This window comes from Tiliqua scincoides, chromosome 8 (genome assembly GCF_035046505.1).
Source record: "Tiliqua scincoides isolate rTilSci1 chromosome 8, rTilSci1.hap2, whole genome shotgun sequence".
Lineage (NCBI taxonomy): Eukaryota > Metazoa > Chordata > Lepidosauria > Squamata > Scincidae > Tiliqua > Tiliqua scincoides.
In genome coordinates this window covers 12,016,297-12,150,431 of record NC_089828.1, presented here as the reverse complement: position 1 = coordinate 12,150,431, position 134,135 = coordinate 12,016,297, and the positions used below count along the sequence as shown (strand labels likewise).

The window sequence follows — 134,135 nt, the reverse complement described above, 5'->3', positions numbered from 1 at the left end:
GCCTTATACCAAGTCAGACCATTAGAGAGAGAGAGAGCTTTAAAATATATATGATCTTTTATTGACACAACTACTATAAGACACACCACAATCCTATGCATGTCTACTCAGAAGTAAGTCCCACTATATTCAATTGGGCTTACTCTCAGGGAAGAGTGCATAAGACTGCAGCCACAGAGTATTCTTAAAGGAGTGCAAAGCCCGTTAGACTTAGAACACGTGCTTTCTAATAACACAGGCATACACACTTCCTCCTTGCAGCTATGCTCCGCCCACCTCAAGGCAACATCCAATCAGATGCCACTTTCTCTTTCCCGTTCTATCTCCTCTGGTTGAGTAACCAATTAGTCTGCCTACATTACCCAGTATCCCCTTGGACTGTACAGGAAAAGGGACTCAATCAGGGTCTGTGCACGCCCCCTTTTGGGATGGATTGGCAGAGGCACTAGCCAATTAGTGCATTGCTTTGCAAGACGAGCACTTCTTTGGGAGAAGGAGCACATTTTGCTGTGCTTTTGCCTGCCTTGCAAGGAGGAAGGACCGCTGGTGTATGGATGGTATTGGAATAAATGTGGTGTGGGGCTTATATGGAGGGAGGGAAGAGAGGGAAGGGGGTTATTGCTAAATGGAATTAGAAGTAAAAGTAGGAAACCTTGATCACTATGATTGTGTGGTTTGCAATGTCTGCTGTAATTTGTATCTGGTTTTGTTCCAGACACTGTTTTGCTTTTGGGCTGGAGGGAGAGGGAACAGATTAGCTCTGGAAGTTAAGGCACTGCTTGCATTCCCCCCCCCCCCAATAGATCTGTTGGCTGGGCTGAGCAATAGTTAAATTTCTAACCAGATGGTTGCTAAGCCTTAAGGTTGCCTAGAAGGCTGAGAATGTGATGCCCAAATGTGCCTGCATGCTCCTCTCACTGGAGAGCATTTGAATGCAAGCAGCAGCACAGCAATGCTATAGTATTCCTGGTGCCATGGCCCACGAAGCAGCTGTTCATGGATCAGACTGGTTTGCCCTCCCCTTCACAAAGTGAGTTGAATTATGTGAGGACACATTTAGTGACAGGGGTGTAATGGGCCTGGGGGTGCAATGAAGTTTAAAATCAGGGCAAGGATTGGTAGGTGGAACTTTGTGACATTACGGCTGCAATCCTAACCGCACTTTCCTGAGAGTAAGCCCCATTGAACAAAATAGGACTTGCTTCTGAGTCGACCTGGTTAGGATTGTGCCCTAAGATGTCTCCATTTAATAGAGGCACAGTTTAGGGACAAGGGGGGGAATACTCCCCTCTGCTGTCTATATTTTAAATGTGTGATTACATTTTAGGTGCATGTGTATTTTTTACTTGTTATGCAATAAGCACTCTTAAAGTTCTTACTTTCTTGTTTAAACTTCCCAGGGGAAGACATATGCAAATGATTTGCATCTCACACTGTGTCTCTATGATCAGTTCTGAAGATGGCTTTATTAAAGCTGCTCCCACAGGACCCAGGAGATGAAGGCACACAGAGGTGCAGACTGGGACCTGCAACTTTCTCTTCTCTGGGTGCCACACTGGGCTCCCCAATTGGGATCAACCTACCTACTGGTAGCTGCCTGTGCACCGCCTGGCCCAGGCATGACTTGGCTGATGGCTACTTGCAGCTCGATCTCAAATGTACAACTCGGGGTGTCAAGGAGAGCCAACTACGGAATCTCACTCTGAATGCTGACCATTTGAAGCTCCTGGAATATCACAAACTAAGAAAAGTGGCAGTCAAAGTGGTCCTTAAAAACCACACCCTGAAAAAGTCCATGTCAGATGCCATTCTGCAGGAAGTGGTCAAGGAGCTCCTGAGAAATGCCACTGTTTCTCTTCATCATGTTGTTAATTTCGCCTCCATTCTGGGCAACCCAGTAGCTTGTGTTGAAATATTGTCTCTGGAGCCTACCACAGAAGAAGCTGGCTTGGTGACCCTCAAAACCAATGTCACCATTAAAGAGGTGGTCTCGCTGGACTGGTATAACCATTTGATGGAGGACAATACAAGCCTTATGGTGGCAGGAATGGACGATGTCAGCAGCTGTTTGAAGGAGATGATTAACTTGCCTTTGCGCTTTCCAAAAACCTTGCAGAAACTAGGCCTTTCTGTCCCCAGAGGAGTTCTTTTGGTGGGACCTCCAGGAGTGGGTAAGACCCTTCTGGTCAAAGCAGTCACCAAGGAAGTCGGCGCCTGCCTGTTTTGCATCAACGGGCCAATTGTATACGGTTCAAGACCTGGTGAAAGCGAGGAGAACTTGCGACAAGCATTTGAACAAGCAAGAGAACTGTCTGCTGAAGGACCAACGGTTCTCTTTATTGACGAGGTTGATTCGTTGTGCCCTAAACGGGGAAGTTCAAGCAACGCCCCTGAAAACCGTTTGGTGGCTCAGTTACTAACTCTCATGGATGGCATCGACAGAGAAAATGAAATGGTGGTAGTAGCAGCGACCAGCAGACCTGATGCCTTAGACCCTGCACTGAGGAGGCCAGGCAGAGTTGACCGTGAAGTAATTTTAACTTGTTTCAGTTGTTGCGTCTGACTGTTGCTTGATGCATCACTTTTTGGCGGTGGGATGAGAAGAACCAGTAGACACCTTGGAACATCAGGGGTTGGGGGAGAACCATATATGCCACCCTGGGCTCCTGGAAGGAAGAATGAGTTATACAGTACATTTAATGAATAAAACAAACCCTTCCACCACCAACTCCTCAAAATTTGTTTGATTCTCTTATCAGAGCTTCACTATTTTTATGGAATATTCCTAAACTGTTTGAAGCTTGCTTTTAGTTGTATCTTCATTCTTGAGAAGAGTTAACATATCAAGGAGATTCACAGGAGTTGTGCCAGTTGTAGAGAAGTAGAGCTTTTCATCCTTAGCTGTTCTTGCTTCTAACTGGCTATTCCATTCTCTGTGTTTACTAGATTTTCAGTTTACATTATGTGTAAAAATCATTTCAAGATGAATGTAGTAAACTTTGGTAGAGAGGAACTGAAACCCGTTGTGAGAGTTGAGCCATAGATCCCTGATCAAGTAAGAAAAAAGGGTCACACCTAAAAGTTGTAGCCAAGAAAGACAATTGATGCCCTGGCAAGATCTCAGCCTGCCCTTGAGCCCTTTCTATTGAAGAGAACCAATGGCCAGCCTGGGTGAGTGGAGCCCTCCATTGCCCGGGAAACCTTTAGAAAGAATCCCCAGCCTAGTGGCTCACCACACAGGGCAGTTATTCAGATAGCTTGGGGATTTCTAGCTGTCGTCCTCGCAGCTCCCAAAATTGACACCTGCTTGGAAGCTACTTCTTCTGATCTGAGAGTATGCCCCAAATGGGACATGATGGGAGAAAATGCATAGTGAACATGTTCAAAATTGCACTCATTTTCGGTGCATCTGTCACATTTAGTCCTATCTCCCAAAACAGTTTCCAAGGCTGGATTGTAGCAAGACCTGATTCCAATTTTGCCCTGCCTTGCTTGGGGTTAAACAAGCAATTCGCAAGTTGTCAGGGTGAGATACATGACACTGTTGTTTTTCTTTTAGGTGATCATTGGGACGCCAACCCTTAAACAGAGGAGGTCAATTCTGCAGCTGATTACAGCTAACATGCCTTTGTCGCCTGATGTTAGTTTGCTTGAGCTTGCGGAAATCACAACCGGTTATGTCGGAGCTGACCTTGCTGCACTCTGCAGGGAAGCTGCGATGCAGGCTATGTCCTATGTCTGCCCAGTAAGAGTCCATTTCAGATGCCATTCCTGAGTCTTTTCATGTGTGGGATTTGTTCTACTTGGAGTCAAAGGTTCAGAGACTTTGCCTCTGTCATGGCGAGTGTGTAAATTGCGTGTGAATTGCTGTGCCAGGGCAAAATTACAACTTTGTGGGTATGGCCAGCAAAGTCAACCAGCCATCATGCAGGTATGATGGTTTGTGCCATCACTGTAGAATCCAAATGTATAGCTTAATAACTTGGGGACCCAAATGTGTGAGCTGATTGTCCATTGAGAGAGTTACTTATACTTGGTGTCCTGTCCTGGATCCTGCACAGATGTCTTGCCCTTATCTCCCAAACTCCATGATCATGCCTGGCCCCACATCAATCCACTCACACCCTGACAAATCCCTGCCTAGAGCCTTTGCTTGTTCAGCTTCACCACCCTTAGCCATCCAAAGGTCTCCTGTCCTTTTAAACTATAATGCTATACTGTTCTTCATTGTTGCCTTTTCTATCTGGAACCGCCTCCCAGAGTGCTGCTGAGATGCCAGTTTTCTTATTTCCTTTCATTCCCTCCTCAAAGCCCACTTTTTCCATGAAACTTTTGGTCCGAACTCTAGTCCCCATGCTTTACTGTAACTAGTCCGAAGCACATCCGTATGAAATAATAGTACAGGCGTACCCCTGGTATCTGCAGATCCAGTATCCATGGTTCTCTGTGCCCCCCCCCCCCAGCACAACCACTGCACCCTTTACCTTCCTTTTTTCTTCTTTAACAGGCATGTTTCTTGCTTTGACAGGTGCTAAAAGAGCAACACCGCAGGCAGACAGGCAGCCTGCATGCTAGGGGGGCAGGCAGAACCTTAACAGGAAGCAGGACAGTTCCTGCCTGACTGCCACTTTGTTCTTATAGTGTCTGCAAAAGCAAGAAACATGCCTGATTGTTAAAGAAGAAAATTTAAGGTGCGGGAGGCGTAGAGCTCTGTGCACATAGGGTCACCTTTTATCTGCGGTTTCCATATCCATGAGGGACCTGGAACAGGCCTCCCGTGAATATGCAGGGACGGCTGTATTTTCTTCCCCAGTTTATCCCTTCCCCTCTTTTAGTTTCCCCTCTTCCTTGTGTTGATTTTAGATTGAGCCCCTTGTAACTGAGACCTGACCTCTCAAACTTTGTCAGTATAATAAATTGATGTTTATTTTTTTATCAGGATTCAGTTAACGTGATTACCATGTCAGACTTTTATGATGCTTGGAAAAAGATTCAGCCGTCCTCTTTTCGAAGCGGAGTTGGACTGACGGACTTCAAGCCTGTCACCTGGGATCAAATTGGTGGCTTGGAAGATGTAAAATTAAAATTAAAACAGGTAGGAAACAGAGAATGCGCCTGAAGGGATCACAAATTGTGGAATATTTTGTTTAATTAGTTTTATACCACATTTTTATCTCTCCCTTTCTTCAGGGTACTCAGAGTTCATGGGGCTCTTCAGTATTATGCTTGTGAGATAGGACATTTGCTTGCCCCATTAAATTCCATGCATGAGAAGGAAGCTGAACCCAGATCTCCCAGGTCCAAGTCTGTTCCACTTGGACTTGCCTTTAGTCTTTTTGTGTTTGTTAAGAAAATATCTAAAGAATGCCTAAGATGCAATGTGGCCCTGGTGATTATGACAGGATATCTAAAACATGCCCTGCACAAGTAGGGAGTATGGCCAGATCTATGACATGCAGTTGTGTTGGCCTATGTGATCTAATAACATGAAAAATCAACAGAAGTTCTGCTTCTTTGTGTCTTTGCAGAGCATTGAATGGCCTATAAAATTCCCAGAGGCGTTCGTTAGGATGGGCCTAGCCCGCCCAAAGGGTATCCTTTTGTATGGACCATCGGGCTGTGCCAAAACAACACTTGTGAAAGCAGCAGCCACGAGCTGCCACTGTTCTTTTCTGTCCTTGAGCGGTGCTGACCTTTTCTCGCCTTATGTTGGTGATTCAGAGAAGATGTTGTCTCAGGTTTGGTTTTCATTCTCATAACCCATATTCGTCAAAAATATTATTAACCTACATCTATATAATAATGCCTATGTTTCATTTTTTAAGATCCATCATTTTGCTGTCTATATAAATCATAGTTTTAGTCAAGCAATGCTACATTAAACTGTCTTGTGCCTTCATTTTATATTTTATTGAAATGTTTCAAGATTTTTTTTGTTTGGTGGCAGAAATGAGATTGGTCTTTACTGAGCATGAAATACTTTAAAAAAAAATGCAGGCCAAAATTAAGCCAAAAGGTTTCACCCAACACAGATTTCTGTCGGTCAATTAGAGCCCAATCCTATGCATGTCTAGTCAGCAGTAAGTCCCATTAGAGTTAATGAGATTTACTCCCAAGAAAGTGTGGATAGGATTGGGCTGTTAATTAGTTCAGTTAACAGATTTTTTTTAAAGTTTGATCAACTAGAAAGTTGCCCCTAGGGCAGCAGTTTTGTTTTTGTTGAAGCAAGTTATTTTTAATGCTGGTGCTCATAAAAACTGGTGCCATCATAAAAGAGACATTCCCTCTTCGCTCCCATTTGGGAAGGAATGCCTCCTAATTTGTTGCATGCTGTGATATGGGCATGCTTCACCTGAAGCAAAAAAGCATACTGGCAGCCCAATTCTAGCTACCCCTGACACAGCCAGATCACATGGCCTGCATTGTACCTAGCACTAGTTGGGAGCCGGCTGCAGGTCTGCTCAGGGTAAGGGGATATTTTTTCTGATACCCCGAATAATGCCCCAACCAGCACTATGGGGCTATTCAAATCTCTGCCAGCTATTTAGCTGTTGGTAATGTAAGGCTACCTACACTACTGTTGGTTGGTGTAGGGCTGCCTAGCCCAAGAAGGGGGTTAGGATATGGGAGAAGAGGCCTCCACCAATCCAACCCCCTCCCGGGCTGAATATAATAATAATAATAATAATAATACAGGTATTTATATACCGCCTTTCTTGGTCTTTATTCAAGACTTTATTCAAGGCGGTTTACATAGGCAGGCTAATTTAAATCCCCGGAGGGATTTTTACAATTGAAAGAAGGCTCTATCTTTCAAGAGCCACAACAATTCAGATGTTTCGTTCTGATCTGGCCTCCATCCTGGCCTCCATCCTCCCACGCTCAGGAAATAGCTCGGCTCAGCTTGTCAGCTGCTTCAAGGTTGTACGGTGCCGGTGGCCTCGAACTGGCGACCTTGTGGATGTTATCTTCAGGCAAATGGAGGTTCTACCCTCTAGACCAGACCTCCTGCCCTGTCCTGAATCTGCTCCTTGTTTTACCCTCCCCCGCCCCAAAATACAACCTCCTTGCCACTCTCCCCATGCTCCTGCATGGGTCAGTGCAAATCCTATCTCCGCCAGTGGTAGGATTGCATTGGGAAGCATCTTCAGCGAGGTGACTCAGGCCTCCCTACAGGCTCTGCTGACTCTCAAATTGTCCCAAACATGCCTTGTGGCAAGTTTGCGATGCTCTAGACTGGCGCAGCAGCTGCTGCCCAGCAGAATTCTCCCTTAGGATTGCATTCTTAGTCCCAGTAAAGTATGCATAGGATTGCAGTGTAGAGCTCATACTGTTAATCAGCTCAATTCTTTAATTGAATGACGGCACTAAATTAATGCATGGATATTTAATTTTTTTCTCATTTTACCTATTCCAAGGTATTTCGCCAAGCAAGAGCAAATACTCCAGCAATAGTATTCCTTGATGAGATTGATTCTATCTTGGGATCCCGTTCGGTTGGTAGAACCGGACATGGTGTCCAGGAAAGAGTTCTTTCTGTCCTTCTCAATGAATTGGATGGTGTTGGATTTCAGATAACTGAGAGAAGAGGAAACAAAGCAGAACTGGAAAGTGTTGGACAAGAAAAAATGGAAAATGATAAAGAGGTATTGCATTGTATCTGTTGGCTATAATTGTTGGTGTGGCCTGTTAGAGCTCCTCATAAGGAGCTGCCTCTTTCTGTGCTATGACTCTGTATGCAACTGTTATTTTTATGCAAATAAAGGTAAAGTTTAATCCTTGGCTTTTATAGACAAACAGCGAATCCTGTCCTCTGCTGAATCAGTTGTGGTATACACTATACTTTATACTGCCAGAGTAATTTTTGCATGGCAAATATGCATTGCTGTTTATAACTCTTTGAAGGCCCTGTGCAGTGCTTAACCATGATTTGTTATCTCTCTGGTTCAGCATATTCTGGTTTGATTAGCTACTACCAGAATCTGCAAAATTACAAGCCAAGGTTGCAGAGTTAACACTAGCTAAATGTTACATTGCTACCCAAGTAAACCAAGGCCCAGCTCTCTAGCCTTTCTGCTTGCAAGGTGGCAAGCAGATCTTGCATGTTTCTCCCCATGCATGCCAGCTAAACAATGGTTTCACTACACACTTGGGATCTTAGCCAAGGTTAAGTCAGAAAAGCCTAGTTAGTGCTAACCGTGGTAAAATGTTGTCTACTTAGGGCCTAGGTGGACCGGGTGCTGTATGCAGGATGCAGCTTGGATCCTCCCACAAAAGCATCTTGCATAGTACTCCCAAATCACATTTAGGAATTGATACTGGAGCATCAACTATGATGGCTAACCTATCCCTGCATAGCTGATAGGTCTAGCTTTTAGTATTGTAGCCTAGAAACAAGTTTAATCTTTTCTAACCTGAAAGAGCAAGTTGGTCTGCTTCCTGTGAAGTTCATTGCTTATAATGCTAAATAGTTTTCTTTTGAAACTGTTTTGTTTGTTTGCGTCTCTGTATGCTTATTCAGAATTGAATATCATTTTCCTATAATAACAATGATAGGAAAGTTCAATAAATACCTTCTGATGACAAAATGAAATTAGTTAAATAAAACAACACACTAAGAACAAATGGGCAGCTTTGAATTCTCTTTTTCAAAAGACTTGGATAGGTTTCCTTGCTTTCTGATTTGATGTGCTTAGAAGTGTTATTTATATTACAGCAGCAGTGATTTTTATTCTGGATTATTATTCCGATGTATCCTGGATACAGAAATGTTTGCTTTCCTGTTATACCATATGGTTTTATCACGCTGAACAGGATGAAATAAACTGTTTTATGACTTAATTCTTGTTCAATTTACTGATGTGTAAGATGTGTTAATGCGGTATCCTAAGGCCACCCTACAATTTGGGAGGAATAGGTGGGGTATAAACTGCATGATAATTGTTTAACCATTTCATTTGTATCCTCTTGCTAGCTGGAACTTCAGGAGGTGTTTAACAAAGACGTTGTTGTAGTTGCTGCAACAAATAGACCAGACATGTTGGATGATGCTTTGTTGCGTCCTGGGAGGTTAGACAAGGTTATATATGTTCCACCTCCAGATCAGAAGGTATGGCACTAAATCCATCAATAAACTTTAATCAAAGGGATGTTTAATTCTAAGCATACAGTGGCTGGGTTCAGACATCATGTTGTGATTATTGTGATTAAACCTTCGTTGAGCATTACTGTTGTGAACTGTGGTCTTATGTGCTCCTTGCTCTCCTTCATGAACCAGGGGAGGGAATTGACAACTTAATTCCTGGTTTAAAACAAACTGGAATGTGTCACTTCATCTGCACTCTGCAAATCCTTGCTTGTTCTAACCACAATTTGTGAACAAACCAGTTTGATCAAACTGATCAAACCTTGGTGTTGTATACTTGTAAAGAGGTATATAAATAACTCTGGACTTTTCTTTTACATTCTGTAATAGGAAAAACTTTCTGTGTTGAAAATCTGCTCAGAAAAAATTCCAAAAGATTCAGATGTGTCCCTGGAAGCTATAGCCGCACAAGCTAACCTATTTTCGGGGGCTGATCTTGAAAATCTCTGTAGGGAGGTAAGGCTTTTTCTCCCGTTTGATTGACTGTTGACTAAGAATGTAAACATGACATTTTCTGAAATCATTTATTAATGCTACTTTAAATTTCATTAATGACTTCCCCCGCTTTTAGGCTGCTTTATTGGCATTGCAAGAGAACAGAGTTGAAGCAACGCCCGTGAAACACAGACATTTTGTGAAAGCATTGGAAACTGTAAAACCATCATTAACCCTCAAAGAACTGGCCTTCTATGAAACATTTTTTAGAAAATTGGAGTTGTCCTTGTAAAGCAGGAAGGGGGATGAACTCGTAATCCCTGTGTGTATTCAGCTATCAACTCTGGTGATGAATAAAGAGAAGAGAGATTAACTAAGAGGCTACAGGATGCATCAAGGGATTCTACCAGGACTTCAATGGAATGTAGATCTTGTGCTCCAGGGAGATGGGGGCATTTCTTGATGAACTCACAAGTGCCAGCCATCAGTTCTGTGTACAACAGGTTTCTGCTATAAACCTGCAGACCCATTTTCATCTGAGACTGTGGTCCTAAAGGGAAAACTAGAGCTGATCAAAAGACTGCAAATACACTTTTACTGAAACCTTATTCTTGTTTTGGGGTATGTCTGTACACTGTTTCAAGGTGCAATATAGATTGTGCCTTAGAATACAGAGGGCTCCCCTATTCATGCATCCCATATTCACTGTTTCAATTTTCCACAGATGTGGGGACTCCTGTCCCCCCATCCACCCTCCAGAGGCAAGGGAAGCTTCATTCCCTTCACCTCCAGAGGCTCTTCTGAGCCCCGCATAGGCTGCATGCATTCACTCACAGCCTCTGTGGGGCGCAGAATGACCATTTAGACCAGGGGTGCCCAAACCCTGGCCCTGGGGCCACTTGCGGCCCTTGATAACTCTCAATGTGGCCCTCAGGGAGACCTCAGTCTCCAATGAACCTCTGGCCCTCTGGAGATTTGTTGGAGCCCGCACTGGCCCGATGCAACTGCTCTCAGCCTGAGGGTGACTGTTTGACCTCTCACGTGAGCTGTGGGATGAGGGCTCCCTCCACTGCTTGCTGTTTCACATCTGTGATGCAGTAGGGGCAGCAAAGGAAAGGCCAGTCTTGCTTTGTGCAAGGCCTTTTATAGGTCTTGAGCTATTGCAAGACCTTTATTCATTCATATAAGTTCATCTTTAATATATTCATTTATGTAAACTTATGTAAATTTATTCAAATTTTAAATGTAAATTCTTTTTTTCCCTGGCCCCCGACATAGTGTCAGAGAGATGATGTGGCCCTCCTTCCAAAAACTTTGGGCACCCCTGATTTAGACCAAAAAAAGTTATTTCTAGTTTTTCAGCAAAACTGGATGTGATGTTTTTAAGCCTTTAAAAGGTATTGTGAAGACCGGGCAAGCCCTCAGTGGCACAAAAAATTATGTTCCATCTGTCAGAAGCCTAGACAACACTGATTTATGTGTTTAAATATATGGTTCTGACAAATCTGAAAGTGTGTCAATGACTATCATTTTGATAGGTCATTTTGAGTAGCCGCCAGGGAAAGAAATGGGGGTAGAAATCTTGTAAATAATAAATAAATATATCATGAGGAAGGCAGTTACATACCAGTCAAATACCTATTGTATAAAATAAATACCTTTGTGGAGTTTTGTTTTTTTTAACAAGCCTACTAGGTGTCTCATAGATCTTCAGATGCCAGTTTCCATAGAGAAGAACCCATAACTGTCAAAGAATTTGATTCACTGAAGTCCAGAATACAGCATGAACTGCAGCATACCAAGCAGCTGCCATTATAATAAACCACAATCTGCCTTGTAACTATTGGTTCACAAACAATCAAGGTTAAGAATTTTCCAGATGCCTGTCCTTCAGTGGGAGATACTGAAATGCATATGTATAACTATCCCATTGCAATTGATGTTTTGAAGAGCTTAATTTTGGCTGCAATCCTATGCATAGGACTCTGTTACGATTATACCTTCTGCATCATTTTGTTAGGTCACTGTCACTTATTTTTATTAATTCTCAAAGGTTGCCGGTGAATGGCAGTGGGCTGGGTCAGCGTTCATCTGTCTTTCTAGTTTTGAAGACAAGTGTTGAATGCTTCTTATTTTTACAGTGTTTTCCTTTTCCTGTCTATTATTCAGTCTGCTTCTCTGTGTATGGAGGGGATAAGCATAAGTAATTTTTTTATGTGACTTGTATAACATATTTTAATGTGATTTTTGGGGCCAGAGTTCTCAGAACAATTTCTGTATCACAGATGTTATTAATGCATTTTTTAATCCACTGTTCAGCCAGAAATGGATTGGCGAAACAGTCCACAGCAATTAAAATCGAAGGCAAATAAAGCGGAATCCAAAATGGGGCTCTATATTTTCATGGGTGTGAGTCCACATATGATGAAAATTTACCTAGCTGCTGCTTCCCTTCCCTCCAACTTTGCCCCCCTACTCAGGCTTCCATAATCTTGCTTTCACCCACACCATGGCAAGTGGGATGCCATGATTTGTGCCCGCACAGTGGAGGGATCTTGGATGCTTTTGCCAGTTGCAGCACTACAAGGGGGTGGTGTGGTAAGTATTGCAGGTGCTGCAATGTGCTGTGTAACTGCCACCTCCCACTTGCTGTCAGAGCCATTTTGGGCAGGGCTGAAACATGTTGCCAGAATGGCTCTGAGGGAGAGTGGAAGCGGCTGGTTATGCTTCAGAATCCGGTCCAACAGCAGAGGGAAGCATTGAAGGCAACACTGGTCTTGGTCAAGGGGTGCAGCCAAACAGCTGGCTCCCACACTTCTGCTGCAGATGTGTTCAGTATGTGTGAGAGAGAGCGTGATATGTACACACACAAAAATGTGGGGAAGAAGAGCTGCTGTGGTGGCAACCAAGCCAGCCACCAACTGTCAAGCACTGGCCAAACTACATGCTACAGTGAACAGTCAATTTGGTCCTATGTATTTGAAAAGTTAAACACTATTTGCAATCATGGCTGCAAGAGGGCCCAATTAGGCTCAGAGGTAGGGAGGATTGAATTCTTTTCCTTTATGCCACAACACCCTTCACAGTGGCAGCAGTGCCCGTTTCCCTCCTGAAATAGTTCTGTGGTGGAGGGAGGGGGGCATCTATGGCATGGATTCCATGAGGCCTATCCCTGTGGCATGAGGCAACAAGCTTTTAAGGGCATGATCCTAACCAGGTCTACTCAGAAGTAAGTCCTATTTTGTTCAATGGGGCTTACTCTCAGGAAAGTGTGGTTAGGATTGCAGCCTAAGATCAAACACGAAGGCCTAAACCAGGGGTGTCAAACTCTTTTCATACAGAGAGCCAGAGTTAGCATTCATGTTGCCTACTGAGGGCCAGAAGTGACATCATTTGGTAGAAAGTGACATCATTAAGCAGATGATGGCCAGAAATAAGCACCTTGTTCTCTTGACATCAATAAGCAGAAAGTGACATCATTGAGTAGACGATGGCCAGAAATAAGTACTTTGTTCTCGTGACATGACATCACTAAGCAGAAAGTGACATCATTAAGCAGGCGATGGCCAGAAATAAGTAAAGGTTGAGACTAGTTATTCGAGTGGGTTCCTTTCCAAGCACTCACATGGATTAAAAAAAACGCACTATAGCAAACCAATTTCAAAAACAAAGTTTCTTTCCTCCAGTGACTGAAAAACAACCTTGATGACCTTTTGACTCTAAGATAAGAGTCATTAAGAAGACAATCCATCAGCACTTCACTCAGCCCATTCCTTCACCAATGCAAAATGATCAATGCAAAATGCTGGGGGAAGGGAGGGGTCCAAAGGAGAGAGAAGGATTGATGCATTGTTAGCCTGCTGCCCTCTTTCTCTCTCATTAAGGAGGCTGTTGTTAAAGGACTGTTCAGTTTTTAAAAGTGATTTTAAAGGGATGCATTTTTCCCCTTCTCCAGGGATCAGCACATTCTTTCTCATTTGCAGGGGTCATTCATGTTGAGTCAAATCCGTGTATAAAAAGTCTGTGTATAAATAGGCTGGACTTGTACTTTATCCTCCAGAAATGACATCACTAAGCAGAAAGTGACATCATTAAGCAGATGATGGCCAGAAATAAGCACTTAGTTCTCACACAGAAACTCATTAGCTGCAAATAACAGAAGAGAAAATGTGCAACTCCTTTTCATGTTTTCAAGATATATGAGAGAGCCCAATTATCAAGCTGGAAGAGCCCAATTATAATGAAGGCCAGACAGATTGCATCTGGGGCCCACATTCGGCCCGCGGGCCTTATGTTTGACCCCACCTGAACCATATTCCCCTGGAGGCTAGTATGTACCATTAAAAGTGCAAGGCCAAACTGCACATTTAACATTATTTAACATAATGTGTAGTTTAGCTCTTACACACAGCTGAGAAATAGGCAGACATTTTTCAGGCATGTTTCACTCTTATGCACAGTCCTTTTTTTCCCCTGTACTGAAAAAAAACCCAGCAGGACAGCATAGCCTCAGGTTAGAGCCAATAGACTGGGCACATCTTGGTGTACTGTGTTCTGTGCACAGGTAAGCCTTGGGCAGGCTGCACTTCAAAGTTCCCTAGCAACGGATCGTGTCCTGGATAGCAACCAGGTAAAAGGTGGTTAGTTGTAGGCTGCAGCCACATGGTAGACTGGGAATAACTGCCCCCCTACAAATATCCTGGCTGCAAGAAACTGATTGGGTTGTGTTTGCAGTGGGGCTGCAGCCTTACTGGTTGTTCCCTGCTCCTCCTCCTCCTCTTCTCTCTCCTCCTTCGGAGTTTTCTCCTGCTGCTCTCCCTCTCCAGGCTCACTGCAGGACAACTTGGCCTTCCTGGTAGTTCTGCTGCTGCCATTCGAGGGCCAGAGAAGAGAAGAGCCAGTTGGGAGGCCATCTGCCCCGATTTGCCCTTCTACAACCCCCTTGCAAGGGTAATATTAATAGAGAAGGCCCTTATTCAGAGAGTTGTGGGTGGGGATGGGGTAGAAGAGAGAAAAGGTGCCAAGAACAGCCTGATGGAGGCCAATAAGGGATGGATAATATGAAAATAATATAGATGGATAATAATAATTCCTATTATGCTTCCTCTATTCCAAGGGTACCAAACTTGTTTCATACGGAGGGCCCAAGTTAGCATTCATGGTGTCTGCTGAGGACTGGAAATGACATCACTAAGCAGAAAGTGACATCATTAAGCAGAAAGTGACATCATCTGCTTCATGATGGTCAGAAATAAGCACTTTGTTTTCCAGTAGTGACGTCACTAAGCAGAGAGTGACGTCACTAAATAGATAATGTCCAGAAATAAGCACTTTGTGCTCATGATTAGCTGCAAATGTCAGAAGGGAAAATGTGCCAGTCTTGTTCCTAATTTCAAGATGTGAGAGAGACCAACTATCAAGCTGGGAGAGCCCAATTATTTTGGGGACTGGATAAATTGCTTGCAGGGGCCGCATTCGGTCCGTGCATCTTACGTTTGACACCCCTGCATAAGAGTAATTAGTTGATCAAAAAAGAAAATAGGAAAAGAAACCAAACTAGGAAACTATCAACATAGAACAGAGGAAAAGAAATGGCAGTTGGAGCCGGTTGCTGTGGTGGTTGGGGTGGGAGGGGGAGTGCAGGCCACAGATCTGGGCCTCTGCAACAAAAGGCCCACGCTTGGCTCCATTCAGTGGTTACCACGCAATCCACCTACAAAAGAAGGCCAGTGGCATCCCCATCCTTTTGCCCAAGGATTTTCAAGGCCATGTTGGGAGATGGGATGGGTGCCCTCGTGCCACGGTCAGCAACTGCCAGCCTCTGGGTAACATCCAGCCCTGGGCAGCACCAAAAAAAGTATATGGGAAGCACATAAGGGGAATTTCAGGAGTGAGGTTTGTTAAGCTCTATGTTAAAATTTCCGAGAGAGGAATAAATGGTATATTTCACATTCACTCTCTTAACCTAAGCATATCTTTTCTGAAAAATGTTCCCTCCCAACCCCAGCCAGTTCTTTCATCAACAAAAGGAAAGTCCTGGATCATTATTTTAAAAAGATCAACTGGACCTCATCCTCATCCAGTTCAACTGGACACTTTTTTAAAACTTTATTAAAGAATAAATATAATACAATAATAAAATCTTATCACTTATCACACTGTAAATATGCTATAATAATAAAGGGGGGAAAGAAAAAGAATATATATATTCTTGTGTGTGTGTGTGTGTGTGTATATTCTTTTTTATTTATTTATAACTGTACTATATACAAATATAAATATAATTATGTATAATATTATATCATTAATATTATATTGATATCTTAATATTGATTTAATATTAGTATATTATTAATGCATTATATCATTATACTATATTATTAAATATTAACACTATATAAATAATATTTATTTTATATATTATATATTTTGTTTATTATATAAAGAGAAAAAAAATCCAGTTCAACTGTACATGACAGCCATACATACTTTGCAACATTTAGTCATTCTCAAAAGAATAGGTACTAGTTCTCTGCCTTGTTACTTGGTAAGAGAAAGGTATTCTGTATATACTAAAGAGAATATTTTTTCTGCAATTATAATTATAATAATTATTACAGGATTTTTCCAAGACTGAGGTTACAGCGCAGATAAAACCCCAGGTGAGAAACAGGCCCCAGCAAATCTCTCAGATAAATCCTTGATATAGAAAAAATTAATGTACAGTTTACCTTAAAACTACTACCAACTCACCCATGGTAGTTAATTTATAAAAGAATGTAGGCCATCCCTAACATCAACCCTTTTGCCCTAGACACCCTTAAACCCAAACTATGGTTAACCAGAGGTGAAATAAATATATTTTGCATATGCTTGAAGACAATCTTGTATCTCCCTGTTTCTCATTTTTTACACAGTTGAAGTTTCTCCATAACTGGGCTCAAGGACTAAACCAGTGTTGTTTAGTTGTTAAGAGAGCTTGCCTTGGGCCAAGGAGACCGGAGTTCACTCAGTGTTAGAGCTCACTAACGATCTTGGACCAGTCACTCTCTCTCTCAGCCTTCCCTACTGTACATGGGTGTCATGAAACAGAAAGTGCTCTGGGTGCTGCCACTGGATCTCAGGGGTGGTGCGTGTAAAAGGGATCCCAGTCTCCCTGCCCTGAGTAGTATCTAGCATTTTTCCATACACGCAACAGATGATAACCCTGGGACTTGCTTTTTCTTCCCAGATCTGCAGCAACTGCTGTTGCCATAAGGAATATGGGAATTTTCCAGCTGATGTGGAAAAAGAAAGAAGTAAGTTTGGCAGCAGAACTATAGAGGCTGCAAGAATGGTAGCTGATGTAAATGAATAGAAGAATGCCCCCTCTCCAGCCTCCTCATAATTCAAACCTTTCTTTGGAGAAGCTTCAGTTTAATGCACTGTTTATGCATCTCTAGGGTCTCATTGCATTGCTACAGAAAACCCTGACTTCCTTGTGTCTTCCAGATTATTCCTCTGATTGCATTTACAGCCTTTGCCGGATGCTGGAGTACATATTCATTGTGGCACGCCTCACAGAAAAGTGATGTGATGTGAGTCACCCACATTCATATAAAGCCAGCTCTTTTTTCACTCTGTGTACGAGAAAAGATGGAATTTTAGGATATGGTTTGGGGAAAGGGAGCTATTTTCCTATGAGACTGAGCATCTAGTACTGGGATTCATCTGATAAGCTGGAGTAAAGTTGGTAAAGGATTTTTAACGATTTGCACAAAGGAGGTTAGTAAGCATATAAATATATATACTTACCTTCCACTGAAGTACGCATGTTATAGAGAAACATGTCCGATCAACAGTCTCCAAGCACTGTTTTCATTTGGGCTATTCACATATTAAACTGTACCTGGGTACATCTGCATACCTGGGTGCAATCATTGTTATTCTGTACCCAGGTACAGTTAGTCACATGTTCCATTAAATGTAGATACAAACTATGTACAAGATATATGGATTGTTGATCTCTAAAAAAGAGCCCAGTAGATGGTGTTTTCCCCTTAGGGTTGTGGGTTGTTGGCATCCTTCAGTCTCAGAAGACTATGGTATCGCGCTCTGAATGGTGTTTCTGGATCAGAGTGTCCTCTCCAGTGTGCGAAGCCTGGGTAAAGTAGATATGGAGGATAGACTGTTTCCCATGCAGCAAATCGCCCCTCTCCACGTCGCTGAAATGGTCCAATGGAAAGGCAGAGGCCAATACGATTGGTTCCAGCGGCGTCGCAGGAGTTGCCAGAACGTGACTGTGTTCAGCCATGAACTGCCTCAGGGACTCCGGCTCCGGATTTTGCCTCGAGGTTGGCTCCTGAAGCCTTTTCCATAACTGGATGTAGCCACAAGGCAGTGGAGGTTTGGGATCAGAGTTTTCCTTCTCTCAGATGAGCTGCCATCCCAGGCTAACGAGTCCCATCTACCCGGTGGCTGTTTAGTCGCCTCTTACGACAAGTACAGCCAAACTGAGGGCCTATTCTTATTCCCAGCCCCCAGGGGAACCCCTTAGGGTATGATTTGGCTAATAATAATTTTACTTTCTTAGAATTATGATCTCTTGAATTCAATGGGATATAACTTCCAAACTAGTTAACACACCAGTTTCGTACAATGGAAATAAATGAATTTTTCCCCCTGCTAACCTACTCTTTAGCCAGGATATGACATTTGTGTTTCCCTTAACAACTGCAACATTTCATTTTTAGTTTCAACAAGACGGGCAATCCAGAGCCATGGGAACATGTGAATCCTAACATATCCCAGAAGGTAATCAGTGTCCTTACCCAACAAAGGAATTGTTGTTATGGAATAAGTCCCTGGGCTAAACTGTTCAATTTTTTTTCTGGAAATCACTAATATTTTTAAATTAATTGATATATCCTTCCCATTTCCCTGAGCAGTGACAAGTTCTAGAGGTGAAGTGCCAAGATCTGGCTCCTTTTCGACAGTGGCATAGCTGGTTGCTCTGGCAGTCAGGGCCATGCCCTGCAACATCACCCTCTGGAAGTGCCTGACCCAGCAGTAATTGCGGTGACATGATGATGTCACCATCAATTACTTTTGGGTTATAGCACACTTAGAGCAGTTGCACACCACTCAGAGCGGCCAATTCCTTTTTGCTTTTGGCCTTTTTTTTCCCTCTGTAAGTGGGGGGGAAGCAAACAAAACAGTTGGCCGCTCAGAGCAGCTCGCAATTGGTCAGAGTACCCGCAAGGGAGTTACTCAGAGGGATTGCAAGCCACTCTGAGCAGTCGACCAATTTTTTGACTTTTATCCCCCTGCTTATTGAGGAAAAAAAGTGGAAACAGCCATAATCTGCATTAAGATAAAACAACTGACATCTCAGAAGCATTTATCCATTTCCTGGAGCACCTGCGTTCCATAATTAATTCTGCAGCTTGTTTCAGGTGAGAATGTTGTATAGAAAGACTAGCCAAGCCTAACTGTTATGTCTTCAGCTAGTCTAGCCTGAATTAGAGAATGTTGTATAGAAAGACTAACCAAGCCTAACTGATATGTCTTCAGCTAGTCTAGCCTGAATTAGCATAAAAAGCCTTCCAGGCTTGAAAAAAGAAATCCTGAGAGATCACACAAAAACCAGGCACAGTACATTTACATGAGCTGGAAGCATTTTCTGTGATTGGCTGTATGAATATTTTTGGGTTTTTTAGTTTACATATTTTCTCTGGCAAGATGTTTTCCCTTAGTATGTATTGATAAAATGTGAGACTGAGTTCTGTGTTCAGAAAGGACCAGGTTGACATTCGGTTCAGGACGATATGCCTTACCCGTCCCTCCTACCAACTTAAAGGGTTGGAAAGACAGGGCATCATCCGGCCAAAGTTAAGCACTTCCTGCTGAAATCAGCAGTGGGGCTTGTCAACAAATGAGATGTGACTCTCACTGCATGGTTGGGGCTTGTTTGCTTTTTAGTTGGTAAGGAGCAGCTGGGATCACACAATGGGTGATTTAACGAGGGCCCGACCAAGACCTCCTGAGGCAGCAAGTGAAATGCTACCCTTCCTTACCCAGTGATGTGCCAGCCTCAGCTCCTCCCATTCTCCAATGTTCAGGCTCAGCATTTCCTCTTCATCTCTGTTCCCCATTTCCCTTTCCAATCCACTAAAAGAGGTGGGAAAGCGAAAGCAAGTAGGTGGACAGAGATGAGCACCTCCCCCCCCCCCACAATCTGCTGCCTGAAGCGACAGCTTCAGCTGGCCTCATGGATGGGCCGACCTGGATTGACATGCTCTCTGGCCCTGCTCCAGCCACAGTTCAGATCATCCCCCTGGACCTGGTTCCTATTTAGCCTGGAAAGCTCATACAGGAAACAATGTTTTTCCAGGGCAAACAGGAGACAGGGTTGGTGGAGATTCCAACTGGAATTGAGCAGGGGTAGAGGCTCACAGCCCTTCTCCCTGCACGCCACAGTCACAGTTCCAACCCACAGGGGGCACAGGTCCAGATGGAACACAGGAAGCTGCCTTATATGGGTCAAACCAATCAGCCCAGTATTCTCAACATGGAGTGGCAGCAGCTCTCCAAGGTTTCAGGAAGGAAATTTTCTCCCTTCTACATGGAGATGAGAGGGATTCAACAAGGCATTCTGTGCAAAAAACAGATGCTCTCCGAATGAGCAACAGCCCCTCCCTGCTGTTGTTTACTGAATAAAAACAAATAGCTTCAATCATGTAATTAAGTAACATCTAGTTTGACTTTTAGAAGTTTTTAACTTCTTGTTCCATCATGGAAGAAGATGCTGTAAATATTACCTGTTGTATACCAGGCCTTTTAAAATATAATTCCCTATGCCTTTAAAATAATCAGTGTGCAGCTCAGCTTTTTAATATTCTGTTCTTTGTCTCTTTTTCTTTGTCTCAATATACCTGGTAGCTTATCACAATCAACCAACAATGGAAGCCCATAGAAGAACTGGAGAAAGTCCGAAAGGTGACAAAGTGACCTGACATCAGCCCCCGCCTAACAACACTGTGAATCTGGTGGAATCATTTCTGCGCAAACTAAATACTCAAAACCCATGTGCAAAAATTCTTCTGTTATAAGTTGCCTTGCGTGTGTCCACACGGTCCTAAACTAAAGGGGCAACTCTGATTCTCCACCTCTGCTTTTGTAGCAGTGCTCAGCACACCAGCTTTTATCCATTTGAGAGCTTTCACAGGAGTTAGGTTCTTGTGGTCTGGGGCAATACTGTTGTTTTACGTTGTTTGCAATAAACTTGACACTTATGTTCCAAGTTGATTCAGTGAATGACGCTTTCTTTCTGTTCAACTTGGGCAAGAATCAAACCCCGAATGGCTGCAATGGAAGGGGCCTGGCAGTCCTACTCCAGCAGGCTGTTGAGGAGTGAATCGTCCAAGTCAACAGACAATTGGGTGCCTCTAGAGAGGTCAATGATTTGTGCCTGTTTATCAATTGTAAACCTCAGAAAAGAACATTTACAAACTGAGGGTTTGTCATTATAATGAGATCTAAGGAAGCAGTTCTGCCTACATTAGGCCTAAAATAGGAGTTGAGCATGTTATATGTATGAATGTGTACACAGTTCATGCTGCTGTATATGCATGGGGACAGGGCATATGGTACACACAAACAGTGCTGGCACCAGGTTGCTTTGGAATCTGGGGCAAAGTTATGTAGTGGGCCCCCATAGCACCGTCCCACCCTACTTATTAGCATTGCTGTGGGTTCAGGGAACCTTCTGATGGGCATGAGCCCACAGCTAGTGTCCCACCTAGCCTAGCTGATGCATATGATGGTCATAGACTGCTGAACAACTATGAGGGTGTGCAAAAATCCCCCCATGTGTATACTGAACATGTAAAGGGCATACAGTCATGCTTTTTGCACTAACAGATTCACTGACCATGAGTCCTGAGCATTCAGTATTTGTGTGAAAGGGCTTATGCACATAAGACCACAGACACACAAAGGGTGTGAAACACAGCCTGCTTTAAGTTAGTGATGGACAAAAAGACCCACAAAAAAAAGAAGAAATCCAAAAAGAGGAAAGCCAAACTGTAGGAATGTGGGTGAGAGGTTGCAGTAGTAGTGCTGCTTGGAGCAGGTTGCTGTTGTGAGGTGGGGGGGGGGTGGAAACAGGCAGTGGCCCACAGCTTCTGTGGCGAAAGGCCCACAGTCTGGCTCCATTAACAACTACCACACATCTACTTTCAGAAGAAGGTCCTCAGACTTTTCTATATCTGGTGGGTGGATGATGCTGACAACCTTGCAACTAGCAGCTGACTAGATCAGGCTAGGAACTGGAAGCCCCTGGGCCACATCCAGCCAGGGGCAAAAAGCATTTAAATCAACAAATAAGAAAGATAAAAAGAAGAGAGTGAGGGGCATTGCCAAAACACACACAACACATATCCAATGAAAGGTGCATGTGAGAAAGCTGTGAGAGAAAGAGAGGTGAGACCAGTGCCCAGTGTCTATTCAAGATATCTAATCAAGACGCACCACTCTTTATGATTGCACACGTATACGTCTCCTTTGCTTCTTCCCCATAATTCCTGGGATACCAGTAGCTGAAGGAGAGCAAGGTGTTGCTAGCATGCAATGGGTTAACAGCATCCTGTGGCATCATGGAATTGAGGGACCAATTAAGCACATGAGTCATCTCTATCCACACAAGTAGAGAAATTCACCAGATGGAGAGAAATCTCTCATGGTCCGGATTCAGAGATCAGTTAGGATAGAAGTGATAGAAGTGATAGAAACTGCCCAAGTGATAGAAACAACCTCATTGGCAGAACACATTGGAATCTCTTTGACTGGTTTGGGCATTACTGGGTACCTTGGTGTGGGATCTTAGCTGTAGAGGCCTGGAATACAGTGGCATAGCTAACCATCCTGGAGCCTGGGGAAAGTTAAAAATGATGCCCCCCACACCACACCTGAAAGTGATGACAACTGAAAAATTAAAAAAAAAATGCTGTCTGCCCCTACCCCCAGCCCCCTTCTGCTTGCCCCCGAAAAGGTGTGAGTGGCGACTGGAGCCTCTGGCCTCTCTCTCACCTTGCTCTGCAGCTTCCCCCACCCCAGCCCCCTCCTGCTTGCCCCTCAAGCTGCCAGAGACTTCGATCACTGCTCCAGATCATTTTTTCTAGCACTTTTTGCAAGAGGTGCAAGCATCAATCATAGAGGGGGCAACTGCATAGGTGAGTGGCCAGATTATTGCCCCTAGGCAGTCTGCAGCCCAGTGCAATTGTTACCCCTGCACCCACTCTGCCTATGCCATTGCTGGAATAGGGTGGGATTTCTTGAGTGGATTAGTGGAGGCAAACAGCAGTTGTTCTCAGCCTAATGACTAATGGAGGATTTTCTGGACCCAGGAGAGACTTCCCGTCTGCTATCAAGGATCAAGAAGAAACCTGGACTGGCGCAGCTGGCCATGTCCAAGGTAAGACCAAGTAAACCCCCCCCCCAACTCTCTAGGCTTGGACTGAGTTACTAATGGTCTTTAAATCCACCCCTGTTCCAGCCCTTAAATGGACTTGCATATCATGTCTGAATTTGTGATCAACGCTATCTCCCCAATGTATGTAACCATGTTTCAGGATCTTGTATTTGCTTCTGTGCTTTACCATAATTTTAAACTGAAACATTCTCTAATAAAAAGTTAACGTGTTCTTACCTGCTTAATTTATGCCCTTAATTTAAGCGTTATGTATTGCAGTATACAGATTTTTGCAACAAGGGTGTAAAGTGAGAGTTTTGCTCTTTTTAATCCATGCACTGGCTTGGTATTGCAGTGTGTCCAAGTTGGGAGCATCTCCCATTTTTTCTGGAAAAAAATTACCCTGGTATAAAAGTGACATAACTTTGTACACCATACTTTTTTCTGTCCCTGTGCTACTCCTGAAAATCCTATAAGGCAGCTTTCTGATAAAGCTAGTTTTCTGAACAGGTAGGTTTTTACTTCTTCTTTTTAATGTTTTCTTATGGAATTTACAACAGGGTGGGAGCATATTTTTTTCCAAATAGCGTATCCTAGGTGGGCTGTACTTGCACACTTTGAGAAGGAAAGCATGGTGATTGACACTATGTGAGCAGCAGCGAACTTCAACAAAGTCCTTGTGCTGTCAAGGAAGGGGGAAGCACACCTGGGTTGATGTTCTATCAGGGAAGCTCCATTCATGCAGCAATGCTCCTAGAGGCAAACCAGTTTTAGCACAGCAGTGATTCATTTCTAAAAATAGATGCCTCCTGGATTCAACCTCTACATGAAAGCCAACTTCTGCATCCTTGTCTAAGCCTTCCTGTTAAAAGATCAGTAAATGGGTACTAGCTCTCTAATTTACTATTTGGCTAGGGAAAAAGCACTCTGCACATACTCAGGGGTAGGTTTTCTGTTTTGATTACAGTCCCCCCCCCCCCAAGGCTTAAGCTGCAGGTCAGATAAAACCCTGGGTGAGAAAAGGGCGTGGGCAACTCCTTCAGGCAAACCCGTGGCAGAGGACTGAAAATAAACATTTACAATGCATACCTTAAAACCCAGAGCAACTTATCCAAGGGCCACAGTACAACACTTCTTAAAAGGTGTAGGTCCACCCTTCCCAGAAGTCACCCATATGCCCTAGATGAACTTTACCCCCCTAGACCCAGATACATGAGGAGTGCACAGTGTGGGATCAGGGGTGAAGGAAAAACAAGTTATACAAGCTCAGCTGTGTTGTGTCTCTCCTTTTTTTTTCTTATTCTCCTGTTTGTTTTGTTGTTGAGCCCTTTAAACTAGGCTAAACCACTGCTGTGTGGTCCTGGTGTGCTGGACTTGGACCAAGAAGACCTGGGTTCAAATCCCTACTTGGGAATGATGCTCACTAAGCTATGCTCGCTCGCGCTCGCGCTCGCGCGCTCTCTCTCTCTCTCTCTCTCTCGCTTTTCCTACCTCACAGGGTTGTTGTGAGTAAAAAAGAGGAGATCATGTATACCACCCAGAGCTGCCTGGGAGAAAGGGTTGCTAATAAATGTTACATAGAAACTAATCAAGAGACTCATTAAGCTCACCACCTCCAAAGCCCCTACCCAGACAACCAGATCTCTCTTCCCTGCTCCAACAGGAGGTACTGAGTCCATCCCAACCTGGGCAGGAACATCCCCTACACATGTAAGGACAGCAGCGCACTGCTGTTCTGTGCGCGTCCAGCAGGGGGCGCGCCACACCTGCGCGCCGCGGGACATCCTGGAGGGCTGCGGGTGCGGTTCCTGCGCTGGGTGTCATTCTGGGCTACGTGACTTGGGTCATATCCAGCCCTTGGGCGTTAACGGGGTTTATAAAGGGGAAGTCGCCTCCAGTGAAACTCCAGTGCAGCTCCTGAAAGCCAGGTTGTTGGGGGGGGGGAGTGCAAGAGGGGTCCCAAAGGGGTGTCTCTGCCCTAGGATGCTCCCACCTCCTGCGACTGACCCTCAACCTGGCACTTGGTTTTTCTTCCCAGGTCTGCTGCACCTGCTGTGACCATGGGGAGCATGGGAATTTTCCAGCTGATGAGGAAGAAGAAAGAAGTAAGTTTGGCATCCCTTCCCCTGCAGCAGGCTGGAGTCAGCAGCATCCTCCCAGTGGCCAAAGCCCTGGCTCTTGACGGGTGCTCCACTCACCCAAGGGAATGGAGATGCTGGGAAAAGAGAGGGTCGCGTGTCCCCTCCCCCCCCCATCCATCCATCCTTGTCATCATTCAAAACTTTCTTTCTTTAGCTGAAGTTTAATGCACTGCTTTATGCATCTCCTGGACTTGGCCAGCCAGAGAGCATCACTTGACTAAGGAAACTCCTTGTGTCTTCCAGCTTATTCCTTTGATTGGATTTGTGACCTTCGCTGGAGTTGGAGCCATACTCGCCTTGCTTAATTCCACCAGGAAAACCGATGTGATGTAAGTCACCCTCTCGCATGCCCCCCCCCATTCCCCCTTGTTAGGCATATAAAATCAGGTGGGTTTTTTTTCCCGCTTAAAACAGGGGTGGGCAAACTTTCAACTTTAGAGTTCCTGGACCTTTAGCAATTGTATAGAAGGGGGAATTTCAGTAGGTGCACCTTGTCATTTCACAGGTGACAAGCTGTTACCTGCTGAAATTTTCTCTCCTGCACAATTGTTCAAGATCCAGGATCCCTAAAGTTGAAAGTTTGCCCACCCCGGCTTAAAAAAATCAAATCAGAATTAGATCAGAATTCTAAGAGGGATTCATATAGATTAATATAGAATCATAGATTCTGAGATTCATAGATCTCAAAATCATAGATCGATAGAATCATAGATCGTGAGATTCATATAGAATCATAGAGTTGGAAGGGAGCTGATAGGTCATCTAGTCCAACCCTCTGCCTTGGGCAGTGCCAAATTAGGTTTTTAGCACTAGGATTCATTTGATAACATGGAGTAAAGTCAATAAAGGTCTTACAATTATGGCTGGTACCTTTCCCAGATGGGAGCTAAGTCTGAATGGGTTTTTAATTCTTGTGGCATGCAGATCAAAAAGACTAACAGTGCAATCCCATGCCAGTTTTCCGAGAAATAAACCCCACTGTGTTTGGGAATTGCCTAAGGATGCAATCCTATACATCCTTCCCCGGGAACAAACCCCACTGAACACAGTGGGACTTACTTCTGAGTCAACATGCATAGGTAGGATTGTGCTGTTAGTTCTGCCTTGTAATTTCAGTGTGTTTATTTTGTTTTTAGTTGGCAGGTTTAGTTTGGTGATAATGAGGGAAGCCCAGCTAGAGTGAGCCATTTTTTCAATCCCATTCATTTCAAGGGATCTGATAATATTTATATTATCAAGTAATCAGATTCCAGGAAACGTATGTGCAGATCATAGGAAAAACACGACAGGCATTTTATAGAAGGTATGTGTATTACAGGAAAACGTTTCCAGTCAACAGTATCCAAACACGGCTTCCATTTTCTTTTCTAAATCCATCTTTAAAATATTTTATACGTTAGCAGTTAATTAATAATGCAGGTCTTGATATTAAATTTTGCTGTTAAGAAATCCTACCGCATCTTGTGATTCAGAGAGCAATAGATGGTAAAGTGTTTTAACCAACTTTGAACCCAGTCCAATGCATGTCTACTCAGAAGTAAGTCCAATTAGATTCAGTGGGGCTGAGTTAGTGCTTTGCAGTGCGGGTGGGGCTCCCTGCCAAATCTACTGCCCAGTCCTATGCATGTCTACTCAGAAGTAAGCTCCATAACACTCAGTGGGGCTTCCTCCCAGGTAAGTGTGGCAGATCCCCCCCCCGCACTCCTGGTCCAGAATGCCCCTCCAGGGGGCAAAAATGACCGTGGCAGATGGGGCGGGGGGCAGGCCTAAGGAGCTTGCCCGCAGGGGCACAGGGGACCTGCGAGCGCCTGGCCAGACTGCAGCTGCTCCAGCCAGAGCTTTTATCAGTGCTTCTCAAACCGTGGGTCGGGACCCACTAGGTGGGTCACAAGCCCATTTCAGGTGGGTCCCCATTCATTTCAACATTTTATTTTTAATCTATTAGACTTGATGCTGCCATGGTCTGTGACTGCATTGGGGGACATGTGACAGACCTGTACTTTTAGCTACTATGTATATGCTTTTAACAATGACAGTCAATGGGGCTTCCTCCTGGGTAAGTGTAGGTAGGATTGCAGCCTAGGATTGTGAAAAATGTGCCTGCTTGCTGATGTTACTTCCAGTCATGACATCACTTCTGGTGGGTCCTGACAGGTTCTCATTCTAAAAAATGGGTCCGGGTGCTAAAACAACCACTGCAACAGATTGTAAAGTGTTTTAACCAACTTTGAGCCCAATCCAGTGCATGCATACTCAGAAGTAAGTCCAGTTATAGTCAATGGGGCTTACTCTCTGGTAAGTGGGACTAGGATTGTGACCTTTATTATGTAGGTTATGGTTAATAATCCAAGGACACTTCCTTAGCAGTAAGATCTCCTGAAATCAGTGGGGTGCACTTCCACATTAATAGAATAAGGCTGTAATCCTAACCGCACTTTCCTGAGAGTAAGCCCCATTGAACAAAATAGGACTTACTTCTGAGTAGACTTGGTTAGGATTGTGCCCTTAGGCTCTTTGATCCAGTTTTGTACAATGAGAATGTGACACTGACTGGGTTTCCCATAATGATCACATCATTTCATTTTCAGTTTCAACAAGTCAGGCAATCCCGAGCCATGGGAACTCGTGAATCCTAGCGAGCCCCAGAAGGTAATGAATGCACTTACCCAACAAAGGAATTCCTTGTATGGAATAAATTCTTGGGCTGTACTGCCTTTTCCCAGAAATACTATTTTTGAATCTTTGATGTTGTATACTGTATAAACAACTAATGTATAGACCTGTGATTTTCAACCTTTTTCATCTCATGGCACACTGGTAAGGCACTAAAATAGTCAAGGCACACCATCGTTTTTTGACAATTGACAAGGCACACTGTGCTGTCAGTCAGGGGCTTGCATCTCCAATGGTCCTATTGATAAGTGATCTTCTCCCAAATTCCCACGGCACACCTTGGGACCATTTGCAGCACACCAGTGTGCCACAGCACAGTTGTTGAAAATGGCTGGTATAGACAGAGCTGTATTGTATAGGACACAGGCAGTGTGGTGTAGTGGCTACTGTATCACACTAGCAGCAAGGGCAGCTGGGTTAAATCTCCGTTCAACCATGATGCTCATGGGGCTTATCACTATCTTCTTGTGGGATCCAGACCAGAACTGTGCAGGAGCCCAAGGGCCCAATCCTATCCAATTTTCCAGCGCTGGTGCAGTTGTGCCAGTAGGGTGTGTGCTGCATCCTGTCATGGAGGGGCAGTCACTGGGGCCTTCTTAAGGTATGGGAACATGTGTTTCCTTACCATGGGACTGCATTATGGCTACACTGGAGCTGGAAAGTTGGATAGGATTGGGCCCCAAGTCCCCTCCCCTTGAACCACAGTCAAAGTCCTGATCCACAAAGGACCCCAATCCAGCTGCTATTTACTAAATAAAAGTCAAGTATGGTAGCTCCAGCCTTGTGTTAAGTAACATCTAGTAGAAGCGTTTAACTTTAGAAGGATTCTGCTTGGATCCTATTTGAATTTGTTTAGTTAAAAAAAGTTATACAATTTCCTATCCTATTAAAATCATCAGTGTGCAGCACAGCTTTTTAATTTTCTGTTCTTTGTCTCTTTTTCTTTGTCTCAACATGGCTGGTAGCTTTTGTCAATCAACCAGCAATGGAAGCCTATAGAAGAGCTGGAGGAAGTCCGGAAGTTGACAAAGTGACCTGACAACAGCCCCCGCCTAACAACACTCTATGAATCTAGTGGAATCATTTCTGCACAAACTAGATGCTTGAAACCAGTGTGCGGAAATGCTTCTGCTACATTTTTAGGGTCTCCCTCCAGTTTTTGGGGACTCTGGGTGAGGACGTTGCTCTGTGCTTGAGAAGTTGCCTTGCAGACATTCACAGGGCCCTAAACAAAAGAGGCGACTTTCATTCTCCACCTCTGCTTTTCGTAGCAGTGCTCGGCGCTCAGCACGCCAGCATGCTGTGGCTGCCTTCATCTATTTGGGAGTTTTCAGAGGAGCTGCCTTCTCATGTGGTGCAATAATGTCATTTACATTGATTTCAACCAACTTTGCATTCCAAGCTGGTCCAGTGAATAGAATTCCTTTTCTGTTCAGCATGGGCCCAAACTTTGGGTTGCTACCGTCATGCTTCATGCCTTGGAGAAGGACCACTGAAATCAGCTGAACTGCTCTAGACAGAGAACTTCAACTCTAGTCTAAATGTTTCCTAGTCTTTCCTTTTATTCTCCAGCTGATGATCTGGGGTGTTTTTATTCCTGCTTGTGTTGCATTACAATACTTTCATTTTCATTTTCAGTTTTGCAAAGTGCTTTAGCATAACAATCTAGCTCTCTAAAGGCTTTCCCCACAAATAAGAAAATAAAAATGTTATATTTACCTTTGTGTTAATATATTTTTATTTTTATAAAATACAGAAATACAACAATTTGGTTCTCTCGTTTCCCTTCCGCCCCCACAAATAATTTAATTAAATACACATTGTAACAACTACAAAAATGCATTCAGTTATGGGGGGGGGAGATCGAGATTAGTCAGTGTGAGGGCTGAAGGATGACAAGTAAGGTAACATGTTACTTCATGCTATGTTGGGGTAATTACCCGGATGCATTAATACAGTATTTCTCAGACTCCTGCAGTGCCTCCAACGAAAACATGGTGATAGAAAGATGAGATAACTAATTGCCTCAAGCCCTTAAGCAATTCAAAAATCAGATAGCTGAGCTCTTGCAGTTTACAAGATAGTTGCTAATTGCCTTGCAAAAGCTGAGCTCCTGCAGTTTGTAAGCTTGTGTAAATATAGGAAGAAAACTTTTGCCTTTTTTCTGGTTTTTTTCCAAGCCCATCAATGACAGGTAGTGGGGGCAGGTGAAGGCTGGATCACATAACTAAGCCCCTCAATAGCCTTGTGTCTATTGATCAGGGCTACCTCATTATGAGAAATAGATTGTTGGTTTGTTTTTGCAAATAAATAAATAAAATATTGCTTGTGAATGAATAAAAAATTTCTAGATCACCTTTTTTAAGTCTTGGAAAGCTAGGTGGGTCCCAACAGAGTGTCATTTTAAGAAGTGGATCCTGGTGCTAAAATGTTTGAGAACCACTGCATTAATACAATTCATTATTGTCCAGCACAGTTGAAACCTGCCACTCCACCAGCATAGCCATAAAGCATATTTGCAACACCTGGAGAGTAGGCAGCACCAGCAGAGAGGCCTGCGCCACCCCATTGACACTGCATCCAGTGAATTGGCAGCTGGTAGAGGTAAGAGACATGGCAGGTGGCGGAGGACCTACTCCCAGGAAAGTGTGTACAGCATAGGATTGCAACTGTAATCTGGTTTGTATGTTTTGAGTTGATAAACTCTTCTTCAGATGGTTGGCAACTACATTGTTTTCTTCTGCTAATTCCATTGATTGTCCCAATCTGTTTTTTGCACTTTTAATGTAGTCTCCTGTTTTTGTGCACTTCATAGAGTCACAAGCTGGGCAGCCAAACTACACATTACATGGAAAACACCCCATTACGCAGTTTTTAGAAGCAAGAATGACGCAGCAGAACACAGATATAAATAACTCCACATGCCACTGATAAAAATAACTCCGGTCCTTTCCATTTTCTGAAAAAAAAGTTTGTTGACAAGACCACACGCATACTTATAAGCAGTCTTCAAAAGTTTCTTTTGCAGGAAAGTTATCTAATGGCCACAAAATGGTTACGTAGCTCTTACACCACTTTTATTTTTACATTCAAGCTGCTGTGGCAGGAGAGGGTGTTCCAAAATTGACTGGAGAAGTGGCACTGGGGAGCAGTGGCAAAAAATTTTTTTTAACTATGCTTTGCCTTTCTGTCTCAAAACAGATGCACAACGAACAAATCAAATAATATAAAAGTATTAAAATCATCAACTTAAAAAACAAAACAAAAAAACAGAAAAGAACAGAACAAACCCAATTAGAACAGCAAAAATACAGGAGGGCTGGTCTAGAGGGTAGAGCCAGAAGGTCGCCAGTTCACCGGCAGCTCTCTGCACGGCTGAGAAGGTTGAGACCTTGAAGTAGCTGACAAGCCCAGCTGAGTGATTCCACCTGCTCTTGGTGTGAGCAAGAAGCATCTTGGCTGCACTCCATATGAGAGATGGAGCTGCTTGTCAGCCTGCGTGGAGGCCAGAAGTGAGACCAAACCAGGAAGATCCATTCTGAAATGTTGTTGGTTCTTGAAAGAGAGAACCTCTATGATTGTAAAAATCCCCTTGAGGGATTTAGAAACGCCTGCCTATGTAAACCATGAATAAAGTCAGAGAAGTATGAATAAAGTCAGAGGAGTAATCCAATGACCAGAAATGCGGTATATAAATACTTTATTATTATTATTATTATTATTATTATTATTATTATTATTATTATTATTATTATTATTATACCACCAGGAAAACCACAGCAGAACAAAATCACAAGAGGCTGCATCCTACTAAGGACACAATCCTAACCCCTTATATCAGTGCTTTCCAGCACTGACATAAGGGCAATGCAGCTCTGAGGTAAGGGAACATTCCCTTACTTTGAGGAGGCCTCCGTGAGTGACACCCAACTGCAGGATGCAGCACACGTCCCATTGGCACTGCTATGGCAGTGCTGGAAAGTACTGACATAAGGGGTTAGGATTGCGCCCTTAGTTGGTTACTCTACTGAAAGCCTTCAGGAAGAAGGACCTTAACTAATTTCCTAAAGACATGGAGAGACATGATGAGAAACACTTTCTCCTGTGGTTTTCACCAGTTCCAATAATCACATCTCCAAAGTTGCTGGTCAGTCCTTAAGGGAGAAATATAATTACCTGTATTTTTCACCTGTGAGCTAAAAAGAGAGCCATCACCAATATTCCATATTAAAAGACTTTCTCTAATTCAGTAACTGTTACCCTGCACATCCCTGATCTTTTCTGATCTTGGAAGCTAAGCAGGGTCAGGCCTGGTTAGTGCTTGGATGGGAGACTGCCTGGGAATACCGGGTGCTGTAGGCCTATACCAGTCTTTCGAGACTGAAGGTTGCCAACCATGTATATACATTCATGGGAGAGGGGGTAACTTGGCGTGAATCTGCTTTTTCCACACAGAACGGTCAATGTTCAATCTCCAAGTAGGACAGAGAAAATAATTTTGTCTGAAATCCGCAGAGCCACTGCTAGCCAGCATCATCCATACTGAGCTACTTAGATTGATAGCATAAGGCAGCTTTCTATGTTGCTATACTTCCTGTGGCCTCAGAGGATGTTCATAGTACCCAGTTCACAGCATGATGCTAACAAATAAAGCGTTACATCTGAGACAGAAGCTACTCTGGTTTCCATGGGTGGGTTTTCTTCTTTAATTTGGAAAAGAGATGGGGGCTGTCACAGTTTCTTTTTATCTGGCACAGATGCAGCAGTAAAGGGGTCTCTCTCTCGCTTTCTCTGAAACAAGAATGACTTAGCAGAACTTAGGCATATGTCACAGATATAAATAACTCCAGTCCTTTCTAATTTCTGAAAAAGGTGTTGACAAGACCACAGCTCACCCCACCTCTGAACTTGCTCTGGCAGGATAATTATCAAATGACCACATAGTGGTTACTTACAACTCACTTCACACGTGCATGTAGGTTAATCTTCAGTGGATAAAACCAGCCCAGGGCAGGACATTTGCAGAGAAGAATGGGGGAAAGGGATATGTACACCCATGAGCATATCAGTCAAACATATTAGCGTAAGAAAGTCATTCCAAACGAAAAATTTTTTAGGTCCGTGCTTCGCATAACGAAAACGTTTTAGGTCCGTGCTTCGCATAACGAATTTTTTAAAAATTAAAAATTTCATGTATGGTTCAAATTTTAGAAATCCTCTGTACAGTATGTATGCCTTTAAAGAGCACATAATAAACACTTTGTAAACCATATTTGACTTCGTTTTGACCTTTTTTGCCCATAGGAACGCATTAATTAGATTTCAATGCATTCCTATGGGAAAACGTGATTCGCGCAACAAAAATTTCGCATAACGAAAGGATTCGCGGAACGGATTAATTTCGTTATGCGAGGCACCACTGTAGTTGGATATGAGTCATGGATACTAGAAAAGGAAATCTACAAACACTAAGTTTGAAGATTTATGATGAGGCCTAGGAGAGCAGTTTTGCCTTAATGAGATTTAAAGCAGGAACTGAATATATTAAATGTAGGGTTGTACACATGTACACCCCACATCATGTTTTATATTGGATGGGTAGTGATGAATTCAGTATTTATAGATTTTTGAGTAACTGCAGGGGGGGTGCAGAAATTCCCCCCCCACACACACACACACATATTGAATGTGTGGAGAGGGAAGTGGGATCATATAAATTAGCCACATCCCTTGACACCAAAACACTCACCGGGCACACCCAGCAATGTTATATGTGTGCAAAAGGGCTTTGTGCACACAGGGCTCTTGATAAACCAATGCTGAATAGGCTGCTGCCAGGGTTGGCGGCGTGGCCAGTGGGTCTGTTGTGGATGTGTACATGGTACAATCCCACCCCCGCACCCCCGGGTAGTATACTAGCTGGGAACATCTTTGTGCCCCTTATATGAACCAGCTTTCCATTTTCTTCCATTTTCTGTCAAACCTTGAAAGGCAGTTCAGCAACCTGGCTCTGTGATTTGACAACAATCCATTATCCTCCATTGACCTTTCGGTCAAAAATCAATTGTTTCTCTGCTCTAAATAAACCCTCAGTTGGAGCCGTAGTTGCGAAGGGATTCAGCATTGCTAAATTTAGTGTTCTTACCAATAATACTTTCAGGGCCCAGCAGGGTCAGAGATTGTGGTCCAGAGGGGCTAGTGCTCAGCTATCAGAGAAGGCAGGCAAAGATCCAAAGGGCCAGAAGCAGGTGATGTGGTCAAAGACATGCTGATAATCAGGTTCCAAAACAGCTCAGCCTCAGTGTGCCCAATCACAGCATGAAACAAACAGGGCCAGCCCAGCTATGAGCCAATCTGGCAGTGGATTGGCCACTTGTGTCCACCAGCCTCTGCCCACCTCTAAGGCTCCTCCTCTTTCTCCCACTCCCTGAATTTGAAAAAGAAGTGGGTAACAGAGCAGGACAGGAAGTGTGGAGGAGAGGAACATAGTGAACTAGAAAATCAGAGATGCTGTTTGCCAACACACCAGCCTGCAATTCTGCTTTCCTCCGCACCCCTTCTAGTCTATTCCCATCTTTTTCAAATCTAAGGACCGAGAAACAGGAGGAATGGTGGATTAGATTGGGGTTCCTCTGGACAAGGGCATGGCATTTTGCACCCCTCACAGGTGCCAGGAGGTCTTGCGCCAGCCCTGGACAACCTCCATGGTCACTCCTGTGGCTAATCCAAATGAAACACCAAGCTGTGACAAGATCAATACAGGTGGCATGATCCAGAACAATGATGGCCATGCCAAGTGCATATTAATTTGCACTTTTCTTTCCTTCCACCGCTCCAGGCTGGCACTCCAACCATGGGGCAAGATGTTATTAGGACGCAACCTACGTCAATAGACCCAGGAACGGTTGGACACAGCTGAAGGTGAAGTACCGGCTCTTTGTTTTCTATGGTAAGTTTATGAGGCAGGTGTTTCAGAGTAGACAACAGCAGTCTTCTCTGTGTGTGTTTCCGAAAGGCAAGCTGTAAACCAGCAAGTTTTCATTTCCTCCTTCGTGTACTGAAAGCTGCTGCACTGCTCTTTCACTTGTCTCAGGATTAATCTAATGACTCATGAGTTTCGTTTGTCTACGTGCTGCAGAGGAAAAGACAGAAGCTACCTTTCCTCACATTTAAAAACAAATAATGTATACAGTATCTATCTATATATCAAACTCAGCTGGTGATATAACTATTACACTGGAAGTGAAACCAAGCAAAATAAGGTATGATTTCTACATACCCTTGCTAACTGGGCAACGAGGCAGCTTTCAAAGTGTTGTCCTCTCACATTTAGTGGGGGAAGAGCAACTATCCCTCTTCATAGCATCTTTCCCAGTGACTGTTGCTGGTGTCTCTTCCAAATTTTTTTTTTTTAGGAAGCCATATATTGATTTATGTTGCTGTGTAAACCTCTTTGTGAACTACTCCTGTTGCAAAGCAATATATATTCTTAGTAGTAGTAATAGTAGTAGTAATAGTAGTACATACATATATACATACATACATGGACTCTCTAGTGGTTCTCAGACTTTTAGCACCAGGACCCACGTTTTAGAATGAGAATCTGTCAGGACCCACTCACGTACCATATTGGCACCAAGTCTAATGTTTTAAAAATAAAATATTGAAATGAATGGGGACCCAACTGGAATTGGTTCGCAACCCACCTACTGGGTCCCAACCCACAGTTTGAGAAACACTGCTCTAAGTATCCCAAAGTACACAAGTGTATAAATCAAAAGGAAACATAAAGAAAGGAAAACAAACCTAGTGAGGACAGTGGCCTCCAGGAACCCCTGGGTGCTGAACTTAAAAAAAAGAATAGAAAACAGAAGGGGAAAAAAAGGGACTTGACCTTCTTGACCTCTGGAGGTGGGTGTTAACAGGAAGAAACACTTTGTAGCATGTCCCACATATACCTGTGAGTCAAGTGACCTCAGACTGGGCAGACATGGCTGTGTTCATGCTACAAATGGAGATGTTATGTCGAGGAAAAACAACTTTTGAAAGAATAATATGACTCAAGAGTAGAACCTGAACTCTTGTCTCTCATATCCCATGCAAGAACTTGTTTGCAAAGGATATTGTTTCAGCTCTGTTAATCTTTTACATAGCCTAGGGGTGAAGTGGGTATGGGAAGGTTATGAGATGCGGTTTGCCACACAGCACGCGAAAGTAATTTGTTCTCATCATTAGAACTTTTATTGCTCAAAAATCAAAGCTCTCCAAGCGGTGTTTATCACTGTGCTCATATGCTGCGTTGTAGCTGCAGTAGATTGTATTGTATGTTCCATTTGCTCTTTCTATAAAAGCAGTGGCATTAATGCACACCATCCTTGGGGCTAGAACCCTGGCAGGGCCCATCACCTGCCCTAGGGCACCCCAGGGAGGATTGGGCAGCAGGGGTGGCATCAGAGGTTGGCCAGGCCGGATACCAGCCAAGGACCCACATCCATCAGAGGGTCCACTTAGTGAGGTGGACCTGGAAACCCTCAGCATTGTGGCAGTGATAACACCCACTGCACTATAAGGGGGTAGGTGGGGATGCCAAGCAGGACCCAGTAAAGGAATTTGCCCAGCACCATGGCTGCTTGGTTGCCATTTTCCTGGTGGCCACCATCTTCCTTCCACAATGTATTGTGAGCAAAAAATGGCAGTAGTCATCAAAAGAAAGCAAATAAGACTTGCTGGCAGAGTAACATCCAACATGCTCCTCAGGAGAGACTAGTCACAGAGAAGGAATCTTACCACCTTGCCAGGTTCCCCTCAAGCCTGTATAAAACATACAGCACACAAAACCTGCCCAGCTGTGTGAATATTGATACAGATTCAGACATGTGTTCAGAACTTCACTCAGGTCTGTCTTGTAGTGCATGGGGGGGGGGGGGGGAATCAAGTACATAAAGGCTGGTTGCCTAAATAGGAGTCACTATGAGGCTGAATGTTGTAAAAGGAAATGCTTGGGAAATATCATTTCTTACTGCTTGGAAAGTACCCACAATTCAGTGACTTTTGAGACATCTCAGAATCACCAGATGCAGAAAATGGAACAGAGCAAGTTAAAATCACATACAAAACATCGTGCTCGTAGTATAGAGTAGCAAAGTAAAAGCAAAAGTATTGTTAGGAAAGAGACAAAAGTACCGTCACGGTCTTATAGAAATCAACAGCATAGTCACATTTGGAATGCTTCGTAGTTTTGGTCATGTGTGGAGAAGAATGGTAGAATAGAGCATCAGAGATTTTCTAGCTCACCACTCTCCTCTCTTCCACTCCATCCCAGGGCAGAGCTGGTTATCCCTCACCAATTTGCTGCCTGAGGCAACTGCCTCAGTCGGCCTTATGGACGGGCCAACCCTGGACACAAGCTTTAGGACAGACAAAAGGAAGCACTTCTTCATACATTGCATAATCAGATTAGGAGACATGTTGGCACAAGGTGGGGAAGTGGCCACTTGCACAGATGGTTTTAGAAAAGAATTAAGAGGAGGGTAAGCCTACTGGCCATGATGCCTCCATGCCTGTTCAGCCGTAGTATCTGAAAACCTCTGAAAACTAGTTGCTAGAGGGTAACTCATGCCCTGCTCTTGAACTTCCTGAAAGCATCTAACTAGCTGCTATTGGAAACGGAATCTGCTCCATATCGCTCGTATGTTCTATCTTATAAAGAACGTCTAGCCATGGACCTTCGGCCAGATTTAACACTCCAGGTATATGCATATTCATACCTGCAGTTGTACATTAAGCAACTTAAGCCAACACAGAGTGCAAATGAGTTCAGTGGTAGAAACAATGGATATCTTTGTCAGAGAAAATGCAGCTATATACACACACACCCATGTATGCCTAGGGTCTAATCTTGTATACTTGCAGTAGGTTGTAATTGTAAGCTGATTTGGGAGCAAATCTTAGACAGAAAGACAAATCGATCATGCTGTGGATGATCATGCTCTTAGAAATCCATGTCCACCTTCATCCTAATTTTTCAGGAAGTGGCGCATTAGATCTGCAAATCTATGAAGAGTGACTTTCTTTGTATTCATGCAATCTATTATTATAACATGAAGCATCATTTTAGATCTAGAAAAAGCAAGGGTTGCACTCAGGAAGTATCAAATTTCCTTTGGACCAGGACTTGAGTCTTCAGCTAACTACTGGGAAGCTTATTTCTGCAGAAGGTAGATGCTTCGTCTGGAAAAGCTCCAGAAACCAGCTATTTTTGTTTGTCTCAACTCTGTCTCCAGTTCTTCCTAGTGGATAGATATGATGCTGCAATTAGCTAGGCTAAAACCGAGCTGCAGCCCACTGTAGTGATTTCCAGTGCTCATTCTTGTACAGATAAATCTCGTGCACTCCAGACATTAAATGGGCACATTTTTAGAAGTGTTGTGTTTGCTCTCCCCTGCTCATTTCAAAGGGCTTTTGATGCTTTGTGGGTCTCCTCAAGAGGGCACTAATGCAAGCCATTAATTGCTGTTTTTCTTTTTAACTTTTCCATCACTGGACCTTCAAAAGAAAGTAATAACATCTGCCCAACACCATTAAGTATTGGACAGGCTATAGATATAATCATGCATAATAGATCCTTGTTTTCTTTGCTAAAGAGAAAATGCAAGGGTAATTAATTTTGAAACAATAAGGCCCAAATAGGCAAACAGAAGTTATTTTAAGAAGCAAGGGAAAAAATGCTTCTTACGGTGAAAACTGCACAAGGAAGGGCAAAACTTTGTCGTCTTGGGTCCAGCCACTTCAGTTCCTCCTGAAATTGTTATTGAATCTTGCTAGTTTTAGTTCTTACAGAAGTAACACCCTTAGTAGGAAACACAGTCCACACAGCAGATGAAGTCTGCTGAAGAGTTGAGTGAACAGGCCAGTAATTTTCAACCAGTGGAACTAGTACAGTCTGGCAGGTGGTACTTGGCCCCAGTGCCACATGGCTCTGACCTGCCTCACCTGTCCATCTTTGAAGTGGAAATAGGCAAGGCAAGATGTGACTATGTAGCTGCCAAACTCTTCAAAAGAGCATGGTTTGGGGAAGGAGGGTCCAGGACAAAGCCCCAACTGCAGGGTAAGCCACACTTTCCTGTGCACAGCTGTCATTGGCAGTAGTGACACTCACAAAAATGGTACTGCAAAAGGTGGTACGTGCCTACAAAAAAAGGTTGAATAGTATTGGAATGAAGAGCATGGCCAATAAAAAGCCAAGATCGAGTAGCATGAAATGCAATGGACAAAAGGGTCCTAGGAGCACTAAGTAATATTGTCTAGAAAGCCCCTGCCCCCCCCCCCAGTTCACAGGAATCTACACACAACCTTTTTAAACGAGCTTGAAATTGGTTTGAAACTGGGGGCCCAATCCTACCTGACTTTCCAGCAGTGATGCAGTCATACCAATGGGGCATGCACTGCATACTGCAGTGCAGGGGGGGGGGCAGTCATAGAGGCCTTCTCAAGGAAAGGAAACATTTGTTCCCTTACCTCAGGGCCACGTTGCAGCTGCATTGATGCTGGAAAGTTGAATAGGATTGTCATATAGTAAGGCCCTGATGAATTAAAGACACTGACAATATTAAATCGACTGTGCAGACCACTTTCAAGGACTCCACATCTCCTTCCTCATCATGGTAAGTCAGCAGTTGCTCCTGATGGCTCTGAGATAGCCCCACCCCAAGCCAACCCCAAGGACAAGTAGGCATGCTGAAGGTCTCTCCTCCATTTGGTTAATGCTGTCAGCTCATAGCTGTGATATTTGCTACTGCAAAACTATGGAAATGATGTAGTAAGGAAATGTGTCATGAGAATTGGGGGGGGGGGGAATCTGCGCCACAGTGGGGCTCCCTGCAACACTTGCTGCTTTTCCGTTGCAGTGATCGCTACCAAAGCTACTGCCCAGCCCTATGCATGTCTACTCAGAAGTAAGCCCCATTACGCTCAGTGGGGCAAGCTCCCAGGTAAGTGTGGCTAGGAGTGCAGCCTTCCTGCTTTGCAGTTGCAGTGGGGCTCCCTGCAGAACCAACTGCCCAGCCCTATGCATGCCTACTCAGAAGTAAGCCTCATTACGCTCAGTGGGGCTTACTCCCAGATAAGTGTGGCTAGGAGTGCAGCCTTAGTGCTTTGCAGTTGCAGCGGGGCTCCCTGCAGAACCAACTGCCCAGCCCTATGCATGTCTACTCAGGAGTAAGCCCCACTACGCTCAGTGGGGCTTGCTCCCAGGTAAGTGTGGCTAGGAGTGCAGCATTGGTGCTTCGCCCCCGCCGGCTACGCCACCAGTCCAGAGGTCCCCCGCCTGGGCTGCCGCCCTGCCCTTCCCTTCCCCGACAGGGGGCTGCAGACCCGGACTGCCCGGGGGCCGTAACCCGCCTGCCGCGGGGGCGGCGAGGGCCTGCTAGCCTGTCCCCCCGGAGGGGGCGCGCGGAGCTGCAGACCCCCCGCAGGGCCGGGACTCAACATGCTCGGCACGAGCCCTGCGGGCGGGACCAGCCGCAATCTCGGCGCACGCACCGCTAGGGACGGGGCGAACCCGGGGAGCCACTAACAGGCTGGCCGCGGGCGAGCGTCGCGCGCGCCTCTCCAACTGCCCGCGCCGCCGGGCGCTCCGCGAGGGAGGGCAGTGCCAGCGCTCAGGGCCGCGCCGCTCGCCGCCACCAGGGGCGCCGGAGTGCGGCTGCCCGGCCAGAGCCAGGCTCCAGGCTGGAGGTGGAGTGTTGGTTGTCTTACTCACAAGGAGTCCCATTGTGGTCAGTGAGACTGAGGCTGCCCTCCTGGGAGGAAGCCCCTTCCATGAACTCTAGTGGGACTGCGGTTGAGGCTCAAGCATGGCCAGGACTGAGCTGCCCGTTGGAGGCACAGACCCTGCCCGGTGCCAGGCTCCAGGCTGCAGGTGGAGTGTTGGTTGCCTTACTCACAAGGAATCCCATTGTGTTCAGTAAGACTGAGGCTGCCCTCCTGGAAGGAAGCCCCTTCCATGGACTCTAGACACAGTAGACTAAAATAAGAAAAGAAGCCATATGTGCCACCCTTGCAAAATAAATAGCTACTATTTCCTTCTTGCCCTGTGCCTTTCTACCTTCCCACTTTAAACTTTGGTTCCTGTTTTCATTTATATCATCAGTAGGGGGGGCACTCCATATTGAGGGCAGGTTTGTAAATGGATCCAAGAACCATGGATTGTTCCACATTTAGGTACTTCAAAATTAAATTATGCATGGCAAATATTTCTGGTAATGTCGAAGGTTATACTGGAGAAAGCAAGAACTGTTAATGTGTCCGCCCTTGACAATTATTCTGTAAAACATCAGTAAAACTTAAGTACACAGCAGATGGAAAACATGGGTTGGGCATCACCAGTGGCAACAGGCACACGCACATTTTATTGAGCGTAATGTTCAATAAGAGAATGGAGATAAGAAAGGTTTCATTTTATTGATTCTTCCTGTATGGGCTGCAAGGTAGGTCCTAAGGTCCATACAATTTAACAGTTGCACAGAAAAGTAAAATAAATCTGAGTACAACTTCTTTTGTCAGAGATGCTCTATGCAGGAGTGGCCCATCCAAGAGGTCAACTAAAGCAGTTACTTCAGGCAGAAGATTGGTGGGGGGGCACCCATCTCTGTCCACCAACTTGCCTCCATTGCTTCCCCTTCTCCTTTTGCTCCCTGGATTGGAAAAGGAAGAGGGGCACAGAGAGGAAGATGAAATGTGGAAGGGAGGAAAGTGCTAAACTGGAACATTGTAAAATGGGAGGAGCAGAGGTTGGCCTACCATCAGGTAAGGGGGTCCGAAGCTGGCATGCCTCCTCAGGCATTAGGACATTTTGGGCCACCCATGGTGCTATAGTAGCAAAAACATGCCTGGTCAAAATAAGTAAGTAAGTTTTTATGCAAATGTTAATGGTGGAGGATAGAAGACCTGGAGAAGAAATTTAAATCAGAATGGACATGGCACCACCTAGTCCCATAAGAACCTGCCTGCTTATTAAGGTCATAATTAGAGCCTTGACTCTGTATGGCCCTATCTTCTGAGGTGAGGTGGCTACCAGTGATGGATGGTCTTTCAAAAATAGAGTACATGCTTTGCAGGCTACCCAGATTCTGTTCCTGGTGTCTCCTGGGACCCCAAGTCTGAAAACCTGGAGAGTTGCAGCTAGTCAGTCCAGTGGGCCCTCAGTATTCACAGGTGAGCCATTCCAAGACACACACACCTCACCAAATTTGTGGATACCAAATTTGGCAGATAATAAAATCAATGGGGGGGGGGCTATACAAGCAAACCAGAAGTGCCCAGGAAGCCTTCTGAGGCATGGGGAGGTTGTGCAAGACCTCCCCCATGCCTCAGAAAGCCTGCTAGACACAAAGGGATGGCACTTCTGGTTGCACCCAGGAGATCCTCTGAGGCCCTCTAGCCAGAGACCTCTAGGTCTGCATCCGCAGATATTCAAATCCATGGATGCCAAGCTGGTGGATAAGGAAGACCTGCTAACATCCTAGGCTTGATGGCTTGATGGCTTCTCAATGGCTTAAGTAGGAAATACCTAGCAAGAGGAGGCCTGGTAGTCATGAAAATATGGCATGCCCAGAGCTTCTATTGTTATTGTTTTTAAAGCACACATGTTGCCCTAGAATCAGCTAGGGAGCACTGCTAGCAGTTAAGGAAATGATTTGTTGATTTGGTCAGCCACTGGCTCTTGGACAGCTCCCCAGAAAACTTTCAGGTTAAATGAATATTTATCATTCCCTATCCACCTCCTCCCCCACACACCTTGCCTTTTTCAGGAGGTCCAATTATTTTCCAATTGGAGACTTGAAATGTACCACCTAATCTGTAGAATGGATCAGGAAGAAAAAGTCAGCAATATAACCTGCAAAAATAATTTGACTAGCAGAAAGATTTGCAAGAGGTGTGGCATATATGTTGAAGGCTGGAAAGAGCTGGTCAGATCAGATTTCTGAACCATCAGCCAGAAAAGAAGTTGACCATACCCCACAATGAATGGCACTGCCAGCTTCCATGGCATAGGTCCCTGGAGAATCTCACTAAAATGCCTTTGCCACTTCTAGAGCTCCTCAGCCATGATCCTTCCTCAGGTGTCGCTGGGCTGGATGTGACTCGCAGGCCAGAATTTGGAGATGCTTATCTTAAAGGATTGCATGCATATGGGTGAGAACTGGTGGGGTGTTGTTAGAATTTTTATTTGTAAATGTGTTGATTTTGTAAATGGGGCAAAATTACTGACACTGTCTAATACCAAAGCAGATACGATTCATTATTGCCTATGCTGGCTGGCTAGCAGCAGCTCTCCAAGGTTTCAGGCAGGGGGTCTCTTTCCTAGCTCTCCTCCTGGTAGATGCCAGGGATTGAGCCTGGGACCTTCTTCACACAAACCTATTGACCTGTGTAGCCCCTTCCTGATTGCAGGGGCAATGCCCATCTAATCAGGCTCTTCTCGGAGACGGGTGGAACTCTGTGATTTTTTGTGTCACATGATGAGAGCAAACAAAAGAGCAATATGAACTTTCGACTCTACCACAGAACTCTTCCTCATTCAGATCAGATACATATGCAGCAGGCCAGACTAGTGTCCTGTTAAAATGGCAGAATGAAACAATGATATACAACCAGTGCCCTGCCACAGAAGAGCATTTTCATACTCAGATGGTCAAGGGAATGTGCTCATCAGTGGCACACAATGTATTCCCCACCTGCATGATTTTTTTGCACAGTTCAACTAAGGGCTAATGTGAGTAATGTCCAGACAGATTGGTAAAGTGTATGAGCCAAGCCAAAAATGAGAAGGCAAGATCAGAGCAGACAGTTAACCCCACCTTCTTCCGCAAAATGTCACCATTATTAGGCAGATAGCACAAGTGTTATAGTCTAGTGTCCTTCTTCCTTGCTACCTTGTTTATTTCCAAGTCCCCTCATTCCCCTTTTGGAGTTCTCTGCAGTTTTAAAAACAAAAAGAAGAGTATTATGGTCAATCCTGAGAGAGTATCTGGTTTTAAAAGACTGTGGAATGGGTCTGGGAGACAAAGCATTACATAATCTGGGAGAAATGATGGACATGGTGAACTGGCAATTTTTTTACATCATCATTCCACCTCATTCTTAGAGTTCAGCAGTCTCAGTACGATGCCTTTATTGGGCTATAATTGTTGATACCAAGGAGGTATCAAGGAGGGAATGGTATGGGTTTTCTTTTATCATAAAATGGTGAGGAACGTATCAGATATAAGACGGAGGGGAGGTAGGATTGCCAGCCCTCCAGGATAGACCTGGCATCCCCACGAATCAGCAACATCTCCAGGTGACTACTGGAAGCAAGCCTGGAGATTTTTACAGGGCCTTTTTAGTGTAGGACCCAATCCTATCCAACTTTCCAGCACTGATGTAGCTGTGCCAATGGGGTGTGCGCTGCATGCTGTGGGGAGGGGGGGCAGTCACAGATGCTTCCTCAACGTAAGGGAACTTTTTCCCCCTTATCTCAGGGCTGCATTGCAGCTGCTTCAGAACTGGAAAGTTGATTAGGATTGGGCCCGTAATGACATTATGTCATGGTGGGGATAAAAATAACTCCAGGAATAGTGTTAATCAGAGCTGGCAACCCTATAGGGCAGGGGTGTCCAAAGTTTTTGGCAAGAGGGCCACATCATCTCTCTGACACTGTGTTGGGGGCTGGGGAAAAAAAAAGAATTAACATTTAAAATTTGAATAAATTTACATAAGTTTACATAAATGAATATATTAAAGATGAACTTATATGAATGAATGAAGGTCTTGCAATAGCTCAAGGCCTATAAAAGGCCTTGCACAAAGCAAGGCTGGCCTTTCCTTTGCTGCCGCTACTGCATCACAGACGTGAAACAAGAAGCAGTGGAAGGAACCCTCATCCCACAGCTCATGTGAGAGGTCAAACAGTCACACTCATGTTGAGAGCAGTTGTGTCGGGCCAGTGTGGGCTCCAACAAATCTCCAGAGGGCCAGAGTCTCATTGGAGACTGGGGGCTCCCTGAGGGCCACATTGAGAAGCCTCGAGGGCCGCAAGTGGCCCCAGGGCCTGGGTTTGGGCACCCCTGCTATAGGGGATAAGCTACAGGAGAACCCAACCCAATGGCAAGAGTTTCAGGAATTGGGTAAAAAGGTGGGTGGGGAAGTTATAACTGTATTTTAAAATGTTGTAAACTACTTACATAGAATCTGAGAGCTGGAGGAGGCTTTGTAGGTCATCTAGCCCAGCCTCCTGCTCAGTGCAGGAAATCCAGAGTTACAGATGGCTGCTGGAAGACTCATCCTACAAGGAAGTGTCCACCCACCCTCTAGAGATAATTGGTTCCATTGCAAACTGGTTTTCCCACTAAGACGTTTTCCCTAGTGTTAATGCTTATGGACCTGATGTTCAGGGGTGGCCCACCAAAGGGGCTAGGCAAAGCATCTGCTTTGAGCAGCAGGGTAGAGGGGCAAGGGACTGCTAAGGGTGCCCTGCAGCCCACACCCTGCTGCTGCCTGTCCAGCTGGTCTGCCCAGCTGCTGCTCCTCCATTCTCTTCTTGCTCACCTCCTTGGAATGAGAGAAAGTTGGAATGAGGAAGTGGGGTGGTTTTCCTTCTCTTTCAGCGATCTTGAGGGCAGAGGAGGAGGTAGCAGCCTCTGCAGTTTTTGATTCTGATCATTGTTTAGATCAGAAAATGAGTTACAGAATTGCAGTTGCTGCCCCCTCTTCCACTGCTTCTGCCAAACAGGCCAGCTGGGAGGATACTGGGATCAAAAGTGAACAACTTCTGGTTGATGGCTTAAATTGACTGGGACTGAGTGTTTTACTCCTGAGCAAATAATAAATATATTAAACCAGTGTTTCTCAAACTGTGGGTCAGGACCCACTCGGTGGGTCACGAGCCAATTTCTGGTGGGTCCCTATGCATTTCAATATTTTATTTTTAATGTTTTAGACTTGATGCTACTATGAATGTGACTGCATTTGGGTAAATGTTACAGATCTATACTTTCAACAGGCTACTATGTACATGCCTTTCACAATGATTGGGACTTACTCCTGGGTAAGTGTGGGTCAGATTGCAGCCTAGGATTGTTAAAACTTTTCCTGCTTGATGATGTCACTTCCGGTCATGACATCACTTCCAGTGGGTCCTGACAGATTCTCATTCTAAAAGTGGGTCCTGGTGCTAAATGTGTGAGAACCACTGATTGTTAAACCATATTTCCCACAAGCCTGTCCTGGATTCATTTTGACCCGAGGATTCCCCCAACCCACCAGAGTACACATGTTGGTGCAGTGGTTCTTGTGTTGGACTTAGGACTAGAAGATCCAGATTCAAATCCACGCTCAGCCATGAAGCTTCCTGGGTGACACAGGACCAGTTACTATCTCTCAGCCTCACCTACCTCACAGGGTTGTTGCGAGGACCAAAGGAGGGAAGGAACCATTTACACCACCCTGAGCTCCTTGGAGGAAGGGCTGTATAAACATGTGGAAAAATTAATAAATAAAATTAATGTGCTGTGTTGTTGAGTGAGCTGAAGCTGAACTCAAGACTGAGCATTTGTGTTTAAAAATGATGTAAGTTGCCTGCATTCTTTAATAGCTCTGTAACCAGCAGAACATTTTGCAACCTCTTTTCTAGAAACTCACTCCTCAAGGTCTAGCTGTCATCAGATACCACTGCGCAACACCACGTGGTTTTTTGAACTGTAATTGTTGAATAGCAACAAATTACCAGGTGCAGAAACTTACAAACTGGTCTTGAAGCCTGTTTAAGTTGACATGAAATCTGGGAAAACCCATTCACTGTCAAAGCTGTTTATCAAGCCAAATCTCTTCAAGTCGCAAGGTTTGCTCCACCCAGTTCATAAGGAAATTCCCTCACTATCACACAGGCAATCCCTCCAAAACAAACCGTGCAACTTAATTTTCCTAAAGAATGTGTGTTTTTCCTGTTACAAACCTTGGTGTTCCCATGGTGAGTAAAACACAGGATTGCTTAAGTGCTTGAACATGAAGCAAGGAAATGAGGCAAGATTTTGCAGGAAGGAAGTTTGCATGGTAGAGGATTTCATGCCTCCTCGTCTGGCGTTCACATTATGTCTAAAAGTAAGAAGGGGAACCCAAGGGAAGCACAATCCGGCCTCTGCCACTGGCCAGAGGACTACGGGCCACAAGGAAGTGGTACTCCTGCCTTCCAGAAAGAACACCACAGCACAGGGAACAGTGATTTGGGCCCAGTCAGAGATGGAGTTGTTGCATGGAGCTTGCTTCCTCTGCTCCTAACGGAAGAAATTTCAGCTTCACCCGGTTGTCCAGGGACTACCGCAGAACTGAAGGGAAGCACGCACTAGCCTCTGTCACCTTCTGACAGACTAATGGCAAGAGGGTTGCTTTTGGATGTTTGTGGTGATAATGTTGTAAGCCACCTTGGAATATCATTTTGGTGGTCCCCTCCTGGTGGAATTTGCTCCTTCTGGAGGTCAGCTATACTTCAGTAGGGCTCTAGTCTAGTACATCACTCTGCTGCTCCACAATTCCTCTCCTCCTTTTCCAGTCCAGGGAGTGGGAGGAGTTGAGGTTGGCAAATCACCAGGTAAGGGGCGATAGCAGCTGGAATAGTGCCTCAGACATTGGGAGGGTTTGGGTCAGCCCAGCCTAGGCTGGATGATCCCTGTTTAAATGGTTTTCATGACTGGTGACCTTTAACTACTTGTCACTCCCCACTTGCTCTGTCCACAGTATTGGATTAGTGACTGAAATGTAGTTGACGAAGGAAAAGGAGTCAAAGTTTTCCTGGAAGTCAAAGCTGGCTGGAAGTCAAAGTCAAAGCTGGCTGGAAGAGGCTAAGGGGCTTGCACTACTTCTTTCGAGAAAGAGATGCTGCTTTAAAAGGCTGGCAGTGCTCAATTGGCTATTTGCTTGCTTATACAGTAATGCCTCCTTGTAATCTGGGGAAGTTGAGCACACGTGAAACAGTGCTATAGGACAGCACTTCTCACAGTATCTGCTGTGGTGGACAACAGGCAATTTTTTTTATAACTAAGTAAAAGGCACTTAGTGCATCAGCTTTAACCTCATCTCTCTTAAGAACAGAAGAACAGCCCCACTGGATCAGGCCATGAGCCCATCTAGTCCAGCTTCCTGTATCTCACAGCGGCCCACCAAATGCCCCAGGGAGCACACCAGATAACAAGAGACCTGCATCCTGGTGCCCTCCCTTGCATCTGGCATTCTGACATAGCCCATTCTCTTGCTTCTCTCTTCTGTTCCTGCATGAAGACAGATGCTGATTCCTAGAGACTCCAGGCCAATTCTGGAGAGTTTGCAACCCTGCCTGACACAGGTGCTAGGTACTGCTGAATTGAAAGAGTAGGTAAGATAATGTGTTTTAAATGGATCTGAATTCAAAAAGTTTATCTCCCTCCCCCTTAACTGTTAAAGGTAATGATATAAAGAAGGGATAGGGGGAAGTGCTTACCTACAGAGAGCGGGCCAAGAAAGCAGCATGATGGAAGGGCAAGAAAGTCCAGAAGGAAGGAGGCCAGATCACAACTCGTAATTCAGTGGCCCCAGATGACTGATTTCTCCCAGCACAAAACCTTTTGAAGTCTTAGTACCTTCACAAGTCCAAAGTTTTGCATGGTATTCCATCAAACCAAGTAGAATGATAAATACACTTACTTTATTTTCATGAAATTAAAACTGTATCATCTTCATTTGTTGAAAATAACTGCCATCAACAATCCACACATTGGTGCCACCCTCTTTTCCTCTTTGCCTCCCTTGATTTAACTGAGTGAGAGGAGTTAAAAATTGTTTAAGAAAATATGTATAATTTCCCTGATGGAAATGTGGCAAACATAATTCAGATTAACAGCTCTGCAGAGTGTCAGTGGGCGAACTGAAACTTTAGAATCTTCTGTCCTTACTCTTACTACCTTATTTCAGAAAGTTACGCTACTAGAAATCTCATATAGTGTTTAACTAGTGTTAAACTCTTGAGCAAACAGAACATAGTTTAGCTTGTTTTTTCTAACTCTACCCTCACAGCAGATTCAGGATATTGTATCAGTCAAGGTCACTCAAACTTCAAAACTTGAAATAGAAAATGAGAGAACAGATATCTACAACACTGTGCGCTCCAGATATTGTTGGCATCCTTCATTCTCAGAAGACCATGGTATTGCGCTCTGAATAGTGTTCTGGAACAGTGTCCTCTCCAGTGCGCGAAGCCTGGGTAAAGTAGATATGGAGGATAGACTGTTACCCATGCAGCAAATCCCCCCTCTCCACGTCGCTGAAATGGTCCAATGGAAAGGCAGAGGCTAATACAGTTGGTTCCAGCAGCGTCGCAGGAGTTGCCAGAAGATGACTGTGTTCGGCCATGAACTGCCTCAGGGACTCCGGCTCCGGATTTTGCCTCGAGGTTGACTCCTTAAGCCTTTTCCATAACTGGATGTAGCCACAAGGCAGTGGAGGTTTGGGATCAGAGTTTTCCTTCTCTCAGATGAGCTGCCTTCCCAGGCTAACGAGTCCCATCTACCCAGTGGCTGTTTAGTCGCTTAGTACAGCCAAACTGAGGGCCTATTCTTATCCCCAGCCCCCAGGGGAAACTCAATATACAGTAATTCTTATTTTATACCTAAGATGAGTGCGACATCTACTGGTAGAGACAGAGAAAACATATTTTCTGATTTTATTTTTTCTGGAATTTACAAGTTGCATTCCCTCATGTGGATTGTTCTTAGGAATTGTTGTTCTTAGGAATTGTTTCTCCTATCACCAATAACTGCTGCAGTGTCAAAAATGTGCCTGGTCTTTTACAATGCGCCAAAAAGATCAAATCTCTGCTCTTTAAACAAAAAAAAAACAAAACAAAAAACCATGTTTTCCAGTCTGCTTTCTTGGGAATTACTGCATTCTACTTTATTCATGTAATCATGTAAAAATATTTATAACTTGCTGTTGACTGAAACCAAATAGGCACCAATAAGAACTCCCCTCCTCAGTGGTCACACGCAGGGATCCAAGCCCCATAAGCATGGTAGGAGCCCCTTTCTCTGGTGGTAGTACCAATCCTGATGGGACCCCCACTTGCTATTTTACACAAGAAGAACGAGAACACAGCTGCATGGCACATGCTTACTGTCCAATTTAGTCTTCAGAGCAGACTTTTCTGAACCCAAGGCAGTTGTGCCTCCTTGTACCTCTTTTTCATGAAGTTACATTTGGTGGATAATATTCCCCTGCAGAACTATTGTACATTATTTAATGTACAACAGCATTATTTAATTTATGTATTAAAAAGCATAGTTTAATTATGCTTTTCCCCCAAAAGCATTATTTATGTACTGAATAATACATCCAATATATTTAAATAATACATATTTAAATATGTAATAAATAATAACAATATATTTTAAAAAATTATATTCTGCCTTTCCCGTACTAAAGCAAAACACTCAAGGCGGCCCCATTACAACAGATGAAGCTTAAGGATAGGGTGCCTGGGATGGCAGCCTTGGAGCCTGCTCAAGGCCAAGTGCAAGGACAGATGAGTGGGAGCCTTCGCAGGTCTGTTCAAGAGTAAGCCCTGATGTAGTCCCTGGGCTACTCCCAGGAAGGTGAGGAGGGCTGTAGCCTCAGCCTCCTCCTGTGCAGGTCTACTCACAAGTAAGCCCCGCTGTAGTCAGTGAGGCTTCCTCCCAGGAAGGTGTGGAGAAGACTGCAACCTGAGAGCTCCAACCAACTTGTCTGCTCAGAAGTCCCATTGTAGTCAATGGGGCTTACTCCCAGGATAGTGTGGAGAGGGTTGCAGCCTGAGTGAGTGAGGGAGGGCAGGCAGGCAGGGCAGAAGCTGGCCTGTGGCTGCCCTGCTCTGGCTTCTTCTCTTCCCCACCTCTGGAGTCTGTGTCCTTTTTTCCTTCCAGCAGGATGCCTCTGGAAGGCGGGGGGGGGGGGGGAGTTCTTTAGTATCCATGTAAGATAAGCAGATGTCATAACCGCCATATGTATTGGAATCCTGGAAGATGTGGTGAGGAGGTAGATGTGGTGTCAGCAGTGGCCCCTTTAAGGGTAAGGCCTGGGCATCCAGCAGAGTGTGCTGCACAGCTGCAGCTACTTGAAGGCAATAGGGCCCTCAGGGATATAACTGGCACCTGAGAAAGGGGGTGTGGGTTGTAGAAGGAGTGCAGGTTGGAGGTAGGAGACTGACTGACTTTGGAATCTGATTTTGAACTGTGACTTCACTACTTTGGCTTTGGACTCTGCCCTGGATACTCTGACTGACTTTGTGACTAACTGACTGCTGGAGATACTGGAGTTTGGTGTGTGGCTGCTGTGCCCTAGACCTGCTGAGGACCAAGGGGCTGCTGTAGTGGTGGGAGGCTGCTGGCAGGAGAGAGGACCTCTGCAGGTTGAACAGGTGAGCTACCCTGGAGGTGGGGTCCAGCAGGACTACAGGGCAGAACAGGGTCATTTGTTGGGGGAAAGAAGGGAGCTAATTTGCTTAAAGTGGGTATAATTCTCCAGGCAGAGAATGCCCTTGGAATCAGGCAAAACACCATAGAGGACCAGGAGTGTGAAAACGCAGGACAAGAATGTATGACAAAACTGACTAAAAGCTACAAGAGGGGGCTACGTTATAAAAATGGGACCTATAAGAGCATAAAGGTAAAAAAAAAAAAAAAACTATATATGCAGTATTATCTTCATTTTAAACGTCAAAAGGGTTTTGTAGCTCCTGAGGTTTTTTTTCCTCTGGAAAACGGGTCCAAATGGCTCTTTGAGTGTTTAAGGTTGCCGACCCCTGAGTTAGGGTTACCCTGTAACTAGCCGGCGTGTGGCTGCCCGGCCAGAGCCAGGCTCCAAGCTGGAGGTGGAGTGTTGGTTTCCTTACTCACAAGGAGTCCCATTGTGGTCAGTGAGGGGGAGGAAGCCCCTTCCATGGACTCTAGTGGGACTGCGGCTGAGGCTCAGGCATGCCCAGGACTGCGCTGCCCGTTGGAGACACAGACCCTGCCCGGTGCCAGGCTCCAGGCTGGAGGTGGAGTATTATTATTAATAATAATTAATAATTAAATAACTAATTCTGTCGTGTGGGGTGACAAAAATTTATGGGCCCTGGGTGTCAAATGACCCAGCTACGCCACTGGCAAGCAGGCAGCTGCATTTGTTCATTAATGTGTCAGCCCTATTCATGGGTGAAGCAGATGGGAGGGGTAGGGCTGCTTATTACATCAAAAGGAGCACATGGGTGAGGGGACAGAACCCTCTCCCATTCATTGTTTCAAACATTCCCTCCACAGGCCAGCTTGTGAGCTGTATCAAAGCTATGGTGGGAACAGAAGCAGCAGAAATGTATTGAAGCAACAGAATGTGAAGCAACATGTATGAATAAGGAAGTGGAGGGTTCAACTCCCTTCACCCTCATGCTCGATGTAAAATAGACACCGTTCCCTGCATTCTACATGAATCAGGCAGGCACATGAATAAAGCAGATGGTGTTCTTGTCCTTCCATGTTACAAGGAAAGTGTGGCATGTCAGCCCCCCTTGCCCTTTGGAAGGGACAATTTGCAGCAGAGAATGGACAGAAAGGGGTGCTTAACCCCATATCTCCCCAAAACACCACCCTGAATTGCTTCCCCTAGCCCAGGTTTCCAGATCTTTTTTTTTTTACCCTCACATTAAATGTTGCCCTATTTGAACTGAGGGACATATTGAATGCAACAAGGAGGCCTAGCCAAGGTTTCCCATGAACTGGCTATGCATCCTAGAACTTGCATCAGTCTTATATTTATGTGGCAGAGATGCCATGTTTCCTTCAGCAGACTATTATTTACTGAATTTTTACCCTGCTCTTCTCCCCAAAGGGCACCTACATAATGTGAAAAGGCAGGGGTAGGCCTAATGGAACGTGTTCCAAGGCCACACACCTGTGACACATGCCAGTTAACACCTGAGGCAGTGAGGGCCCATGGCCTGGTAAGGGTGTGCCCATTTTGATGCTCCCCTAGCAGTAACAGGCCACCTTCTTCCCTGCCATTTTACAGTTCCCTGATGTCTAAACCCCCAACACTGTTGGGGAAAGGTAGAAGACAGTCTGCTGTTGCTGCCTTCTTTCCACTGCCTCTTTGTGAGGCTCCCCATTAGTTGTGCAGTCATGAAAGCCAACTGGACAGGGGACAGATGCAAGTCCTTCTTCCCCATTGCTGCTTCAGGTGGAAGCATGGAGGGCACACATCTGTCCATTGGTCCCAGGCACCACAAGGGGTCGCTGGTGTGTAGACACACTTTCCCAAGAACAGGCTGAGCATGGCATGGAGATAGATGCTTGCAGGACTTCTTTTGCCTCTGGTCCCTCCAAAAGCTGGAGTCAACACTGTGAAACAGATTTTGTAGACAGAGGATGTTTGATAACATTTTGTTATACTGGGACTTTGTAGTCCCAGTAGATCAGTGCTCCCCCTCCCCCAAGATTTTCTGCTCCAGTGAATGCTAAGCCCTTTTTGGCATGTGTTGCACACTGGCTGAGATAATATACTCTAGACTTGGCACTTTTTAGCACCGGGTCCCACATCTTTAATCTACTTTTTAAAAGTATGCAAATAACAAAAAAATTCAATTTTTTAGGTTGGTAGAACTTCCTACAGTCTCATTTAAACCACAAAAATCCATCGGTGGAAGACAGTGGGTGGTTCAGAGCCTCCTCCATGCACTTTGGAGTGGCAGGGATTGTACTATTCTTTTTAAACCCTAGGTGTTCAGATGCACCAGCCACAGATGGCTATGTAGGACATAAAAAATAAAAATTAAATTAAAATTTAAAAAAACAGGTTCTCTTGTCACCTTCTTCTCCCCAGCCCATTTACAGTTAAGTCTCCAACTTGTTCATCCCAGATAGTTAAAGGAAGGCCAGCACCAAAATCACCTTTATGAAGAGGGGGAAATACCCCAGCATTGATTGAATACAAACACAGAAACAATCTTGCTGTTTTTTGCTGGTTGAGGTGGAAGTTGAAAACTATAAAAGGAGAGGCCGCACTTTAGCTGTTTCGCACAGCAATTATTAAAAATTGGCAGGCCATCAATCTCTTGCTGCTGAAGGTCTTTCCAGAATTTTGTTTGAAATAACAGGCTTGGAAACAAGTTCAGTCCTGCTTTCCTACGATCAGCAGTTCCATTAAGCCAGCCCCAACACTGAGGTTCTCAAGTATTTGTCCTTCCACGCTCCTACCAGCAGTGCTATTAAAAAAGCCACCATTTGGGGTAGCAGATCAATTATTGTTGTGAAGATGGGCAGAGATGTGTCTGTAGAAGGGAGGGCACAGAAGCTGCCCCCACAAGTGGCTGTACCACACAGCCTGAGAGGTGAAGAGCCTCTCCGTCATTGCGAGGGATCCTATTGCACCCCTCTTCGATTGCGCACTACTTCAATAAGGCCCCTCGGGTGTGACTTTGGCACACGTCTCTGTAATTGAGTTGGCGTCGTCTGTTGATCTTAACTACTACAATGGAACGGAAGGAAGATTATTCAGAGCTCACATTCACGGTCTCGACCTTTGTGGTCCCAGTAGATTAGTGCTTCCCCCCCCCCCCACAGATTTTCTGCCTCCAGTGAGTGCGAAGCCCTTTTTGGTATGTGTTGCACACTGGCTGAGATAATACACTCTAGACTTGGCACTTTTTAGCACCAGGTCCCATTGTTCAAACATAATTTATCTTTAATTTGCTTTTTAAAAGTATGCAGATAACAAGAAATTCAATTTTTACTCCTTCATTCATTACAGTAGATCTTCAGCAGTTAGTCATTAAGTAGCTCATGTTTATCTGTTGATTGCCTACCCCTGGCCTTCTCCTTATTTGGCATTTGCCTAATCGCTATGAATGTACCAACACAGGTTTGGCCAAGCAAGCAAAAATCAATAAAATAGAGACAGATACAGTAACTACAAACCATGGTAACACCTTAAGACCCAAATGCAAAGGCGTGCTGCTTCAAATAGGCATGAAACAATAACAAGAGTGATACACAAGAATGAGCAGTTTAATAACCAATTTAATAAATCCACAGTAAAGCAACACATTTGTTTTCAAAAAAACAAATATAGAGTAAATAATTACAATAAAAAACTCAAAGTACAGTATAGATCTACCAAATCCCCAATTTCTAGTTGTGTGTACTGTAAACCCCAGCTTAATGAAATATCCATTATGAATATCCATTGTGTGCAAAAATACCTGACTTCCAGAAAATTCATATAGAAGGGATACACATTTTTTTTTTCCTTTCACAAAACTGTGATATGGCTTTGTGTTGTACTGTTATGTAGCAAAACAGCAGGTTTCAAAGATACCGGCTCTTCGTCTCTGAGCTGGAAATACAAGCATACTGAATTGTAGGATTTCCACTCTAGTTCTGGAAGAAAATATTGAGTAGTGCATGTTAGCTGAAACTAATACTGAAATTTTGGCTGGGATGGGTAGACGGAGAGGCTTGTTGGCTAGTTCGGATTTACAAGCAACACCAGAAATCCAACAGGTGGGCATTAAATAATTTAATTAAGGTACTAATTTCAAACACAGTGTTGAGTTCATGCATTCTTCATTAGAGGATTTCTTTAAAAAGTAACATAACAGTATTTAAAATTAGGTTGCAAGCAATCCAAATTACTTTCAAGAACTGGTAATTGCAATATTGATTTTTTTAAAGCTCACTCTTCATCAGGGGATAGTGATATTTAAAATGGTCATCATTACATAAAGGTACCGGATATTTATTTATAAGTACATGTGTTAAATAATTATACACAGGCCAAATAACGGGCCCTTCAGTTCAGCTACTTCAATCCCCCTGCTTCTCCAATTTCTGTTGCCATTTGTGATCAAGTGGAACTACCCTTTTTGGCTGTTTAATTGCAGCAAATGAAATATTCTGAGGAAAATAAGGTATTGCTAGCAAAGGTTTAAAAACGTTGACTGCCCCAGATTTCATAGCTGAAAAACAAAGCTATCAGTATTAGGCAAAAATGATACCACATCTCTTATACCAAAATGTTATTCGCAATGATGGAGTTCTCTTTAGTAAGTTCAAAGTCAGACAGATGCGATGGAGTTCCAAGCCAAATTCTGCTATTTTTATGATTTTTTGTGAAGTGCTGCATTCAACGTGACTTTGGATTACTTCCAGTAAGAGTTCAATATCTGTGCCCCATGAAGGCCTCTCTACCCTTGAAATAAAGGAAAACCTAATAAGAATTAGATGCCTGTCAAATGGTTCTTAAGGCCTGCATTCAGCACAGGTCAGAAAGGAAGATTTTACTTTGTGATTGTTAAAAGAGCAAAATAACAAAATCCAGGTACAGCACATGTGCTCCCCCCATCTGAAAGGCAATACGGTTCACCAAATCACTAATATTTCACTGGTACACTTACACCATCATGCAAAAGCCATATTTATTGGAAGGGAATGCAAAGATGAAATGGAAACCAGATTCTTACAGCCCTAAGTTTTGGGGACTTCAATGTGTCAGAAATCTTCGTCCTCATATTTACTAACCTTCTACATTACCTCTACTGATTTGATCTTTGTGTTTAACATGGTTTCTATAAGGCCCCTTCTCTTTGAGCAAGACAAATCAATCACAAGGAAGCTCCTATAGTGTATTTACTACAATTAAGATCCATGCTAACCAAACGGCCTCTTGAAACAGGACAAAAACGTTACTTTAGATATTCAAGATGATAGATTAAGAATGATTCCAACCATATATACTTTACAAAAATTAAGTATACTTTGCTACAGGGGACATCCTTTGTCAAAAGACAATGGATTCCTTCCAGCACTGTGGGTCCTGCCCCAAAATCTGAAGTGAAACAACTGGTATGTTGCCCCAGAAAAAAAGACCTTTCATGGTTTGGAATCCTAGTTTAAAGCTAAGTTTCAAAGACTGGTTACAGTAAAATTTTGACTTCCAAATACAAATTCAAGTTTATATGAAGAGACAACTTATAAAAATGCATTTCTGTTATCCCTGCAGTAGCTTTTTAAGCAAGGTAGTAAAAATCTGACTGTTAGGGAAAACAAAATACTGTATAACCCATTTAGAGAGTGTTAACGTTATAGATCACTGTCATGATCAACCTTGTCAACCTTTTTAAAACTTTAGCAGTTAATTCCTGATGCCCTTTTTGGAGTGTAAGCACAGTTACACATTTTTAAAAAACAACCACATGAACGTGTACTCTGAGGTATCCACTCAACCATAACACAATCTGTAAACAATATGCTGAAAATACATTGGCATGAAGACCCTAGCAAAAATTAACTGTGAGAGGGGGGAAGAGATATAGCTCGTCTTCATTCAAGGGTAATCCTGACCCAGTGCTTTCTCCAGTTCCAGTCCTCTTGGTGCATGGAATGTAAAATGCCACTCCAGACCTAAGGGATTCAATTCTGTTTGCAAATCTTGCATTTATTGCTTTACGATCTTGGACTGCAAGGTAAAAAGAGTAAGGCAGCAAGTCCCTAGAATGCATGGAAAATTAGGCACTGGAATTCTGACACTTTGCACAGGGTTTGTTCTCCTCTCGCCTGTAACTCTGAAGCTGGATGGAGCACTGATGCACTCCAAATGTGTTCAATAACAGTTGTCTGGCCTTGGACTGGACTTCTTCCCATTTAGATGAACCACCAGGAACTGAAAGAGAAGATTCCATGAATGAGAAAAACCTCCCCCATTCCATTGGCATGTTCATGAGTCACGAAACATCCCTCCGATTTCTCCAGTTGCTACTCCCTGCCCTTCAGATTAGCAAAATGTCTCAAATAAATATCTAACACTGCCAAAAATGTAAAAGGTTGACCTTTGTAAATCTTTGTAAAAGGTTTACAAAGGTTGTAAAATCATCTGACCCCAGTCACCAGCCAGAAGACCAAGAGCTGCTGGATGGTCTCTCTCCCTTCCTCACAGAAAGGCGAAGACTAGACTGGCTGCAGCTGTTGGCTAGATGGCAAGCTGCTGCAAGGAGTTTGCTTCTCCAATTCCTCCCAGCAAGAATTGTCCTTACAATGGCTAAGTCAAAGGGAAGGTCACTCTGCTTGCATCACTAGCCAGAGGATCAACGGCTGCTGGATAGCAACATCACCGCCATCCAAGCTAGATCAACAAGTGAAAAATTAGCCTAGTCCCAAATGGGAAGCAAACACATCTTAAAATTCCACCACTGGTTCTGGATTTGTCACACTGATTTCTCTGCCAACTCTTCTTTTGTGAATCTAGTCTTTTAGAACATACATGTCAGGGCTGATTGTCAGTTCCTGGTGTTGTTGTTCAGACGGAAATGGTGCAGTTACCCAGTAATCCATCCTCTGGATGGTGGTGAAGGCAAGGATGTCTTTACCTTCAACACCTGCAATCCCAGGGCAAGTGGCAGTTGGAGCTTTCTGGTGGAGGAGAAACTCCCTGCAGCAGCTTGTTCTTTGGTTGACAGTAGGCAGCAAATTGGTACTTCTTTTGCTATGTTTTTCTTCCAGGGAGGGACTGGGGCCAACTTCCCATTGGTCCTTGTTCCTCTGGACAAAAACAGAGGCAAGAGTGCTTTCCCCTCACTTCTTCAGTGCCAGGCACCAGAATTCCAAATTTAATCTGAGAACAGGATTCTTCTTCAGTAGCACAGCAATTTGCTATATGCACATACATCCCACAACATACTCTACCTAATTGCAAGTGGATAATCGCAATCGTTTTCCCTGCGGTTAGGGACCAAACATTCAGGTCTTCTACTGAACATACATCTTCAATTTTCATTAATTCTTCTCTAATGCGATCCACATTCAAATGCCTTGGAACTCCTACAAACAAAAATTTAAAAAAAATTAACGTTTAAGTTTAAAATAAGTTTACTAAACACAATGTGATGGATAGGACAATGCATCCAGTCCGAAAGGATTGAGACAACTACCTTCCACCCAGGGATGGGATGTGAGGGCTTGAAGGTAGCCAAATAAGGCATGAGTATTCAAATTTGCAAGGGGGAGGAAGAGCAGAAGAAAGTTAAAAGAAATGAGAAGGTGCTAGAAGTTAGCGTTCAGTTGGTGCACGAGTGGGAGTTCAGCTCTGCTGAAGCTAGGGAGGCTCATCACTATCAGAGATTGTCTTTTCCATCAGAGCTGGAGAGCTGGTGTTTAGCTGAAGTGGGAGTTCAGAACTCATCACTCCGGATAGTCTGTCTCTGTGTAAAAGGGCAGACCAGAACAGAAATTAAGTTTTGGTGAAAGAAAAATCATATCCTGTAGAACAGTCTATCAGGATGATTGCACTATGAGGGCAAACAGAGGCCAGATCTATACTTCCAGGGTGATGATAAAGCCTAACCGTAATCAGTAACTTTGGTGAAACAGAAGGTCCCACTGAACAAGCAAAGGAAATGCTCTGAAAGATACCATCTTAATTGAGAGTTCTCCTCCTCATTTCAACAGTCATATTGTAATCATGCATACCTAAATTATCTGTGCTCAGCATGAAGATGCGAGACTGCAACATTGCATGCAGGCTCCCCACAGCATAGCCTCATTAGTGAATGGTTCAAGCAGCTTCCTCATGAGGAAGCCACTTGAACCATTCACTAATGAGGCTATACTATATCTCCAACACGAGACATGACAGGGCAAAACGGATGCCATTTTTGGAATCGGCACCCCAAATCCTTATCAAACCACCATAAAGTTTGGGAAAAACTTTTCTGACCCTCAGTTTTGTAGGCCTGTGTTATTACTTCTAAGTAGACATACATAGGATTCGACTCTCATTGCAACTGTCTCAAAAAGACAGACTCTTGCTCACTCTCCAATACCATTCTCTTGCTATCAGATAAGAGCATTTCAAACAGCAGAGTTTGAAATGCTCTCGTCTGATAGCAAGAGAATGGGAATCCTACTTCTCTCTGCATTTCCACCAGCAGCAGCAGCGCAGCTATCTGGCTACCTACAAACATTTTAGTCACTTGAAATAAGTTCATTTTGAAGCTGCGGTCCACTTGTCTTGAGACTTTTTGTCCTCAGGAAATAATTTTCACACGGACTCACATTTGCTGAGGAAACCCCTGCCAGCATGTAGCAGAAGATTTGGGAATATGTTCAATGGCACGCATTCAAGTCATGCAGGGCAGTGGTTGAGGACATTTCAGGAAAAGATCACAATGGACATCTTATTGATAAGGTTCCAAGAATTAGCTTACTCATAGTCTGAAAACTACTGCAGTAGTTAAAGATCAAAATAGTCATTTGAAAACCATTCAAAAGACAATTAAAAACTGCAGTGGCAAAATGCAAAGTGGTTGGTTATCCCAAAAGGCTCTGGCCTGCCATATCCACACTTATTGACCAAAATTCTAAAGATCTTTAGACCAGTGTTTCTCAACCAGTGGTATGGGTACCACCAGTCGTACTTGAGGTGGTGTCTGGTGGTACTCATGGGACCCCCAGACCCCCACCACCTGGCAGCAAGACCAACAATGATACATGACAAGCAGCAGTAGGAGGCTTGGTTTAGTCAGGCTTGGTCAGAGTTCCAACATACACTTCAGTTCCAACTCTTGGTCAGAGTTCCAACATACACAACAGTTCCAACTCCTGCAACCTGAGCCAGAGGAGTGCAGGAGAGAGAGAGAGATGGGGGGAAGAGGTCTCTCCCTGCCTTGCCCATGGGCTGGGCTGGGCCCTGCTTGGCTGGGCTCAACTCTCCTCCCCTCCTGCAACCTGAGCCAGGGGAGTGCAGGAGAGAGAGAGAGAGATCCTGCATGAGGGAGGGAAGCCCAGCCCAGCCCAGCCCAGAAGGCAGGCAGGCAGCACATGCCGTCCTAGCTAGCAAGGAAGGGCAGTTAGGTGGGCAGGCAGGCAGGCAGGCATGCAGCTCGGTGAGCAGGCAGGCAGCCCAAGCAAAGGAGGGAGGGAGAGGTGGGTGTATGTGTGTGAAAGTGTGGAAAGATCCCCCCTCCTTTTGTGTGTGTATGAATGGGATCATAAACTGGCATGAAGATTCCCCCCCCCCTTATTAGGGTGAATGGAATCATAAACTGGATTGAATTCATTCATTCATTTTCTGTCTCTAATATATTCATTTATGTAAATTTATTCAAATTTGAAATGTAAATTAATTCTTTTTTTCCCCGGCCCCCGGCACAGAGAGATGTTGTGGCCCTCCTGCCAAAAACTTTGAGCACCCCTGCTTTAGACCATCAGAGAAGTAACTACTGCTGTTACCTACTTTCAGTTTCAAAGTGTCAGAATTCTACAACAGCGTTACCTTCAAGTATAATTATTCCTGTGTCCCGTATGATCCGAAATGTTGTGAAAGCCACAAGTATGGAGAAGACGTACGTGCATACAGGATCAGCAATCTTGTATTCTGGCTGAAACAAAAAGGTCATGTCCTGATCAGATGGTGTCTTGTTTAATGCTATATGTACACAACTATTTTTCCCTCTATCAAGGGTGTGATCCTGAGTATCCCGTTCTTTTGAACTATCCAATACAGTTTTAGCCACTTCACCCCAATATTTTGCAGATGCAAAATAGAGAGGCCTTTTGGGAGTCAGACGTACTTGCTGCCCAATTCCTATTGTCCCATATCCTCCCCTCTTTTAGAGGGTGGGGCTGTAGTTTAGTGGTAGTGCTCTTGTCTTACATGAGATCAGTCCTAGGTTCAATTTGTGGCATCTTTAATAGAGAGGATCTAGGGTGGGATGGCTTTAATAGGCCTCTAAGACCTTTGGAAAATCATTGCCAGTCAGAGGAGGCATGAAAACCAATTGTCTAACTTGGCATGGCAACTTGATACAGCCATATTACTCTGTGTGTCATTGCCATCAACACTACCTCCATGCCAGTACTGCCGTGCTAATGGGGTGTACGCTGCATCCTGTGGCAGGGAGACAGTCACAGAGTCCTCCTCAAGGTATGGGAACATTTGTTCCCTTACCTCAGGGCTGCATTGTGGTTGCACTGGTGCTGGAAAGTTCAATAGGATTGGGCCCTTAGATTGTCAGTTGTTTCAGGTGTTCACAGGATTTCCCTGAAGAAGATCAATGAACTAGGACCAAAACAGAAAAGTCCCCATCCATCACCCCTCAAAAGGCACTTCCTGTGATGTCAGGAACACAGAGCACTTCCTCGGCCAACTGCAATAGACAGGTGTGAGACTTTGCACTGGGAGAGGTATTTCCTTAGGTTAGGCTGGACCAAAGCAATTTCAAACCAGGGTACAACCCCCAGAACACATAGCGCAAAAGCAAGAACAATTTACAGCAATTGCTTAGAACCGAGGAAAGAATCACAGACTCTCATGCCAGTGAGTCAAGTGGGTAAAATCAGGCAAGGTGAAAAGGAGTATTTTCATATATATTTGGGTATACTGTAATTCATAACATCTCCCAGCCCACAAACTTAAGTGGTATATATCAATTTCATTTAAGACCATCTCTGGCCACTAACAACCAGATCTTACCCCTGGATCTTACCCACTAACCCCTGCTAACTGGTTAAGAGGCACTTTTTCAAGTGGACGCTCCTCTTTTATTTAGCAGGGGGAGAGTAACTGGCCCACCTCACCCCAGCAGTGTGTTTTCTAGTGGTTGTCTGCTGGTGCTCTTTTGCATCTTTTTAGACTGTGAGCCCTTTTGGGACAGGGAGCCATTAGATATTTGATTTTCTCTGTAAACCACTTTGTGAACTTTTTGTTGAAAAGCGGTATATAAATACTGTTGTTGTTGTTGTTATCTTCTTTAATCCAATCTTAACAGCTCATTGAATGGATGGGAGTTCTTATGTGCACAGAGAGCTCTTTGGGTGTGCCCCAGGATGTCCCCATTCATTTAGATGGAGTAACAGCTTCACACATTCATCCCTTTGTGTGCACAGCGTATGCTCTCTGTTGAGTAGGATGCGAGGACATTGGAGTGCCTGCAGCACACGGCAAGGACACCCTACTAAGAGTCTGGAACGACATCTCTGTGCTAAACCGTCCATGACCACAGGTCTAGAAAAGTCCTACCTTGAAACGAATGATGTATGCCGCTACAAGCACACCAATACTTTGCACCAAGTCTCCCAGGGCGTGTACAAATGCAGCTCTCACTGCCAAGCTGCCATGGGTGTGCACGTGGCTGGGCCCCGAAGCTGTACTGGAAGAGTTGGACGGAGAAACAGGCAAAGGGCCATGGGAATGGGAATGAAGGTGGCTGGACTGGTTCAGCAGAAATCCCATTCTAAAATTAGAAAACGTAGAAAGATATACAAGTAGGAAAAAGACCAACCCATATTCTGCTCCCTAAAATGAGAAGAAGTTTAATAAGGTTGCAATATTTTTACTCTTTTCTTGGAATATGAAGACTGAAGGAAAAATTACCATATGAATGAAGACTACTGAACACAGCTGATAAAGCTGTATTTATAATACCCAAAGCCTCTCTCTCTCTCCGACTGTGTGTGCAATTTCATACAAAACCTTTTCCAGAGGTTTGGAGAGCACATGAGCAAAGGTGTGATCTGATCTGTCTGGTGTCCCTCCTATTTTCCTAATAGGGATGACCAGTAAGACAAGGAGGAGGAGGTCTCCTCTTGCTTGCATCCCTCTGGTTTCATGTAGCTGGAATGTAAGAGAGGCACACTTTAGAGGGTTGGTTTGAGCCTGAGGGCCAACCATGGCTGATCTCTTAGTTTAGGTACAGCAGAGTATAGAACGCAGGAGGTCATATCCCTTGCCAGATGAACCAACAGAGACAGGTGACAGGAGAGGTCAAGTGTTGACAAAACAACCAGCAGGAAAGGGTCAGAGAAAGGGCAACAAAAGCACAGTAATGCACAACTAGGATGGAGCAAGAAAGACTGGTCATCAAGAGACCTAGAAGTAAGAGGGAGAAGGGGGTTGAAAAGTCTAGGAGAAGCACAGAAAACAACAAAAGGAGACCAAAAGAGGACAAACAGTAAACAAACCATTATTAACATAACAGCTTTGCCATTACCTTAACAGCACGGTTCCACCCAGCCGTGTCCTGGGGTCTAATGGTGCCGGGGGTATGGTAATGATATGGCAAGGTGATCCCCCTGCATCACCACATTGACCCTGCATGCAGAATGGCTCCATTTTTGCAGCCAAACAGAACCTTGGGAGGGCAGGAGGGCCCAACTATAGGCAATGAGCACACACCTTCAGAGGCTGGGAACCATCGAAAGCACCGCAGATAGGGGGCATGCTGCCACTACTGCTCACCACCCAGTAAGTCCACGCCTGGCGCGCCCCTAAGTGGCACCCAGGGCAAAGGCCCCATCATACCACACCCTAGATATACCCCTGGTTCCACCATAATTTCACTTCACTATGGTTGGCTTCCTCACTGCTCTAGTACCATGTAAAATCATATTGCGCAGCAGCAGACAGTGACCTGAATGTAGCCATGCAGTTCTGGGCAAACTACATAGTAGATAGAAACCTATATACCCTATTGGAATGGCATGGAGGCAACTAGGGTGAAATTGTCCCATGCCATTAAGATAACAAGCAAGTTGGTTTCCAAGATCCCACGGCCACATTTACACATGACATCAAACCATAATTTGCCATTATGAGTGTGAACAGGTGCCCCCCTTCCTCTGTGCACAAGGAGAAAAGATTAGAAGCTTCCACTTCTGGATAAAGGCAGAATGCAGCAACTATAGTTTGCTACGAATTAGAAGTGGAAGTTTCGAATTCTCCTTCCCTCTAGTACAGGAGGAGGAAGTGCACAAACTCAAATTCACCACTGTTCATGCATTTAATGCAGTCCATATGTAACCAGAGAAATATATATAGACAAGTAAATGGGATGCCACACAAACGAAACCAATCCAATACAGTACTCATCTGGTTAGAACCAAGAACAAACTCCAACCCACCCCAACTATTAAATGCAAAGAAACAGAAAGCTTACATGAGGTTTACTGCCACACCAATGGCTGCTGTAATAAGCATGATATCCCCATTGATTTCATAGTCCATATGGATGGTTCTTTGGACAGCTTCATGCAAGAGGAAAATCATAAGGATATAAATCAGCAATACACTGAACATGGCAGACAAAACCTCTGGGGAAGAAAGAAAGATAAAAAGAGCAGCCATATTACAAGAGGAACATGTATGCATTGACATTTAGCATTTCTGTGGTGGCTTTTCATAACTAACACAGTTCACAATCAGCCAAAGGAACTACACTTATAGGCTTTACATAACACATCCCTCTTCAGTGGGGGGCAGGGGAGAACACAGTATTCTTCTCCGCATGTACAGGGTGAAGAGTTAACCATCATGCATAACATGACTTTTCCTTTATAATTTAGCAGGACAATAGGAAGAGCTGTCTTGCCCTGGCTCATCACTTTGGAAATATTTATGGCTAGATGAGCACTTCCACACTAGAGCCGAATAGGATGAGCACCCACCGCAACCCAAGAACGCACTGGGGTCTTTCACTAAAGACACTGCAAACACCCCAGAACTGCCCAATGCAACTTATACAGCCAGGTTTCTCACAGAAATCACAACAGCAACTAGTGAACTATCTGGGGAAGTTCCACATTTTTCCTCCAGGTACAAAATATTGCAATGTCCGTTCTGGAAAAAAGCAATCCCTCTGCACCTCAGGGGGGAAAAAAAACACAGACTGGGTAACACAAATCTGCATGGTCTGTTTCTTGTACAATTTGTTATTGTAAATAATAAATGTGCATAGTGAATGCAGAACAAATACAGTGGATGCAAGAGATAACTGAGAACAGTTATTTGCTACCCCCACGCTCCCCTTATTTAAGCTCACTGGTCTTTCGCACACGTGACATGGATACGCATATGCAATGGCATACCTGAGAGGGGGCAAGGGGGACAGATGCCATGGCTCCAGGTGGGGGGTGGCACCGGGCATCAGAGTGACTAGCGCATGTGCATACTGGGGCCATGCCACTTCTGTCAGTATGTCCCAGTGAAATAGCTAAGGCATCTGGCACCTGTGGGCACAAAAAACTTTTAACCACCCCCTCCCAGATGCCAGAAGCCTTTTAGAAAGTACCTTTCTGAGGCCCATGGAGGCTAAGCAAGCACTCTTCAAGCCTCAGAAGACCTCCTGGAGGCTTTAGACCACTTTTTTCACCTCAGGTCCACTGCTGGGGGTGCAGGTTGGCAACCCCTCAAGGCACGATACCCACACAATGTACCCACTAAACCCCTTAGATATGCCAATGTGCCTGCCAACTCACAAACAGAATATACATGATCGTACACTCACTGAAAACACAGTTCACACTAAGTTCTCCCTCACATCCAGCTTTTGGCATCCTAGGACAAACAACTAGTTTTCAAACTTTGCCCCTTTCTGCAGTGGTCTGCTATGGAAACCCTACCCATCAGTGAAGATTCAGCACTGCATTCTAGGGTAGCCTCTCAAGGTACCCTCTTGGTTCAATCGGGACATTGGCCAAGCTGCTGGGCCTCACTGTTGCCCCACAGGAACTGAATGCCCCACAGACCACAATCAAAATACACACTGCAGGAATGGATTCGCAAACAGCAGGCAAGCTGCCTTTCAGGGAAACTTTCCTGCTATTGCCAATCTCCTCACAGAGGGATCCCAGATAAGCTTTTGAGGAATCTCAGAATTTCCTAGAACAGAGTTTAAAGGCCCTGCTTTGCAGAGTCAGGTGTTCTTTTGAATTCACAACTGCACAACAGGTCACCCTCAGAGGCCCACAGTACTGCCACTGTGCTAAATCATCATTGATCATTAGTGTTATGGCCACGTTTGTTAGGAATGTGCAAGCAGGGAAGGGTCTTGACTCAATAAGGGCACATGAAATGTTCAGCTGCTTTACAGTCTGAAAATGTTATGACTGCACTATGATTTACAAGCTAGTTCCAAGGTCTCCTTTCACCCTGTACTGAAGGAGGGTTACATTTCATCATTTTGCCAACCAAGCTTTCTGTTCCTCGATAGAGACTTTTTTTCCCCTTATCATCAGTATAACCCCAGCCATCTGTTATTAAAGCCATACTGTACTACACTGTATACCAGCAAATCTACTGGGGGCTCAAACAATAGAGACTTTGGCAGCAACTAAACTTTTCTTTCAAGAGTTTTTAATTTTGCAGAATGAATATCCTTATGACTGAAACACAACCCCACAGGGGCCAAGAGCAGTTTTGAAAAGGCATTTTATCTACACCCCAGTGCTTAGAGTTATTCTGCAACTCCCCTGGGCCCCTTTACAATTTGGGGTATTAAGAAAACTGCTGAAAAATCTATTCATAGCTTTTAAACAGAAGTCATGAACACAGTGAATTGAATAGATGTGACCAGAAACCAAACCAGAGAAGCAGAGTCACTGCAATGAAATAAAAGTTATTAGATTTAAAAAGGTTTATTTTTAACTATAACTATGTTCTTGGATAAGGTGATAGATAGAGTGGGTGGTTGCATCTCAGCACCAGGGGATCCTATTACTATTATTATTATTAACAGTATTTATATACCGCATTTCAACTAAAAGTTCACAAAGCGGTTTGCAGAGAAAAATCAAATAACGAATGGCTCCCTGTCTCAAAAGGTCTCACAATCTAAAAAGATGCAAAAGAACACCGGCAGACAGCCACTAGAAAAGACACTGCTGGGGTGAGGTGGGCCAGTTACTCTCCTCCTGCTAAAAAGAGGAGCACCCACTTGAAAAGTGCCTCTTACCCAGACAGCAAGGGTAAGATCCATCCTAGAGGAGATGGATGATCTGGACCCCTTTCAATCCGGCTTCAGGCTGGGCTTCGAGTCAAAGACAACCTTGGTCGCCCTTTGCCAAAGACTAGACAGATGGAATGCACTCCTGCTAGTCCTCTTGGACCTTTCAGCAACTTTTGATACCATGGACCAAAGTATCCTTCTGGGTTGGCTGACTGAATTCCACTCCTTCTCAGCTTTCTCTTGTAGTGGTATCAAAAGTATGGCATTCCCTGCTGGGTGAACTACCCCGCCCTTTCAGCAAGGGCTCAAAATGTTTCTGTTTCTTTGGATGTTTGAGTGATGGGTTGAAGTCTTCCCTCTGTAATAGTGTTTTGGTTCTTTCTGGACCAAACAGTTGCCCCCCCCCATGGTGTTATCCTTTTTATTAATTTTGTTTATTGTTTTTAATACATTGTACACTTTATTGTGGAACTTAGTAAGCTACCTTGGGCATTAGTTTTTAGGAGAAGATTTAAAAAATGTATATAACAGCTGTATTCTTGCATACTTTTTGTGGGTTTTTTCATCTCATGTATCAACTGCCCAGTTTCTAAGGGGCATTCCATCAATCCAATACTCAACAGACAGCATATCAGAGCCTCTCCACCACGCCCTACAAAATCAAACTTCATACAAGCCTGGATCCTTTTCCCTTCCCACTTACACTAAGATCCTCCCACTTACCCTAAGAATGAAAACATATGGCCCTTTTGGAATGGGGAGGAAGAGAACTACATTGTCTTTAAAAAAGGGTTACATAGCAAAGTAATTTGTGTACTGCATTAAATTGGATCTACTTTGTACATTTGATTAAATAGATTGCAGTGTCTGTCAGGGTCCAAGCGCACAATACCCATTTAGGTATAACCCTAAAATGTTTGCAAACATGCTTTTGTAGGCGAAAGCTTTTGTAGAAAGCAAAGACCCATAAAAGCATGTTTGCAAACACAAGTACTGTATACCTATTGAAAGCATATAAAAGTGGGCCAAATCTTAATTTCCCCTCCCCAAACTGCCTAATTCCTAAGCCCACTAGCCAACATTCTAAAATAGCTCTCATGAACTGCCATCCCCTGCCATAACAGGTTCACCGCATTTGTAGATTCAACACCGATGCTTACCTGCCCTTTATTTATTGATCTGCCATTTTCAACCACTGTGCCGTAGCACACTGGTGTGATATGAGTGGTCCCCAGGAATTTGGGGGAAGGTCATTTATTAATAGGGCCAATGGGAGATGTGAGCCCCCACTAGCAGCATGGTGTGCCTTGTCAATTGACAAAAACCTGGTGGTGTGCCTTGACCATTTTAGTGCCTTATCAGTGTGCCATGAGATGAAAAAGGTTGAAAATCACTGATCTAAGATATAGCCTTGACTGCTAATTGGCACTTACAGACCTGCTATCATAGTAAAATGGAAAAGGCCACCTACCTAAGCGATGGAATCCGAAGGTGAACCGTTTGGTGGGTGATTTTGCGGACAGCCACAAAGCAAGCAGAGTCAAAATGATCCCACTGAGGTCAGTTAACATATGAAGCGCATCAGTCATGATTGCTAGACTATTGGCAATATATCCACCTTAACATGCAAGAAAACAAAAAGAAAATTAGGCATATGATACTAAAGGTCCCTTTCACACATTACACGATGGCAAACCCAGACACTCAGTGACCAGCTGCAGTTACCTATTAAGTTACAGCATGATATACAGTCAGTTCGCTTTATATGCAAATTTGCTATATGCGAATTTACTTACCTGCAAGGGACAAAATTGCCACCTATCTGCAAATACTGTGCTGGTGCACCGTAGGGGGGGTCAGTATGGCTATGAGCAGGCAGACTGGCAGAAGGGGGTGAGAGAGGTTACAGGAGGAGGAGGAGGGGGAGAGTAGGCTCCTTGTGATCACAGGGCGGGGGGGGGAGAAGAACCATGTGCCATCCGGGGGCGGGGAGAAGAACAGAAAGTATACAGTATATGGCCACCAGGGGAGGGAGTTGGGGTAATTGTGTCCAGCCAATTATACTCCTTTTTTAGAAAGATATCTGGATTGGGTCAATTTTCCACATTGAATGGGCATTGGGATTACATAAACATAAAAACAGCCCCACTGGATCAGGCCACGGGCCCATCTAGTTCAGCTTCTTGTATCTCACAGCAGCCCACCAAATGCCCCAGGGAGCACACCAGATAACAAGAGACCTACATCCTGGTGCCCTCCTTTGCATCTGGCATTCTGACATAGTCCATTTCTAAAATCTGGAGGTTGCACATACCATCATGGCTTGTAACCTGTAATGGATTTTTCCTCCAGAAATTTGTCCAATCCCCTTTTAAAGAGATCTAGGCCAGATGCCGTCACCATATCCTGTGGCAGAGTTCCATACACACAAGAAAATATTTCTTTACTCAGTGTGTGGTTGGTCTGTGGAACTCCTTGCCACAGGATGTGGTGACGGCATCTGGCCTGGAGGCCTTTAAAAGGGGATTGGACAAGTTTCTGGAGGAAAAATCTATTATGGGTTATAAGTCATGATGTGTATGTGCAACCTCCTGATTTTAGAAATTGGCTATGTCAGATGAAGGGGAGGGCACCAGAATGCAGGTCTCTTGTTATCTGGTGTGCTCCCTGGGGCATTTGGTGGGGCCACTATGAGATACAGGAAACTGGACTAGATGGGCCTATGGCCTGATCCAGTGGGGCTGTTCTTATGTTCTTACCAACCACATGCTGAGTAAAGAAATATTTTCTTTTGTCTGTCCTAACCCTCCCAACACTCAATTTTAGTGGATGTCCCCTGGTTCTGGTGTTATGTGAGAGTGTAAAGAGCATCTCTATATCCACTCTATCCTTCCCATGCATAATTTTGTATGACTCAATCATGTCCCCCCTCAGGTGCCTCTTTTCTAAGCTGAAGAGGCCCAAACGCCTTAGCCTTTCCTCATAAGGAAGGTGCCCCAGCCCCATAATCATCTTAGTAGCTCTCTTTTGCACCTTTTCCATTTCCACTATATCCTCTTCCATGAACTTGTCCCCTGAGGGCTGGGGATAAAAATAGGCCCTCAGTTTGGCTGTACTTGTCCTAAGAGGCGACTAAACAGCCACCGGGTAGATGGGACTTCTTAGCCTGGGAAGGCAGCTCATTTGAGAGAAGGAAAACTCTGATCCCAAACCTCCACTGCCTTGTGGCTACATCCAGTTATGGAAAAGGCTTCAGGAGTCAACCTTGAGGCAAAATCCAGAGCTGGAGTCCCTGAGGCAGTTTATGGTTGAACACAGTCACATTCTGGCAACTCCTGTGACACCACTGGAACCAACCATATTTGCTTCTGCCTTTCCATTGGACCATTTCAGCGACGTGGAGAGGGGGGATATGGGTGACAGTCTGTCCTCCATATCTACTTTACCCAGGCTTAGTGCACTGGAGAAGACACTGTTCCAGAACCACTTTTCAGAGCGCAATACTATAGTCTTCCAAGACTGAAGGGTCCTCTTTGAGATGTGGCGACCAGAACTGGATGCTATACTCCAGGTGTTGCCTTACCATTGATTTGTACAACGGCATTATATTAGCAGCTGTTTTGCTCTCAATACCTTTTCTAATGATCCCAAGCATAGCATTGGCCTTCTTCTCTGCCGCCGCACATTAGGTCGACACTTTCATCGACCTGTCCACCACCACCCCAAGATCTCTCTCCTGATCTGTCACAGACAGCTCAGAACCTGTCTGAGCTGGCCTGGGGTAATAGTCAGACACAGTTCTGTCTGCTTCCATACTTGCTCCACCATCTTGGGGACTCCAGTTGAACCTTTACAACTCTGGAGAAGTCTCTGGAAGGTTACCTGAGGGCTTCTCTGAGGCAAGCCCAGGGAAGGTGCCAAGAGAAGTGGAAAAGAAGGGTGAAGCAACCTCCTCTCCACTGCTGAACTATGAGGCCTCTCTGTTGGGCAAGCCCAGGGAAGGTGCCAAGAGACAGGTGAAAAAGAAGGGTGAAGCAACCTCCTCTCCACTGCTGAACTATGAGGCCTTGCTGTTGGGCCAGCAACCTTCAACTTGTCAAGGGACAGCCAGCAAGGAGAAGCAAGCATCAGATATTGATGAGCTCACCTCACTAACACCTCAGCCTCATAGACTTCAAGATGTGATCCAAGTTCATAAAGTGTATGATGAATAGGGTTCCCTGGAATCTAATCCCATTTTTCCCCATATTGATTTGGTATCTGCAAATTCAGTATCCACTAGATTTTCCAGGGACCTAACCCTAGCAGAGAATGAGAAATGACTGTACTTGCTTGCCACATTCACACATTTCATTCAAGATGCACAACACAGACATAGGTCTTAATGGTTCTAGGCAACCCCTTTGTAAGCCTTTGTTACAGAATGTTCTGCTTAAAGACATAGTAACATATCTACAATTCCTATGAAGTAAACTTTATTCCTTGCCACTTGTGAATAAACCCAGATACATAAAGGATCTGTGGCAACAAGTACAGATGAGTTAACTTTAGCCAGAAATATCCCACCTTGGAAACCTTTACTCAAACAAGCATGCCCTGCCTAAGAGACTAATATTTCCACATGCAGCCCCCCCCATGTGCTGCAGAGTAGCTTCACAGTGTCTAGTGAGACTGCTCTTAAGAAAAATATATCCAATCAATGCAATCCATAAAGCAAACTTCATGCTCTAGCTAGAAAGCTTTCACTAGAGGAAAGCTATTTTATGGTCCCCACCCCACGAAGGCTCAGCACCCAAAACCTACATGAACCACACAGGTCAATCAACAGTGTAGGGTTACTGAGATTATCTTGCCTCTGTGAGTGAGCATAAGGGTCTACAAAGGTATGGAACCCCAGAAGGGAGGACAGTGTCCTCCATGTCTTTAACCCAGCTGTGTTCACAAGAAACCCCTCCTATTGTCCCTTCATATAAAAAGAGAGGGGCATGTTAACATCCCAGTCAATAATGAGCTGATGTCTCCAGTGCAGTCTTCAGTGAGCCATGAAGGACGAAGGTCCATCTCATGGGTGGCTGATCACAATCCCCTTCACAAGCGGCTGAGGGTACTCAGGACATAAAACAACAAGGGGGGGAAATAGGGAGTGAGTCAGCAGCACAGAGTAAACTTTCCAAGGAGGTAGTGAGCTCAGCAGGGACTTATCTGACCCACAGTGTGACAGTTCATCAATCCATCGCCCTCGGCCTGCTCTGGTTAAACCAACTGCCCAAGGGTTCCAGATCACCATGCTCTTTTAATTTCTGCCACTGTACATTTTGCTCAGATTCCTGTCCCACACATAGTTTCCTGGGAAATCAACTTTCAGGGATGCAAGAGCGCAGTCTTATAAAAACAACCCTTGCAATAATTCCACAGAAGTTACTAGAGCAAACTGCCCACAGTGTTTCTCAAACTGCAGGTCAGGACTCACTGGGTGGGTCATGAGTCAATTTCAGGTGAGCCGTGTAGAGCCTAGCTCAGCCGCTATTGAAAATACAAAACTGAAAATAAAGATCTGAGAATACAGAGCTGCTGGGTAAGGCCCTGAATAGGTGGGAAGATGGGATGCTGGAAAGGGGGGAGGGCTGTGTGGTTGGGGAAGGATCCAATTCTGCATTCTGCTTTGACTTCTGAGCTGCAATGTTTGAATTCTTAGCTATGCAAATAACAACATGAGCAACCTGTGTAATGGGATCTTTGGTTGATCACAGATGTCACTTCCAGCCATTATTTCAGTTCCAGTGGGTCCCAGGAGATTGTCATTCTAAGAAGTGGGTCCCAGTACTAAAAAGTTTGAGAACCACCAAATACAACAATTAGTAAAAAAAAAAAAAAAAAGTTGCAGGGGTCAGTAAAATAAAAATGCACACATACCACAAAAACACTGAATGTGCAAATACTCATTCAGTATTTGTGGAAAATTTCTACCATGCAAAACTAAAAAGCCATCCAGATATGCCAGGCAAACTGGGTTCCTACTGACGGCTGTAGCAGATGGAGCTCCAGAAGGACATGAGTCGTCATCCCCTTCCCCCCAAATCCACAGCAATAACAGGGAAGCCCACTTGGAGCACGGATACAATCTGCTGTGCTGCACCCCATAGCTAGTTTAGACAGGGGGAAAAATGCTGCGACAATCACCTTTTCCACAGCTATTGGTTAATTCAATCCTTCTGTGTTCTGTAATTAGCTTGTTCAAAGATGCTCAAACCTTGCTTAACAATCCCGACTGCATTACAAGGTGCTCATTGTGACACCTCAGAGTACAGAAATAATGGATCCAAGGAAAGCCTACATGTATACACACACACACACACACACACACACACTGAAGTCAATAGGGCTAAATGGATTGTGGCAAGTATATTTTGTGAATTTACAAAAGAAATCTCATGATTATACTCAGGTCTGTTACGCCCAGGCATCTATGTATACACAAGTGCTACGCAAGTAGTTGGGTCCATGTCTAAAACAATTTTCAGTTACCATAAATTGGGGGACTGGAAGAGACAAAGTACCTTTTCAGTTACGGAGGGAAGTTTTATTTTATTTGCTTTTATTTCATCTGCTCCAGAACTCCACAAATTTCCAAGAGAATTAAGAGTCTGAACGATATGCCCATGCACGTAACACAAAAAGTTAGTTGAAATGAAATCCCAGTTAGAACAACAAAACAGGATTTAGGCTGCAATGAATTAATCCAAGTATTTTCCGCAGAATTTAGTAACAGCTATTAATGTTATTAGATTAGCTATTTATGTTAGATTCCATTTATTCTTCCACTATGGAACTCAAGGCAGCACATACAGAATTTCTGGCAGTCTCCTGTCCTGGCACAGACCTATCGCTACCCAGCTTCAGCAGGGCGGATATATTACTTTCTCTCAGGGACCATGACCTGGGATGGTTCTATCAAGGATGGATAGTTTCAATGTCTACAAAATCTGGTTGCAAGGGAGCAACGGCGGGAGAGGGCGTTATGCCTTCATCTCTAGCTTGTGAGCGTCACAGAGGCATTGGTTTGTCCATTGTGGCAAACAGGATTCTGGACTTGATCAGAATTGGGCCTGATCCAGCAGGACTCTTCATATGTAAAATAAAAGAGAGCTATTTGCCCAAAGCTGTATTTTAAGCAAATAGTTATACTTGTAGGTAAAACTACAATGGAACTTACAAGTGCACATGGACAGATCAGCTGGTAAGGGTTCCTTATTAGTGTGTTTTCCTTTATTTAAAAAAAAATTTTTTTATTTAATAAATATATTTATCCCATTCTGAAAAAGTTTAGCAAATCTAATGAGGTGTGCTTTTTTTAAATATGGAGATCATGCTAGTCCAGTGTTTCTCAAACTGTGGGTTGGGACCCACTAGATGGGTCACGAGCCAATTTCAGGTGGGTCCACATTCATTTCAATATTTTATTTTTTGTATATTAGACTTGATGCTATCATGGTATGTGACTGCATTTGGGGAAATGTTACACGCCTGTACTTTTAACAGGCTACTAAGTATATGCTTTTAACAATGACAGTCAATGGGACTTACTCCTGGGTAAGTGTGGGTAGGATTACAGCCTAGGATTGTTACATTTTCCTGCTTGATGATGTCACTTCCGGCCATGGCATCACTTTCTGAAGGATTATCGTTCTAAAAAGTGAATCCCAGTGCTAAAAGTTTGAGAACCACTGTGCAGCTAGTCAATACAATTACTGATAGCAAATACTACAAACAACAGCAATTACTGAAGTTGGCAGTGCCCTTTTCCACTTCCCCCTCCTCCCTTGTGTGCCGATTCTGCTTACTCAGGACTGTCTCTGAACTTGCTGCCTCTTTGCAATGCGATATCACCAGCTTCATGGCCAAGGTACTGTCCTACCGAGTAAATCATTAAAAAGGTCCATCCCAAGGCACTGTAATTTTCCAGCACAATCACAAAATCTCCTTTAAAATGAGGAAACCAGACTCTCTTACCTACAAGCTCCCCAGACATAAAGAGAAAATAGAGAACTGCTGCTAGGACCAGCCTTCTCTTCACTTTTCTCTGCTTCAACAGTTCTCTCTGTTTGTTGCAGTTGTAACAAGGATCTGTGCTGGGACCCGTCTGGGCGCTCCGCAGAGCAATGTTCCTGTCCGGCAAGGACTCGTCATCAGAATGCGGTCCAATGTGGTCTCCATTGGCAGAAGCATCAGTTATGACATCGGCAGAATGATCAGACACCACAAATCTCAGTCTGCTGAGCCCAGGGAGTTCCTCATCCTCAACCTCCTCTGGAAAATCAAAGGCACTGCAATCATTTAAAACCAAGGGGTCCTCATTCTTTCTCAGCATGGACCTGAGGCTGTTCCAGATGCCGGATGCCATAGTAAGGCTGCCAGCCAGGAACACAGCTGGGTGCCCACAAGGCTTCGCTACAGGTACTGCTCAAGCAACTTCCTCTTGCAGGTTGGGATGCGTCATTCTGCTGCTATTCGCTGGGGTCATTCCTGCTCCTGGAGGATCCCGGTGCACATCGGGTCAGGTTCATGGATGAATCAAAGCTACGAACATGCAAACATACACCAATTAGTCCACAGGAAACAAATCAGGTCCTACCCATTAATTCCCCATCAACTCTTTACTGTAAGAGGAAGATGCTCCTGCGCACTGTGAAGAAGGCTCAGAACATGCAGCTTAAATTTTGTCCCATCCATCCTGCACCTCCCTCTTCTTTCCTCCACACCCTCTGCCAACAATTTGTGCTGTACACTCTGGAGGGCAGGGGCCTGCCTGTTGGGTTAGTCACACAGCTGGGGATGGCACTCAGTGAGTCACCAGCCATCATCAACATCATGTAGGATTAACATTAATAGCATGTTGAGTTTGGGGGGGGGGGCACAGATGCCAACACTAGCACCCTCAGCAATTGGAACAGCAGAGAGTTTAGAGCAGCAAATCCACCAGTAGTGTAGCTAGAGGAGGTACAAAGCCATAAATTTTGCAGGGAGTCTCACCACAGCATGCAAGGGGTCCCTCCCCTTCCAAGCCATTCCAGGTGGGGGGGGGAAGCAAAACAGGGGCATAGCTAGAGGGGGGCAAAGCACTAAGTTTTGCAGGGAGCCTCACCGCAGTGGGCAAGGGGTCCCTCCCCTTTGGAGCCATTCCAGGCAGTGGGAGCAAAACGGAGGCGTATGCCTGGCTCCGAAAGGGAGGGGGAGGGACTCCTTTCACGCTTCGGTGAGGCTCCCTGCAAAACGTAGGGGTTTGCCCCCCCTCTAGCTACACCACTGACACTCACGATTGATGGAGGAAGGACACACAGCCCAGCAGCATGCAGCGGTGCGCGCACTGTCCTTAGGGAGGGGATGCCCAGCAAGGCAGCACCACTGCGCCTACCAGGCGCCCTTGGAGACCAGGCAAGAGAGCGGTGGTGGGCGCGGAGGCTGCGATCGACCTGTGCGCACAGCAAGAGCCCCCCGGTGGAGGGGCTGGTTGGTGGGGGGATGTACCTGCCTGCGAGGAAGGCCTCTTGCCGTCCACGGGGGGTCCTGCAGCTGCCCAGGTCATCTCGCCAAGCCCCACCAGCAGCCGGCCAGCCAGGGGTGCCACCTCCAAGAGCCCGCGCGCCCTGGCACAGCAGAGGCAGGGATCCAGCCCAGCCGGAGAGGGCGTGAGCTTCCCGGGAGGATCGCGCATTCCTGAGCAGCCACCAGCCGCCTGCTTCTCCTCCTCCTCCTCCTCCGCCCGGTGTGATTCAAAGGAAAGGCGGCGGCAGCTCCATCCCTCCCCAGCCGGTGGAGCCTGCCAGGCTGCGGCCGCTATCTCTCCGCCGAGCAGCGCGCCTGCGCCTCTCCCGAGCCAAGGAGGAGACGCCGGGCTGCTGCTGCTAAGGGGGCGCTTCCCTTCGCCCCGTCACCCAGCCGCTTTCCCCTGAAAGCCAGCGGGGAAGACTCCCCCCGCACCCCTCCTGCCTGCTGGCATGCAGTGGTGTAGCCGGAGGGGGGGGCAAAGCACTAAGTCATGCAGGCAGCCTCCCCTTCCGAGCCATTCGGGGGGGGGGGGCAAAACAGAGGCATAGCTAGAGGGAGGCAAAGCACTAAGTCTTGCAGGGAGCCTCATCGCAGCGTGCAAGGGCCACCCTTCAGAGGCATTCCAGGCATTCGCCGCTGTTTTGCTCCCCTCCCCCGCCTGGAATGGCTCGAAGGGGGAGGGGTCCCTTGCACACTGCGATGAGGCTCCCTGCAAAACTTAGTGCTTTGCCCCCCCCCAACCTGGAATGGTTCAGAGATGTAGGGGCCCCTTGCACGCTGCGGTGAGGCTCCTTGCAAAACATAGTGCTTTGCCCCCCCTCTAGCTATGCCTCTGTTTTGCCCCCCCCCAACCTGGAATGGTTCAGAGATGTAGGGGCCCCTTGCACGCTGCGGTGAGGCTCCTTGCAAAACAAAGTGCTTTGCCCCCCTTCTAACTAAGCCTCCGTTTTGCTCCCCGCACCTGGAATGTCTTGGAAGGGGAGGCACCCTGCAAAACTTAGTGCTTTGCCCCCCCTCCGCTATGCCACTGCATGCGACCGGGCAGGAGTTTGGGAGCGCGCAGGTAGCGCAACTGCCTCGCGACGCACAGCCTCGCAGGCACGGAATCCCGATCCTGACATCGATCTCCAACTTGCAACCGCTGCAGCCATGACCCCAAAGGCTTAAAAGCGTTCACACATGGACCTGGAGATCCATGCAAGCTGGGAACAGCTTACTGTTCCTACTGGGAACATTGGCAGTGGAGGATTGGGGGGGGGGGTTACTTTTCTAGAATTTAACTTAGGTTGGGGGTTTTCCCACCCTCCTCCAACAGAGTAGTTCCTTTTGCTGTTTTCTCAAACCCAGGCTAGGCTGTAAGGGCCCTATCCTATCCAACTTTCCAGCTCCAGTGTAGCCACAGTGCAGCCCTGTGGTGTGGGAACAATGTTCCCATCCCTTGAGAAGGCCCCAGTGACTGCCCCTCCGCCACAGGATGCCGTGCACACCCCACTGACACAACTGCACCAGCACTGGAAAATTGGATAGGATTGGGCCCTAAAGCCCTGAACACTTCACTTAGGAGCAAGTCTCAGTCCAAGTAAACAAACATGCCTAGTGGTTGCAGCTTTTCCATGAAGCAAGTTTGGATGCGAATTTCCAAGGAGATAGGGATGGAAACGAACACTCTTCTAGGATCATGGAGAACACTGTTTAGTTCCATGGGGTCAGGGTAGAAAATGCTTCCATTTTGCACATATCAGAGTTAGCTTTCTAAGTGAATGAAGCTGCCTCCCACTCAGTCAAACTATTCCTCAGTCTAGATCAGTATTGTCCACTCTACACAGATGGGCAGTGGCTTTGCGCAGTTTAGGACAAGGGTCTTTGGCAGGCCTCTATGGAAATGCCAGAGGCCCCAATCCTATCCAATTTTCCGGTGCCGCTGCAGCCATGTCAATGGGGCATGCACTGCAGTACCTGTGGTGAGGAGCCAGTCACAGGCAGGCCTCCTCAAGGTATGGGAACTTTTATTCCTTCACCTCAGGGCTGCATCGGTGCTGGAAAGTTGGATAGGATTGGGCCCAGAAAGAGAACTTTCTGTGCCAAAGGCACATGTTCTACTCCTGAGCTGCAGTCTCAGGGCCCAATCCTATCCAACTTTCCAGTGCCAGTGCAGCTGCAATGCAGCTCTGAGGCAAGGGAACAAACATTTCCTTACCTTGTGGAGGCCTCTGTACCATAAGTTATAATGCATACCCCATTGGTAGTGTTATACCAGGGCTAGAAAGCTGGATAGGATTTGGCCCTCAGTCCCCAACAAAATGAGTTTCTGGATATTATGTAAACCATTCCTCAACCCAGACCAGAATTTAGACTACCCTAGGTTAGTCATAGACTAAGGGCCCAATCCTATCCAATTTTCCAGCACTGATGCAGCCGCAATGTAGCCCCAAACTAAGGGAACAAAAGTTCCCATACCTTGAGGAGGCCTCGATGACTGCCCGTCCATTGCAGGATGCAGCGCATGCCCCATTGTCACAGCTGCACCAGCACTGGAAAATTGGATAGGATTGGCCCTAAGGTTGCAATCTTGTTACTGAGAGTTAAGTCCCACTGAATTTAATGGGACTTTAATTATGACTAGACGTGGATGATAGGATTGGGCTGAAACAGTCCATTCCAGGACTTACATTAGGCCAAAAGGGCAAAGGGAGATTCTAAAAAAATAGACAAGAGTCCTTTGTGCTCAGCTACAGAGAAAGCACCTCAGCATTTCACCCTGCATTTTATGAAGACCATTATTTGGAGCTAGTCTTATTGGCACTCTTGTTATATCAATAACTAGGTCTCTCTGGTATTTTAACTACTGACTGTACAAAATTACTTAACCATCAGGCCTGAGGAGAGGGGGAAGGGGGGGCAAATCCCCAGGGCTTCCAGGGGGCCCAGGCCAAGACAAAACAAATGATATAGTACAAAACTAATTTGTTACCAAATAAATGTGGGTACCTCAATCTCAGTCCTGGGCTACCTTTCCACTACAGTTTTAATCCACTTCTATTACCCCATTGGGTTTAGAAAGGAAGGGGCAATCGGGCATCTTGCAGAGGGTCCAATGCCAGCTCTCAGTAGGCCTCTCAACCATCACAAAGTTCTAATTATGTCCCCGGCAGTGCTTTGCCAGCATTTTAACAAAACATTTTATCAGAAAACTAAAGGACATGGCACCTTGTAAGGGCCAACCTCAGCCAAAATGCCACCTGATGTAGCATGCAAGTTCCACTTGCATGGGCCACCCCCACCATCACTACCACCATCACCTGTTCCTGCTCACCTACTAAGGTGAGTGGGCTAGGAGAGGGGGTGCCTGCCCTGCCCCTTGGACATCTCAGTTGTACCACTCTTTGAACATAATTCCAAAAAGTCACTTTGTGACTGTGACACTGCTATAGAGGCATAGCTATATCTTGTAACTAGAAAAACCAGAATAGGAAAGTTTTTGCAGTGGGCATTTGGCCATCCACACAAGCATGCCTTTTACAATTCTTTTAAGATAATAAGATAAGAAATACTCTCCAAGAAAAGAAAAAACCCTGACACAAGGTTACAGATTCCTAAACCTGTGGATTATATCCAGCTGGCAAAGACTATCAGATGCCTTTTAAATTGCTTATAGGGTATGCATTAGTTCTATTATTTCACACAGGTCTGGGTTATGTCCTCCTAGTGACTGCCAGTGCAAGCCACTGCAAGGTCTTTGCTGAGTGCTAGGAAGCGGCTGCTTGGTGGTGTGAGATAATGCAGTTAGGCAGCAGAGCAGACACAGCTCAGTCATCCTGCCAACTTGTTACTTCCTGACCTCAAATAGCTCTGAGTAAAAAAAGAAACAATATGAATAGAGAATATCTTTCCCCAAGTTGACAGCCAATTTGCATCTTCAGCTACCATCTGGTACAAGATTGCATGCAAGAGAGGCCAAGCTGCAGGGAGGAGAGCAACAAGAGGATTGAGGAGGGAGAGAAATTGATACAACTGTCCTGGGCAGAGGATCAAAATGATAGCTTTTATTTGCTCCTTGCCCCACTAGATGCAATAGATGTCTCCTGGGCCTAGTGTAGAGTTAACATCTTCATACAGATGCAAGTTATGTCCCTTTAAAAACTACATAATAGGCAGAAAATCAACAGGTCAGGCTTCTTTATATCCCATCTTCCTTCCATTGAATTCAAGGTAGTACTATGCAGAAGGCTATTGAGAGTTCTTCCAACCAGGAGGTTCTTACAATTTTAATTGAAATAAGAAGTATGGTAATAAATGAACAAAAATGCACTGAGGTTTCAGTGGAAGTTAACCTTAATGAATTTGGTGGGACTTAAGTAAATGCGCATGAAATCACTGTAAGTCTCCTGATTAGGCTAAATAGGCTGCAGTTCTATATGCGCTTACATGGGAGTATCTCCTATTTAAACCAGTGGGATTTACTTTTGAGTAACCATGCCTAGGATTGCATGGTAAAGAACAGTAGCAGCAGCAGCAGCAGAAGAAGCAGCAGAAAAAGAGGAAACTATTTGGAAATGCTTCATTTTAATTAAGGTTTAACATTTTCAATTACTATAATTGATTTTTGTTGGGTGAACACTTTGACCCCTCAAAAAAATGCTTTCTTTTTTAACAAGTGGTGTCTTTTAACAGGGGTTGCATATTGGATCCTTGCTTTAAGAAGAACCCACTGCTGATCCCTGAAACTACCACTGTGCTCATATGTTTTAGGTGGTGATGGCAAAATGATTTTCAGGGCCAGGTAGGAGAGGCCTAGGGAGGGCAGTTTACTAAGGGCCCCTTGAAATCAAGGGCTGGCCTGCTTCCTTCAGTTTCTGAATGCAGCAAAACCCTTGGCTTTTGAAAGGTTATGTGGTTCAGGTTCTGCATTCCAAGAAAGCTATAAAATATGTTGGCAAGTGATTCTCTTTACATGCTATACAGAGCTGTGGTTGATGCATTGTTATGTGGATTAATGTAACTGAGTCCAAATCTGTTTATTTGGCTTTGTTTCAGGAGGTGGGTGCTGTTCATATTTTTCCAGGTCACTCAAACCCAATCTACTAATTACTGTACACAGCATGAGGTGGTAAACTGAGGTGGTAGAGTTCTGGATTGTTCCACTTCAGACTTTGATATTTTAAAATGCAAAAAAAAAAAAAAAACCTTCACTGCATTTAGTAAATGAGCATATTAGAGAAAAAGCTTAGACCTCTCTCTGATTTGATGGTTTTATCCACAAAATATATTTTGTGTGTGTGGGGAGGATCCAAAACGGACTTCCCACCTACAATCTGAAGTCTAATGCAGTGTTTCTCAATGTCTGTCCCCACCGTACCACTTTGCATGGTCCCCCTATTGCAGTTACCACTGGAAGTAACTGGCAATGATGTCATTGCCAGTTACTTCTGGACTGGGAGGCCAGATGCAATAAGAGGCTCATGGTGGATGGAAGGACTTTTTCAAACATATGAAAAGTGAACACAGAGCTCTGCCCACCGGGCCGAGCCTCCTTTTAAAAAAAAAAAAAAAGTCATGTTTGGCTGAAGCTGGGTTGTGGGCTTGCAAAAGCTGCAGATTACTGGTCTAGATTTATATGGGTCAGAATTTGATGTGTGGAAGATTTTGTCTTTGGGCTAGAGGTTAGGCTTAGAAACCTTCTGCCCATTCATCTGTAATACAGCAGAACAGCCTTGAGTCAACTTTTTTAAAAAAAAAAACAACCATAGTCAAGCAAAGCAACTCCATGTGTGCAACCATGTCTTCTTTGTTAACTGCTACAGAAGACAATTTCCCATCCATCTTTGCATGTGGGGAGAGGCAGATTCATGGCCAATATATACAGAAGCTTCATTTTAACCCTTCAACTTGTCATGTACAGGTTTAATCTGACTGGATTAAAAAGATGATGTACATATCCAGTGCAGCCTGTTTTTCCACATAGTTCATTCTATATTATGCAATAAACACACAAGAGATTAAATAATCAAATGCATATGTAAAATTTACTTTTTCTGGTAACACAACTGCAAGGGTGCAATCCTAACCAACTTTCCAGCTCCAAGGCAAGGGAACTAACATTCCTTTACCTTGAGGAGGCCTCCGTGACTAAGCACATGTCCCATTGTCCTGCACTTTCAGTGGAGGAAAGTTGGTTAGGATTTGGGCCCAAGTCTGGTAAGTGATTATGTTTTGTTTTGAAGGTGACAATTCCCTAAATGGAGCCAGAATTTTTCTCTATCTAATGGAGGGCAACTATTTTCACATTTTGTTGCACTACATCTTCATCTCCCAGTGGAGACCAGTCAAACAGCTGGATGTGCCTGGGAATTCTGGAATGGTGCTGTTTTATCATCACCAGAATTTCTTGATTTATTTTGCTATGTAAACTGCTGTCATTCCACAGGGCACAGCTGGGGTAGAGTGAAAGTTTACAGTTTCCAAGTCCTGAGCCAAAGACAGATGCCACGCCATACAATCTGTTTGTTACAAGGTAGAGAGAAATCGGACAATTACAACTTCTCTCTCATCACAGAACTACAGGGGGCTGCAGATCAGCCTGACCTAGTTGCTGCCATTGTTAGATGCACAAGAGCATCATGAAAGGTGGCAATGTAACCTTTTGCCTCTTATGCTGTGCAGCTCTGTGCAATAATTCAGGGCACAATCCTATGCATGTCTACTCAGAAGTAAGTCATTATAGTCAATGGGGCTTACTCCTAGAAAAGTGTGGATAGGATTGCGGCCTTACAGCCCAAGCCTATGCATGCCTGCTCTAAAGTAAGTCCCATTAGAGTCAATGGAGCTTACTTCCAGGAAAGTGTGCATAGGGTTGCAGCCTCAGAGCCCAAGCCTATGCATGCCTGCTCAGAAGTAAGTCCCATTAGAGTTAATGGGGCTTACTCCCAGGAAAGTGTGGATAGGGTCGCAGCTTCAGTAACCAAGTAGCCTAAAGCCCAAATTAGGACCACTTAACTGGGGGGAGAGACCCTAGAAAGAGAAAAATTGAGGCTGCCATCCTATCCACACTTACCTGGGAGTAAGCCCCATTGACTTCAATGAGGCTTACTTCTGAGTAGACATGCCTAGGAGTGGGGTCTGAGTAAACTACTGTCCATCTGCTCCCTGAAGAAGGTTCCCAGTCTGGGCACTAAAGAAGCAACTGCGCTGTCCTGTGTCTCTAACATAGGCTGAATCTGAATCTTCACGTGGCTGCTGTTGCTAAGGGCATCTGGCCTCGCTGCGTAGCAACCAGCCCCTTGGGTACCATAGAGACCATCACATTGGGTCATAGAGAGCGGAAGGGCGAAAGGCTAGAGCGGCAGGCAGCCTTATTAACTTCCGGGAAAATGACGAGCCGGGCGCTGACTAGTGTCGCAGTAATCATCTCTATGGCATCACAGCAACCCATCCGCTTCCGGCCTACGGGACTTCCGCTTTCCTGAGGCGTGGGTCAGGTGGTCTGCCTCAGCCAATGGGAGCCTCCGCCAGTGAGGGCAGGGCGTTTCCCAACGGTGCTGAGGACTTTAGAGATCGCTCCTCCCCCCGAGGGCCGCCCCCCGGCTCCTATTGGCTGAGGGGCGCAGGGTACTCACCGGGTGGGGTTTCTCCCGCTCTGGCGGGGGACCGTCTGGGAGGAGGCGGCGGCGGCCCCGGAGCCCGTCATGCGAGGCTGCCCGCTGAGCGCCGCGTTCGCCCTTCTCGCGAGGCGGCGATGAGCCTGGCCGAGCCCCTCGGCGTCAAGGCGGGGCTGCCGCTCCGCCACCCCGCGCTGGGTAAGTGCGCTCGACGGCGGGAAGGGCGCTGGCTGGCCGGCCGGCCGGCCGGCCCGGCACACCCAGGGTCGCCGCTGGCTCAGCGCTGGGTGGGCGGGCGTGACCGCCCTGCGGAACTCCCTGCCACTGGACTAGTCCGTGGAACTCCCTGCCACGGGATGTGGGGTGGCGTCTGGCCTGCGTGCTTTGGGCTGGAGTGAGTGGATGGAGGGGGTTCTTTTCCCTCTGGCGCCACACCAGAACCAGGGGACAGCCGCCCACACTGAGTGGCTGGAACCCTTTGCCACTGGATTAGTCTGTGGAACTCCCTGCCACAAGATGCAGGGTGGCGTCTGGCCTGCATGCCTTGGGCTGAAGAGGGTGGATGGCGGGGGTTCTTTTCCCTCTGGCGCCACACCAGAACCAGGGGACAGCTGCCCACACTGAGTGTCTGTGGAACTCCCTGCCACAGGATGTGGGTTGGCGTCTGGCCTGCATACTTTGGGCTGGAGAGAGTAGACCGAGGGGGTGTTTTCCCCTCTCACACCACAGCAGAACCAAGGGACAGCTACTGACATTGAGTGTCCGGAGAGTTAGAACAGATGAAACAACATTTCTCTTTACCCAGCATGTCATTAGTCTGTGGCAAGGAGTTCTCCATGTCGGACCAAGACCTGCTTCGCAGGTCCCACTCCCCTTCCGCTCCAGTTCCTTTCCCCATCCTCCCTCCACCCTGGAATGCCTCCTCCACCCCGAAAGTTCTTTTTGCCACCCAGAGCTCTTCCCTTGCTCCTGGCAGCATCTGTCTGGTGCTGGCCCAGTGCTCCCTACTTGGAGGGTGGTGTAAACATGCTTTTTGGTACATTTATGACACCCTGTGCCAGCATGGAGCTTGTGCTGACACTCAGAGCTCTTAGGATTGGGCTCTGTTTGTAAGATATCATTGAATTAAATCTTTCAACTTAATTTTTATTTTTGTAAATCTTGCTCCAAGGCACTTATTGCTAAACATCTTTGACAGTTTTTTTTTTTAATGTGCTGTTTGTTGTAGATTCAAATGATCATTCACCTGATGAAGGATTAATAGAAGACTTTGACAGTGTAGATAAGAAAGCTGTGGAGCAACTAACTGAAGGGCTGATTTCTCACTATTTACCTGATCTGCAGCGGTCAAAATTAGCCTTAAAAGAACTTACGTACGTAAACACACTCAAAATTACATGTATGTGTTCTCTTTTATGAAATTATGTGGATTGCTTATACAAGGAATGGCTCTACATTTTGATAACAACTCTTCTGTTCCAAGATCACATGATCTCTTTGCACATTAATTAATTTAATTGTGGCTCTCAGTCATACGTCATTGCATTGGATTTCTTCTTCCCAGCTTGCTCGCTCATTCCAAGTCATGGCCTGTGGAACAGATTGAAGTACAGCACCTGAAGGAGCTGTTGTATCTTCAAAAGTTTTCATAAAAGTGAACATGTTCACTGTTTTTTGGACTTTGAAACTAGATTACACAGTGTGTCTAAAAATGATTGTGTTCTTCTTTCAGACAGAACCAAGAAGTACTACTAGAAACTCTACAGCAAGAAATCTCAAAGTTTAAAGAATGTAATTCTATTCTTGATATCAATGAGCTGGTAAGTGTGTGCTGCCAGAGGTGTCCTACAGCCCAATCCTGACCTGCACTGGAACATGTTAATGTTTGTAAAGGGGACCTCTGGGTGTGTCCCAGTATCAAGGCAGGATGCAAAGAAACAGCAGAGCCCGTTAACGTTTCTGGTATATATTATAGCAAGAAGAATAGTCACAGCACGGTCCAGGTCATACACGAAAGATTACAGCAGTTCAGTTTACTTTATCCAAATCAGTTTCCAAACAACACAATCAGTTATCAGTCCAAGGTCAGTCACAGCATAAACACAGTTCAACAAAGTCACAGTATCTCAGTTCTTATAAACACAGTTCACAAAGGCAGCAGTATCTCGGCTTTACACCTACTACTGTGCTTGTGGATCAGCAGACTAAGGCTTAAGTAGTCTGAATACCCAATCAGAGTTGGCTCAGTTTAACCCAGGGTGTGGCAGGCACAGGTGCAGATTGATTCTGCTGACTCGGTGTGTGACTCAGCTGCCTGCACCTTTCCATGAACCAATTTGTTAGCTTTGTCTCTGGCTTTAACAGAGCAGAAAGCTAACAGAACAGGCAGGCCAACTGGCCTGTGCTATATCCGGTGCAGGTTAGGAGGTGGTTTGAGCACAACTCGGAGTGAGGGGATGTTTATGGGGCTACTTGGATCTGCACCAGTGAAATCCGAGCAGCCCGGTGCAACAGTAGCATCCAGCCTAAGGTGCAGCAGCCGGTACCACTCTCCTCCAAGGTCCAGTCTGCCCACGGGCCTGCTCTCCTTCTGCCCAAAACACCATCTCTGTCCCTCCCTTCCTCCCACCACCTTCTCCCACCCCCTGCGCCAACCTCCCTCAGCCAGTGCAAACTTACTAGGTCTGCTGCTGGATCTGGCACCGGCAGGCCGATGCACATCTTTGCCAGCTCACAAATCTTCACAAACATACTTCATGGCACATTCACAACACTCGTAGGCTGCCACAGGGGACTTGTGCCAGGCAAAAAGGAACCCAGGATTGTGCTGATAGCCTTTTAAGCAAAAACTGTTTAGTTTCTGATTTTTGTGCAAAAATATTGCAAGTGGTGTCATGCTTTTGAAAAAAAACGAAGATAATGTCACGCACCAAAGATGATTCTGGTGCAAAAGAAGCTAAAATGTCCTTCAGTGCTGCTTATCTCGCTTGCGTATATTTAGGATGGTCTTTAAGTCTGTGGTTGACTTGATAATAAAACCCATTAAATAGTAGGGGGCTCTGAATAAACACAGGTGAGTCACCAAGAGATGTTTGCTTTCCCCTTACCAACTTGATAAGATATATATAAGCCCACTGAAACAGTGGCGTCACTAGGGGGGTGCGGGCTGCACTGGGTGACATGCCAGGGGGGTGACGCGCCAAAACCGCGGCATTAGGAGCTACCATGTCATGCAATACATTGTTGGATGTGGAATTCCCAGCGGAGTGCAATGCAGAAAGCAGAATTGAAATTGCTCCTTTTGTTCAAAAGTTATGGCCAAAAAACCGGAAGGAAAAAATGCATGGATCCCTATGGAAAGTGAAAGTGAGCCGTATTGTGCATTTACTCGTGAGTAGGCGTACTTGTCATAGTCCATTGGAAAGGGCAGGCTGAGAGGAATCCAAGGACACCAGAATGGTCCCAATCCAATGAATGCAGCCCAAAAAAACACAACAGAGGAAGTCCCTGCCTCCCTCCCAGCTGCGTCTGTTGAGCCCAAAACAAAGCCCGTGGGTGCGTTTACTTGTGAGTAGGTGAACTTGCCTTACTCCTTTGGAAAGGGCAGGCTGAGAGGACTCCAGCAACATCGGAATGGTCCTGATCCAACGAATGCAGCCCCCAAAAACACCCGAGGAGGTTCCTCCCTCCCAGCTGTGAGTCTATGGAGCCCTATGGAAAGCAACCTCAGCCACATGGTTGCGTTTACTAGTGCGTAGGCAGATGTGCCTTGGCTGGTGGTCAGACCAGGCAAAGGGGAATGTGAGGACACCAGAATGGTCCTGATCTGATGGAGCTGGAGTGCAACAAATGCTCCAGAAGGCAGCCCCTCTTCTCCCCCCCCCCCCCACAAAGAAGGACAAAAAAGAGTCTTGAACTCTTAAGGGGAATGTCTTGTATTTTGCAGGTGGGTCTTTATCTTGATATGCCTGAAATAGAACTTTAAACTGGGCACTGGGGAGGGCTGGAAATCTCACCGATTCTTTTTGGGGGGTTGTTATTGTGGGCAGACTACAGAGTAAGCTCCATTGACCAATGTGGGACTTACTTCAGAGTAGACATGCATAGGATTGGGCTCACAGGCTGCAATCCTACCCACACTTTCCTCAGAGTAAGCCCCATTGGCCACAATAGGACTTACTTCAGAGTAGATTCACTTGGTGGAACAGGACTGACTCCCTCTTATTTAATTATTTCTTTTATTTTAATTTGCTTGATGATGTCACTTCTGGCCATGACATCACTTCCAATGGGTCCTGGACAGGTTGTCATTCTAAAAAGTGGGTCCCAGTGCTTAAAGTTTGAGAACTGCTGCAATAAGGTGTTAGTAAGTTGACACAGGGTTGTGTGTGTGTGTGTGAGACTCCACAAGTTTTCAAAATAACTAAAATCAGAATTTGGAGGAATAATCCCATCATGTTATATATCAATCAATGTGTGCCCCGCGCACTGCATGGGGTGACGTGAATCCTAGTGACGCCACTGCACTGAAATCAATTCTGCATAGAATTGGGGTGCAGGATATTTGGGTCATGGCTGGAGTAACTTAAAGAGATTTTCTTAAGTTCCCAGCTGGCTTGCAGTAAAAAAGCTTGCCAAGAGCTTCTGGATCCTCTAGCAGAAACAGTGAAAATATATAGAACAGTGGTTCCTAAACTGGTGGGTCACGTCCTATCGAGAACAAGAAAAGAAACCAGCAGCAACAAGATCATGCTGCTGCTAGGGAGGGAAGGGTTGTTTACATTTACGTGGAGGTTGCTGGGGCTCTCTGGAGGTTTTAGGAGTCTGCGACCTCCTCTGCAGCCCTCTCAGCGACTTCAAAGTTCATTTAAAAGCAAAACAATAATAATAATAATAAACTTTATTGATACCCCGCCCTTCTCCCTAACGGGACCCAGGGCGGCTTAACAAAAAAACACTTCCTGTTTCATGACAGGAAAAAGGAAGTGGGTTTTTTGCTTTTATCAGGACTCTTGAAGCTGCCAGAAGGGCTGCACAAGGGGTTGCAGGTTCCCTAGACCCTCCAGAGAACCTTAGCAATCCCCAGGTAAGTCCAAGTAGGGCTTTGGGAATAGAGAGTATTGTCATATAAAAACCGCATGGTTTTTGGAATTCTGGCTCCATTTTTAGTGTGTCCGGGCATCAAGATATTCCCCTGTCACATGCATGTTTATTTGGAAATAATTCTTGCTGAGTTCACTGGGTCATACTTCCAAGTTTACGTGCATAACGCTGCAGCTTAAAGTTCATTTCAGTACCTTTAGGCAACTTTTTCAGCCATTTCTTTTTTATGAGAAGTTACAGATTTGATTGTCTGGATCTTTGTTACAGTTTTGATTGTCATTTAGATCTTCCACTGAGTTGTTAAATCACCTTGTGTTTGAAGTTTTCAGAAGCAAAGCACTATCACAATAAGTTGCTGAACATTAGGAAAGAGATGATGATGCTCCATGACAAAACATCAAAGTTGAAAGTAAGTGTTGTTTAATTTTGGCTACCAAAAGGTGGGGGGAAAGCCTGCACTGCCTATACTTATGTCTGATCAAAACCAATTTTTGCTTACTGGCTCACCTCAGATGTAATGGGAAACTGGGTTTTCATTGTGAAAATCAGCCACTGTCTGTTTCCCCACTGCCCCCCTCCTCAGGTTTTTATACGCGAGAGCTGACGCAGGAAAGCTTGAGTGTGAGTGTGTGTGTGTATGTGTATGTCCATGGCACTTATAGGCTTTTTGTCAAAGTGGGAAACAAATACAGGCCTCTCTGAGCCTTAGAAAGCTCCCCAGAGGTGTTGGAAAGGCACTTCCGAAAACCAGAAATGCCTTTCTGACATTTCTAACCTCTGGGGGGCTTTCTGAAGCCTGGAGAAGAACACCAGACACAATTAGAAGTCGCTTCCAGTTGTGCCCAGAGGTCTGGTGAGGACCCTGACACACAAATTCAGTTATCCACTGTTTTCAGCATCTGCAAGGGTTCAGTGAATGGAACCCCTGCAGATGCTGAGGGCCAACTGTATTTCTCTTCTCCCTAGTAAAATTTAACACAGCAATTTTCAAGCACTGTGCTTGAAGCTTCAAGCACTGTGTGGCACAAATTGGTGTGCCACAAATGGTCTGCAGATGTGCCATGGAAGTTAGGGAATGGTCATTTATTAATAGGACCATTGGGGAATATGAGCCCTGCCACGGCATTGCAATCTGCCTTGTCATTTGTCAAAAACTCATTGTGTGCCTTGCCAATTTTAATGCCTTGTTGGTGTGCCATGAGATGAAAAAGGTTGAAAATTGCTGCTTTAACGTTTAAAGCAAGTGCGTGAAATTTAAATATTGGATTTTCAAATTACTCAAATAACGTACGAATGGAAGTTAATACAATACAAAATACTTTAAATTGCTACACTGATGTGGCAATTACAATTCTTTGTGGATGTGTGCGCACACCCTTTGTTTTTGCTCAGAACCATTTGAGGCATTCATATGCTTTGTGCAGAATTTTCCCTTGACTAGACCAGCATAATTCCATGTTAAGAAAAAAGCCACAAAGACTTCTGAAGAACCCTGAGAGAATAATAGCAGAATATGGTGGTTGCTGTGCTATCAGATCATCCTCTACAGCTTCTGGAAAGTTCACACAACTTTTCTTTCACATTCTTTTTCCAGAAAAGAGCTCTCAAACTCCAGCAAAAGAGGCAGAAAGAAGACTTGGAACGAGAACAGCAACGGGAGAAAGAGCTTGAAAGAGAGAAACAGTTAACGGCCAAGCCAGCTAAAAGAACATGAAAGCTGAACCTGCATTGGCTTGTCAAGCTAATTACAACATTCTCTGGACTTGCTGAGGAGGCTACATTGTACACCTCCTGACCTGAAGTTCTTACTTGCCAAGAAGTCTATTAGTACAGGATTCATATTTCAAGAGGATTTAACCACTTCATCTGTGCAAGATGCGTTTTTGCTAATGCTCTCTAACCTAATACAGCTGTCAAATTTTGTATTTTTTACACCAGTAATATAAATCATTATTTTAATTAACATACTTGCTCATCGATGATGTCTGTGTGTGTTAGAAGCGAGGAGTGAAATGTCCAATCTTAAGCAGTCTTGTTTGCGCTCGCATTTCAACTTGATACCTGAACTCCACCCCATTAACTATTTCCTCGTATTTTTTAATACTGGATTGCAGTTTTGGTTCTCATTTCTGATTCTCTCTTGCCATAATATAGAGGTGCCTCACAGCCATGGGACAGACACTGTAAATGAAGTCCTTTCGGTGGCTTTAGGGGTTTTAGGTTTTACATAATGTGAAGATACTTGATGATACAAGCAGCCACAGCCTCACTTCAACTTATGTTGATGGGGGAGGTGGATCAAAACTTCTATGCAGACCCTGTTGAACTGAAAAAGATGTGCTCTTGCACCTCCTTGATTTTATGAAGGCAACTGTATGCTCACATGTACTCTTCCTTTCCCACAGCAAACATGTCAGGTGTAGACAATGTGCACGCACTTAGGGATCTTGAGTTTCTAGATGTCTATATGCAGGTTTTAAAGAGGCATCTATAGCTACACTTCACATGTTTCCTATGGGAAATAGTGGTGTACATGTAGCGGTTTCGTTTCTCTCACAGCCCAATCCTAAGCTGCCTGGTGCCCAGAGGAGCAGCAGCACCAAAATGGCTACCACTGCATCCAGTGGACTTCAGGCAATCAGTCTCCTCAGGGGAAGAGGCATTGTCCCCTTCCCCTGAGGAAAGATCGCAGCCCTGCAATGGGGCTACTAAAACCTGAACCGGCTGTTTTGCCAGCGCAAAGTTGAAGGGCGGGAGGCCCAATGCAGATTTCTGGATCTGGCAGAGCAGAGCTCTGCTGATCCTCCTCCCTCTCCCCATCCCCCAGCCACCTGAAGCATCTCTCTTGCTCTGGGCAGTATGCTGCGGGCCTCTTGCTGAGACTGATTTAGCACTGACTGGTGCTGAGTCAGCACCAAGCTGACCCAGTGCTGAGTGTCACAGGCGTGCCTAACGGCATGTTTGTGACGTAGGGCTGACGTGTAGAGCGCAGGATTGAACCTTCAGTGTGCACCTACCCTGCATGTTTTGCAGGAAAATTCTTATAGACTGTGCCCTTTGGCTAGTTCCAGCCTTCATGGATGTATTGCATGACCAACGATGGCAGGATTGTGGCTTAAGGGTTACTGTGTGCAGCAGTAACTCCTTTACGGACATGTATGGCACAATAATAAAAGGACATAGCTAAGTAGTATGAAACTCGTGGAAGAGAATCGCTCAGCCCTGTCTTTTTGGCCTTTATCACTTGACTTGAAATTAGAACGTCTTTCAGTTCCCTGTTGCTCTGTGCTCAACCACTTAAACTGGGAACGGAGCCAAAATGACACTCCAGTTTGAAAGTCCAGTAAGTTTTAGTTAACAGCAGTTGAGATGGTGGGGATGAAGGAGAATGGAGAAGGAATTATATGTCATAAAATAAGTAATTGAATTCTGCTTGGGTAAAGGAAAAAACATGTGATTGTGTGCATTTCAGCCAGCAACAAGAACTGATGGATGCCATGGCTTCCATGTATTTCTAAGAGAAATGTATACAAATTCTGAAGTCCAATTATTTTGGAATGGTATAAATCTACTCTTAACACAAATTGGTATATGTGAAATTACTGTATATAAATAGTTTCATTTAAATATGTAAATAAACAGTAAACAGCATATGATAAACAGTAAATAAACAATACAGCATATGAGATATTAATCTCTGTTTGCCTAGTCTCATGTATCTTTCTCCTTAGTGGCTCCCTCCTCAGGTGGGGGTGTTCCATTATCTCTTATCTCTGCAAAACTCCTGGAACAGTGAACAACAGTATCTTTGACATTGAAACAAATATTTTTTGTGTCTGATGAAAACATGCCAATACAAAATTTCTTGACGTGCTGAATGACTGTGGCTTAGATCAGCTAGTCACGGAGCCCACCAGAGGACAGGTGACTCTGGATTTAATTTTGTGCGGTACGCAGGACCTGGTTAGAGATGTAAACGTTACTGAGCCATTGGGGAACAGTGATCATGCTGCGATCCGTTTTGACGTGCACGTTGGGGGAAGAATACCAGGCAAATCTCTAACAAAAACCCTTGACTTCCGACGGGCGGACTTCCCTCAAATGAGGAGGCTGGTTAGAAGGAGGTTGAAAGGGAGGGTAAAAAGAGTCCAATCTCTCCAGAATGCATGGAGGCTGCTTAAAACAACAGTAATAGAGGCCCAGCAGAGGTGTATACCGCAAAGAAAGAAGGGTTCCACTAAATCCAGGAGAGTGCCCGCATGGCTAACCAGCCAAGTTAGAGAGGCTGTGAAGGGCAAGGAAGCTTCCTTCCGTAAATGGAAGTCTTGCCCTAATGAAGAGAATAAAAAGGAACATAAACTGTGGCAAAAGAAATGTAAGAAGGTGATAGGGGAGGCCAAGCGAGACTATGAGGAACGCATGGCCAGCAACATTAAGGGGAATAATAAAAGCTTCTTCAAATATGTTAGAAGCAGGAAACCCGCCAGAGAAGCGGTTGGCCCTCTGGATGGTGAGGGAGGGAAAGGGGAGATAAAAGGAGACTTAGAGATGGCAGAGAAATTAAATGAGTTCTTTGCATCTGTCTTCACGGCAGAAGACCTCGGGCAGATACCGCTACCCGAACGGCCCCTCCTAACCGAGGAGTTAAGTCAGATAGAGGTTAAAAGAGAAGATGTTTCAGACCTCATTGATAAATTAAAGATCAATAAGTCACCGGGCCATGATGGCATCCACCCAAGGGTTATTCAGGAATTGAAGAATGAAGTTGCAGATCTCTTGACTAAGGTATGCAACTTGTCCCTCAAAACGGCCACAGTGCCAGAGGATTGGAGGATAGCAAATGTCACGCCTATTTTTAAAAAGGGAAAGAGGGGGGACCCGGGAAACTATAGGCCGGTCAGCCTAACATCCATACCGGGTAAGATGGTGGAATGCCTCATCAAAGATAGGATCTCAAAACACATAGACGAACAGGCCTTGCTGAGGGAGAGTCAGCATGGCTTCTGTAAGGGTAAGTCTTGCCTCACGAACCTTATAGAATTCTTTGAAAAGGTCAACAGGCATGTGGATGTGGGAGAACCCGTGGACATTATATATCTGGACTTTCAGAAGGCGTTTGACACGGTCCCTCACCAAAGGCTACTGAAAAAACTCCACAGTCAGGGAATTAGAGGACAGGTCCTCTCATGGATTGAGAACTGGTTGGAGGCCAGGAAGCAGAGAGTGGGTGTCAATGGGCAATTTTCACAATGGAGAGAGGTGAAAAGCCCCAAGGATCTGTCCTGGGACCGGTGCTTTTCAACCTCTTCATAAATGACCTGGAGACAGGGTTGAACAGTAAAGTGGCTAAGTTTGCAGACGACACCAAACTTTTCCGAGTGGTAAAGACCAGAAGTGATTGTGAGGAGCTCCAGAAGGATCTCTCCAGACTGGCAGAATGGGCAGCAAAATGGCAGATGCGCTTCAATGTCAGTAAGTGTAAAGTCATGCACATTGGGGCAAAAAATAAAAACTTTAGATATAGGCTGATGGGTTCTGAACTGTCTGTGACAGATCAGGAGAGAGATCTTGGGGTGGTGGTGGACAGGTCGATGAAAGTGTCGACCCAATGTGCGGTGGCAGTGAAGAAGGCCAATTCTATGCTTGGGATCATTAGGAAGGGTATTGAGAACAAAACGGCTAGTATTATAATGCCGTTGTACAAATCTATGGTAAGGCCACACCTGGAGTATTGTGTCCAGTTCTGGTCGCCGCATCTCAAAAAAGACATAGTGGAAATGGAAAAGGTGCAAAAGAGAGCGACATTCGGGGCTGGGGCACCTTCCTTATGATGAAAGGCTACGGCGTTTGGGCCTCTTCAGCCTAGAAAAGAGACGCCTGAAGGGTGACATGATTGAGACATACAAAATTATGCAGGGGATGGACAGAGTGGATAGGGAGATGCTCTTTACACTCTCACATAATACCAGAACCAGGGGATATCCACTAAAATTGAGTGTTGGGCGGGTTAGGACAGACAAAAGAAAATATTTCTTTACTCAGCGTGTGGTCGGTCTGTGGAACTCCTTGCCACAGGATGGGGTGCTGGCGTCTAGCCTAGACACCTTTAAAAGGGGATTGGACAAGTTTCTGGAGGAAAAATCCATCATGGGGTACAAGCCATGATGCGTATGCGCAACCTCCTGATTTTAGAAATGGGTTATGTCAGAATACCAGATGCAAGGGAGGGCACCAGGATGAGGTCTCTTGTTATCTGGTGTGCTCCCTGGGGCATTTGGTGGGCCGCTGTGAGATACAGGAAGCTGGACTAGATGGGCCTATGGCCTGATCCAGTGAGGCTGTTCTTATGTTCTTATGTTCTCCTCAAATGTATTTTTACTCCAATTCAATGTATCTGCCTGTATTAGGTTCTTGTACAAGAACACTTCTGTAAATCAAGTGTGTGACTTTCATGGCCTGCATGTAAACTTTTTTTTTTGCCACAATGCTCTTTTTTAGAGATAACAATTGATTTTAAAATAAAATCAGACTTATTTAATTTTTTAAATTATGTGGTGTATCCAGCTTCCAACAAGGCAAATAAAAACAGTAAAATCAACAATAAACAAAAAAAGGGAAACAGGATCAAAACATAGTCAAATAGTTAAAGCCTTCAAGTAATCTTCAAAGTTTGCTTAAAATCAGGGTGAACCTCTCTCCAGGAAAGAAATTCTACCTTTTGCTTAAAAAAAAAAATAAAGTTCCAGCTATATCATTGTCATCTTTTGAAAATGTTCTGGGCTGGAATGAAATCTTCAATGGGTAACTCATGTTTGTGCAAGGTAAAAGTGTCATGCTAAAATCTTTTAAAAATGGCAAAGTATGGTCATTGCCATGACTAGAGCTACCATCATTGGGCAGCTACCAAAGGCCCACTGCTGATTCCAGACACTGCCTCTGTTCCTATAGCTTTCACATATTAGTGGCAGACTGTCTCAGGGCCCAACTACGGTGGATGGAATGCATGGAAAGCTCTTTGCAGGGACCCCCTGAAACCAAGAACTAGCCCTGCCTGTCATGTCTGCCTTCATATTAAACTGCTCACAGAAGCCCCTGAACCAGGGCAAGTGGATTAGGTTTCAGAAAACGTCTCTGCTACATCTGTAGCTGCTTTTTCTTGACGGAGAGGACCCGCCCCACAATACATTAAATACGTGTTGCCTATTCAGTGGGAAAGTTGCTGCCTGGTAAATAAGTGATACATTTATCACTTTCTAACACACCAGCTACAACACGTGACATCTTTGATAAACATGAGCTTTGGGGGGTCAGTGGATATAGTATATTAAAAGCTCATTCTGTTGCAGTGAAGATAAAACAAGCAAGTCCTGGTTCGTACACAGAAACAGTGCCTCGTGTCTGGGGATGGGACATATGGAGGTAGGCCATGAGCAAGTCGGTCCATCCATGAGGCCAACTGAAATGGTTGCCTCAGGCAGATTAGTGGGGGGGGGGGTGCCCACTTCTGTCTTTCTGTTCACCACCATTGCTCCTCATCCTCTGGCTCTCTGAATTGAAAAAGGAAGAGGGAGAGAGGGGAAGAGGAATTGTGGAGGACATGATAGGAGATCAGCCGGCTAGCTAGGGCAACTTGTAGATTGATCTACCCCTTTGCATTTGTCTAATCCTTTTTTCACAAACCATAGTGACACCCTGTATAAAGAGGTATTTTCTTTTGCCTGTGGCAATGAACCTCCTTCCAACAAGTTTCATTAGCTGGTCCCTGAGTAGTTCCTTGCGGAAGAAACTAGCAGGCAAATACCATTCATTTGAGTTTCATAAGCTATCAATTAACCATGCAATCCTATGCATGCCTACTCATAATTCCAATGGAGTTAACTTCCAGGTAACTGTGTTTAAGATTGCAGTCTAAGTTAAACATGTATAGGGCAGCTTCCCTCCCCCCCCCCCCGCTGTGTGCTGTCATCAAACAGAACTTCTGTTGCCCTCACTTTGTAGTCTCCTTGGGGCTTCTTTCACAACTGCTCTCTCATTGCAAGATGCAACATAAGGGTTCCTCCACATGGTTCGTATGTTCCTGCACTATCGATAATCCTGTTTTCCTCTCTCTTTTTTTTTTAAACAACATACCCAAGAAGCCATAGACTTTATGCAAGACCCAGAGTTCCATTGACATAAGAACATAAGAAAGAGACTTGTTGGATCAGGCCCAGCTTCCTGTATCCCACATTGGCCCACCAGAAGCCTTAAGGAGCACACAAGACAAAGAGAAGCCTGCATCCTGATGCCACTTCCTTGCATCTGGCATTCAGAGACAGCCTACTTCTTATGACTTGTAACCTGTGATGGGTTTTTCATCCATAAATCTGGCCAATCCCCTCTTAAATCCATGTAGGCCAGAAACCATCACTACATCCTGTGGCAAGGAGTTCCACAGACACTGGGCAAAGAAATATTCTCTTTTGTTTGTACTAACTCTCCCGACACTCACTTTTAGTGGATGTCCCCTGGTTCTGGTGTTATGTGAGACAGAAAAGAACCCCCTCCATCCACTCTCTCCATCCCAAGGCAAATAGGCCAGATGCCATCACCACATCGTGTGGCAAGGAGTTCCACAGACTAATGACATGCTGGGCAAAGAAATATTTCCTTTTCTCTGTTCTGCCTCTCCTGACACTCAATTTTAGTGGATATCCTCTGGTTCTGGTGTTGTGTGAGAGGGAAAAAGAACATCCAGAGGAAAAAGACGTGGAGAGGCTCAAATAGCCCCTTTGCAGCATAATCCTATGACACAAGACAGACACAAGCCTGTCTACTCAGAAGTAAGTCCCACTGTGTTCAATGGGGCTGACTCACAGGAAAGGGCTATAGGATTGCAGCCTTAATCCGGACACCCTTCCTACTCCTCCTAGTGTCCCAGATGCGTGAGGCTAGGGGCTCTGCAAATGACTCACAGCCCAATCCTATCCGTGTCTACTCAGAAGTAAGTCCCATTAGAGTCAATGGGGGGGTTACTCCCAGGAAAGTGTGGATAGGATTGGGCTGTTAGGCTGCAATTACTTAGGCTCCTGCTTACCCAGGAGTAAGCCCCATTGACTCTTTCTGAGTAGACATGCATAGGATTGGGCTCTCAGCGAGGAGGAGACCATGCACTCTGCACATGCCCAGGAGCTCTTGCACCGAGGCTCCGCCGTGCGTTCCAAGGCCCTGCAAACAAGCGACCCGTCCCTCTTGACCGGGAGTCGCCCAGAGCAGAGTTTCCTGCGCCTGCCTTCCGCCCTCGGCTCTCCAGGCTCTGATAGGTGAAAGCGAGCCTCTTGTGCAACGGGCGGGCGGCGCGGGGAGCGAGGCTGGCGGAGCAGCGGTGCGTGGCTGGGCTGGGCAGCTCCTCTTCCACTCCTCTGGGTAGGTGAGTACCCTCCCCTGGAGGCTCAGCCAGGGATTAGGCTTCTTGCGCCTTTGACAGCTGCACCAGGCAGGCATTCAACCGGTGAAAGCTTTGCTCATCCCTGGGGCTTTCTGCCCAGGCAGCTGCATCTGTTTCTGGGTTCATAAAAGCTCCCCCCCCCCTCTTTGGGAATGGTCCTGCCATGGGGAAAGTTGCTTAGGTTGTGGGATCAGGGTTACACCTGAGTTGGAGAGGTCATCATGATAAAGGAGTGAGTGCCTCTGAGCATGTGCAGATTGCACATGCGGGCAGCCCACTCTTGCCCAGTTCAAGGAGCTGGAACTGCACGAGTCTGGGAGAAGCGTTGGCTGGAATTGATTTATTAACGTAGCAAAAAATAAATAATTAAATTGTAGTTTGGAAGAAAGCGTCTGCTTTGTTTTTCCAGGTTATTAGGAAATGCTTCGGTGCTGGTTTCCAGCAACAGGAATTACGAAGCCTTTTATGTAGCGAAAGAAGTGCATTGTCCCAAGATACATAATGTAGACATCCTTGGCCTCCAAGAGGGATTTTATCAGGGGGTACAAAGTTTCTTTGGGGTCCCTTTCCAAAGAGGGAGGGTGGTGATGGGGATGTTTTAGCATCCCCCGCAGGCAGAATCTGGGTTAGATTCAAAAATGAAAGATCCCAGGAAATATCTGGGCCCCTCCTTTGACACCATCTTAGAACTGACATCCCTTCCTATGTGAGTGGAGGGGTGCAGGAACCTTTGCTCTAACAACCCCAGCCACCTGCAGTTTGTACAAGTCCTGGCAACATTATTATTATTATTATTATTATTATTATTATTATTATTATTATTATTATTATTATTATTTTTTTTTTTTTAAATGTGTTGTCCAATTAATTGAGGATGACTTCATGTACTATAAAAAGTGTTCTTCACTAATGAAGTGAGAATCATGCTAGATCAGACCAATTCCAACATCCTGTTTCCCACAATGGTCAATCAGAGGCATCTGAAGGTGCACAAGCAGGACATAAAGCAACAGCCCTCCCCTGCTGTGGTTCTCCCCCCCCCCCAGCATTGAGAGGTAAACTGCCCCCAGATATGGAGGCTCCTTTTGCTTTGATTGACAGACCTATGTGAGTCAATGTTGTCACCCTATAATATATCTCCTCCAGGATCTGAGTGGAGAGGCTTCAGGGTTTAAAACCTGGCTTAATTGAAAAGTCGTTTCAGTTGCCTGAAACTACTGGCTGCATGGGAGTGGCAGCCACATTCACGAAGCTGTAGCTGAGGCTAAGCTATGCTAAGGCAGCTTGCCTCCCCCCCCCCATGACAATTGTCACTTCATTTCCTGGCAAATGTACCATTCTGTTACTGTCTGTGTGACAGGCAGCAAGCAGTTCACTGTGCCATTTGAAATGCAGGCTGCTCTGTACTTGTCAAAGGCACAACTTTCCAAAGGGGCAGCCACCTTGGCAGTCAGATTCGACATGCTCCCTCATCAGTCCCCTCCTCTGTGTACTTCCCAATCCTATGTCTGAAGTAAGCTCCACTCCTCTCCCTGGTAAATGTGTACAGACCAATTGCAATGTAAAAAATCAGTACAGATCAGGAAGTAAGAATCCCACATGTTTTGCTGAGCAAACATTGACTAACATTGGCTTGTTAACATTGCAAGATGCAGCCAGAAGCCTGGATGTCTGAGCCAAGTTACCTGTTCCCTTGAACATGTCATTAGTCCTTGGGTTAGCCATTAGCCCCTGTGCCTGAAAATTTTTTTTCTTCCAAATAGCTCTTGTGAGTAGTCCCACTGTGGATCAGTGCGGTGACATTGGGGGTTGGGGTAGCAGAGAAGGAAGCAAATTCCATCCTGGGGTCAGTAGGAGAGAAACTGAGAACAGGACTGCTCATATTATATTACCTCTGTGTGCAAATATATGATTAATTCTTGTATTTCTGACTGTTGCTAAAATCACAAGAGCAGGGCCAAAAAAGAAAGGTGACAACCTTTCCCTGCTATCTGCAATATGATAGCATTGGACCTTCTTACAAGATCGTTGTAAAGGTGATGGAAATAATGCTTGTGAAGTGCTTTGAAATGCATGGTAAATGAGAATTCACACACACACACACACACCCCTTGACCCTGCAGTGCAGTTCTAAAAGCACTTTTATGTCATTTCTTAAATTCAACATAAATTTATTTTGTCAATTTCTACTCCACCTCCCCCATAAAAAGGGACATTCGTGACATACTACATGAAGTTTGCAGTGTAATTTCAGCAGTTCAGATGTACATTAAATCCTATTTGGCTCAGTTCTACACAAGCCAGCAACCTTATGCACACTTACGTGGGAGAAAGTGTGCCTGAGGTTGGTGATACTTGCTTCCATGTAAGCATACATAAAACTGGACAGTAGCATAAACAAGACCATTAAGGGCAGTGCACCTGCTTTTTAACAAGCGTCTCTTAATTGGATTTCAAAGGTGTGTTTAGCTGACTTTTGGCTGCCCTCCCTGCAACTATAATTCCTTTCAAGGAAACTTGTTTTGGTTGCATCAGGGAGGAGACAAATGCACCAACCAAGATTTCCTGTATTTCACAATCTGTATCCAAGTTAACTCTGTGTTCCAGTGTGATGTTGCATCACAGCCTGGGGTCTAGGTTCCCTTTCCCATGCTGAACAAATCAGTGCCTGCTGAATATGTGTTAAAATCAGCCAAGTACCAAAATCCATAAGAGCCTCCTGACACTGGATCTGGGGCTTGCAGCAGCCTTAGGTTAGGTATAAATTGTAGTGGAACACCCATTTTTTGGATCATGGAGAAAGACCTTTCCTGTGCAATCACTTTTGAATCGTATGACTAAGATCTGTGACGCACACAGGACTGTGGAGTTATATTGCTTGCCTTGCACGAGTTTTACAACTAGAAGGAACTGTTGTTTAATAATTAAGCCTTTTATACCCTTCTAAAGGGAGCACTACCCTTCTGAAGTGCTGTTTTGATCAATCACAAGTTTGATAAAAGTATTATTTGCAGGGCAGGAGTGTTGATTTGGGGCCTGTGGTGCTGAGCTGTAACTGGGTGGCTGCTGCCAAGGGGGGAAAGGCCAGTCTTTGCTTTTCTTTGATTGCCTTCAGCTATCTGACCATTCTGTATAAACTCACCAGTGCCCAAGTTAAATTCTTTAATTCTCACCCTCGGACAACATCTTGAACCACAGCTTCATACCCTCCAACATTCTGCAGATGAAAATAAGGATACAGTTTATACTGATTCATTTATCTTTCAGGGGCCCTGCCATAAAAGTCAGAGCTGTTTGTCCTTTAGGTTAAAGGCAGCCTATTGTTGAACAAGTTTCTTTTTCTAGCTCAAAATATAACTTGACTGATGTGCTGTGCAAAGTGGCAATGGTGCCTTAATGCTCCATTACATAAAAGACTTTACTCTTTACACTCTCACATAACACCAGAACCAGGGGACATCCACTAAAATTGAGTGTTGGGAGAGTTAGAACAGACAAAAGAAAATATTTCTTTACTCAGCATGTGGTTGGTCTGTGGAACTCCTTGCCACAGGGTGTGGTGATGGCATCTGGCCTGGATGCATTTAAAAGGGGGTTGGACAAGTTTCTGGAGGAAAAATTCATTATGGTTTACAAGCCATGATGTCCATGTGCAGCCTCCTGATTTTAGAAATGGGCTATGTCAGAATGCCAGATGCAAGGGAGGGCACCAGGATGAGGTCTCTTGTTATCTGGTGTGCTCCCTGGGGCATTTGGTGGGCCGCTGTGAGATAAAGGAAGCTGAACTAGATGGGCCTGTGGCCTGATCCAGTGGGGCTGTTCTTATGTTCTCATGACTTTAGTGTGCAAAAGGCAACCTCCTCATGTCCCTAGTCACTGACAGCGCAATCCTAAGTAACGCTAGCATCGCGCAGCAGCCACTATGCTGGTGCTAGCCACTGCATACATGCCATAAAGCACACCTGCAACATAACTTGAGCTGGCACAGGTCCCCTGTGCTGGCTTTTCAGTGTCACAAAGATGTCACAAGGCATGTTTGCGTTGACATGTTTGCACTGGGAGTTGGCTGGGCCGACACAGAGGTCCGCACTGGCTCACCCAGGCTGGATTCAGCCCCTGTGCTGGCTGGAGGAAGTAGGTTTGTGCCAGGTGGGTGCAGAGGGTGAGAGGGTGGTGGGAGGGTGTGCCGTGGGTGGGGAGGGGGTGTTTTTGGACAGGGGGGCAGAATGGGGAGAATTGGGCCTTGGATGGGTGTGATCAGTGGCGGCAGCACATGCCATATCCTAACTCCTACTCCTAATTCCCACTTCTGGGCCTGGCAGCCGTACATGGTTTACTCTGATTTGGACCAGCTAAATATTTGGTGCAGATATGAGTTAGCCGCATAGGGCAGGCTGGGGCTTAACACGGAGAAAAATATCCCCTGGTCCTGAGGTGACCTCCAGCCTGCTCTAACCTGTGCTGTGCAGGCCACTGTAGCCTGGCTGTACCAGCGCATGTTAGGATTATGCCCTAAAGGACTTTTAATTTAATAAATAGGAATAGGAATGTATGTTGAGGACCTTCCTGAGCTCAACTGACCCGAGTGTAAGTATTTATTTTACATCATCTTTATTTTCATCATGGAGTGAGTCAGCAGTTGATGCTTTGAACAGAATGTGTGAGCAGCCTGTGTGGCAAATTCAGCAGACCACTCTAGAGACTTCCTACTAACAGTGCAAAATATTTGCACTCTGGATTTGGATGGACATTTCACAGATGCCACAAAAGGAAGAAAAATCTCCTTCGGTTGCCAGAACCATTAAAACTCTGTCCTCCATCTGGAGTGTTTTCGTGTTTAAGAGAGAGGAGAAAGCAACAGTGTTTCTTCATGGTACGAGAAATCAAATTCGTATCAAGAAAGGTTTTGCTTTATATATTTTAAGGAACACATTTCTGGGAACAGGCAGTGATGAGTAACAACTGGTCCTTGTGAGTCTTTGTGCAGCCCAGGGAGCCGCCCTGCCCTCAAAGAGTGAACTCAAGTTTTTAGGTGCTGCTCAGTTTGTAGTTTGGGTGGTGGACTCAGACCTGGAAGATCCAGGTTCAAATCCCCCCTCAGCCATGAGGCGTCCTGGGTGACCTTGGGCCAGTCACTTTCTCTCAGCCTCCCCTACCCCACAGGGTTGTTGTGAGGAAAAATGGAGGGGAGCAGCTGTGTACACTGCCCTGAGCTCTTTGGAGGAAGGGCAGTATAAAAATGTGATGAATAATAATAATCATGATGGAAGCCTCTGCAAATGAGGCAGTGTTTGCTATCAAGTTATGCCAAAGTATATTTCTTTGTCAATTAAAAGAAAAGTATTTCTTTGTGTTTTTTTAAAAGTCCTGTGATCTCCCAGGAGCTTGTGAGCTTTCGGGACCCGTGGAATGTTTAGGGCAGGCACTGGAGCTGTGGTTTGCGCTTGGAAGGGTGCAGTGGCATAGCTAGAGGGGGTGCAAAGCACTAGGTTTTGCCGGGAGCCTCAGCACAGTGTGCAAGCCGCCCCTCCGCCCTCAGAGCCATTCTGGGTGGAGGGAGCAAAACGGAGCGAATTCCCTGCCTGGAATGGCTCCAAAGGGGATGGGGAGGGGCTGCTTGCAGGTTGTGCTGAGGCTCCCTGCAAAAATTAGTGCTTGCACCCCCCTAGCTACGCCACTGGATGGCGGTCCAGTACTGCCCAGAGTGCTGGCTGGCACAGTCTTTCTAGCAGTCTTTTACAGTCTAGCAGAGGGAATGGGGGTGCTGGAAGTTTGCTCCTAAACCAGCCTACTGGGATGGGGATGCTTTGAAGAACCAAAGTTTGGCCTTTTCCCTAAGGCAGGGGTGCTCACACTTTTTTGGCTCAAGAGCTACTTTGAAACCCAGCAAGATCTACCAGAGTTTTTTTACAATGTTCACGCCATCATAACATATAACATTTATGTGTACAATGTATGTTGGTGTACCGTGCATAACCGCATGAGCCAATTTGCACAACACAACATAATTAACTATAAACATTTTTGTAATTACTTGAGTTTACTTTGATGACTTGCACTGAAGTGAATCAGCCAAGGATGCATAGTCTGGACAGTAGCTGCTGACAGCCAGCCTCAAGCACACTTCCAAATGTTCATCAGTCATGGTGGAACTTAATGATCTTCATGTAGGAAAAGGCTGACTCACATAAATAAGTGGAGCCCTTCCTGCCTCAGGTGCTCTTATATCCCTGAGGGCCCTATTGCCTTCAAGTGGCTGCAGCTGTGCAGCACACTCTGCTGGATGCCCAGGCCTTACCCTTAAAGGGGCCACTGCTGACACCACATCTACCTCCTCACCAGATCTTCCTCTATTCCACTACAAGTGTGGGGGGGGGGGAGAGAAAGCAGATCTCTATACAGACCAGTGCAAAAACAGGGGAAAGGTGTGGGGGAGGGAAGATCTCTATATAGACATCACAGCAAGACCAGTGCAAAACCCCTTGCACACAGAACCAACAGATGGAAGTTGGGGGGGGGCAGATCTCCATACATACCAGTGCAAAAACAGGGGAAAGGTAAGTCAGCCCTAGTAGAGTCAACGGGGCTCAATCCCAGGGATGCGTGGATGGGAGAGAAGCCTGCCAGTGGCTCACTCCCTGGGCTCACAAGCCTGCCAGGGGCTCACTCCCAGGGATGCGTGGACGGGAGAGAAGCCTGCGAGCGGCTCCTTTCCAGGTCTACTCGCGAGTCAGCCCCAGTAGAGTCAAAGGGGCTCACTCCCAGGAATGCGTGGTTGGGAGGGAAGCCTGCAATTGACTCATTTTGCCTCGCGATCGACCAGTCGATCGCGATCGACGTATTGAGCACCCCTGCCCTAAAGCTTGTGGGACGTGAGACTTCCCTGCTATCAGCCCAGTTCAAAATGCCTCAAGACTCATGTGGGGCATCCTTGCTTGGCATGCACTGCTCTCTCACCATGTACCCATGTATATAAAACAACATGTCATGCAATAGGAGAAGACTAAAATATAATAAACAACACCTTTTATCATTGTTTTCACAACATTGCTGTTGCTTTACAGACTGACAACCTTCAAAGATGGCTGCCCTTGGGTTGGTGTCTTCCTGTTCCTGTGCTTGTCCCCTGGTGCCTTTACTTAGACCAGGACTCTCCAGAATGAGCTCATCCCATCTGCACACAACAGCCAGGCATGCCTCAAAGGATTACTATGAGGTCCTCGTCCTCGGCGGAGGTACCGGTGGAATCACCATGAGCGCACGGATGAAGCGAAAAGTGGGAACCGGAAATGTAGCTGTTGTTGAGCCACATGAGGTAAGCCTGTGGGTTTCTCTCTACCCCAAAGGGCAGAAATGCCCAAGTACTAATAAGACATCTGCTCATACACATCCGACCCCCAAATCCAGACTCAGTGAGGTTGTGGAATACTGTTGAATGAATTGTAAGTTCCTCTTAGTTATGATAGATCCAAGCTTGCCACTCGAAGACTGAGTTTTTTAATCAAAAACTTATTGATTAAAAAGAATACAGTGTGACAGGTTTGAGGCAGGTTTGGACAGAGTCACACTCCAAGAACTCTTGCCTGGAACAAGAAGTCCTGAACCCTCCACTCCTATCATTGGGGAGGGATTGAATTGCTGCTCACCCACATAGAGACCGTGCCAGTCTGTCCTTCACTGTTGCATCTAGAAATGCAAAATCCTTGGCTTTCTGTGACATCTGTAGAACAGGAAATTCTCCTGACTTTGGAAGAATGGTGTGTACCCTAATTCTAAAGGAGTGGGTTGAGTTTCAGAATATTTTGTAGTATTTGCGTCTCTCATCAGATGGTGACTCTCTGAATATATGCAGATATCTTATACCCGGCAGGCTATTGGTCTATCTAGTCCATGCACCTTGCTGCAAGGTATCATGTAAGGTTTCAGTTATCAAATGAGGTATGTTCTGATGAAAATCCTTGAATGTCTCTCTTCAGAGCCTCAAAATGGGCTAATGAATACTTTAGGATGAGCACCATGAGAGACCAGCACATGGTTAAAGATTAAAGCTGCAATCCTATCCACACTTTCCTGGGAATAAGCTCCGGGAACTATAATAGGACTTACTTCTGAGTAGACATGCATAGGATTGGACTCTAAGCTCCTTAATCCCAGAAGGCACCAGTTTAGCACACCTGTCCTACTAGAGCAGATGTGCATCCCAGTTGGCCACAGGTTCATAGTAAGGATATCCAGGAGACCACAACTTGACCAATGAGGTAAAATGGTTACATTGTCCATTAAAGGGCATGTACGGTTAAATCCAAGGTTGCTCTTTGCCTGGACTCTTGATTGAGGGTGCAGTCCTAACCCCTTATGTCAGTGCTTTCCAGTACTGACATAAGGGTAGTGCAGCTCTGAGGTAAGGGAACAAACATTCCCTTACTTTGAGGAGGCCTCTGTGAGTGACACCCAACTACAGGATGCAGCACACACCCCATTGGCACAGCTATGCCAGTGCTGGAAAGCACTGACATAATGGGTTAGGACTGTGCCCTGAGTGACCCGAGCATTCCAAGCAACCCCCTTTTGTCTGATTTAAGCTTTGGTGGTGACAGCAATTCCCATCCTTTTATTCTGAAATAACGATAAGTTGGGAAGCAAGATGAGGATACCAGATGCAACACCCTCTTATTCCCCTTGACCATGTGGACTTAAGATCAGACCTTAGGGTCTCTTTCACCTTAGGTTCTCTAAGATTCATCTTAGGGCCTCTTTATCCCATTGTTTTGCTGCTGCTGTTTGCTTTTATACTGAGCTGGTGGTATTGCTTCTTCTTGCAGAAACACTATTATCAGCCGCTCTGGACTTTAGTTGGGGCTGGGGCAAAGCAGCTCACAACATCTGCACGTCCAACAGCCAGTGTGATTCCTTCTGGTGTCAAATGGATCCAGGCCAGAGTTCAGAAGCTGGATCCAGACAAGAACTGTGTCCATTTGGAGAACAACCAAAAGGTAATTTTAAAGCTTCCAGATGAGCTCTTTCCTGAATTACCATTTATGTATAACTGCAAGTGAGAACCCAACACTGTGTATCCCCAGTCCCTAGGAAGAGCGCAGAGTTCCAGCCAGTCTAGAGCCAGGAATCTTTTAGAGCTCATAGATTGGAGGAAAGAAGGAAAAAGATAGCCTTTTTTTTTTCTTTCCCATTCCCGTGAAACCTTCCCCTTCTGATGTTCTAAGAAGCATCAGATGGCTCAGGGTTGAGGCTGACTGCCCGCTGGCAACCTAAGTGTGTATGTTTTGCATAAAAACTCAAAGTGGCTAAATATAAAAATTAAACAGCTTCAAACAACAACAAAAACACCCACCCATCCAATGAAACAAAGCAGCAAACTGGAAAATAGAACTCTTTCTCAGCAGCCCTCCCAAACAATCAAGTATAGTCAGTCCTGGTCCACCAGCAATGGCCTCCTGGAATAATCATGTTTTCATCAGGTGGTGAAACCCAGCAGTGATAAGGCTGGGCTCCCTAGATAGGGCAGAGGTAAGGCCTGCAGGGTTGTAGGGTGTTTTAGCAGGAGACAGTGAGGAACAAAAACAGCAGACTATTGTCTTCCTCCCAGGCGGGGTTTACCAGTTCTGCTGGTGCTGCTCCTCCTCATCACCCTCTAAGCCAGCCAGAGACCCACAGCCTCAGTGGTGAAATTTTACCAGGATTATTAAGCAAACAGGTGGCAAAAGTGAGCAGAAGTCCAAGTTTGTGTCATCCTCCATAACTATTGCAGCGATGGTGAAGGAGGCCTGCTGCCTGACCCCCTGGGCACCATGATGTGTTCCCAAAGCATGGGGTAGGAGTGCCATTGGGAGCCTCTCACAGAGCCTTTGCCCTGGGGCTCCACAAATGCTGGAGCCGGACATCCTGGAATGATGGTGCCATGACTGAGGAGGCCCTGTCTTTTGTTGCTGCCAACTGAATCTCAATCATGGGAGGACCTTTGATATCAATTGATTCATATGGGAGGGAACATTCAGGAAGAGCGTAGTGAAGGAATAGGCCATTTAGGTAGGTAACTCTGTATGTATATGTATAAACTCTTAATGTATTTATATTTATATTTATACAGGTATTTATATACCGCCTTTCTTTCTCTTCTGACTTTATTTATTTTAAGGCGGTTTACATAGGCAGGCTGTTCTAAACCCCCGTAGGGATTTTTACAATTGAATAGTTCTTGTCTTTCATAAAACTCCTTGTTCCAGCTGGATTCCTTCCCGGTCTGGCCTCTCTCTGGCCTTTTGCCTCCCACGCTCCACTTGATGGCAACTCCTCTCTGCCACCGAGGGTCAGCTCATCAGTATATCAGCGTGTCATCAGTTCTCGGGTACTTCCGGTTGTTTCGAACTGGCAGCCTCAGATCTTCAGGCATTCAAGGCGGCAGCTCTACCAGCTGAGCCAGACCTCCTGCCTTAATTAGTTAATGTATCGTTTAGTTAATGTATCAACTAATTTCTTTTTTACAGATATCTTACAAGTATTTGATCATTGCCCTTGGGCTCCAACTGCATTATGAAAAGGTATTTTTTTCATTTTTTCTAAAGCACTCTTTGCTGGTGTAAACAGGATTCTGAGAATTCCAATTCATAATCTTGGGTGCACCTGGTTGTATTACCTTCTTCATTTTTCTTTAAATAATAGATGCCTCCCCTCCCATCAATGCCATATTGTAGCTTTGGAAAATTCTTTCATTGCCAAAATGGAACAGCCACCTTGGAACCCAAATTTAAATTCCCTTCTGGATGCTTGGGACTTGTTTCAGCTTTCCATGGAATCCAGCCGGTTATTCCAATTGTGTTTTACACCTCTTGTTCTGGTGTTTGTCTGAATTGTGCAAAGTAGGTAGGATTATAGCAATGGCCTCTTTAAGTCTCATGCAGAAAGTACAGAAGGTCCCTGACTGACAGGTGCCTGAGTTACACACAACCAACATGAGCAGGCCTGGTCAGGTCTTAGAAGCAGGTGCAACTGTGAAGAGATTGGCAGCTGCTCTGAGATAACTGGAATGGCCCAGTCACTGAAAATAGCAACCCCTTGCTGTGGCAATAGTGAACAGCAGCAGCTTGGTAACATTGGATAACGCTGAACATCTGGAGATTCCTGGGGCAGAAGGGAAGGAGAAGGAAGCAGTGGCCCAGGCTGAGACATTGGGAGGCTCAGGGGAGCATTAATACTGCATGAGGAAAAGTGGGCCCTGAATAGAGGCAATTCCAACAACAGAATGACAAAATGCAACCACCTTTTATCACTACCAGATAGGAGTGAAAGGAGGGGAGAGTTTAAGCAGAGTTTGTTCAGGGCCCCCTACCACTGCCATTTACTTTTTTAAAAAGCAAACACAGAGAAAATCTAGCAGTTGGGCAGCCCAATTCTCCTCCTCTTGCAACAGCCGTCACATACATGCCAAAAGCCACATGGTGGTGGCAGAGAGGGGGAAGGTGGTGGCAGGGAGGTCAGCACCAGTTGCCACTGGGCCTCCTTGCCAGCGGAGAAGCAGGAGGAACTCTCCTGGGTAAGGTCCCCACCAAGTGGCAGGAAGGCGTTTGGGGGAGAAGGCGGGTTGCAGGCAAACTGGGTGGGAGAGGGCAGGCCGGCAGTCGGTTCAGGCTTGGGAGGGGGTGGGGAGAGTGGCAGAGGCTGCTGCTGGATCCTATTCCCCCCACCACCACCACAGCTGAAAGCCCAACATGGGCTACACAAATCTGCAGCAGTGATTTCGCAGAAATCGCTGGTGAGCCAGTGATTTCGCTAGTGCAGACCCATAGGGGCTGCAGAGGTGCTACACAGGCACTACAAGGGAACTGATGGTCTCTTACCTCTGGCGCCGCAGGATATAGCAGCAGTCATTTTGGTGCCACTGTACCATGCAGCACCAGGGCAGGATAGGACTGGGCCCTAAATTTTATAATTTAATGATGATTACTATGACTAAAAATTAAGACCAAAGGAACATACTTATGACAGCAGCTTTCTGTGTTGTAACCACTTTGGCCCAGTGGGCACCCAGGAGTCTGACATTGGCTCACAGGCAAGTCTTTGGAATTCCACTTGCTCTCCAGTACATCCTTTGATGGTGCTTTCATGTAGGCTGGGCTGTCAAAAACTGTAGGTTTCAACTTAAGTACAGACCCCTGGAACATGACCTGTACTTCCCCTTAAGCAGGGGTCTTCGGATATAGTGAAAATCCCACATGAAGTGTCATGTGCATGGGGTGGTCCCTTTCAGCAGGACCACATTCCAAGGCATGTTTACTTGGGAGTAAGCTCCTCTTTGTCCAGTAAATCCAACTCCTTTGTAAGTATGTTGAGAATTGCAGTCCCAGTTAACCCATTTCTGCCCGGCCCACAGGTATACACATTTGATACCTGTTGCGTATATGCAACGTTGGGCAGAAATGGCTTAAGTACACTTAAGCCCATTTATTTCAGTGAGTTTCAGCATAATTCAACCCAGAGTTAAGTGTGTCTACGATGTACTGATACATCAATACAACTACTGGTGCCAGGCAGCATCCATGTACCTTAAGCGGATGTACTTGTGACACGTGTTTTACACATGTTTTACACATGTGTTTCATGGATTTCCTAAAAGAACTGCCTCTCTGTGTTGGAACTGTAATGAGTGAATCAGCCATCCTGTAACTATGCAAACTGGATCATCAGGCCAACAGAGGAGGTCTGTGGGGCCCTCTAGTGGTTGCTCTTAAGATGTTGGTAGTTGCATTCAAAGAAAGCCTGACTCTTGTACCTAAAAACCATGACATCAATGCAAGGTGGAAAGGGATCTGCCTCAAGTACTGTATGCTTTGGGTAGCTGTATGGGTTGGCAAGAACAATCAATAGTGGGGGACAAGTGACTGTTGATGTGGTGCAGTTGATGGAGAGGTTGCAGATCTCCTTTCAGCCATTAAGAAGCTGGCTACTACCGAATCACACCATTGGTCCATCTAGCTCAATATTGTCCACACCAGTGGTTCCTAGACTGGTGGGTCATGACCCACCAGCCAGGGAAGCACTTCTCTCTGGCCCCTTAAGGGGCAAGGGTAGGGCAATGGCAGCAACACAACTCCCAGGATCACGCCACTGCTGGAGTCAGAAGGGGTTTTTTAAATTTACAAGTCATTGTCAGGCTCCTGGGGGTTAGGGAGCCTAATGGATGCCTCCACAGGGCTTGCCCAAGCTTCCAATTGTGTAAAAATAACGATCACGATTGAAAACCAGAAGTGGTTTCCAATCATTGCTATTGCCCTGCCCCCGCAAACACTTAAGTGGTTCCCACCTCCTCTGCAGCAGTTTGGGAACCACTGGTCCACACTGTTTGGCAGCTGCTCCCCATGGTTTTAGGCAGTGGTCTTTCTCAGCCTTACCTAGAGATGCTTGGGATTGAACCCAGAACCTTCTATGTACAAAACATGTTCTGCCACTGAGCTATAGTATTATGTTGACCTAATAGTTCTGAGCCTAATCTTGAACCCATTGATTTTCAAGTGAGTTATGTTACCAAGGGCGGCACACTCTTGAAGCTGAAGCATGTGTAGTGGGAAAGAAGCCATTTACCTGCGTTTCAACACAATTAAATACAATACAACTGTCTTGTTGCAGATCAAAGGCTTGCCAGAGGGTTTTCAGTATCCGAAAATAGGTTCCAACTATTCCATTCAGACAGTTGAGAAAACGTGGAAAGCTCTGCAAGACTTCAAGGAAGGAAATGCCATTTTCACTTTCCCAAACACCCCTGTGAAATGTGCAGGTGCGCCTCAAAAGATCATGTACTTGTCGGAGGCGTACTTCCGAAAGGTATACACCAGTTTCTTTTGGAAGCAAAGCTGATTTGAGTGGTTGCTGAACATTTTACAAAACTGTTTTTCAAAGGGACTGGAGACCTTCAGCTGCAGAGAGATTAACCTGAATTGATGGAATGGTACATCTATTCACCCAAGATTTGCATCTTGAAAGAGTGATCAATAGTGGGGTATTTTAATGCGGGGTTGTGGTTTTTTCATTTGATGCTGTATACTTTTTGCTCACAATTGCCCAACTAGACAATATGCCTATTGTGTGATAGGGGCCTGCATGCTGTATTTTTCAAACGTAAAAGGGCATTTGTGATCATTGCTTTTAAAGACTATATGAAGGTTTGATCCAGATTGGGACTGTGGTGTGCAGAAAGACTGGCTTGAACTCTGCTGTGGTCCTGATCTAGACTGGACTCCCATGGTTGCCATTTCCCCTTTTCTCCAAGTCAATTTGCTGCAGTGCCCCAACCCAAATTAGGGCCATGGGGTGGCAAAAAAGGATCCCCCCTCATACAATGATGCAGATCTAGTTTGGCCACCATACAAGCATACATTTTGTATGATTTTTTCCTTATTTGTCATATAACTTGTTTTGAACTTGAGCTCAAGTTAAAAGTACAAATACTTAATATCAAAACTACTGGAGGAGGTTATTTTTCCTTGGGCATTCTATGAGGCAAAGCAGGTGAGACCCACATTCCAGAGAGAAATCAAAGGCATTTGTACTGGGGACACAATGTCTAATTGCAATAATTATCAAAGGCTGACATGTTGAGATGAGGTCCTGGCAGTACTGTTCTGGAGATCTGTACTCATCTGTACTGGATGAGTGTTGATAAGCCTCCTTTTCAGTCCATAATCCATAATGTTTGTGAAAGGAACCTGCTTTGTTCCTTGTTCAAAAACATTCTCACATGGCACCAGTCTTTGTGTGATGAGCACATTGGAAGGATTCCAAGCTTTGCTTCAGTGGCCACCGAGATTCAGGCTGGTATAACATGTTCAATTAGAAGCAGAGAGACTCTTGACCAATTTCCCACTAAGGGCCAAATCCTATCCAGCTTTCCAGAGCTGGTGCAGCAGTCCCAGTGGGGCATATACTGCATCCCACGGTAGGAAGACAGTCACACAAGTCTCCTCCAGGTAAGGGAACATTTGTTCCCTTTCATTAGGGCTGCAATGTGGCTGCACTGGCTCTGGAAATTTGGATAGGGTTGGGTCCTAAGTCATAAATTTCAAAGGGAAATTTGAAATTTGGATAGGAAATTTGGATAGGGTTGGGTCCTAAGTCATAAATTTCAAAGGGTCACCTTTGGCAAGTCACAGAGCCCAATCCTATCCAACTTTCCAGCACCAGTGCAGCCCTGAGGGAAGAGAACAAACATTCTCTTACCTTGTGGAGGCCTCCATAACTACCCTCCTACCACAGGATGCAGCGCACACCCCACTGGCACAGCTACACCAGGACTGGAAAGTTGGATAGGATTTGGCCCACACTCTCGTAATCTATCTCACAGGATAGTTATGAGGGTAAAGGGGAGATGAGGAGAGCCATATATGCTACTTTGAGGTCCTTGCAGAAATGGTTCTCAAACATTTTAGCACCAGGACTTGCCATTTAGAATGACTATCTGTTGGGATCCACTGGAAGTGATGTCATTAACCTGGAAGTGACATCATCTAGCAGGAAATTTTTTAGCACCCCTATTCAGATCTAATAAATTAGATCTAATAAGTAAATTAAAAGTTTACATTAAGTTAAAAAATTATTTAAAACAAAGAACCCTCCAAACCCTCCCAAGCAGTTGCTGATCTGTTTAAAAAAAATTCCCCAAACATCCCAAAGGCTGCATCCTATTCACACTTATCTGGGAGTAAGCCCCATTGACTATTCATTGTTAAAAGCATATACATAGTAGCCTGTAAAAAGTACAGAACTGTACATTTCCACAAATGCAGTTACATACCACGGTAGTATCAAGTCTAATATATTAAAAATAAAATGCACATTGAAATGAATGGGGACCCACCTGAAATTGGTTTGTGACCCACGTAGTGGGTCCTGACCCACAGTTTGAGAAACACTGCCTTTGAAGAAAGGCCAGATAATCTTGCATATTAACAATATTTGCTCCTGGTGTTGGTAGGTTTTGTGCATGTGGCATGCCTAGGCCTGTATATCACTCTGGTGTACGTTTGTTTCCCAGACTGGAAAAAGATCCAAAGCCAACATCATCTTTAATACTTCACTTGGAGTAATTTTTGGAGTTCAGAAGTATGCTGATGCTCTGCTAGAAATCATTAAGTCCAGGAACATTGCCGTGAACTACAAGCACAACCTCACGGAAGTTCGAGCTGATAAACAGGAGGCTGTCTTTGAAAACTTGGATAAACCTGGAGAGACGGTGGTTTATCAGGTCAGCAAATGAAATCTTCTAGAGCTGTTTCTCTTTGGACTTTCCCAGTCTTACCTGGAAATGCTCAGGATTGCACCTCGAACCTTGTGCGAGCACAACAGGGGCTTGTCCATTGAGCTACAACTCAATTTATAAATGCCTCTCCCTATCAAATACTTGTGAAGGTGAGGAGTTGGATACTACAAGTTCCTGGAAAGGGGGCATAATAGCAGAGGGAGAAGGGAATCTGGGCCCCCAGCAGCTTAGCCAAGGTGAATTCAATCCCTAAGGCTGAAGAACTTGGCTGTGCTCTACAGGATTTGATTACCTACACTTGCACTTTTAATTCTGCTCTCTCTGTCTCTCTCTGTTCCCAGTATGACATGCTTCATGTCACACCACCCATGGGACCCCCAGATGTACTTCTGAACAGTCCAGTTTCAGATGCAGCTGGCTGGGTTGACGTAGACAAGGAGACCTTGCAACATAAGAGATACCCAAATGTATTTGGGATTGGAGATTGCACCAACCTCCCAACCTCAAAGACGGCTGCAGCTATAGGTAGATTAATCTTAAGTGGTTCAGTATTTGTATTTTAATGTAAATGGTACAAAGCCTTTGAAGTTGCATTTAATTTATACTTCCTAGGAAGAAGCACCTGGCATTGAGGTCAGAAATACCCCAATTAAGTCATGATTCTTTAAAAAGCAGGAGGAATGATTGATTTGAGTCAGCCTGAATTAAATGTACAAAATGTACAGTGCAGTACAGCTACACAGGAATGATTTCTGGGGTCTATAATGACCTTTGCTTTAGTTAAAGCCTCCCATCCACCCCATCACATATCACTAGTAGTTCAACTCGTGCATTTTTTCCCTCTAATGCAGGGGTGTCCAAAGTTTTTGGCAGGAGGGCCACATTGTCTCTCTGACAGTGTTGGGAGCCGGGGGGGGTGGGTGGGTGGAAAATAATTAATTTACATTTAAAATTTGAATAAATTTACATAAGTTTACATAAATGAATATATTAAAGATGAACTTATATGAATGAATGATTGAAGGTCTTGCAATAGCTCAAGGCCTATAAAAGGCCTTGCACAAAGCAAGGCTGGCTTTTCCTTTGCTGCTGCTACTGCATCACAGATGTGAAACAGCAAGCAGTGGAGGAAGCCCTCATCCCACAGCTCATGCGAGAGGTCAAACAGTCGCCCTCACACTGACAGCAGTTGTGTCGGGCCATTGTGGGCTCCAACAAATCTCCAGAGGGCCAGAGGCTCATTTTAGACTAGGGCTCCCTGAGGGCCGCATTGAGAGGCCTTGAGGGCCGCAAGTGGCCCCAGGGCCAGGGTTTGGGCACCCCTGCTCTAATGCAATACCTTATAAAGTTGTAGAAAAATAAAAATCAATACTGAAAAGTTAACCACATTACTCGAAGACCTGCATTTGTACAAAACAGCTAGTGCTGTGCCAAAAGTTAATTTTACTTGTTTGGGGTTGTTTAGACACCCTCAACATCCTGTTCATATAATCCCCAATCCAGATGGACATAACAAAGTTTCACAGAGACCAATTTAAAAGACACAATCAAATTAAGCCACATTGGTTTCAATGGGGATGTGTCACAGAACCCTAGGTATATGTACTCTGAAGTGAAACCCACTGCATTCAATGGGACATACTCTCAATAAGTGTGCAAAGGATGACAGCTTGAGTTGCAGATAATCTTGGCAAGATTGGGGCCACTGTATTTCAGGACACTTGATGCAGGATCCAAAATGCCCTTGTAAAGAATGATGAATGAGTAACTTCTGTAATAAGTTAGGTGCCTGTAGGAGTGTTTTTGTTCAGCTGCTTTATTCTGTTCTAAACCATCCCCCAATGGTTTTATTGTGTTTTAACTTTATTTATAGTTTTTATCTATTGTTGGATCTTTATAAGCTGCTTTGGGTATGGGCTCTAGTATTGAAAAGGCGGGATAAAATTTTTTAAAATAAATAAAATATGGGAGGGAGGAGAAACCTTGTTGTTTCAATCAACTTTCTTGGGCTGCAATCCTATGCACTTACCTAGAGTAAACTCCACTGACCTCAGTGGGACTTCTGAGTACACTTGCCTAAGCTTGCATCCTTACTGTAAAAACATTAAGTGGTACAGAGTAGAAAACCTTGCTATTTTCGTATTCCTTTGGAGATGAGCCGTGACTCCCCAAGTGTGTGAAGGGTTAATGTATGGAAGCATTTTGACAATTGAATAATATTTGCAAAACTCTTCCCTTTGTTTAAGGCAAATAGCTCCTAGTCATTTTTAGATGGTTCTTGCAGCCATTAAAATATGCTTGAATTTTGTCACATATGCAGTTGTTTACTGTATGTGTACATGTGTCAACTAAAAGATAACACTCAACGTTTAAAGAATCTCATGTTCTGTACTCATCCCCCAGTCACTTGATTTGAACTGCAAACCAACTGTTTTCATATTTAAACTGAGTACCCAGATGCAAAATGATAAACATGCATTAATTCTCCCATCTGAAGTTGCATGTGCCCCCCACCCCAAAACCTCTAAATTCCCCTGCCAATTACTTTCAAGTAATAGTTTGTAAGAAACCACCTATACAGGATGAGACCAACAAGGACTGACCCATCCATGAGGCCAACTGAGAGCACAATTCTAACCGGGAGATAGCCTGGTGTAGGCCCCTTCCTATTTGTGCCAACTCAGGAGTTGGCTGGGCCAGCACGGAAGCCTATGCTGGCCCCCAGAGGCCAGATCAAGTCTCCACACTGGCAGAAGAGGGCATGTTTGTGCTAGCCCAGCCAGGCTGGTGCAGGGGTGGGAGAAGATGGCAGGAGGGCATAATGGGGTTAGGTGGGAGTGTTTTGGGTGGGGGAGGGCAGTCCAGAAAGTGGATCAGGCCCAGGAGATGATTGGGACTCATAACCTCCATCCTTAGTCCAAGCAGCCTTATACAGGCTGCTCGGTTTTGTGCCACTGAAATCACTGGCACAGATCCAAGTAGCCCCATACTACTGGGGATGGGTGGCTGGGGCTTGACAAGGGTTAAGGGGAAAAAAATATCCCCTTACCCAGAGTTGCCCTCCAACCACCTCCTAACATGTGCTGGATAACAGTGCAGGCCAGTCAGCCTGCCTGTTTCAGCAAAGATTAGGATTGGGCTGTGAGACAGATTTTATGAATCAACTTGCCCTCTCCTGTTTATCTTCTTACTCCCATTCCCCTCAATTGGAGGAGAGACGAGCAAAAGAGAAAGTGTGGAAGAAATAGTGGTGAATTGAGTTATAGCAGACTTTTTTTTAAATGCCTCTTCTGGGAATGCCAGTGTTTTTCAAACTATGGGTCGAGACCCACTAGGTGGGTCGTGAGCCAATTTCAGGTGGGTCCCCATTCATTTCACTATTTTATTTTTAATATATTAGACTTGATGCTACCATGGTATGTGACTGCATTTGTGGAAAGTTACACACCTGTACTTTTAACAAGCTACTATGTATATTCTTTTAACAATGACAATAAATGGGACTTACTCCTGGGTAAGTGTGGGTAGGATTGCAGCCTAGGATTTTAAAAATTTTCCTGCTTGATGTAACTTCCGGTCATGACACCACTTCCGGTGGGTCCTGGACAGATTCTCATTCTAAAAAGTGGGTCCCAGTGCTAAATGTGTGAAAACCACTGCCTCATACACATTTTCATATAATAGAATTGTTTGCCTGTTGAATATTGCAGGACACTTCTTGGTAAATGCACACAGGACTGCTCTGCTAGCATATATAAAACATTTAGGAGGGGAAGAAAGGAAATCACCCCCACCCTTCTTCATACAGTTCCTATAAAAATGCAAAATTAACAGGAATATCCTGAGCAGTTTCAAGAACTAAAATTTGCAATATTTACAGATTTTATTCTCCTGGTATGACCTTTTGTGCAGAGAATGTAGCAGCACTACCAAAAGCAAACCCTTTTGTCTTTTACTTAGCTGGCCAGTCTGGAGTACTCGATAGAACAATTTCTGCCATCATGAAGGGCAAAGCCCCAACTAAGAAGGTAACCTGAGTATTTTGGCCTTTAAAAGGGTTGAAGTGTCATTTTCATTTGGAGCAGCAGCTGAGGTGTCAAGCAGCATTCTTTGTACACAGTGCAGCAGAATAGTTAACTCAGAGATAGATTTATTTCACTTTCCAAAGACAGAATGAGTTCTCTGGTCTCCAAAACAAAGAAAAAGCTTTGTTCATATCTCTCTTCAAATATTCTGTAGGGCTGGGTTAGCTCTTCTACATTTTAAAAAGAAATCTATTTCCTCTTTTTAGTCTTAATTTTTTAATATCTCTGTCAACACACCTATAAAAATAGTGAAGGAAAGTGATGTGATAGGAGGGGACCCCCCCCCCCCAAATAGACCTTTCCATTAGTAAATGCTCCCATTGCTATACTGTGCAGAGCACTGGAGGGATGGAAGCTTCTGTATTTCTCAGAAGTCCTTACAATTTACTACCAATGGACCAATTCAGATTTTTTGGTCCTGGACAATGATGTGTGCCTGAACACTCCTCTCTCACCTTGAACCTAAACCAAAACCTTTCTGTTTATTAAAGTCATTTTCCATAACACCCACTTCAGGATTGCATGCTTTAAGCCAATAACTACAATTGGGTTATCAACTCAGTTTGATCCTGATTTGTAGAGACCATTGAAACCAGTTTTGAAAAAGTTCACTTTTTATTTAGTAGGGTCAAACAAAGGTAGGAGGAAGGGAAGAGTGGTGTAGGGGCATACAACTTAGTTCCAACCAATTTTTTTGGACTTGAATTGGGCCTGATTCTAGAAGTGAAACACTGTCAGTAATGCATTCTTAACTCATGGTTTTTGCTGTATGGTTTTTGCATCATCTAGCCAAATTATACTTTAGCTGGATTAAATCCAGATATACTTTAGCCAAAGTTCCAGAAAACATGCATCATACTCTCAAGTCATAAATGTACCTTTTAAAGTCTTAAATCAGAAAAGGTATTAATAATAAAACGGCTAATATTATAATGCCGTTGTACAAATCATTGGTAAGGCCACATCTGGAGTATTGCATCCAGTTTTGGTTGCCACATCTCAAAGATATAGTGAAAATGGAAAAGGTGCAAAAACGAGTGACTAAAATGCTTACTAGGCTGCCTTATGAGGAAAGGCATTTGGGGCTCTTCAGTCTAGAAAAAAAGGCCTGAGCAGGGATATGATTAAGACATACAAGATTATGCAGGGGATGGATAGGGATGCTCTTTTCCCTCTCATATAACACCAGAATCAAGGGACATCTGTTAAAATGGAGTGTTGGGAGTGTTAGAACAGACCAAATATTTCTTTACTCAGCATGTAGTCTGTGGAACTTGCCACTGGATATGGTGGTGGTGCCTGGCCTAGATGCCCTTAAAAAGGGTTTGGAGAAATTTCTGGAGGAAAAGTCCATCATGGGTTACAAGTCATGATGTGTATGTGTAACCTCCTGATTTTAGAAGTGGGTTACCTCACAACGCCAGGTACAAGGGATGGCACCAGAATGCAAGTCTCTTGTTGTCGTGTGCTCCCTGAAGCATTTGGTGGGCCAATGTGGGATACAGGAAGCTGGACTAGATGAGCTTATGGTCTGATCCAGTGGAGCTGTTATGTACTTTTTTGGAGTCTTCCATTTGGTAGTTCTACTAGCATAAAGACATTGCTTTTCTAGTTACAATTGGTTTTATTCTGCATTATGTAAAACATACATAATCAAATATCTTGTAGTATGATGGATACACCTCTTGCCCCCTGGTAACCAACTACAACCGAGCAATCCTGGCAGAGTTTGACTACAATGCTCAGCCTTTAGAAACTTTCCCCATTGACCAGAGCAAGGAACGGCTGACAAGTTTTCACATGAAAGCTGACCTGATGCCTATACTTTACTGGCATGGACTACTGAAGTAAGTATCCCAGTGTACAAAACTCAAACAATAAGCTTGGAGGGTGGGGCACAATAAAACTGATGTGTTTACCTAACAGTTGGATAGTGGTGAACTTGGCACACTAATTTTTGCCATAGAAAAGATATCCAATCTTGCAATGTTTCTGTGCTGTTATTGTTAATTTTACTGAACAGTTTTAAGAGTATGTACAAAGACACGCACATAGGATTGCTGACCCAAGTGGTTTGGTATTCCAGGTGTTTAAAATGTATGTTTTTCTTTCATAGGGGGTATTGGGGAGGTCCAGCTCCAATAAGAAAACTTTTACACCTAGGATTGAAGTAATCCCTGTGGACATCTTTTGTCGGATATCAGTACTTAACAGTCACGCTTTTGAAGAGGCACTCAGATTTTGCACCAAACTTTTTTTTACTTGCTCTGTATCAATAAAATACACTGCATCCTGCTGACATCTAAGCTTCAGGCTCCTTCCTCTTAAACTGCTGATATGCTATTTATTTTTTTCAAATGCTTTGGCTGCAGGCTTAAACTGCTACATAGTGAGCTGCACTGTACTCTGTGCAACTCAAGAGTAAACAAACACAGAATTAAAATAAAATCTTCAATATATTATGAGTATCTAGGCAAAGGGCAGCCAACAGCTGCATTGCTGCTATTTTAAACCTACCCATGATGTAATACTGAGTTGCAGTCTGTATGTTATGCAATCTCAGTTTTGGATGCTGGTATAGTGGCTGAGTATGACCTAGAATGATCCCAGTTGAAATCTCACCTCACACATGAACTCACTAAATGACCCTAAGCAAAGCACTATCTCTTACTTTCAGGCTCCTTGCTCCTCTTAAATCTGCTGCACAGGGATAACGATAAGCCCTTCTTGCAAGGCTAGTGCTTTGAAAATTCAGAACACCCTTTGAATACCAACTGTTAAAAGGGTGATACTTATTTAGCAGCATCCCAACTGAATGTCTTTTACAACCAGAGAACATGGGATCCTTCTTACCCAGTGCAAAACATTCTCCTCTAAAAGCAGGTTCCTTTTTGTAGCCTAGGTATGAAACCTTTTGAAACCTGGGTAATGGTAGCAGAACCCCACATTAATGTATTTTTTCACACCCTCTTAGTCCACATTCCCTCAAATAAGTAAGTTCTATTTTTCCATAGAAGAAATGCACAGCCACCCTTTACTTTTCCAAGTGTAAATAAAGACAGTTAAGGAGAGTTCATGATGTTCTCGTTTGACAATGTAGTTTACTCCACCCAGCCCAAAGGAGATTTAAGCAGTTATGAGTCAGTCTTAACACAAAGCACAATTAAGACTCAGAGAAGCTTTATAGGTGCTGAACGTTTTTTAATCAAGGCCACATTTTAGAGACTTGGGGGAATAAAACGCTCAACAAAAAAGGAAAAATCTTCATAGAAGCTGGAACTTTACTGCCAAGCCAGGCACATGTAAAAAATAAGTTACTGTGAACAGGTCTGCCTTCACAAGAATCCACCAGCCGTCAGTCTAGCTCTGTAATAAGAAAGCTATACTGTGACTGGCTGCTGCGCATGCTTTGTAAAGTAGAGTATAATTAGACAACTAAGTTATTGAACAGACTACCAACTCTTGCAGGGCTGTTTCATTCTTCAAAAGAGCATCAGTTTTTGATACGTGGAGACTAAAAGAACCTCCAATTAATTCCAGTAGTATTTTGGAACATTCACCTTTTGAACCACACCACCAGGTACAGGATGGGGTTAATATAAATCCACCCAACCCAATAATTTATTAGGAATGAACCAACTTCCTAAAAATTGACTGACTTGTCCACATTCAACAAGAAAACAACCTCTTCAGCAGAGGCTTATGCATCAACAATTGTCTTTCCAATTGGTTTTTACACACTAAAATGGAGCTTTGCGCATAGTGTGCATAATGTATTATGCACAATTAAAACTGTCAGTTTCCCCCTTGCCACTACAGACATAGCTGCTGATCCTTTAACAGCCAGACAGGCAGAAATTCAATAGATGAAGTTTTTCCCCCCACTGTATGCTGTCCACTGAATTTAGCAGGCCTTGTTTTTGAGTAAGACATAAGACTGTGCTCTAAGTCAGCTGAAGGATACATACAACTCTTCTTTCATTATTTATGTTTGGTATTTAATATGGAATTACTCGAACTCCAGCAGTCCAAATACAGGCACCTGAAAGAACCAGTTGCCAAACTCCTTAATATCATATCCTAAGGATAATATTTCATATCCTTGGGATTACCACTTCTGTCCTAGTACAGGCTCCTATGATTTTAACAACTGCATAACAGGAAGAAATCCATCAGCTGCAACTCTTCTTATGTAGCTACAGTGATTGAAAAAGCAGTACATATCTGATTTCTCACAACTCAGCTTGTTGGTGGCAACCTTAGTGAGCAGCCAGAAGTAAAAAATAAAGATATCCCTTTACTAGTGTAACCTTCACAAGAACAGAACTGGCCTTGGGGTCCTTCACTAGTCAACTTCAGCTGTTTACAGCTGCAAGAGCTGAGAAGTTTCAAGAATCAGAGCAGAGATTCTCAAATTCACCAATATTCCTTTGACTGATTAGTCCATCTTTAATCAATTTGAGTGAATCAAAAGTGCCAAATTCTACAAAATTTCTACAAGAGTCCCAGACTGAGTAACAATCTGCAAGTAACCACACTTAAGCACAACTCTTACCAGTATTTTCACAAGTTCTTCTAAATTGTTCTGGATGTGTCCATAAACTTCATTAAAGAGCTTCTCCTTTGATTTGGTTCCATCCAACTGAACTGAAATGTAAGCATTGCCACTTGAAAATGGAGGTGTTTTTGCTACGGCCAGAACTCTTATTTTTAAACTGATGAAATAAGCTTGTTTTATTTTAAACAAGCTATTTTGATGCTTACAAATGAGACCACAGGAAGCTGCTTCTTGCTGAATCAGACCATTGGTCCATCTGGTCACTACTGTCAACACAGGCTGGCAGCAGCTTTATAACATTTCAGACAGGAATTTTTCTCTGTCATACCTGGAAATGCCAGGGTTTGAACATGGGACCTTCTGGGTTTAAAGCAGCAAAAGCAGTGACCTCCCAATTCTTGCCAAAATGAATCAAAACAAAAACCGTCATGATTCAAGCTTCATAGGTTTATTCTGCCTAAGAAAAACATTCTATCATCTGACTCACTCTGTCACTTACCATGTTTGATAGCAATACTGTATTGAATATTAGCTAGGCAGCCTACAGAAATCTAGCAATTACAGGCTACCCCCCCCCCACTCTTTTCCAGTCTGAAATGCTATCCTGAGTCTGAAGTCAGAGCCAATGCTCACTGCCCATATGCCATAGAAGTTGAGCAAGAGGCTCACTTTCCCTTGCAACCTCAAAACTCCAGGGGTCAGAAGTGCCAAAGGGAGTCATAGCACATGCTCCTCAGGGGATAAGTACCTGCTGGTAAAAAAAAGTTGAACAGGCAGCCTCACTCTTAAAAAAATATTTGCAGTACTGAGGGATTAGTTTAATTCTGTATTACTCATTCAAACAATATACCTAAAATCCTTCACCAGAAGCTGTTACCACCTAATTAAAACTAATCATTTAGCTAACAGCTTTAGGGATACAATTCATCACCTCCCTTACGCAATAATACTAATACAGATATATGCACAATACAACATATTTCAAATTTCCAACCAACAGACCCCACAACCTAATTCACTTACCCACGTCAACGTTAAGGTCTTCCATTAAGTTCTTATGTTTGACATACATGGGCCAGACATGACCATCAAACAATCCAGGTGGATCTGGTACAGTGTAATTCCTTGAACTAAAAGGACAGGGGAGTGAGAAGAACCATCAGCTTGAACTTGGAGTACTTGGGAACTTGGGGTACTAAGCAGTTAGAGTGCCCTCCCTTACCCACATCAAATCCACCTACATATTCTGTCACCCCCCCCCCCCACTTCTTGCAACAATATTTTTAGGCTATTTAGAGAGAAAACGAAAAGGCCTACCTTCGTCTCCTCTTGCACTCTTCATAGGGGATAGAAAGAAAATACCGGTAGTCAAATACATCAATCAAGGGCCTGAAAAAAAAATAAGTCTTAGTTTTTATAAAGGACACAAGAGCAGCCCTGTTGAATCAGACCAAATATGAGAATCATGTAGTTTAACTTCCTGTTTCCAGAGAGTCCACCAGCAGGGCATAAAATGCAATAATCCTCCAGCAAGAAAGGTACACTGCCTCTGAACATGGATGTTTTATTTGCCCATCATGGGTATGAGCTGCTGGTAGACTCTCATCCATGAAATTAATCCTAGTTTAGAAAAAGCAATTTAAGACAGTGGTCATCACCACATCTCATAGCAGCAAGTGTCAAAAGTTAATTGAGCAATGTGTGAAGAAATTATTTCTTTTATCTGCCCTGAATCTACAGCCAATCAGATTCATTGGGCAACCCAAACATCACTATTATGAAAAAGAACACACGGAGCATAATTATATAATCTACTATCATTTTATTTTACTATTACAATGTGGCTGCATGATAAGTGTGTGCATAGGGGTATACAAGGACAGCACGATACTGGCTGGATTATTTTCTACCCTTTTCCTTTATAATCCCTAGATGAAATTTGTTTCGCCAGCACCACATTTTGAGGTGATGTTTTCATTGCAATGATTCACCACAACCATGTATATGAATTTAGGATTTCTCTGCCTCAATGTGCATCACTTTGCTTTACATTACTTACACTCATTTGTTTATTTTGCTAGTCATTCGTTCTGGTTGGAGAGACCCTTTGGAGTTCTCCACATTTTGAAAGGCATTTCACCATCTGTAATAATTCGGTCTCATCCACTAACTGTTTACCCCTAACTCCAGATCATTTATTAACAAGTTAAAGAGCACTACTTCCAATACAGATCAATACGAGAATCCCACTGCTGCCTTCCTTCAATTAAAAGAACTAACCGTTTAGTCCTACGTTCTTGTCTCTTGTACTTTAACCTGTCTTCTTACCCAGTGAGAGATACTTTTACTCCAGAATCTTCAGTGAAAGACTTATCAAAAGCTTTTTAGAAATCCAAATATGTCTACCAGATTACCTCATCTATGTGTTTGTTAACACTCAAAGAATACCAGAAGGTTGTTAGTGAGGCAGAAGTCTTCCTTTTGTAGAAGCCACGCTGATCTTTTCTCAGCATGTAGAGCTACACAGTAAGTTAGCATTGTTCAGTCACAGAGGAAAGCTGGCTTAACCTATCTGTTGGAAAGATTACAAATACCAGAAGCCTATGCATATCTACTTAGGTGTAAGTCCCATTTGTTTCAAAGTGACTTACTCCTATGCAAGTATGTACAGAACTGCAGCTTTAGATAACGTACATGAAGCAATGTAAACATTATGAAGTTTTATTCTTTTTCTCAAAGTCAATTAACTACCATGGATCATGACCCCTACAAAATGTCACTGATAGAAAAAGAAATGGTTCACATTGCTGTTTTACTTAAGCCTACCACTATTTTAAATGGAGCAGCACTGAAAATAATTTAGGGCCCAATCCTAACAAGTGCACACCGGCTCACCACTGGTGTACACCGGCACAAATGTGCTGTAAGGCACGTTTGCAGGCCCTAGTGGTGGTGGAGCACCAGAGCTCCGCCACTTGGTGGTTGTGTGGACCACTGGGCAGTGGAGAGGTAGATGGGGTGTGGGGGGAGGCGGCATTCTGGGGCAGGGGAGGTAGAGGGAGGGTGGGGAGAGGGTAAGAAGGAGCAGGACTGGTAGAGCTTTGCTCCACTGGATCCTGAGGCTCCGTGTCGGCCTGCCCACATGACACGGAGGCTCTAAATTCTACACTGACCCTCAGGTTGTTGAAGAATTGAGTAGCCCCATTGCGGGGCTACTTGCTTTACCCGGGGGAAGGGGACGAAAGTCCCCTTCTCCTGAGGAGGCAGCGGCTGCCTGGGGTGCACTGGGCAGCTCAGGATTGGGTTGTTAGGCTGCAGTTCTATGCAATCCTGAATATACAAAACAGAACTGAATACAATGGGTTCTTAATAAATATGCATACAATTGAGCTATGTCAGCAACAGAACTAGCACAGTGAAGCACAGTTTAAAGTTTGGGAACCCCTACAATACACACTTTCCTGGAAGTAAGTTCCACTGAGCACAATGGGGCTTACTTCTGAGAAGACATGCAAAGGATTGTGCTGTGACTGACCTTAGGTCAAACAGCCTCTCTCTCTCTAGCTTTCTTTACAGGGTTACTGCAAGAATAAAATGCACAGGAAAAAGACTATGAATGCTTCTATAACTTACAAGCGCAAACTCATAAAAGTTTACAATTCCGCTAATCTTAGTATCACTTACAGTATATGCTCTGCTTCAAAAGATCTGGTGCGTTCTGGTTATTCCATATATTCATTTTCACAATCCTATGCATGCCTTCACAGAAGTCTCATTGTGTTCAATGGGGCTTACGTCCAGGAAAGTGTGTAAGGGACTACAGCCTAACTGCAGGACTGCAACTATAGTTATGCAAACCTACAACAACTCACAGGATGATAGAAAAATAACTTGTTAAAACAGGAACTTCTTACTGCTTCTCCATAATAATATACCAGCCTCCATAGCAGCCTGTATCTCATTCCTATTTCTGTGCTCTGGTTCCATCCCAAAGTAGGTGAAAGGTTGTTATCTTTTGGTTAAACCCTGCCCTCAAAGCAACAGAAAAAATAAAATAGTTCATCAGACTGGCAATCCCCTTTGTGCTAATCTAATTGTGTATACAGAAGTCACAGGAATGGTAAAGGTTATCTTATAACAACTTTCTCATGTGCCCATCTAATCAAGATTGTGTGTACAATCTTTCCTTATCAGTTAAATACCTACTGGAGTACCTAATTAGATATGGGCATCTTGACATAGCAGTAGGAGTATTTGATGCTTTACTTTTGAACTGAAAATAACACCAAAATGACCTGAAACTATAAAATCACCAATCAGAATTCACATATTTGAATGTGCTTCAGAGTGCTTCAATTACCTGTAAGTATAAAGTAAGAATCCTTCTACAATAAGGATATGGATGTTATCATCGTTCTCCTCCGATTCTTCTATAGTCCTGGAATCTAGTGTGTTAATGCCATGTGATCGTTCAAATTTGATTGGGTTTTTCTTCCAAGCATTGATGGTACTCATCATAGCGTCCATATCCAAAGCGCTAATCACTAAGACAAAAGACCAATAAAGCAATTAATCTAAAGAAAGACACAAGTGTTATATAATCAGGCTCACAAATGCTACAGAAACACTCTGATCTAAAGGGGGCTCTACCACCTTATTGTGCAAAGTATGTTCAGTTCCAGGATTAGTGCTGAGTTTTTTTTTCTCTTTAGTAACTAGGTACTGCATGGATATAAACAGAACTTACCATCATACTGTTTAAATCCATCTTCAACCTTTATCTCATCCTGGGGCTGAAACAGAATAAAAACTGTCTGCAGAGCTGCTCACACATTCAGTGCTCATTTTAAGAAGAGCAAATTGGGTAAAATATGTTACTAGTAACATACTGCCATCAGAACTTCAATAAAGCTATGTACTGCATAATGACAAGGCAATGACAAGACACTTTTCCCCTTTATCTCACTGTAAGCATAGCAATACCTAATATATTTGCAAAACAGAAAAGTCATCCAGACAGCACACTGGGGTTCTTATCCAGCAACTGCAGGACATACCCTGCGCCCCAACCCTCCCAAGGAAAACTGATATATATATAAGAAAGAGCAAAAATTAAGACACAGGATAGGGGAACAATGAAATACAGTGGTGCCTTGCAAGACGAATGCCTCACACACCGAAAAACTCGCAAGACGAAAGCGTTTTTGCGATTTTTTTCTGGTGACTCGCAAGACGAATTTTTAAAATTAAAAAGTTGAAGTTTTGTGCTTGAAATTTTTGAAATCCTCTGTACAGTATGTATGCCTTTAAAGAGCACTTAAACCAAATTTGACTTTGTTCTGACTTTTTTTGCCCATAGAAACGCATTAATTAAATTTCAATGCATTCCTATGGGAAACCATGCTTCCCAAGACGAAATTTTCACAATACGAAACGACTTGCGGAACGAATTAATTTCGTCTTGCGAGGCACCACTGTACCATTGAGTTTCCTCTATGGGGGGGAGGGTGGGTATTGTTAGTCATGGGCAAATAACATTTCACTGAGTGGGTTGAATGTATACTTACTACACAGCGTTCTACAGTGAAATTAAATTGGTTAATGCTGGGTGTGTGTTCAAGTTAAGACTTTCAGGGAAGGGACAAAAATATCATTTGTAAATGGGTTGAAGAAAAAGCCCACGAGATCTTGATGCGGCACGCCATCTATTGTTTAGGCAACAGCATAGATCAAACTGGATGTGACCATGGGAAAGCCATGTGTTTAAAGGCCAATCGCATATGAAACCAGACTCTGGCTTGGTGCTAAACCTTCCTCCACCCTGCTATCTCTACCATCAGGTGCTTTTCTCTTCAGTTGAGCTCCAAGATAGGAAGTTATAAGGCAAAGGAAACAGTGTACCCAGGTAGTGAAGCACATACCCCATCGGGACTTAAAACAGGACACACCGGCTTCCCTCTTTCCGCATAAGCAGAGCAGACCCAGGTGTAAACAGATGGATCTGCCAACATCACATGTACTTAGAGCCTTACTCTCCATTAAAAAAAAAGTCAAAATACTGTACAATGTAACATTCATAACTACAGTCAACATCACCTAAACACAAGCTGGCTCATGTTGCAATAATCACGTCGGTATAATTTTAATCCACTTCTGTGAGGGGAGGAAAGACTAGGAGCTATGCTACAAAAACCTCTCTGTAGCTTCTGCAAACACCAGATATTTCCCACATACATTCAAATGTATCTTCATTGCCATACTCATGACCTGGCTGGCTATGTGTCCAATATCAAATCCTGTGGATTTTTTTTTTTGCATTGGAATATATGAAGCTGCCTTATATCAAGTCAGACCACTAGTACTAGTACACTACTGTAGTTCAGTAGTCAACAATGACTGGCAGTGGCTCTCTAGGATTTCAAACAGGAGTTTCTTTCCCACTCCTACCTTCAGACTCAGAGTTTGAACCTGGAACCTTCTGCATGCAAACCAGGTGTTTTCTCACGGAGCTACAGCCCCTCCCCATGCGCTTCTATAGAATAACAGAATACACACAGATGTGCTAAAGCGAGTGATAACTTGTACATTGAACATCCTTCCCTGTACTCCTGTTGTCCTTAGCAATCTTCTGAAACCTAGCTACTATAAGAATGTAAGAGGCTCATCAGTACAAAGGCTCTCAGGACAGCTTGCACAATTTAAAACAGCAAAAACAAACAAATCATTAAAAGTAACTAGAACATGATACTAGCAGGAACAAAGTCATCATCAAAACAGAACATTACTATGGCAATGGAACCAATTGGGAAATTCCCTTTCATTAGGGGAAGAGCAGTTTCTGCAGGCCTTACTAAGATGGATATGCCCTACAGCACCTTTTCATGCAGATGACAGCATAAAAAGTTCACTGAACAACTTTGGGCCATTTCTGTCAATGGTGGCTGTTACTCAGCACATGCAGGTTTTTGAGTGAATCCTCAAAAGATATCAAAACAAGTTCTGGTGATACTACCGTCTGGGTGAAAATCAGCAGCATGCCAACCTCAACCCATTTTGTAGGCATTTGATCCCTTGGCACAGCCTCTAGTTACCATGAGGAGTTGAGCAGGGATATACTTATGGGCACAACATATTACAGCATCTTTTAATCATGCTTTTCTTGCTGCAGTAGAAATTCCATTGTATGCATTATGGGCCAGTATAAGAGATTCCAGCCATTCCTCCCTTCTACAGACATACATTAGATAGAAGAAGGCACATATTTGGAACTCCACACTCAAAAGAGCTTCCACAACAGAAGCCAAACTCACAAAGCCATCTTGCACAGAGATGGTCACAGGAATCAGCACTTATGGACCCAAAGGTTTACAGCAGTACAGTGTACCCTTAATTTACTGGAATAATGCAGGGGAGAAGGGTGTCCATTAATGTGGAAAGGGCCAATTGTCCTTTCAATCCAAATGTACTGAAATCTCCATTGAGACTGCATCTGCACAATGTATATGATTAGTCTTTGATAGAGCATAAAATATCCATTGTTTCCAAAATCTATTAAATTGAGGTTTGTTAAATTTAGGATACACTGTATTGCAGTAACTATAATAATAATAAACTGCTTAAATCACAGAATGTTGCCTTATAGTCAATCAAACCATTAATCCATCTAGGTCAGTATTCTCAACACAGATGAGCAGTAGAACATGAGGATTAGAGAAGAACGTAATATGAACTGAGTTGCCTGGCTCACCTTAAAGAAGTCATCTTGATGCACTACACTGCAGTTGGGCAGTGCCTGCATGAGTCTGTTGGTCAGGGTGGTCTTCCCACCATTGGTAATCCTGAAACAGGAAATGTGGGAGGAAGGATGGAGTAAAGGTGTGAATTACATCAATATGCATACAAATGAAACACGGTGCAGATTGTGGGAAACTTTCCTTGGCAGGGGAAATTGTGTTTTAAAAAATTGTGCTAAAGAAAACATTCATTTCTCTAGCAGGCAGTTTTGCCAGTTTCAGGATAGCTGCACTTCCTGTTCCTGTAACTGCATAGTGATTGCAAAGTATTATGTCTGAAAAAGTTATCTAGTAGTCATACATTTTATTTCCCTTCTCTCTGACAAACAAAATGGGTTCTCTATTGTTTCAAAATGTTTTCCATGAGCTTTGGAAAGGCAGGATGAAAAAATTAAATACATTAATAAGTACATAAGAAGAGCCCTGTTGGATCAGGCTCTAGTCCAGCTTTCTGTATCTCACAGTGGGCAGCCAGCTGCCTCAGGGAGCACACAGAAAATAAGATAGGGGGGGGCATATTTGTGAATCCCATATCAGCAGATACACTTATTGGGACCTCTAAGCCCAACAGAAGCCATGGACAAACATCTGCAGCTTCTGCTTGGTTCAGACTGTGCTTTACAATGAGAAGTCACTTCCGGTTTTTTGCTGAAACCTGAAGTGACTTTTTAATGCCTTATAAATGCCATCTGACTACATTTGGGTGCATAAAGGGGGGTCCCTCATACTCTCAACTCTTAGCCCCATGAAGAATTTTTCCCCCTTCCCTGTAAAACATCAACCAGTGGAGTACTTGTGTTTTAGACCAGAGTCTCCAAACTATGGCCTGGGGACCACACCCAGTCCCACACAAGATTTTATCTGGCCCACAGTCACTTAGAATATTTTTATGGCTTTTTTTTTTGTTAACACTTGACATTTTTACTCATTATATATCACTTATCAGTTAAAGAACAGCATTGTTTCTTTGTACTCGTCACATTTCGCTTTTGTTCTGAATCACAACATGCTGATTCCAAAAAAGGCTGACTTAGGGGACTCATCTGAAATGAATGGGGACTCATCTGAAATGCACTCATGACCCACCTAGTGGGTCCTGACACTCAGGTCCCACCAAGACTTAGGGGATCTGTAATGAATGGGAACTCACCTGAAATGTGCTCATGACCCACCTAGTGAGTCCCGACCCACAGGTCCCCCAAGTCTTAGGAGATCTGTAACAAGCACATTTCAGGTGAGTCCCCATTCAAGACCCACCTAGTGGGTCCTGATTCACAGGTCCCCCCCAGACTTAGGGGATCCATAATTAATGGGGACACAACTGAAACGGGCTTGTGACCCACCTAGTGGGTCCCCCCAGACTTAGGGGATCTGTAATGAATGGGGACCCAGCTGAAATGCGCGCATGACCCACAGCCCCCCAGACTTGGGGGATCTGTACGGAAAGGGCCCCCTAACATGATGCTACTGGGGGAAGGGGTGGGAGGGAAAGCAGGCCATTGAAGTGCTACTGGGCAACCACAGAGGCAGCTGCAGCACCGCAGAACCGGCAGGAGCTGCGGCAGGGCAGGGAGCACGTGGAAGGCCATCCCCTTCCCTGTTCCTGTCTCCCCTCGCCGTGCGTGTTCCATAGCTGAGCGCACGCGCCTCCTCACCCGCCGATGCCGATGATGACTTTCATGATGAAGAAGGTGGTGCTGGCGGCGGGGCCGGACTCGCTCGGAGGGGGGGGGAGGACAACGGGGAGGCACGAGCGTCAGCTGTCCAGCGGCGCCATGTCTCCGGGGAACGCGGCAAGAGGCAGACCCGTCCGCGCCGCGCGAGCGCCGAGACGAGAGAGAGAGCCGCGCTCGCCTCGCGCCGCTCTACCCTCCCGGCGCGCGCTCAATGGCCGGCCCTCTGTCGCCCGCCCAATAGCGGCTCTCGGAGCACCCGGCTTCGCATCCCGGGCAGCCAATGAGGAAGGGGGCGGGGTCGACGCCCATTGGTCGTCCGCTTTCCCTCCATCGCGAGCGCCGAGTGGGTTCGGGTGTGTCCGACCCACCCCCTCAAGCAAGTTTGCCAGAGACTCCTCATGACTGAGGGGAAGAGGGAGCAGGAGGGGCTGCTGGAGAGGGAAGAGGTTGGGGGAGG

The 134,135-nt window shown here is 44.7% G+C and overlaps 6 protein-coding genes across 8 annotated transcripts; 4 read left to right on the top strand and 2 right to left on the bottom strand.

Annotated features, from left to right (window-relative positions):
• Positions 1-479: 479 nt before the first annotated feature.
• AFG2B (AFG2 AAA ATPase homolog B) lies at positions 480-11,961 on the top strand. The gene is made up of 9 exons (XM_066635718.1): positions 480-557; positions 1,401-2,530; positions 3,560-3,745; positions 4,940-5,095; positions 5,529-5,738; positions 7,419-7,646; positions 8,975-9,109; positions 9,476-9,601; positions 9,717-11,961. Exons 2-9 carry the CDS (start codon positions 1,460-1,462, stop codon positions 9,870-9,872), a joined length of 2,268 nt encoding a protein of 755 aa, XP_066491815.1. The 5' UTR covers positions 480-557; positions 1,401-1,459; the 3' UTR covers positions 9,873-11,961.
• Positions 11,962-24,903: 12,942 nt separating this feature from the next.
• Positions 24,904-30,074, top strand: C8H15orf48 (chromosome 8 C15orf48 homolog). The gene is made up of 5 exons (XM_066636323.1): positions 24,904-24,958; positions 25,069-25,135; positions 25,415-25,500; positions 27,760-27,820; positions 28,810-30,074. The coding sequence occupies exons 2-5, from the start codon at positions 25,091-25,093 to the stop codon at positions 28,876-28,878; spliced, it is 261 nt and encodes an 86-aa protein (XP_066492420.1). The 5' UTR covers positions 24,904-24,958; positions 25,069-25,090; the 3' UTR covers positions 28,879-30,074.
• Positions 30,075-54,925: 24,851 nt separating this feature from the next.
• On the bottom strand, positions 54,926-77,423 carry SLC30A4 (solute carrier family 30 member 4). Its single transcript, XM_066635503.1, has 8 exons — positions 77,157-77,423; positions 75,642-76,208; positions 69,103-69,249; positions 64,845-64,998; positions 62,930-63,143; positions 61,184-61,289; positions 58,597-58,731; positions 54,926-57,577 (listed from the first exon to the last, which is right to left on the bottom strand). The coding sequence occupies exons 2-8, from the start codon at positions 76,030-76,032 to the stop codon at positions 57,423-57,425; spliced, it is 1,302 nt and encodes a 433-aa protein (XP_066491600.1). The 5' UTR covers positions 76,033-76,208; positions 77,157-77,423; the 3' UTR covers positions 54,926-57,422.
• Positions 77,424-84,767: 7,344 nt separating this feature from the next.
• On the top strand, positions 84,768-93,569 carry BLOC1S6 (biogenesis of lysosomal organelles complex 1 subunit 6). The gene is made up of 5 exons (XM_066635670.1): positions 84,768-84,970; positions 86,001-86,145; positions 86,505-86,592; positions 90,198-90,284; positions 91,470-93,569. The coding sequence occupies exons 1-5, from the start codon at positions 84,910-84,912 to the stop codon at positions 91,587-91,589; spliced, it is 501 nt and encodes a 166-aa protein (XP_066491767.1). The 5' UTR covers positions 84,768-84,909; the 3' UTR covers positions 91,590-93,569.
• Positions 93,570-97,214: 3,645 nt separating this feature from the next.
• On the top strand, positions 97,215-121,952 carry SQOR (sulfide quinone oxidoreductase). 3 transcript variants are annotated; one of them, XM_066635435.1, is made up of 10 exons: positions 97,215-97,294; positions 106,367-106,617; positions 108,125-108,295; positions 109,805-109,858; positions 112,941-113,135; positions 115,342-115,551; positions 115,908-116,091; positions 119,527-119,594; positions 121,320-121,498; positions 121,768-121,952. In XM_066635435.1, exons 2-10 carry the CDS (start codon positions 106,384-106,386, stop codon positions 121,823-121,825), a joined length of 1,353 nt encoding a protein of 450 aa, XP_066491532.1. In that variant the 5' UTR covers positions 97,215-97,294; positions 106,367-106,383; the 3' UTR covers positions 121,826-121,952. The 3 variants fall into 3 exon arrangements, with proteins under 3 accessions (XP_066491532.1, XP_066491531.1, XP_066491530.1); XM_066635434.1 differs by lacking the exon at positions 97,215-97,294 and adding an exon at positions 99,202-99,280; XM_066635433.1 differs by lacking the exon at positions 97,215-97,294 and adding an exon at positions 99,202-99,284.
• Positions 121,953-122,831: 879 nt separating this feature from the next.
• On the bottom strand, positions 122,832-133,890 carry LOC136658806 (nicotinamide riboside kinase 2-like). Its single transcript, XM_066635688.1, has 8 exons — positions 133,658-133,890; positions 131,957-132,047; positions 128,957-129,002; positions 128,570-128,753; positions 125,527-125,598; positions 125,233-125,339; positions 124,207-124,298; positions 122,832-123,017 (listed from the first exon to the last, which is right to left on the bottom strand). Exons 1-8 carry the CDS (start codon positions 133,681-133,683, stop codon positions 123,012-123,014), a joined length of 624 nt encoding a protein of 207 aa, XP_066491785.1. The 5' UTR covers positions 133,684-133,890; the 3' UTR covers positions 122,832-123,011.
• Between the last annotated feature and the right edge of the window lie 245 nt (positions 133,891-134,135).

Bases quoted from the DNA above. Each gene is read 5' to 3' on its own strand.
- AFG2B (XM_066635718.1), top strand. From the start codon at position 1,460: ATGGCTTTATTAAAGCTGCTCCCACAGGACCCAGGAGATGAAGGCACA. The intron at 5,096-5,528 runs GTAGGAAACAGA...GTGTCTTTGCAG, and splicing joins TAAAATTAAAATTAAAACAG to AGCATTGAATGGCCTATAAA. The intron at 7,647-8,974 runs GTATTGCATTGT...TCCTCTTGCTAG, and splicing joins AAATGGAAAATGATAAAGAG to CTGGAACTTCAGGAGGTGTT.
- C8H15orf48 (XM_066636323.1), top strand. From the start codon at position 25,091: ATGGGGAGCATGGGAATTTTCCAGCTGATGAGGAAGAAGAAAGAA. The intron at 25,136-25,414 runs GTAAGTTTGGCA...TGTGTCTTCCAG, and splicing joins TGATGAGGAAGAAGAAAGAA to CTTATTCCTTTGATTGGATT. The intron at 27,821-28,809 runs GTAATGAATGCA...CATGGCTGGTAG, and splicing joins ATCCTAGCGAGCCCCAGAAG to CTTTTGTCAATCAACCAGCA.
- SLC30A4 (XM_066635503.1), bottom strand. From the start codon at position 76,032: ATGGCATCCGGCATCTGGAACAGCCTCAGGTCCATGCTGAGAAAGAAT. The intron at 69,250-75,641 runs GTAAGAGAGTCT...TTGCATGTTAAG, and splicing joins TATGTCTGGGGAGCTTGTAG to GTGGATATATTGCCAATAGT. The intron at 58,732-61,183 runs GTAACGCTGTTG...TTTTGTTTGTAG, and splicing joins AGGAATAATTATACTTGAAG to GAGTTCCAAGGCATTTGAAT.
- BLOC1S6 (XM_066635670.1), top strand. From the start codon at position 84,910: ATGAGCCTGGCCGAGCCCCTCGGCGTCAAGGCGGGGCTGCCGCTCCGC. The intron at 86,146-86,504 runs GTACGTAAACAC...TTCTTCTTTCAG, and splicing joins TTAGCCTTAAAAGAACTTAC to ACAGAACCAAGAAGTACTAC. The intron at 90,285-91,469 runs GTAAGTGTTGTT...TTCTTTTTCCAG, and splicing joins ACAAAACATCAAAGTTGAAA to AAAAGAGCTCTCAAACTCCA.
- SQOR (XM_066635435.1), top strand. From the start codon at position 106,384: ATGGCTGCCCTTGGGTTGGTGTCTTCCTGTTCCTGTGCTTGTCCCCTG. The intron at 109,859-112,940 runs GTATTTTTTTCA...GTCTTGTTGCAG, and splicing joins TCCAACTGCATTATGAAAAG to ATCAAAGGCTTGCCAGAGGG. The intron at 115,552-115,907 runs GTCAGCAAATGA...CTCTGTTCCCAG, and splicing joins GAGAGACGGTGGTTTATCAG to TATGACATGCTTCATGTCAC.
- LOC136658806 (XM_066635688.1), bottom strand. From the start codon at position 133,683: ATGAAAGTCATCATCGGCATCGGCGG. The intron at 129,003-131,956 runs GTGAGCCAGGCA...ATTCTGTTTCAG, and splicing joins ATCAAGATGACTTCTTTAAG to CCCCAGGATGAGATAAAGGT. The intron at 124,299-125,232 runs GTAAGTGAATTA...CTTACATTTCAG, and splicing joins AGACCTTAACGTTGACGTGG to TTCAGTTGGATGGAACCAAA.